This window comes from Trachypithecus francoisi, unplaced genomic scaffold (assembly GCF_009764315.1).
Source record: "Trachypithecus francoisi isolate TF-2019V2 unplaced genomic scaffold, Tfra_2.0 Lachesis_group12, whole genome shotgun sequence".
Classification (NCBI taxonomy): Eukaryota; Metazoa; Chordata; class Mammalia; order Primates; family Cercopithecidae; genus Trachypithecus; species Trachypithecus francoisi.
Genome location: NW_022681457.1, coordinates 20,302,171 through 20,446,349, shown reverse-complemented (window position 1 = coordinate 20,446,349; position 144,179 = coordinate 20,302,171). Strand labels below are relative to the sequence as shown.

General features: G+C 43.6%; 1 protein-coding gene and 1 long non-coding RNA gene across 2 annotated transcripts; one reads left to right on the top strand and one right to left on the bottom strand.

The window, feature by feature from the left end:
* Nucleotides 1-74,299: 74,299 nt before the first annotated feature.
* On the bottom strand, nt 74,300-118,241 carry LOC117091986. Its single transcript, XR_004440591.1, has 2 exons — nt 117,723-118,241; nt 74,300-74,897 (listed from the first exon to the last, which is right to left on the bottom strand). It is a non-coding gene; the product is annotated as an uncharacterized LOC117091986 (long non-coding RNA).
* A 469-nt stretch (nt 118,242-118,710) lies between these two features.
* Nucleotides 118,711-122,267, top strand: JUN (Jun proto-oncogene, AP-1 transcription factor subunit). The gene has a single exon (XM_033225060.1). It carries the CDS (start codon nt 119,969-119,971, stop codon nt 120,971-120,973), a length of 1,005 nt encoding a protein of 334 aa, XP_033080951.1. The 5' UTR covers nt 118,711-119,968; the 3' UTR covers nt 120,974-122,267.
* Nucleotides 122,268-144,179: the final 21,912 nt, after the last annotated feature.

Sequence of the window (144,179 nt, the reverse complement as noted above, 5' to 3'; positions counted from 1 at the left end):
AAACTCCCTTCTCTCTGGAGGGTTCTGTGAGACTCCACTGAGCCAGGAGATAAAGTGCTCTGTAAACTGTGACAGGTCAGACCTGGGCAAAGGATTAGGCCTGGATAAAGCCAGCAGCACACGGGGAATGCCCCAGATCTCAGGGCTAGTCAAAGACAGCCTTGTCATCCAGGGAAGCCCTGTGGACTTGAGATTCCTTGTAGAAATAGCCAATAAGGACTATGTCTGGTGGACTTTAATCCTGGCCCAGTCACCAAAATGTCAAGGTTTCTTTCCCCTTGACCCTCCCCGCTTCCTCTGTGTGGGCTGTGTTTATTTAGGAGGTCTCTCTCCCTCCAGAGAGCCACACATGACCGGAGGATTCCTCCTTTGGCCTGGAGCTGGCTGATAAGGGCAGTCCATCTGCTGGGGGCTCCCAGGACCAGCAGGAACAGGAATGAAGCCGGTGGAAGGGAGCAGGGGAGACTGCCAGGCCTGGCTGCAGCTTCCTCTGGCTAGAACTGAGGAGAAGGGGGAGAAGGAGAGAAGGAAATATTTGTCTCATATTTAAAGTCAACTTGACCTATAAAATCACACCAAAATTGGGGAGGCTGCCTATCTCTTCTGATGGACTACGTTTCTTATATGGTATTGCTTAATAAAGAGAAGTGTGGTGAACTGGAAGAGCCCAGAGATGGAGATTCAAGGCCTAGCACAGTCACTAATTTCCTGTGTGAGCTTGCCAAAGCTGCTTTCCCTCTCCAGGCTTTACTTAATTAGAACCATTAACTGAATACCTACTGTGTGTTCGACACAACACTACATTCTCCATATGCTTTTATAAATGTAACCTTCAAAGCTATCCTGAAAAGTGAATATTCTTCCACTCATTTTACAGTTGATGAAGGTGAAGTAACATGTTCAAGGTCACCTAGGAAACGGTCAAATTATGAACTTAGCGCTGTCTGGCAACAGAATCCACAATTTTTTTTTTTTAAAGAACTTAAGGACAGCAATTCTCAAGGACTTAGCTTAATAATAAATTACTTGGCTAGGGGCGGGGTGGCTCACATCTGTAATCCCAGCACTTTGGGAGGCTGAGGCGGGTAGATCAACTGAGGTCAGGAGTTTGAGACCAGCCTGGCCAACATGGTGAAACCCCATCTCTACTGAAAATACAAAACTTAGCAGGGCGTGGTGGCGCTGGCCTGTATTCCCAGCTACTTGGGAGGCTGAGACATGAGAATTGCTTGAACCTGGGAGGCGGAGGTTGCAGTGAGCTGAAATGGCACCACTGCACTCCAGCCTGCTAACAAAGCGAGACTCTATCTCAAAAAGTATATATATATAAATAAAATAATACTAATACTACTACTACTACTAATAGTAAATTATTTCTTGCTCATACTCTGTGGAAAGAAGGTTCTGTGACCAACTTCATATGGGGAATGCTGCATACAGCATATCCCTGTCATGAAGAACCACAATTTCATTTTCATGTCTTAGAAGGTTCTAAAAAACCTTGGAATAAAGGGATTTAACTCCTTCATTTAACCAAAACTTTCTCATATTAAATTTATCATCAACCTTTTTACCTCTGTAAACCTATTCATATTCCAAAGAACAGGTGCTCCTCAGAGCACTGTCTGGGAATCGTGGTTGAATCAGAGTTGGAGGGATTGCAGAGTTTATCCATCTAGCTATCAGAATTTCACTAACGATGCTTTTTTAAACACCTGCAGTGATGAAAGGCTCACTACCTAGTGAGAGAGCTTACTCCGTTGTTGCACAAATATAGCTGTTAGAATAGCACTGCCCAGGAGAAGAATACTGAAAGCCATATGTGTGATTCTAAATTTTCTAGGACCTACAGAATAAAAGAAAAAAGAAACAAAATTAATTTTAATCATGTATACTAATCAGCCCAGTAGACCTAAAATTATCATTTCAACCAGTCCTCAAAAGAATATTAATTTGATATTATACTTTCTTTTTAAATTAAGTCTCAGTGCTTAGTAGCCGCATTTGGCTAGTGTCTAGCAAAACAGGTAGTACAAGGTTAGAAGATTCTTCTTCAGGTGGTGCTAAGCTCTTCTTACCTGTGCCTCTCTTCCAAAGTCTTTGGGTTCAAGGCATGAATACATGGCCTCACATGCAGCCACCAATCCTGAGGATGAGTTCTGCTTGGCTGTGTCCTCATACATCCTCCCTCAAGAGTCCCTCATCACGGAGCTCAGCCCTCTGGCAGTGATCTGCTAAGGTCTGTCTTTCCCTGGAAAAGGGCTTTCCAAACTTTAAAGTGCTGCCTGAACAAAAGGCCTCATTCCCCTAACTCCTAGTGAAGCAGGCTTAGAGTTCCACAGGACTTTTCATGCTGTCATCACACTGTTACTTTATATTGAACCTGTAAGCAGTGGCCAACACATTGTCTAGCCCCAGCAACTCCTTTCTGCTCCGTGGGCCTCAGTGTCCCCATCTGTCAAATAACAGATTTGAGCTTTCATGATTCAGACACTTTTAGTCTTTTCTTATCCACACTTCTCTCTTTCCCTACTTACCACATTTCTTATTAAACCAAGTCTTCTGTCAGTATTCAGGAAATAGTTTTAATATACCACCATAATAAGCATTTCTTGGATGTTTGTCATGTGTCAGGCACTGTGCTAAGAGCCTTATAGATAGCATCTCATTTAAGCCTCTCCATACCCAAGTGAATTAAACACTATTAATCCCTTTCACAATTGTGGAAACTGAGGCATCAAGCAATTGAGTCATAGATCACATGCCGAATGAGGAGAACAGCTGAAAATTACAGCCCAGCATCTTCTCATGGCTCCCTGATCCTAGGCTGTGAATCAGGACCTGTCCTCGGACCTGAGCTCAACCCAGGTCTCAGATTACAGAAAAGAGAACAAGGGTCCAGGGAAGTTTTTCTTGTTATTGTTTTTTGTTGTTTTGTTTTGTGTTTTGTTTTGGTTTGGTTTTTAGCCTTTTGTTGTTGTTGCTGAAACCCATGGAGCATCCTCCTTTCTGTTTTGCAGAGGAAGGAAATACGGTTATACTTTCCTTGCTAAGGAAATCCAACCCTCCACCAGGCGGCTTTCTTCCCATCCCCTTGACCTTTTAGGAAAAAGGTGAGGCCCCTGGGAAGGCTCTGGGGGAGACCAGAGGAGCTCAGTGTGCCCTGTCTAGGGCAGGGGTATTTTTAGAGCTGGCTGCACACTGTTTACAAGGAAGTCAGTCCCTTGAGCGTGCCCTCGCCCTACAGGGAAACACTGGCCGCCAGCCCCACCCGCTGGCCCAGGCTCCTGCTGGCCCTCCCTTCCTCCCTCCCTCCCAGCTGTTCCTTTCTTATCGTCTCTATCAACACATGGGCTCTATCAGCATGTGGGTGTGCTGTCATTACCACCCTGAGAGCACAACTGAACAAAACTGTAGCCCAGGGCACTGGAAACCTCTTGGAGAAGGCCAGGTGTGACCAGGTACTGGGGAAAAAAATAAGAAGCTGCTGTCAGTTGAGAAGATGGCCCTGGCAACTGGCAATCAACTGAAAATCCTGCAAATGGGTGTTTCTCCTGTGAAGAAGCTGTGGAACCTCATTGTCCGGGACCTCCCGAAAGTGAAGCCCTGATAACTGGAGAGGGTGGCTTGGGGGAATGAAGAGGCCACAGGCCTGGGCCAGGAACTCAATTCTGCCTCCAACTCTTACCACAGGCCAGTTGCTCTCAATTGTGACAAGTCAGTTACCCTTCAGAGCCTCTCTTTCTGCTGCTGTAAACCGAGGAGGGCTTGAGTGGTGAGGGCTGTCTAATCAATGACTGAACGTCTCAGGCTCCTCAATGATGAAATGAGAGTACTTAGGCCTGCCTCATGGGGCTGGTGGTGGATCTTCAATAGGTTGGTGGTGTTAAGCCCATGGCACATGGTGGGCAGGCAATACACACGGCCATGAAGGATACTTTCCTTATCTTTAGCACTTCACAGTGTCTAGCACAAAGTAAGCACCCAGCAAAAGATGCTTTTCTTTATTCTTGTAGCTCAGAGTTCTTTCACTTCTAAGACTATACAAAAGCTCTCTCCAACTATGCACTTTTTATAATTAAGTATTTATTCCTTCTCCCCTAGCCCTGTGCCCATCCCACTGTGATTCAGGAGTCTCACAGAAGACACTGGAAAGCCTTTCTCTGAGTCACAGTCTGTATCTTCTAGAAAAGGCTGTCCATCTTCACCCCAAGCCCACTGGCTCCTGAAACACAACATCCAGACCCAGTGCAGCTGGACCTGGCCCAGGTAAGCCAGGCTTCCCAAGGTCCGACCCCAAGCTTGCAGGGTTGGGTAGGAAGCTGGACCCAGGCAGCTCCACCCTGCCCAAGCTTCCCCGGATGTGAGTATAGAGATTACAAGGCCTCCAGCCTCCTCAGAGGAAGTACCCTTCTTCCTCTGCCCTGTGGGCAGACTGGATTTCTCTAGCAGCTGCAAGATATTGCAAGATTGTTATTTGAGGTGGATAAACTCTCACCAAGTATTCTCCTCCTCACTGCCTCCTCCATCTGCCCCTCCGATTTCCCTCTTCCCTTCCCAGTCCTTTTTCCTTCCTCCTCCTTCACTCCTCCTTCTCCTCCTCTTCCTCACCCACATTTCTTTCCTCCTCTTCTTCCGTATAGCTGTGCTTTTGACCCAAGTGACAGCCTGCTTATATTCCTAAGGGGAGAGTCCCAGCCGAAGGGAGAGGGATTGGCTCCTCTCTGTGGCTTCATGCCTCTCCTCTCAGTCCTTCCACAAAGGTGTTCTGGTGGCCTCTGGTGTATGTGCCAGGCACTGGGCCAGAACCTAAAGGGCATAGCCAGGGGCTTGCATAGAGCTAGTTAGCCTGCTGGCCTGGGCCAGGCAAGCACACTTTGTTGGTTGGGTTGCATATTAAAAAAGTGTCACTTCTGGCCACCTTCTTTACTGTCTCAGGGTCTTGCATGTGCACTGTTTCTAGAATCATTTTGCTGTATCTTCAACAACTATCCTAACGACAGATTACCTTAACTTTAACTAGCAGGTGCCACTTTGGAAGAATGTTTTTTGTTTTTTGTTTTTTTTCTTTTTGAGATGAAGTTTCACTCTTGTTGCCCAGGCTGGAGTGCAGTGGCACCATCTCGGCTCACTGCAACATCCACCTCCCGGGTTCAAGCAATTCCTCTGTCTCAGCCTCCCAAGTAGCTGGAATTACAGGCACCCACCACCACGCCAGGCTAATTTTTTGTATTTTTAGTAGAGACAGGGTTTCACTATGTTGGCCAGGCTAGTCTTGAACTCCTGACCTTATGATCCGCCTGCCTAGGCCTCCCAAAGTACTGGGATTACAGTTGTGAGAGAATATGTTTTAGAAAAGAGATGCCTCCTGTTTCTCTCTATCTCCTGCCCACCAGGGCAGCACTTTTTTTTTTTTTCTTTCTTTTTTTTGTTGCTGTTGTTGTTTTTTGTTTTGTTTTTTTTTTGAGACGGAGTCTCACTTTGTCACCCAGGCTGGAGTGCAGTGGCACTATCTCGGCTCACTGTAAGTTCTGCCTCCCAGGTTCACGCCATTCTCCTGCCTCAGCCTCCCAAGTAGCTGGGACTATAGGCGCCCACCACCACGCCTGGCTAATTTTTTTTTTTGTATTTTTAGTAGAGACAGGGTTTCACTCTTTTAGCCAGGATGGTCTCGATCTCCTGACCTCGTGATCCACCTGCCTCAGCCTCCCAAAGTGCTGGGATTACGCGTGAGCCACCGCGCCCGGCCCATTGTTCTTTTTTTGAGACGGAGTTTCACTCTGTTGCCCAGGCTGGAGCACAGTGGCGTGATCTCGGCTCACTGCAACCTTTACCTCCCAGGTTCAAGTGATTCTCCTGCCTCAGCCTCCCGAAGAGCTGGGATTACAGCTGTCTGCCACCACACCCAGCTATTTTTTATATTTTTAGTAGAAACACGGTTTCACCATGTTGGCCAGATTGGTCTCAAACTCCTGACCACAGGTGATCCATCCACCTCGGCCTCCCAAAGTGCTGGGATTACAGGTGTAAGCCACTGCCCCCGGCCAGAAAGCAGCACATTTAATGGCACAAGTGGTCAAATGAGTAACAGGGCCAGCCAGCTAACATAGGTGGCTTGAGTGTGGAGTACTGGCAAGGCAGGATGTCAGGAGAGGAGGCTGGAGACCCAGCATGGGCCAAATCATGCCAGCAGCCACCACTGGAAGCCATTGCCCCTCTCATTCTGCAGCAGGAACTGCCTCTAGGAAGACATGGAGGCTGGGCTAGAGAATGGTGAGAAAAGCAGCAGGAAGACCTGGAGGAAAACAGTGACAATTCTTCTGATCCCATCGAGCCTCTTTAATTCCAAATCTTTTTCTTCTAAGCCACCGCTGACTTTACAAATCTCAAGGGTCCTAAGAGGCATGTGTTCGTTCCCAAGCCTATACTTCTATACTCACTTTCTGTGCCTTGCTGCCTGGGTGACCTTAGATAAGTCCTTTAGCCACTCTGGATATATTTTCTTTATCTGTAATCAGAAAGAAGGGGTGTGTGTGTGTATGTGTGTGTGTGTGCATGAGAACACACACAAAAACACACACACAACCACCAAAGGGTGGTTACAAAGCTTTAATAAATAAGACAATGTTACAAGGAAAGCACAAGCAGTTCTCTTTCTGCTCGCCTTCAGCTGCTATTCCCATTCTACGAGGGGAAATCCTCACCCGGAAAACCTTGTTCACACTGGCACAGGTCCCAGGGCGTGAGCCCCTGTGGAGGCTGGGTCTCTCCCTTTCCATTTCCCTTGTTGACTTCCAGCACGACTGTTGTTAGCTCGCAGATGGACAGGCAGTGCTCCATGACTTGCCGGCTGCCAGGCTGATTCCGCTTTGGTTCTCTAGGAGAACAAGCCTGATATCAAGGATGCAAAGGGGGCCAGGGCGCCTCTGCTCAAGGCGGGAATCTCGGGTGTCTACACATAGTCAGACAAGGGCTTATGTTTAGGCTGCAGCTTCGAGATAACCTGCCACCTCCAGAAAGCCTCCCAGGAAGACAGAAGTTGGTGAGGTGACCTGGGAGTTAGGAAAGAAGAAGCAACAGGGGAGGAGAGGGAATCCCAGGAAGAAAGATGGAGCTTTGCAAAGGCACAGAGGTGTGAATGAACAGGACAGGATTGCAGTTCATGGCCATTACTCGCCTGAACACAGCTTCCCTGTTAATCAGTCGCATTTTTGCTTTGATCATTTCTTCCCCACAACTGCCCCAACCCCATCAACTGCCAAGTTCCGTGCAGATTCTACCATCTTGTACATCTCTAGTATCCATTTCCTCTTCTCTACCCCGACGGCCATTGTCTGGGACACATAGCTCTTCTGGTCTAGACTAATTAGAACAGTTTTCTAACCAATCTCCTTGCCTCTAGTTTCTCCCACCTTCCAATCCATTCACCTCATGTTGCCAAAATAATCTTCTGACTGTTCCTTTTCTGCTTAAGTCCTTCAAGGACACCCCATCACCTCTGGGACCAATTCTGTAGCTTAGGACTCAGAGCCTCCATAATCTGATCCCATTGTCTTCCTTTCCTGCCTAATTTCCCAACAAAACCTACACAAACCCTGAGTTATTGCCACACTAACTATCAGTTCCCCCAAATGAGGCATACAGCTTAATGCTGTCTGTTGCTCTTCCTTTTACCTGGAATTCCCTCCACCCCTATCTTTCTGGCTAACTCCTACTCCTTCTTCAGAACCCAGCTAAGGAAGCACCTCTTCTAGAAAGGTTTTTCTGACCCCTCCTCTGTGCTCTCAGAGCCTGAGAGCACATATATCTCTAGCATCGAGGTTCTTAGGGCTAGAATTCACAAGCTTTGTGCATTTGTATGGGGGAAGAAATGTTCACTAACTTGTACCTAAAATTAATTTAACATTTCCTTCAATTACAAATGTAGGCTCAAATCACAGTGATATCAATAGTTCCTGTAATTTATTACTAATAGAAATCATAGTTATTTTCATATCACTTTACAGTTGTTACAGATTATCTAAAAATTTTATCTATGATTATCAATATTTTGAAAATAAAATAGTTACTAGATCTATGTAGATCTGGTTACTCAGTATACAAATATGAAACCACATACATTATTACCAATTAATTTTTTTCTGTATTTTGTTAACTTTTGAAAAATAATTGCTTTCTTTGCCATTGTATGTTCTTAATTTTATGCATTTTTAAATGTTATTCTGAGAAGAGGCCCAAGGGCACAACCAAACTGTCCAAGGGCTTCCCAGCATGAATGATGACACCTTCTCTGGCAGAATCCTCTTAAATCCCCACTGTAACTTTTGGTTTATCTTGTCCTCCTCTGTCAATAGAGTGTGTGCATCTTGAAAGAAGGGGGCCCTCTTTTTACATGAAAGACTTAATGCAGTGCGTGGCACCTGGCATATTCCTAGAAATATTTTTTGAAATAAATACATGCAGACAAAAAGGAAGAAAAGAAAGGGAGGAGGAAGGGAAATATAGAGAAAATTTGATCTTCAAAGGCCATGTGCTCTTCCCTCAGCCTTGGACACTCTACTCCCAGTTGTGACTAGCTGTCCTGCCTCCTCTATGCCTCCGTAACTTTACTCTACTCTGTGACTCTATTCTACTCTACTCTACTCTGTGACTAGCTATCCTGCCTCCTCTATGCCTCTGCTCTAATGTGATCTTCTCAGGGGGACCATCCATAGCACTGTATTTAAAATTACAGTTCCACTCCATGGTCATACTCTGTCCGCCTTCCCTGCTCTGTCTTCTTAACACTTAGCACCATCAGACACACCATGTATTTCTGACTTTTGACTTATTAACTCCTTGCCTCTCCTCACTAATGTAAGCTTCATGAGGCAGGGACCTTTATCACATTCATTCATGTCTGTATCCCTAGTACCTGAAATAGCACTCAACAGATAATAAGCATTAAGTAACTTGAACGAGTCAATGGAAGCCAGCAAGTGGTGAAGGCCCATCAGTTAGCATGAGCCCCATTCTGTTGGGAGAGGTTGAGGGCTGCCAGGGTCGGTGGCAGAGCCAACTGGCTATGGGTGAATGGTGGGAAGAAGTTGGGTTGTTTGGATTGGGCATGGATGGAAGGACCTGGCACCGTGGCTGGGAAGTTGGACCCTGTGGGGTGCCTGTTTTCAGTGGAGAAATGACAGAGTCCCAGGAAAGCCGATCTGACCCTGGGAGAAGTACTGGAGAGCAGTATGGAGGCTCATAGGGAAACATCGCATCTCAAGGCCATTGCTGTTGAATCAACAGCCTGGATTTGGGAAACTCCTGCCACCCTATTTTCCTCAGTTTCTGGGAAAGCCTAAACCTATTCCCTTGTGAGGCCTGACAGCTCCGAGAGCTTGGAAAGATTCAGGAACCACAATGAGTATGCCCCCGGATTCCTCCCAGCTCTGTGTGCAAACCTCTGCCACAGAACTTACTCAGTGAGGTGGTGGTGTTCCTTCCTCCACCAGGCAGCGAGCTCTCTGATGACAGCACTACCTCACAGTCTTCACTCGTTGATAGTACAAGGCCAGGCTTGACACATAATATGTTTTCAGAGACCATTTATTGATGGAAAAATTGTGATTAGAAAATCACAGATGTGGCCAGGCGTGGTGGCTTATGCCTGTAATCCCAGCACTTTGGGAGGCCAAGGGGGGCAGATCACGAGGTCAGGAGATAGAGACTATCCTGGTTAATACAGTGAAACCCTGTCCCTACTAAAAATACAAAACATTAGCCAGGCGTGGTGGCAGGTGCCTGTAGTCCCAGCTACTTGGGAGGCTGAGGCAGGAGAATGGTGTGAACCCGGGAGGTGGAGCTTGCAGTGAGCTGAGATTGTGCCACTGCACTCCAGCCTGGACAACAGAATGAGACTCCATCTCAAAAAAAAAAAAAAAAAAAAAAAAAAAAAAAAAAAGAAAAAAGAACAGAAAATCACAGATGTGATAGTGATCATTTGTTTGAATCATGGGGAGAGTAATGAACTTTGAGCTCCTACTGTAACCAGGTATTGTGCTGGCTACCTGAGCCACAGAGCTGAATCAAATGGGGCCCCTCATCTCCAGGAGGTTGTGGCAGAGGACGAGCTCAACATACAAACGTGTAATAACAACACAATGTGCCAAGGATTGAGGGACCACACTCAGGAAACCACCCCCCACCCAGTCCTCTGGTACTTACCAACTTAAGTTACATTATTATTTAATTACTTGTACTCCGTCTTCCCATAAGAATATTAGCAATGAGAAAAGCTTTGTCTTGTTCACTGCCCTCCTCCTAGCACATAGTAGATGCTCACTTAGGAAGTCTCAGCGGGGCACTCGTGTAGGTTTGATAAATATCTGTGAATACGTGCATGGCCTGAGGAAGCACAGAGAGTTGCGGGAGCCTAGCTCAGTCCAGGGATGGGAGCCACAGAAAACTTCCAGCAAGAAGAGGCCTTGGCCAGGAACACGGCGTTCCAAGACTCACACCCTTCAGCATTCCCCATTTAATGACTTCTTCAAAACTCAGTGAGGTCACACCCATTTTATGAATGAAGAAACAAATCTCAGAGACAGGAAGAAGCTTGGTGAAGGCCACTCAGCTGACAGAGCAGGGCCCACATCTCCCGCCGAAAGTCTATGCCTTCTCCTTACTGTTCTGCCTCCTGCCAACACATAACGAGGACTCCCTGTGGCAAAGGATGACTTGCTGTCCATGCAGCTTCCGAGGAGGTGAGAGACCATTCCCACGGAATGGAGGGGGCTGGGTCCAGGGACAGATCATCATCTCCAACATCAGCAGCTAAAGGGATGCACTTTCCCAGAAGCTCTACAAACAAGTTCACTCACTCTTCATAATCACCCGGTACTGGAGGTTCAATTATCGTTCCCAATTTACAAATGAGCAAACTGAGGTACTATTAGGTAACTTTCGTAGATCACACTGGTGGTAAGGAAAATGTCTGGGGTTCAAACCCACACAGTTGATCTCAGAGGCTACACTTTTAACCATTTTGTCTCCTGCCTCAATAGAACATGCCCACCTTGCCCAACTCTGGGAGGCTGCTAGAAACTTCCCAGTTAAGCACTCTTCATGTTTTAGACATGATACTGGGTACTCTGAGGAAAAGCTACAAAGAATAACTTTCTTTTTTTTTTTTTTTTTGAGGCGGAGTCTCGCTCTGTCGCCCGGACTGGAGTGCAGTGGCCAGATCTCAGCTCACTGCAAGCTCTGCCTCCTGGGTTTACGCCATTCTCCTGCCTCAGCCTCCCGAGTAGCTGGGACTACAGGCGCCAGCCACCTCGCCCGGCTAGTTTTTGTATTTTTAGTAGAGACGGGGTTTCAGCGTATTAGCCAGGATGGTCTCGATCTCCTGACCTCGTGATCCGCCCGTCTCGGCCTCCCAAAGTGCTGGGATTACAGGCTAAGAATAACTTTCTAAACTTCCAGCCTTCAAGAAGTTGCTGACTCAGAAAAGAAGACATAAGAAATCAATGAAACTAAAATGAAAGGTACAATGTAAGTACACCGGGGATAGGACATTTGAGCTGGGCCTTGTAAATTAAAGAGAGAATGATGCTCTAGGAAGAGGTCGCAGCATATACCACCTAATCCAGGCATGGCAATAGACTCCAGGTTAGGGAAACATCAAATCAATTTGTGTGTCTGAGGAACAGAGGGTATAGGGTGAAGACAGGGGCAAGTCAAAGGAGAGGTGGGCCCCAGATCCTGGAGAGTTTGAATTAATACAGTAAATACAGAATTTGCTCACTGTTTAGTCAATGCTGACCTATCAGAGGTGGGGAAAAAGAAAGTAATATAACCTGACCTGAAGTTTAGGAAGATCATGTGGTATCTGGGAAGCACTGGAGAAGGAAAAGGCTGAAGAAAGGAAGACTGGTGAGTCATTTAGCTCTTTCTGCAAAATCAGCCACCCCATAACCTAGAGGCCTAAAATAACCACTGTCTTATTATTGTCCACAAGTCTGGGAGTCAGTGGGCAGTTCTACAGTCAGCTACCTGCTCACGTGTTTGGTGGGTGCTGGACGGGGCAATGGAGATGACTGGGGCATGTATCTCTTATTACCTTGGGCTTCTTCTCATGGTAGATGGTTGCCAGGTTACCAAGAAAAGCAAGAAAGGGCAAGCCCTGTTGCACACAAGCTCTTTTCAAGCCTTGGCTTATGTCGTCTTTCTTAGTGTCTCATTGGCCAAGCACAGATTCAAAGCGTGGTGCAATAGACAGCATTTCTTGACAGCAAGAACAGCAAAGTCATATAACAAAGGGGTATGCATAGGGATGGGATGAATTTGGGGTCATTTTTGTTAGGACGCCATTTCTGTAATGGGCCAAGCAAGAATTAATAGTTGCTTAACCTAGGAGATGGCAGAAGAAACAGAGGGATGATTAGAATATATTTGAGACATATTCAGGAGATGATTATGAGCGAGAGGAAAGAATTCAGGATACCTCCTAGGTTTTTGGAGAAAGTGACTGGGCAGATGGTTCCTCATATCAATGAAGGGAACCAAAAGGAGAAGCAGGTTTAGCAGTTGTAAGCACGTTCCAGCTTATATGATTCTGCTGAGGTCCATGAATGTGCTACCTTCCTTTCTTAGGGAAATGTTCTTTTTCCAAACCTCCCTCCACTCTGACCACGTGTCCACATGGAAAGTGAGATGATTTGCATGACCCTGCCTTCCTAACAGTAGTAATTGGCCAGGTGTAGACATCTGATTCGAACTGAGAGTGCCCAGCCCCACATCCACTGCCAGCCAAGTCCGCCATGTACAGTTGTGCAGGTTATACCCAGTACAAGCTTGCCTGGCAGGGATAATAAGTGGGGACTGGAATCCAGCCTGTGCTCTGCAGCGCAAGCTTGCACCTGTGGAGTTGCAGACACTCAGAAGATAGCGCCCTCTTCTAACTCCCACAGAGGTGCTCTTTGCTGCCAGCCCCAGTGGCTAGTCCAGGGACAGGCCCACATGCCACACTAGGTAAATTGGACTCCCCTAGGAATTATGATATTGGAGCACATGAGAAAGAGGTTTTTTCTACTCTGACCCTAAAACTGTATAGATGGGAGTGTGTAGCATCCACATCTCTGTGATATTGAGGAAACTGCTGAGACAGAATGAGGCCAGTACATCAATGAAGTCAGAAAAGGGAGGTGTAAGAGAAAGAGAGCTGTCAGAATCAGAGCACCCTGTTCCAGGCAACTCTGCCTTTCCTGGGCCTTGGTAGTTTGGTTTCTCCATCAGTTCTTTGATTGTTCCTATATTCTTCTGATTTAAAATCTCCTTTTTGGCTTGTGCAAGTTCAAGTCGGGTTTTTGCTCCTTATAACCAATACAATCTTGCACAATAAAGTAAACAAGTTCATGTGTTCAGATTTGGAGACAGGTCACAGGGTGAATTGAAAGAACGTGATGACCAGTTTGATGAGAGTCACAGGAGAGAAGGGGTGTCCTGGGGAAGTCCTGGGCTTTTGGCTTGAGAGACTATAGAGAGATGAGGATCTCAGCAGAAGCAGGCAATCCAAAAAGTAAACTATGCCAGGGTGGAGGGAGGGAAAATGCACTCTTCCATTTATTCATTGAACAATTGTCCCCCAAGCCTTGTCTAGGCACTAGGTGCTCAGCAGTGGATACAGTGAACTTAGATTCAGATGGTATCTGTAGGACATCACTGGCTATTTATTCAACAGTAAGCACCCACTCTAGGCCAAGCACTGTATCTAGAACTGAGCATAAATCCAGGCAGTGATGTCCAGCAGGCAGCTGGAAAGAGGGTGGAGCTGGCATTTCTGTTGTAAGCATCATCCCCATGGGGATAATTTTGGAAGTTGTGGGAGAGAGCACTTGGAGAAGAAAAGTCTAGTTCCACAAGCCTTGTCCATCATGCCTCAGCTTCATTCGTGGGCTGGGAACATGGTGTTTCTTTGGCTTGTATGGCTGAGAGGCAGATGCAGAAAGAGTGTGAGTTGGAAGAGCCCAATCTGGGGCCAGCCTGGGGTCACACAACAGCCCTACCAGGCAACCGTGTGTATGACTGACTGAGTTGGCTAATCTCGCAGAGCCTGTTTCCTCAGTCTCAGAAGAAAAACAGGAATGCTTATTCTCATATTAAGAAAAAATGTTTGTAAAAGTGTATTCATTCAACCACAAACAGGTATTGAACACCAATATATGCCATGTTACAGGGTAAAAGCCTCAAATGGGAGTATCAGAGCCATCATCTGGGAGGGATATATGAATCTTTGTGACTGCCGTATCTGGCTTCTGCTGCACCTAAGGCTGCCAATCTCCCCCTGTCCACCACCAACCATCACCAATCTGCCCCTTCCCCAGCCCATCTGAAAGGCAATATTTTTGTGATTAGTAAAGAAAGAAAAAAAACGCATGTTGTGCTGTCCTGTGGAGAGCTGGTCTCCAGAGTGGCAGAAAAAGGGCCCACGTGAACGATGCTGTTCTTGGCAGCCACTGCACTGTTCCTCACAGCCAAAGGCTTAGAGCTTTATTTGTGGTTTGAGTTACAAGCAGGGGTGAAAACCCCAGAAAAGTGGGGGGAAGGGAGAAAACATTTTAAAAGTTGAGAAAATTGCCCTGTGTTCTCAAGTGCAGGCAATTTGTCCAAACGCCTGAGCTCTGTAGAATCCTAGTCGTCTGACTGTGGTTTTATACTCTGGGGCTCTGGGCCCAGTGTCAAGGGTGGGGGACATTTTTTCATACATTAAGAAAATCACAAAATCACTTTTTACAAGATATTAATGAATACCTTTACTGCTTCAATGGTGACATTGTGGGCAGTTTTGAAAAAAATCCAGGTGAAGGTTTGGGGGTGATTTTGTTTTGAAGGCTGCTACATAAGGTTTTTCACAGTCATTAAACAGGAGATTTGGATGTTGCCCCCAGGATCCCATGCAGAGGAGGCTAAACATTTTAGAGATAGAAGAGCCCTTTAACATCTTTAATTCCAACCCTCTCCTTACACCAATGATAAAAACAAGGCCCAGAGGAAGTAAGAAATATGTCCAAGGAAACACAGCAAGTCTGTGGTAGAAGTAAGTCCAGATTCCAGGACCCGAAGGTCTTTGCTGCAGCCTTTGTGGCAGCCTGGAGGTGACATTGGACCTCAGAAACCATGGCTGGCCTCCCCCTTATGTTGACATTTCTGCGGCAGTGCCTTTGAAAGCTGCCTTTTATGGTTCTGGCTTTAGAAGGGCAAACACTGTTATCAGTAAAACAACACAGGTGCCTTCTAGAGTTGGAGCCAGGTGGAGCCAAGCAGGAAGGGAGACCCTTTCGTAAAGGCAGACATGACCCAATCACCTGTCTGGTTCAGAAGGGTGCAAAGACCCTCCTTGGGGAGTGGAACAAGAGGCTTCTATGGTGGTGAAGGGCATGGCTTGGGGGCCAGACAGGATGGCTTCACGTCCCAGCGACACGGCTGGCTAACTGCAACCTCAACAAGCTCCCTGACCAAGCGTCAGTTTCCTCAGCTATAAAACAGGGACGCTGATGGCTCAGTCCCATGACTGAGCATATTTCAGGTGCTCAATAGCCACATGTGGCTAGTGGCTACTGTATTATACAGCACAGATACAACATTATCACAGAAAATCCTATCATGCAATGCTGGTAGGGACTCTGGGCTCTTGACATTAGTTCTGGACCTCACCCACTGCAGCTACTGAAAACAGAAGACTGGTCCAGGTGAGGTCTCCAGCTCTAAGGACTCAGATTCATGGCAGAGATCCACGGTTCCTGGCTCCTCTCTCTAGCCCTTAGTCCTCTCTATTACTGCAAAGATTTGGCTTCAAGGTTGGAGCCTGGCTGACTGCCTTTCTTATGCTTCCCTAAGCAGAACCCCAGGATGAGAGGATGTGTGGGTGAGGGGAAGAGTCTGACCAGTGCCTCCTGTAAAGGTAGGTGTCCAGAGTCCAAAAGCCTTGGGTTCAATTCCTGACTCACTCATTCGGGTGTTAATGGTTCCAGGTAAGTCACTGAACCTCTCGGAGCCTCAGTTCTCACATCTGTGCTTGCTCTGGTAAGGGGTAAAGAGGTAATGGAGGGAGAAACACATTGGAATCTGTAAAGTACACTGTTCAGAATGAGAAACTTCTACAAGTAGGAAATTGACTCTCCTTGCTCTGCCCCTTTCTTCCCTAAAAGAGTATTTAGATAGAGGCAGATAGCTGCCTTAGAATATGTGCAACAAGATGTTATATTTAGAAACATTTTCCAGACATCTGGAGATGAGAAGAAGCTGGTATCCCAGAGACACCCTGGAAGAGTCCCCTGAAAGAGAACGGGAAAAGGAAAGCATTCTCTGAACACCTATTATACTCTAGATACTGTGACAGTCCCTTCCATATATAAAGAGTGGCAATGATGATGATGCTGGCTAACAAGAAAGTTGAGTGCCCACTGTGTGACAGGTACCCTTTTGAGTGCTTTACATATATTATCCCCATTTTACAGATGAGGAAGCTGAGGCCCTGCAAAGTAAAAATAAGTTTCCAAGGTCACCCTAAGCTAGGGTTTAAATCGCAGCCGCCAGAGTCGCAGGGCCGTATGCATAGCTGTCTCTCCACACTGCGTTCATAGTCTGCACATTGTTAGAGTCTCATGTAACACCACCTGCCACTTTCAGATAAGGAACTGAGCCTCAGGAAGATGACATTACTTGCTTAGGGTCACATAGAGGGGAGAGAGGAGGTTCATTGAGTGTTTTGCTTTTTTCTTCTTACTGCAAAATATTTCCTTCTTTGGCTATCTTTTTGACAGAACAAAGGCATTGTTGATTCAGTTTGCATCTGAATCTTGCTTCCTATTATTTCCTCACTTGAGTTCTGGTTTCCCCTTAGGATCAGACAGAAGACGTCTACTGCCTTGTTCATAGGGAAATCTCTGAAATACCCAAAGCTTATCCTCCCAACACCTTTGCTTCTTTTCGTCTTCAAGAGAAGAAATACAAGTCCTTCCGCCTTGGCAAATATGATAGTACCATTCCTTTCAGTGTTCCGGTTCTGCTCTATTGAATAAGTTCCGGTTTGACTATGACTACATGAAAATGTGGAACCAGACCTTCACCCCACGTTCCAGCTCCAGCTCTACCACACAGGAAGTGCAATATCACCTTAGTTATTCAACACATTATGCTCCTCGTGATACAACCAGAGTTCACATCAGCAATCTTGGCAGCTCTCACCACACTGCTGACTCACGACTCTCTCATGTCCCAATTTCCTGTCCATTGTTCTTTCCTCTACTTGGCCTGATTTCTAAAGGCCTCTCTTGGTTGCATTAAGCGGGATTCCTGAGGGATTCCCTTGGCAGTTAACTTGGGGGAGCCCTCAGGTTTGGGGCTGATCCATGTCCTCTAAATGTAGGACTTCAAAGCTCCCAAAGATAGGCAGACCCAGTGGGAAGCTGGGAAATGCTTTCTGACCCCTCTGGGAGAGCTGGCAGTCAGAAGGCTTTTCGGAAAGAGTCAGACCTGATCCATAAGTCCCTGGAAAACACCCTGCCCAGGGAGTAAGTGCCACTGTGGTCTTGACTGAGGCTTCCGAAGAGTTTGGGAGCTGCAATTCATCCACACGCGCATTCATTTTCAAGTAGTGGTTTGCAGTTCAGGCTTTGGAGCTATATAAGCCTGGCTTCAAAGCCACTTTCCAGCTTTGGGACTTCAGGAAGTCTCCAAATTTTTAAACCTCCAATTTTTTTTCCTGTAAAACTGGGGTCTTCATGGTACTTACTTCATTGTAATGTTGAGAGAATGAAAAGAGAAAGCATAAATAAACGGCTTAGCCTCGTGCCTTGGCACATAGAAAGTACTCAGCATTTGTGATTATTTCTTCATGTCTTTGTTCTCCTGGTGAAGTATTTATTCAGCAAGTGTTCACCAAGAGGCTGCCCGGGCAGCTGGGTGCTGCGGCGGAAAGAACACAGATGCTAATAAAAGCCTGAGCACAGGATCAGGCTCTGTGGGTAAAGATGCTCCAGGGGACCAGCTGAACACTTTACAGGAACCTCGTTCTGGCTCTGCATTTGGACGGCTGAACTCCCACCCACTTCATCCCCCACCCTCAGCACACACACCAGCTCCTGGGCCATTTCTGAGTTTGGAGCTTCTCAGATTTCGCTCAATGTGACCTTGGGCAAATCCCATCACTCATCTCAGCCTCTGGCATACTTCCTATAAAACAGAGATAATAATACCCACCAAGCCAAGTTTTTGTAGTAGATTAACCAACAGCAAATGTGAAGTGCCCAGCCAAGCCCAGCATGTGGCTGATGCTCCACAGCTTCTAGCTCCATTCCCCCCACAACACCTTCCATAACCGTGTGCCAAGCTTGGGCTAGATGCTGGTGATCAAAAATTAAAAGAAGCTAGACCTGCCTGCAGGGAATTTAAACTTTAATGGGGGAAATAAACATTTGAACCTCTACCCCAGAGAATGAGTGCTAAGGGCTGTGATGAAACTATGTCTGAAGGGTTATGGAACACCAGGAAGGGCAAATCGCTTTGTCAGTTTGGCCCTCAGTTTCCTTGTGTGTCAAATTATTGAAATTGGTTACTGCTCCATGTGAGATGACTTAAGTGAGTTAGGGAGTGTGCAACTACATGTTGGAAAGTTTAGCTCTGTGCTAGTGCTTCTATTTACTTATCTGTTTCCCCATTAGAACTTCATCCCCTAGAAGGGGATGTCTTCTAAGCCTATGTCTTATTCATTCCTCTGTCCCCAGCACACTGGCATAGAACCGGTGCCCAGTCAACATCTGTTGAGTAAACAGATACAAGGATTTATTATCTAATTTTATCCTCCCAGACCCCAGAGAGGTACAACATCCTATAGATGGAGGGAAAACTGAATACAGAGTTCAGTGAGTGGCCTGGCAATCAGTGGCCAAGCCAGGCATCTTGGAACCTGTGGTGATGACCTTTCTGCTAGATTTCACAACACAGGCCACTCTGGCTCAGGTGGAGTGACACTGCTTTTCTGGATGTGACTCAGCTTTCCCTGGGGGTCACTGAACCCATCCATCAGCCTTCACACTGAGTCATGGGCTGAGGTGAACTTCAGACCTAAGGAGGGAGCAGGGCTGCCCTGCCAGGTGGGTGTGCCCAGGGATCCCTCAGTCCAGCTGAGCACACCACCTGGGAAATCCTTCATGGGATGAAGATGGGGTGGGGACAAGGACGTCACACCAGATCCACACCCGTCTCCCACAAGAGTGTCTAAAGAGCAACACCCCCGTCACTGTGACTGGCGGGCTCTGACTCAGAGGCACCCCTTCTCCATCCCCAGTGTCACATCCTCAGCATTGACCCCAATCATCTTTTGTTCTGCCTGGACTCCCAGCCTCCACTCTATCAACCTTCCTTTCAAAGAAGTTAAGTGATTTGCCATAACTACACACTGTGAATATCATGTGCTTATGTTCAGAAATTCTTGACTGGCTCCCTAGTACCTAGAAAATAAAATCTAAACCTCTAGCTCAGCACTCAAGGTCCTCTTGCTGAAGCTTCAGCCTGCTTTTCCTGTTTTTTTTCCTCTGTATACCCTTGAATCCTTCACTTTAGATCAGTCTGTGTGTTGCCATTCTATAGAGTTGCCCTTTACTTTGCCTTCTCCTTGTCCTTGCTAATATACTAACTCACTTTCATCTGGAATGCGCTTCCCATGTCTTATCCATTCTTCAGATCTGAGCTTAAAAGCCACCTTTTTCATGAAGCTCTCCCAGATCTCCTCAGCCCAAACACTGGGATATTGCCAGTTATGTTTATTGATAATTTCTGTTGTGCAAATGTTATGATCAGTACTTTATATGCTTCATTTTAGTTGATATTTCCAACAGTCTTACAGGTAAATGAATATTTATTACCCCCATTTTATAGATGTGGAAACTGAGACTCAGAGAGGAGAGCTAACTTGTCCACACTTACATACCTGTTGAGATTCAGATACCAGTGTGCCTGACTCCAAGTTGTTCCATGACTTTGATTCATACTTCCTATGTTCTTTGCACCTCTTTGGGGTACTCATGTTGTTGGGTGTTGTATTTTCCTAGGGGACTCATCCACTCACTTCTACTGTGATTTTCCTGAAGACAAGTGACCAGCTCTGTATGTAGTGTCTGACATAGACTGGGCTGTGAGGCAGAAAGCAAATGCGAGAGAGCGAGAGTTATGGAGCACCGCCGTGTGCTAGTCCATGCTAGTTACCATAAACATGCATACATAGCATTTAAGTGTTGTTAGTCTCATTTTACAGAAGAAGAAACAGAGGCACTGAGAGGCTAAATAACTTGACAAAATCTATGACAAAAAAAAAAAAATGGGATAGACCTACATGGAATCATCTCAAAAATACACCATTAAGTGAAAAAAACAAAAAATGGAGTGCCTGTTTTCATTATGTGCTCTCATTAGAGAAAATAGAAACATATTAAAACATACATACGCTTTATGCTGAGACTGCTTTAGGGACACACAAGAAACTGCTTTGGGGAGGTGACAAAGGAGGGCCTTAGAGGAATAGAGACTGGAGAGTTGAGGTAGACTTACTTTTTAAATCATCTAACAGTTTGAGTTTAAATAGGTATTTTTAGTTATTTGCACGTATTTCTCAAAAATAAAATTTGCCTATTTAAAATATGGATCCATGAAAATTTCTGAAGATCAAACATTCCAAAACAGAATTTGGACTTGGGCTTTTTTGACTCCAGGAATCTTTCTATTATAACCATCTGATTTCTGACATACAAGCATACCTCGAACATATCGTGGGTTCGGTTGCAGACCACAGCATAAAGCGAATATCACAATAAAGTAAGTCACATAAATTTTTTAGCTTCTCAGTGCATATAAACGTTATGTTTATACTATACTATAGTTTCTTAAGTGTGCAATAGCATTATGTCTTTAAAAACACTGTATATACCTTAATTAAAAACTACTTTATTGCTTAAAAAAAATGGTAACCATCATCTGAGCCTTCAGTGTGTTGTAATCTTGCTGGTGGAGAATCTTGCCTTGATGTTGATGGCTACTGATTAATCATAGTGGTGGTGGTTGAAGATTGAGGTGGCTGTAGCAATTTCTTAAAATAAGGCAACAGTAAAGTTTACTGCATCGACTGGTGTTTCTTTTCATTCCCATCTTTGATGACAGATTTCTCTGTAGCATGCGATGCTATTTGATAGCATTTTACCCACAATAGAACTCTTTTCAAAATTGGAGCTAATCCTCTCAGGTTCCTTCCACTGCTTTATCAGCTAAGTTTAGGTAATATTCTAAATCCTTTGTTGTCATTTCAACAATGGTAACAGCATCTTTACCAGGAGTAGTTTCCTTCTCAAGAAACTATTCTTTGCTCATCCATAAAAAGCAACTCCTCATTCATTCAAGTTTCATTATGAGATTGCAGCAATTCAGTCCCATCTTCAGGCAGCACTTCTAATTCTAGTTCTCTTGCTATTTTTGCCACATTGCAGTGATTTCCTCCACTGAAGTCTTGAACCTCTCAAAGTCATCCATCAGGGTTAGATTCTACTTCTGCCAAACTCATATTAATGCTGATATTTTGACCTCCCATGAATCACAAGTGTTCTTAATGGCACCAAGAATGGTGAATTCTTTCCAGAGTGTTTTAAATGTACTTTGCCCAGATCCATCAGAGGAATCACTATCTATGACAGCTTTAGCGTTATGAAATGTATTTCTTAAATAATAAGACTTGAAAGTTGAAATTACTTCTGGATCCATGGCCTACAGAATGGATGTTGTGGTAACAGGTATGAAAACATTTATCTTCTTGTACATCTCCATTAGAGATCTTGGGTGACCAGGCTCATTGCCAATGAGCAGTAACATCTTGAAAGGAATCTTTTCCTGAGCAGTAGGTCTCAACGGTGGGTTTAAAATATTTAGTAAACCATGCTGTAAACAAATGCGCCGTCATCCAGCTTTGATGTTTCATTTGTAGAGCACAGGCAGAGTATATTTAGCCTAATTCTTAAGGGCCCTAGGGTTTTGGGATTGGTAAAAGAGCACTGGCTTCAACTTAAAGTCACTAGCTGCATTAGCCCTTAACAAAAGCCAATCTGTCCTTTGATGTTTTGAAGCCAGGCATTGACTTCTCCTCTTTTGCCATGAAAGTCCTAGATGGCATCTTCTTTCAATAGAAGGCTGTTTCATTTACACTGAAAAATCTGTTGTTTAGTGTAGCCACCTTCATCAATGATCTTAGCTAGATATTCTGGATAAGCTGCTGCAGCTTCTACATCAGTACTTGCTACTTCATCTTCCACTTTTATGAGACTGAGACTTCTTTCCTTAAACCTCATGAACCAACGTCTGCTAGCTTCAAACTTTTACTCTGCAGCTTCCTAACTCTCAGCCTCCATAGAATGAGAGAGAGTTAGGGCCTTGCTCTGGATGAGGCTTTAACTTAAGTGAATCTTGTGGCTGGTTTGATCTTCTATCTAGACCACTAAAACTTTCTCCATCTCAGAAATAAGGCTGTTTAACTTTCTTATGATTTGTGTGTTGACCGGAATAGTGCTTTTAATTTTCCTCAGGAACTTTTCTTTCACATTCACAACTTGGCAAACTGTTTGGTGCAAGAGACCTAGATTTCAGCCTATCTCAGCTTTCAAGATGCCTTCCTCGTTAAGCTTTATTATTTCTAGCTTTTGATGTAAAATGAGAGCTGTGACTCTTCCTTTCACTTGAACATTTAGAGGCCATTGTAGGGTTATTAACTGACTCAATTTCAACACTGTTGTGTCTTAGGCAATAGAGAGACATGAGGAGAGGGAGAAAGATGGGGAATAGCCAGTTGGTGAATTATGTTGATCATCTTATATGGGAGCAGCTTGCAACATCTTAAAACAATGACAATAGTGACATCAAAGATCACTAATAGCAGATCACCAAAACAGATATAATAATAATGAAAACATTTGAAATATTGAGAAAATTACCAAAATGTGACACAGAGGCGTGCCTGAAGTGAGCATATGCTATTGGACAAATGGCACTGATAGATTGCTCTGTGCAGGGTTGACACAAACCTTCAATTTGTTTAAAAAAATCTAAGCACAATAAAATGAAGCTCAATAAAACTAGGCATGCCTGTAGTTGGAGAAAATTTTCATACATGGTATTATGAGAATTATGATCAGCTGTATATGACAGAAAACTCACAATCACTTAAATGTCAATAAGAATAACATCACTTAAATGTCAATAAGAATAATATCAACCTCACAGCATTGCTGGGTGGCTTACATGGCATCATGAGACATTTGAAAAATTAATTTTGATAATATATGTAATATATAACCATGATGTTTAATTCTCTCACGTAATAACAGAAGTCAAGACAGAAATAATCGTGGACTGAAATCCCAGATTCCTTCTAACTTGTTGTTGTGCCATCCTCAACATATAGCTCTGCCATCCTCAACATTCTAACTGGTCCAAGATGGCTGCTCCATTAAGCAAGAAGGATGAAGATCAGGACAAAGGGTGTGGCCTTTGCATTTAAGAACACTTCTAAGAAGTTGCAAACCCTACTTCTGCTTACATCTCATGAACCAGCACTTAGTAACCTGGCAATACCTGGTTGTAATGGAGCCTCGACATTGCAAGATTTCATTTTCAGCATTCACATGCCCAGCTAAAAATCAAGCGTTCTGGATGGGTACAGTGACTCATGCCTGTAATCATAACACTTTGGAAGGCCAAGGCAGGAGGATTGCTTGAGGCCAGGAGTTTGAGGCTGCAGTGAGCCATGATCATGCCACTGCAATCCAGCCTAGGCAACAGAGTGACACCCTATCTCTAAAACAAATTTTTTTAAAAAATTAAAAAATAAATCAAGAGTTGTATTGTTAAGGAGGAAGGGGAAAGTAGTTATTTGGGAACAACCAGCCTGTCTCTACCACAGACATGAATGCTTTGCTTTCAGAATTTATCTGCCCTGCTCTCTAAAACTGATGTATTACTGGATATGTTTCATGTTCCTGACATACTCCTGGGCACTCTATAGAGAATATTAAAACACCTTGAGAGAAAACAAGTAACTTCCCATTAAAGGCCCACTTTCTAAACCAAATCATCAATGGGCTTTCTCTGAAGGAAGGTCCAATTATATGATTCTGGGCAAATGAATTACCCTTCCTAAGTCATATGACCTTGGACAAGTCATTTATCACTCTAAGCCCATTGTGTATCACTTAAATGGCAATAAGAACAATATCTATCCCCACAGAGTTGCTGAGTGGCTTTACACAGCATCCTGAGACACATGAAAAAATAATTTTGATAATATATGTTATTTAACCCAAAATATTCTAAATCTTATCATTTCAACATATAATCAATTTAGATTACCAATGAGATAAATACATTCTATTTTTCACACTAAGACTTTGAAATTTAGTGTATGTTTTATCCTGATAAAACAGACCAGTTACATTTCATGTGTTCTGTAGCCACGAGTGGCTGCCAAGTTGGACCAGGCAGGCTGAGACTAATTTAAGTGTCCTTGCTGGGTGCTCCCTTAGCACCCTATACTTACAAGTAAAGAAGTCATCCTTTCTGTGGCAAGTGTCCATGTACTTGGTTTATCTACAAGCAATTCCCTTGAGGAGATGGAATAAGAGGTACCCCCAGGACCTACATAGTACTTAGCACAGAGCAGACACTCAATAAATACTTGTTAAACAAATATTATTCCTTTCTCTATCCCCAGTGCTCAGCCGAGTGCTTGACCCTCAGTAGGCATTTAATAAAGACTTACTAAATTAATGAAGCCATGACCCAACATTTTAATGGTAAGTGAATTTGCAATTTGACAGCAGGTGAAAACCTGGCAGTTTATTGCAGAGGAGACAATGGTACCTTTCTAACCCTCAAAGTAACACCTGCCATTAAGTCAAATTTCCTTCACTGCCTCCTTTCTCCCAAACGGAACTGGAGCCAGATGGGAAGCCATGGGCCTTTCCATTCCGGTAAAATCACACAATGCCTGGTCTGCAATGATAAGCAAGCATATCAAGTTCCCATGAACAAATAAAATTAACTTTCAGAGAGGGCCAAGTTTCTCCATTTCACTGTATCTCTTTTTCTTGTCAGAGTGTGCAAGGTGAGGGGCTCTGAAAGGTTGCCCATCACTGTCTGATTGAAATCTGGGGAGCTTTACAATAAGGCTGACAGTAATTAAAATGATCAGACATTTCAACCCTGACAGCACTGCACCACCACTTACTAAATGAACTGAAGCAACTTATGTGTCTTCCAGAAACATTCATTTTCTCATCTGTAAGATGGCCAGACTTATCTGGCCATGCTGCTGTGAGGACCCTATAAGAACAGAGCTCCCCACACATGCTGGTGCTCAGTGACTGGCAACTTGCATCATTCCTGCAGCAACCTGGCACGGCTCTCTGAATGATATTTGCAAAGTGAGAGACTTAGCATTATTTTTGTCTTGACAATCAGCCATAGGCCAGATGATTTTCTTAAAGTTGTGTTGAGCTGCCCCCGCCCCCTTTGTGGACAACTAAAACACAAACACTATTTAGAAAGATCTGGGCCGAGTCATTTCTTTGGAGCCTGGTGGCAGGCCAGGAGGCTGATCACAAAGGCAGCATTCAGCTGCAACAACAGCAGCCTGGTGGGCAAGGGCCTTGTCCCAAACATTCTTGACTAGGCTTCTTGGGGGAAGGTGTTACCGGCCTGCAAATATTTGTTGCTCTATTTCCATAGCAACCACAGTGGCCATAGTGAAACCCTGAAACTGCACATCGAAACTTGGGAGGTGCTGCAAAGTCAAGCCTGTTCGGGAGGAAGCTTTCTCCTGGACCCTTCCCTCCCCTAAAACTGAAGACTTTTCCAGGATTCTTTCAAAGGGCGTTAAAGAGAAGCTATTGTGCCAGCTGCACACAGCCTACTGCCTGCTCTGAGGAAGACGTATGGGCAAAGACTGTTGCCAATTGCCCATGATAGGCTTTAAGAGACTTTAAGCCAAAATGAGTTCCTGCCTGTTTTCTGCAGAGCTTTTGCAGCACGGTGTGCTGAGTCTGGCTCTGGCACAGAACAGTAACACCACCTGTGCAACCTCAGGGAAGTTGCTCACTGTCCCTGAGTCTTTTCCTCAGCAAAAAATGCAATTAAGCCCAACGTAGTAAATTCATATTGACATCTACTCTGAGCTAGATGCTGAGATTACAAAGCTGAAAACACCAGGCTACTCCCCTCAGGGAACTCAGATAGACTATCAGGCAGAACTGTATTAAATATTAAGTTTGATTGGGCTGGGCACAGTGGCTCACACCTGTAATTCCAGCATTTTGGGAGGCCGAGGCGGGCGGATCATGAGGTTAGGAGATCGAGACCATCCTGGCTAACACGGTGAAACCCCATCTCTACTAAAAGTGGAAAAAATTAGCCAGGGAAGTGGCAGGCACCTGTAGTCCCTGCTACTCAGGAGGCTGAGGCAGAAGAATGGTGTGAACCCGCGAGGCGGCGCTTGCAGTAAGCCAAGATCACACCACTGCACTCCAGCCTGGGCGACAGAGCGAGACTCTGTCTCAAAAAAACAACAACAAAGAAATTATACATATAGATATATAAAGTTGGATCATGCCAGACACCCACTGCCTGGCACCCAGTGGGACCTGTTGTACTATAAAAGTTTATTTCCCTTCTTCAAACCAGGTTACTCTAAAGAAAGCCCTGAAAGATGATCAAGGGCCCATGTATTTTTAGAACATTCTTCTTGTACCCAAGATAAATTTATCAGTTTTGGACATGATCTTTTACTGATGGTATACCTTATATATTCATTATAACATGCTTTCATGATCCATACCTCATTGGACTTTCTTAACCATCTGCTGAATTTGGAAGGACAAGAATGGTTGTTTTCACTTGAGACTGAAGACACTGAGGCACAAAGGTGAAGTGATTTGTCCAGGTCGCAGTGGGAATTAGAGGCACAGCTGGAATTCAAACACACATTTTCCAACTCATTCTTTCAGTAAATATTTCTTGAGTAGCTGCTACGTGCCAGCATTGTTCTAGACACTGGGGTCAAAGGTAGTGAATAAAACAAATTTGCATTAAAGAGCTCAAGTTCTAGGGGAAGGAAGCAGACTGCTAACAAACACATAAATACAGACTACATTAAGAAGTGATAGGCACAGTGGAGAAAAAGTCAGTAGAGTAGAGATGATAGCATTGCCGGATACTATTAATAGTTTATATAGACTGCCTGGGAAGTACTTTCTGAGGAAGCTGGGGAGAAGTGAGGAGCTGGCCCTGTGGATGTCATGGTTGAAAAGTGTCCAGGTAGGAGGAAGAGCAAGGCGTGAGGCCCTGAGGTGGGCACATGTTAGCACATTGTAGAGCAGCCAGAAGGCAGGCATGGCTGTAGCAGCAGAGGGATAGGGAGGTTGGCAGGAGAGGAAGCCAAGGAGGAGTGAGAGGTCCAGTTCATGGGGAAATTGTAAGGTGTGGAATTAATGTTGGGTTTTATCCCCGGTGAGATGGGAGCCTTTGGAGGGCTTTGGGCAAAGCAGTGGCCACAATGTGATTCAGCAAGTTAAAAAAGATCCCTCCGACTCCCACATGAACTACAGTCTGAAGGTCAGCAAGGATGGAAACAGGGAGACCGATTGTTAAGAGGCTACTGCAACCGTTGAGGCAAGAAAGGAGCATGGCTGCCTGAGGTGATGAGAAGTGTCAGATTCTGGATCTATTCCTCAGGAAAAGGCTTCAGGATCTGCTGATGGTTTGAAGGTGGGGTGTGAGCAGGAAGAGCCCCTTATGACTTCAGGGCTAAGTAACTGGAAGAATGACGTTGCTATGTCCAGAGATGAAAAAAATCTGAGAGAGGAGCAGGTTAATGATAATTAAGATCTTTCTTTCTTTTTTCTTTCTTTCTTTCTTTCTTTCTTTCTTTCTTTCTTCTTTCTTTCTTTCTCTCTCTCTCTCTCTCTCTCTCTCTCTCTCTCTCCTCTCTCTCTCTCTCTCTCTCTCTCTCTCTCCTCTCTTTCTCTTTCTCTCTTTCTATATAGAGACAGAGTCTCGCTCTGTCGCCCAGGCTGGAGAGCAGTGGTGCGATCCTGGCTCATTGCCAGCCTCCGCCTCCCGGGTTCAAGCGAGTCTCTTGCCTCAGCCTCCTGAGTAGCTGGGACTACAGGCGCGTCACCATGTCTGGCTAATTTGTTTTTTTTTTTTTTAAATTTTTAGTAGAGATGGGGTTTTGCCATGTTAGACAGGCTGTTCTCAAACTCGTGACCTCAGGTGATCTATCCGCCTTGGCCTCCCAAAGGGCTGGGTTACAGGATGTTTCTCTTAAATATGTTACATTTGAGGTGCATATTGGAGATCCCATGGAGAGGGTAGGGAAGGTGGAAAGAGGCAAACTGAAGAGATTCTTTTGCCATTCTTCAGAATACATGTTATTTAAAGCCATAGGCTTCAGTCTAAATCCCCAAGGGATTAAATGGAGGTAGAGAAGAGGACCAGTCCTTGGAGCACTTCAGTGCATGGAGTTAGTAAGAGGAAGAGTACCCAGCAGGAAAGCTATGAAGGAGGGGCTTGTTAAGGTAGGAAGAAAACCCAGAGACTCCCGTCCTGGAAGCCAGATGAAGTATTTTAAGAAAAGAGTGACCCAAAGGGTCAAATCAGTCATTGGTTAGAGTGACAAGTGAGAATTGACTTCCGGATTTGGCACAGAATGATCCTTAGTGATCTTGACAATATCTGTTTGGGTGAAGTGAAGGTAAAAGCCTGATCGAGAAAGTTCAAGAGAATACGAGGAGAAAAAGCAGAGAGTGCAAGCAGGTGCAACTCTTTGGGGAGTTTATCTGGAAAGAGGAACAGAGAAACAAGGAGGGAATGGGGATCAACGTAGAATTTCATTTTAAAACACGGTTGGCTTCATAGCATGTTTGTGCATTGATGGGAATGGTCTACCAGAGAAGTAGAAGTTAGTGAGGCAGAGGAGCCCTGGTATAGGGTCAATGCTCAGGAGTAGATAAGAGGAATGGGATCAATTTCAATCCCTAGAATGTCTTCTGCTAAAATGACATGGCCTTTTATTCATAAAAGCATACATCTGGGGATAATTTTAAACTGCTTTCAAATGCAAACATTTCTTTTAATTACATAGCATAAGTTTACCAGGAGATGCCAAAATATTGCCTAATGAATCATGGAGAAACTACCTTAGCGGACACAATGAGTTAGCCACTCTTCCTACTGGGTTCCCTCGGCATTGTTACACACCTAATTGCAAGTTATTTATGTGGCAAGGCTTCCCTGGTAGATATGAACTCTCCACAGGGAGGGACTGTGTTCTGTTCTTGTCTGCAGCCCCATGCCTAACAAATGCATCTTCACAAACCACTGGGGAAAGGAAGGAGAAGAAGGAATAAAAAGAAAGAAAGTGAGAATTGGATCATACTGCCCTATTGAACCACTCTCCCTTCAAATGAGGCATGAGCCTGATATTATTTTGGAAACATGTTTTCCCAATAGTGGAGTGAGGAAACCATTTATTTTCTTTTTAATTTGTGAAACACAAAGGAAGAGAAGGAAAGGAATGAACATTTATTGAGTGCCCGCAATGTACTAGGTACTCTGCTAGCCAGTCACTTGAGTCATCTCTTTTACAGATAGCCAACACAATTAGGAAAAAACTCCATTTTGCACACTAAGTCACCAGCACTACCCTTAAGGCTAAATTGTCATGTGATGAAATGGGATGCCCCATAGAGCAGTGAGCTTCCCATCAATGGAGTTACATAAGCAAAAGCTGGATAATGTCTGTGGGGAATCCTAGCGTGTAATGGTCACTGGGCTTTATTAACTCATGGACCAATCCAATCCTGGGATTCAATGAGTCCAAATTATATAATTCTATAGGTGTATAATTGATACTTCAGGGTTTCTCATCATCTAAATATGAACACATACAAGTGTTATGTCAAGAGGCAATGCTGGCATAGTACTTCAACATGTCGATGCTGAGGTCAGACTGCTGGAGACAGTATCTGGCTCTGCTGCTTATGAACAAGACTATGTGCCTCAGTTCCCTCATCTGTAAAATAAGAATAATAATAGGATAGACCACAATCTAAAATTCATTTAAAGTGCTTAGAACAGCATCTGGCATATAGTAAGTGCTCAGTAAATGGTAGCTATTATTTATTCAGTTCAACCAACTCATAGACTGCACCACCCTGGGACCCATGGGTATCTGTTTTGGCCTACTCTTACATATTAAACCAAAGCCAACCCCACCTAGAAAGGTTGGGCTCAGCAGACAGAAGCCCTTGGGAACTGAGTTAATTTGATGGGGGTACCAGCAGCCCCAGACAAATGGCCCCCTTCCTGCTCCACAGTCATACCCATCTGCCCTGGCTGGGCAATGTGCAGAAATGTTTATGGCGACCTCATTTGTTTTCCTTTCTGTGACTGCTGCCTTCCAAAGGCCAGGAACTGCTGAAATTAAACCAAGGCAGGGGCCAGGGGAGCAGACAGGGCCTGGGCCAGGGCCAGGAGTAATGAAGTGGAAAATGTTCACACCACAGGCAGCATTACAATGCACCTGTACAAATAGAATGAGACCGGCCCACCCCCTTCCTCCCAGGGGCCCAACTGCCTTGCTGACTTCTCTTTATGGCTTCACTCTCTGCCTTGCCCGGTCAGTGTTTAGGCCTACAATGAAGATAAGAATCAAAGACACCTAGAGTGGAGAAGGGACAAAATCAGAAGCAAGTGAAAACAGAGATACCCTTAGCTCACACATTTCCTGAAAATTGTAGCAAGTTTTCTGAAGGCCCAGTTACCTAAAACATGGGAGAAATACAGCACAGTTAATAAGTGCCAACTATGCACCAGGATTTTAGCAGAGCACTTTCATATACCTTTACTCATTCCATTCATCCAGTACAGTGTAGCTCCATGTCTCAGACAAGGAAACTGAAGCCTAAGAAGACAAAGCTGACAGGTGACCAAACCAAGATTTGAACCCAGGTTATTGTCATTCCTCTTTTATAATGAAGTCACTCAGAACCAGGGTGGTAAGTGACTTTCTCAAAGCCATGCAGCTGTAGTGAAAACCCAGAGGTCCTGGGCTTTTGGGATGGTGGTCACCATGGCACTAGCCAACAGGAAGGAGGCTTAAGAGAGATATGTAGGCCAGTCTATCCTTGAACGGTTGGGGCAGTGAAGATGAGGGGCTTGGCTTCCCCAAGAAAGAGAGGCATGAGGGCCATACTGCTACCATGATGGAAGACAGAGAGAGGACAAAGGCTAACCTTTGACCCATGTTTTATAGTTTTTGAAGTAGTATGACTCTTGGTGAGTCTCTCATTCCCACCATGGCTCAGTTTCTCCATCTCTGAAATGGGAATTCTGTGAGCCTTAAGTGACATGGTATATCTTAAGTGACATGGTATATCTAAGACCCAAAGATCTGTTGTTTTTCACCTGTCCCAGACTCAGTCACTTCACTCCCAACTCCAACTGTAGGTAAGCACAATGTCTGATCCAGAATCCATGCCTCCTAAGTGTTTGTTGTATAAAAACAATGACTGAAAGATGAATAATGTCATCTTTCCATGACGTTTATCAGAACTATTATAACCCAGTTGCTCCTAAGGCAAATTTTCACAATCATATTTTGTGAAATGCTAGCAATCTTTAAGGTAGGCTTTGTCCTGAATAATTAAAAATAAAGAGTAAAAAATAATTTTGAGATACTTAGCTAAAATATAATTTAACACACATACAGTTAACCCTTGAACAACATGGATCTGAACTGCATGAGTCCACTTATAGGCTGATTTTTCTGCCTCTGCCACTCCTGAGACAGCAAGACCAAGACCAACCCTTCTTCTTCCTCCTCCTCCTCAGCCTGATCAATGAAAAGATGACAAGGATGAGGTTCTTTATGATGATTTACTTCCACTTAATAGTAAATATATTTTCCTTATAATTTTCTTAAGGAAATTCTTTTATTTTACTTTATTATATGAATATGGTATATAATACATATAACCTAAAAATATGTGTTGACTCTTTGTGTTATCAGTAAGGCTTCTGGTCACTAGTAGGCTATCAGCAGTTACGTTTTTGGGGAGTTATACATGGATGTTCAACTGTGCAGGGCAGTCAGTGTTCCTCACCTCCATGTGATTCAAGGGTCAACTTTACATAAGAAGTATGTGCATGTGTATATTCCTTTTTATTACAGCATAGGATGCATAATGTTGTAGTTTAAAAAAAAAAGATGAGAAATGGCACATCTTAAATTAGAATGCCTGGTGGTCTTATGAGAGATTCCTGATTTACAAAACCTGGAACATTCTACTATAAAATGATACATAGGTGGCTCTAAACAACTCATTTATATTGCCTTTTGGATGATTGTTAGTCTATGTTATATATATATATATTTCTTATAAGAGCACCATGTATTTCTGATATTAATCAGTGTTTGTTGTACATTAAACATATGAATCAATGTGATCATTTCTTGCAACAATTAAATCAGACAAACTTTTCATTCGTCTTTTAATCCAAATGTACATTATATTTGTAGGTTCCTTTTGGTATTTCATCAATATTTTAATACTATTTTTCCTAGGTTTCCTACATAAATAAGTTTGAAAAGTACTATCCTTATGGAGGCATATCATTGAATTGCTCCTGCTTCAACTTGCTGGTTTCCTTGGGGAAAGAGATTTAGAAATGGAGGGAAAAGTGTATAGCGGGGTATAGGTAATAAAATGAGGTTCCACAAAAGTTAAAACTTTTAAAGAAATGAACCTCTTATAAATCCACTATTAACCAGGATGGCAAGGGAACTGTAAAACATAGATAGATAAACAGAAATGAGCTTGTAAAGGATAGAAAGTCCTGGGCTAGGTTTTAAAACAGAACCAGTGGTTTGTCTGTATAAAAGACAGGCACATGAAATGTCACAGAAAGCTTAAAATAATGAGGATGCAACCTTATTAGTTAGATAATTTTAAAGAGAAAGCAAGATTAGTTAAATATTAGACAAAGCAGATTTCAAAAGGAAAAAGATAACAATAATCACTTTATAGTAATAAAAGTTATGATCCCAAGTGAGGACATGTCAGTAATGAACTCATTAAAATTAAAACACTGCAAACGATTTTGAAATATGGAAAAAAATGAAGATTTCAAATTTTATTTATGCTTTACTTAATTTATTCATTTTAAATAAGAAAATTGAATTAATAATATTTTAACTAAAAAGCATTTTTAAATAAACCATTCACACCAAAGAAAGAGTGATGTGAAGTAGAAAAGAAACTATAAAGACCAAAATTAATTATTTTGAAAGCAGGAATAGAATATATAGTGACTTCACAGATATTAATAAATCTAAAGACTGTTTCTCTGGGGGTAAAAATAAATATCCTTATAAACCTGTGACAAATCTATTCAAGAAAAGGAAAACAAATTAAAAATGCAGGAGGAATATAATATATATAGAAAAAATAAATGTCCAAAGAATGTTATACATAGCTATGTGCTTATGCTTCCAAAATTTTTTTATTAATTTGGATAATTTCTGGAAAAAAATTAATTAATTGGTTCAACAAGAAATACACACACACACACACACACACACACACACACATCAATAACCACAGCGCAATTTAAGAAAATTATCTTCAGGATTACCCTCTCCTTCAGCCTCACAACCTCCCGGCCTTATATGGTGAATTCTCTAATACTTTAAGGGAAAAGATTACTCTGCTGCCTAAAGTGTTCAACAACATAGAGAAATATGAAAAGTTATCTCATTTTTTATAAAGTTATCACAAATCCTCATAGTAAAATCTGACAGATAATACCACAAAAGTATTTATAGTTTGGCTTCACATATTAATACCTTAGTGAAAATGCTAAATAAAATGATAGTGATTTGAATTCCATAGTATATTAAAAAGAATAATCCACCATGACTAAGTAGGGTTTATCCCAATAATCTAGTCATTCTTAATATCATCTCGATGACTACAGACAGGAGAAATACAAACTCGAACAAATAATCATAAAGAACTACTGTTGACAAATTTTGGACATATCAAAAGACTACAATTATTAAAATAGCATGATGCCAAACACAAGAAAACACAGGCAGATGAATGGAATACAGTACATCCCCAAAACTGGCCCCATTTTACTTTTAAATGTAATAACATACAATATATATAATTATATATATAATACTATATAATAATGATGACATCACAAATTAATAGAGAAAAGAGAAGAGAGGAGATATGGGTGGGGAAGGGAGGAGAAAACAGCTGCATTTAAATATCTTAGGCTCATTGGCAGAAAGAGGGATCCTTCTCTCAGTTGAGACCTCAAAAGCAGCATACTTCGGAATGGCCAACAGGGAGGGAGATGTTTGCTCAATGAATAGAAAAGCAGAGCAGTCTCCAGAGGATGCAAGCAGGGCCCGGTATAAAATTTGCGGGAACCAGTGCAAAATTTAACTGTGGGACTCCTGGTTTAAATGCTGAAGCATTCAAGACGGTGGCAGCAGGGCATTATACCAAATGTGGGTGTGTGCCTGCACGATGGCCCTGGCCTGGGCATGAGTTTCCCATCACAGGAGACAGGAACTGGACACACTGCTGTGGACGTTGTCAAGTGGCGTCAAGCATGAGACAGACAAACAGACTAAATATTTTATTCTAAGATAATCAGTGATGACCATTCCCCTTGCTCTCACATTTTCATCAAAATCAAGAAGCAGGACATGGACACACCCTGGGATGCCATTTTGATACTTGCCTCCTTCTCCATTGAATCACCTAGAACTGTGCCAGTTACTAATATATAGCGCTTGCTCATATATGTCCTGGAAATTTAAAACTGTGGTTTGTGTTATGTAACTTTACTGTTTCACAGCATTTCCACACATATTACCACATTTGACCATGATAGAAAAGCATTATTTTCTTCATTTTACCTGAAAGGGAAGTTTGACCCAGGTAAGTTCTGATGTGACTGAGTCACACAGCTGGTGCATTGGCCAGGTGGGGCTCAAACCCAAGTCCTCCGACCCTAAATCGTTCCATTATTTATCTATCCTTCCATCCATCTTAACTCCTACTCTACAGCCTCCTTGGTAGGCCCTGGGGACTCCATAGCTCTTGGCCTTAGGAGCTCATAATTTAGTAGGAAAGATTGACACATACCCAAGTTCCACCATGCCATGAGATGAGTAAAACAATGAAGGTGAATACACAGAACAGTAGTTGAGCAGAATGCTGAACTCTATCTAAAGGGGCTAACAGAGGTTTCACAAAGAAAGCAGCCACTTAGTGGGCTTTGAAGAGTGAAATTGAGTGCTTCCCATTACATGGCTAAATTGAACCGTCACAAAAAAAGACATAAGCTCCTCTGGGTTCTCAAGGGAATTTTGCTGACAAAACAGGTCCACACCCAGTTAATGTAGTCCCCCTAATGGGAACTTTGTGCCATAGGGACCCATTTGTAGAGAACAATTTCCCTAGCAAGTGATAAAGACCTGGGAACCCAGATTAGGAAGTAATCAGGAGCTGAGAATAGCCAGGAACCCAGAGATAGTCCACACCCCAAAAGTATGTTCTATGTGTTGGACAAATGTAACACATCTCATTTGGGCTCATGGTTAGCACCAAGGTCAGTGACCAGGATCCTATACATGGTTCAAAGATAGTATTCACATGGAGCATGTTCAGGGTCTGTGCTGGATTGTACCTTTAGCAGGTACTAAGACCAGGATCAGAACATACTGACTTACCTCCTATCCAAGCCTACATTCACTTGCTCCATGAGGAAATAAGATGTCTGCCTAACAGTCAAAGAAATAGGCCTCATCATTCTTGGGTAATTCCCTTCATCTTTGTGGTTCAGTTTACCTCCAGGGCAAACATGACTGATAGTGTCTGCTGCCTGCCTATTAATCCTAATAACCCACCTGATATGTCAGCTGGAAAGCTCTAGTTCCACAACAGATTTTATCAAATACTTGGCCACCAAAGAGTTCATTGCTATAATGAGTTTACATCAGATAGAACAGTGTTAGGAAAACAACAAAAGTGGTCATGATAACATTGTATTGTTAAAGGCAGCATCGATATGAAGATGGATGATGCATGCTAGTTTTGGCTCTGCCACTTTCTGGCCATAAGTGGGAGCCACGGGTGACTCAGTCTCAGTGTCCTTTTATAGCAAATGAGCATGAGGTTACCTACCTTATAGAGTTGTTATGAGAATGAAACAACATAATAGACAAGAAAATATTTTTATGTTATACAATGCTATAGAAATGTTGGCTTTTATTACTGCCAGCAATAATATTCCATTGTACTCAGAGGAAATTTGTATCCCATTATAATTACAACCCCAAATCCTCATTACCTGTGTGAGGTCCACATTACTTCTTTACATAGGAAACAATCACATTAAGGTAGGGTGAATTTTAAAGTAAATTGCTCCAGAACATATAAGTTGATAGGACCTTAGCTGGGACCAGAACCACCCCCTTACCATCACAAATGAACCACATATACATATACTCAAAGCTTAAATTAGGTTTCACAAGGGAAATATCTTAAGATCTGGGGCAAGTTGTCAACATCTCCTTGTAACGGTTGGTTCCTTAGTTGCCTCCCAAGGAACTGGCATCTAATGGCGGGAACCAAGACATGCCTAAAGTACCATAATTTAAGGCATAAAGTATTAAGGCCATCAGCTTGACACAGATAGAGTGTGAGGGAGGCATAAAAAAGACAAAGATCACCATTATCTGGATAGAAGAATCAAAGAAGCCTTCCTATAAGAATAACTTTTAAACTGGGCTTTGCAATGAACACAGATTACTGGTTTGCTATAGTAGAAAGAGCACGGACTCTCGGTTCACCAACTAACCAGTTGTTGACCCTGGTCAAACAACAGCCTCTACCTCTGAGCCTAAGTTTTCTCATCTGTGAGGTAGGATAAAGCTACCAACTGTTGGGGATAAATTAGTAAGCAAACATTCGTTTAAATTGCAGACAAAAGGCTTTCATTTCCACTTAATACTTCTGCCCTTCAGTGAGTTCAACTTATGTTTCTAAAAACTAAAGGTGAGAGATCGAGACCATCCTGGCTAACATGGTGAAACCCCATCTCTACTAAAAACAAATACAAAAAATTAGCCAGACATAGTGGCGGGTGCCTGTAGTCCCAGCTACTCGGGAGGCTGAGGCAGGAGAATGGCCTGAACCCGGGAGGCGGAGCTTGCAGTGAGCCCAGATTGCACCACTGCACTCCAGCCTGGGCGACAGAGTGAGACTCCATCTCAAAAACAAACAAACAAACAAACAAAAAACTGAAGGTGATAATTCAACCAGGGGGTGTTTATGGAACATGCTATATGAGCCCAATAAAATGCTGAAAGCAATTTGAGTATCATGGACTTGCAGTGTTTGTTAAATTCTAAGATGCCTTCAAATGTAAAAAGCACCACTGATTTGATCACTTTTAGGCTTGGGGGAGGTAACATCATATGAGCATATCACTTATAAGATCATTACTGATTTCAGAAAAATTTTGAAAAAGTATGTTTCTGAATGTGAAGACATGTGGTCTATCATATAGTCTTTCCTCAAAAAGTAAGCAGTCTAGTTGGCAAAATAAGACCACATGGATGAAAAAGAAAAAAAAAAAAAAAGCCAAGTAAATAGATAGCTAAATAATGCAAACAAATTACCAAGATCTCAGTCCATCTTCCCCCCCCCTCTTTTTTTTTAAGAGCACTTGGAGATGTGCACAGGGTCTTACTCTTATATTGCTTATAACCCATAACTATAGGCCATGTGTTCAGACATTCTTGACCAGGCCTAAAGATTCCTGTAGACATCTACCATTAGGTAGCCTTCAGAATTGCAAGTGCACGTTCAAGTCAAACCAATTCAATTTTAACATTTCCTAAGCATCTACTCTGGGCACACTGTTGTGATGAGTGCCGTGGGAAGATCCAATGCCTTGCTTATCCCCACGGTCCCCTCACAGCCCCTAGTAGAGCACACAGCACACAGTCAATGTGACTATTGCTTTCCAAACCTAGCTGAACGGATCCTATTCTCCAAGTGAAGTCCAAATTCTTATGCAAATGAAACAGAACCAGTCAATCATTAGAGAATGGCCTGCATCAGTGCTTCTCAAAATGCCTACAGTAAAGGACCAGGTTTTTATTTTCAATCTGTGGCCAACTGATGCTTTTTGTAAAATACAAAATTACATGCTTGGATGCCATGGTGATGTCAAATTGCTATTAAATGTCTCAACATTCATTCTCAACTTCTGTACTTATCTCAGCAAGGACCCATGATGGTTTGCAAACTGACACCGGTATGCAGACCTCACTGGGAGGAACACCAGTCTATATGATTCCCAGAACCTCATTATCTGAAAATCTCAGAATGACTGGGAAAAGCAATTCACAAGGTTCATGAAGCACTAAATAATCGTGATGCTAAGAATATTTATTGTTTTTCAAGTGCTTCTTATGTGAAAGGCACCATCAATGATGAGAAACTTGTCTAATCCTATATTTTCATTGAGGAGACTGCTTTGAATTGAGGAAAGCAATCAGTGCACCCTTCAGTTCTCTTTGTCCATGGCTTAAATGGAGCAAGCACAGGTATCACTGGCAGTAGAAAACACAGGGGCTCTAGAAGTCAGGCAGCTGTGGGTTAGTCCCTGTGCTTCTATTTACCATAGATATGAATTAGGGCAAGCAACCCCCATTTCACAGAGCCTTGATTTTCTTATCTGGACATATGGACCTCGGTTACCTGTGATTATTGTTTGAGATGTATGATGGATTCCTATGGTGTCAATGTTGTCAGGAGGCAGTCGAATGGCTTCTCACAGACTCCAATGAGAAATAGCAGCAGAGAGAAAAATTCTGATGAGGCTCTCAGAGTAGTAAAATTCCTCAAAGTCTCTCTAATAAAGAACAGCTGAGTGACAAGAGAAGCGTGGCCTGGAAGAGTAGCAATTCAGGACAAAAGAGACGCCTTCATTTTAAAAGAGTTGTTACGTGGGAAGGAACATGGCCTTTTCTGGTCCCAAAGCCAAGGAAACAAAGCCAATATGAAAAAGTTATAGAGAGAAAGATTTCTGCTCAAAGGAAGAAGTTTCTGGCATCCAGAGTGTTCCAAAGATGGAAAGGGCTAGCTGGATTGGAGTGAGCTGCTGCTGGTGTGTGAAGCCTGTGTCCTCTTGTCAGGGAAGCCTGTAGTGGGTGACAGTAGCAGGAGATCAAAGATTGGACTAGGTTGTCTCCAGGTATTTTCTGGACCTACCTTGACAACTCTAAAAATCCAAGAAGCAACTTTCCCACTGTGGGAAGAGCCTACTCAGCCTTTTGTTGACTTGGGTATATAAGGTAGTAGAGTTAGGCAGATGTCAATAATTTAACCAAGACTATTAAAAATGACAGAGTCAGTGCTGAAAAGTGGCCCTATGTCCCTTTTATTTGTCTAGCCTTGTATGGTATGTGAACCATCTTCACACATTACCTCAACCACAACTCTGGGAGGTTTTACAGAAATGAAGCAAAGGCTCAGAGAGTTTCTAGTTCAGCAAAGAATTCATACCCAGAAAATTAGAGACCCAGCGCTCAAACCAAATAGTCTGATTCTCAATCCCAAGCTCTTCCCACCGCCTCTGACCCAGCTTCCATCCATCCCTTTCTGAGACTCAGTGTTCTTATCCTAGGTAATCATACCCACCACAACACTTAGGCTGCTTGTGAAGGTCAGAGGTGGAAAGATATTTGAAAATGCTTTGAACAATTAGAATAATTTCCTTCCTTCCTTCCCTGCCTCCCTTTTTCTTCCTTCCTCCCTTCCTTCCATCTTCTTTCTTTCCTTCCTTCCCTCCTTCCCTTCCTCCTCACCCTTCCCTCCTTCCTTCCTCCCTCGCTTCCTCCCTCCTTTCCTCCCTTCTCCCTTCCCTCCTTCATCATCTCCTTTCCTTACTTCTTCCTTCCTTTATCCTTCCCTCCCTTCTTCTCTGTCTCCCTCCCTCTCTTTTTTCCTTTATTCCTTAAATGTTTACTGGACAGATTTAATGTTCCAGGAACTATGACAATTATCTAGTATGCCAAGATGAATATATAGTCTTTACCTTCAGGGACCTACCAGTGTAGCTGGGGGATACAGACATGATCAAGAGAAAGTCATAAAGTTTGTCAATAGTGAAAATATAAATGTGTATAATGAAGATCATTCAGAGGTAGAGGTGACTAATTCAGGTCGAGGAGTGGAATGGTTAGAGGAGGCTTCCCAGAGAAGGTGACATCTGAACTAGGCTTGAAAAGAAGACTTGCAGCTCACCAGCCAGGTGGTATTGGAAAGGTTTGGGTGGGGAGGGAGAGGCTATTTCAGAAAAAGAAAGGAACGTTCACTAAGCCATGAAGATTTAGAACATCATGGTATATTCAGGGGCCTGGAAGTAGAATGGGGGGGTCAGGTAAGCACCAGGAGTGGTGAGAGGCGGGACTAGAGAGGTCACTGGCAGTGGGGAGATTCAATGCCAGCTTAAGGAGCTGTGATTTTTAATCTTGAGTGAAATGAGTTTCTAAAGTGATTCAGTCAGAGAAGAGACATAGTCAGGGTTATAGAAGTAGTATTCGGGTATCAGAGTGTAGAATGGATAAGAGGGGAGAGGCTTGTGATTCTCTTTCCTATGCCCCAGATGCATTCGCAGCAGTTTTCTGCCCTGCTCTGTGTCCAGGAGGCTGACTCTTGCAGACTGTTTCTTCTGGGCTCCCTAGAACTAGGATCTGGGTCCAAACAATGGGAAGTACCAACAGAGGGAAGGTGGGTAAAGAGTGCATTGTGTGATTTCTCTCCTGCTCTCTCCATTTCCACATGGCCTCTCGTGCTATGCCCCACTGGACAGCCCTTCCTCTACAGTTCCAGTTCTCACTGGGCTTCAATCTATTTCTCTCCCTTGTCCCTTTGGTTGTAGAGATGATAACAGCTTCCAACTGTTGCTAGTCTCTAGGCGACTCAACATCCCTTGTTTATTCCATTAACACTGCTCCACCCCTCTAAGCAGTTCCTTCATTAATGTTTCTTCACTTGAATCATATGAGGTGAATTCTGCTTCCTGCCATTTCCCTGTAGGTCACCGTCAAGGTTGGATAAAGGCCTAGAGAGAGGTAGAATCATTGCAGTAACTAGAGAGTGGGACACAGAGGTAGTTGAGGGTGAAGAAGAGGCAGCAGAGTGCAGAATATTTCCAACAGAGAGATGACAGATCTTGATTTCAGCTTCTGCAAGATTTGCAAGAAAGAGAAGGTCCTGAGAGATTTCCAATTTGGCGGGACATTCCCCAAAATGGAGAATTCAGGAAAAGAAGCAGGTTCCAGTAGACTGATGAGATTAATTTTGAGCAGCTGAGTTTGAGGCACCTTTGGGCCATCATGAGAAGATGTCCAGGAGGCAGATGGATTAAAGGGATCTGGTATAAAAATTTAGCCAAACCACCAGCATACAGAGCTAATAGTTAAGGTCCATGGACAACAGAGAAGTGCACTAAACTTGCCATAAGCTCATCTCATTGGCTCTGTATTAATAATTATTGATATGAAAATAAGTAGAGTTATAATGACCCAAGATTTCACAGAAGACTCTATTCAGAAGTGCCTGTTTTGTGCCATGATTAGTTGCCCCCCTCTTAAAGATGTAGGGGTTTGTTTTTCAAATCCATGATTTTCCCTGGTGTTCCATTTAGTCATTCCTATTTTTCATCACCAGACTGTTTGCTGGGGAAAAGAACAAAAACAGCAACAGATGTCTTTGTTTTGGGGTTTTGCAAAACTCCCTGGTTAAGATAACACTTTCAATTAAAGAAATTATATCATCCAAATACCATATGCCTCTAAGCCTGCAATTGCAAAAATCACCTGCTTTCTGAAATTATTTGAAGAGTCCCTGTAACCACCACTCAGTAACTCAGTTGGACATCCAAATAGGTCCCTCTCTTCTTTCCTGTGGATTCGGAAAACTTCAGTTCAGAAAGCTAGTCAAGAGGTGCATCCTCTGATTTGTTCTCAGAGCTTCGTAGACACTCACCACTAAGTTCTGAGTGTTCATGTGTGCTGGCTCCTGCCCCCCACACATACACACACCTGTATGTGTGTAGCCTTTGTACTATTCTTTGTTCATTAGGACCTGGCATATTTTAGGCACTTAGCAAACAACTGTGGAATAAATTAACTAACTTCTTCTATCCTTTCTTCCTCTTTCTCTCTTTTTTCTTCTATAACTTCACATTTCCTGAAAGACTTCTGTGCCACATGGTTGCTAAGCACTGAGAGCACAAAGATAATTAAGCCAATTCCCTGTCCTCAGCACACCCATAGTCTAGTGGAGAGATGGTTAAGTAGAAGGAGAATGCTAATTCCAGGAAGAATAAGAGCTGCTTAAGAGAAAGAACCAGTCTTCATTCGCTTTTAGTCTCTTTTTGCACAGTGCCAGAAACACTATAGACATTCAGTAAATGTTTGCTGAATGAAATGTTTGTTGAATGAAGTATGCCTTACCCAGATAAGCAAGCCCTATGCTGCAGAAGCACAGGAAAATCATGCTAAAAATCTGAGTGGGAGTGAGCAGAGGAGGATTCATTGAGCAGGTGGTATGTGCCCTGAGAGCTGAAAAGGGCTAGGGGAAGGCAGAGAGCAGGGCCTGCTGTGCTGGAGAAAGCACTTCCATCAAAGCACTGAGGTGTGACTGTGCTTAGGAAAACACCATGAACCGTCAGCAATCCAATTTGGCCGCTACATCAGGTGAGAGGAGGACATGTGAGCTGAGCCCCAGTGTAGAGGGTCTTCAAGGCCTGCTTTGAAGAGTCTGGGCTTTGTGAGACATTGAGGAAACATTGCAGGCTGTGACAAACATGAGGTGGCATCTAGTCCAACTCAAGCCTGCTGTGATAGACTCACCCACCCTGTCCTGTATTATGAATGTTAGGTAAGTCTGATCTTTCTTATTTGACTACAAGCAATTTCAGAGTGGGGATTTGAATTCAATATTTATGGAATAAGCAGCTGGATATTTTTTCTGCCCATCTAGATCCACTCTCTGCACTCCCCTATCCAGCTCTGTGCCCCTGGAGGCTGACCATGTAGAGGACATCAAGGGGCTCCCTTGTCCCCAGTCTCCAGTTGGTTTTGGCCAATGGGTGCCACCAGCAGGAGATCAGAACTGAAAGGAGAGTGAGGTTACAGTATTTCCTCTCCTGGCTCCTTTTCTGTCAGGTTGCTGTGGGTTAGCTGCATTTCTCTACCAAAGACCACAGCTTTTAAAAGACTACAGCCCTATCTGTGACCACCTCCTCCTGGTTCCATGACCATGCCTTCCCCTCACCCTTTCAGGCCCGGGGAAGATAACTGTGCTCTTCTGTTGCTAGCCTTCAGATCTAGCATGATCCTTCATTGCTTTCTCTATGCCTGTAACTCTTTCAATAACTCTTCACCTGCAACTACCTGGTTGGAGTGTTCTAAGACTTATACTTACACCTTGCATATACCAAGTACACTCTAAAGTACTTTTCATACATTTATTAATGTAATCCTCTCAAAGTATCAGGTAAATATCAATGTTTCCACTTACAGATTTAAAAAATACCTGAAGTTCAAAATTTTTAGATAATTGGTAAAGATCATCTTCTAAGTTGGAATCCCCCCATTTTAGAGTAGTTCCTAGCTCCTTGACTGAATGCATGAATGAACACAAGGTTGTGCATACTAAATACTGATATGAGTGTTAGAGATCACAAGAGCTTTTGAAATTCAGTGGTAGTAGGAGTAGCTTTGGAGTCAGAAAAAGCCTAATTAAAATCCTAACTCCACTACTGACCACTTCTCTGAGCCTTAATTCCTTATGTGGAAATTTGCATGACAGTTCCTACTACATAAGGTGGTTGTAAGGTTTAAACAAGATAATATTCCAACAATACCCAGGACAGAACAGGTGCTTTATAAATGGTAGGCTTAATTATACATACTCTAATTAATAGTCACAGCAGTGTTGAAAACCCACGTGGACAGATAACCTCAATGAAATATTCTTTTCTTCTCTGCTCTGAGTTATTGCTCCAAAACACAAATACATACAAACATACATACAATTCCTCATTAGAGAAATTAAGTTGCCAGTGCTTGAGGTTTCTTGTTCATACTGTTCCTGTTTCTTTCACTTGGCCATCTCAAAAGCTTCATGTTGGGTCAGGCACAGTGGATCATGCTTGTAATCCAGCACTTTGGGAGGCCAAAGTAGATGGATTACTTGAGGTCAGGAGTTTGAGACCATCCTGGTCAACATGGTGAAACCTGGCCTCTACTAAAAATACAAAAATTAGCTGGGTGTGGTGGCAGTCATTTGTAATCCCAGCTACTCGGGAAGCTGAGGCAGAAGAATCACTTGAACCTGGGAGATAGAGTGTATTAGTCTGGTTCACGCTGCTAATAAAGACATACCCAAGACTGGGAAGAAAAAGAGGTTTAATTGGACTTACAGTTCCACATGGCTGGGGAGGCCTCAGAATCATGGTGGGAGGTAAAAGGCACTTCTTACATGGTGGCAGTAAGAGAAAATGAGAAGGATGCAAAAGTGGAAACCCCTGATAAACCCATCAGATCCATGAGACTTATTCACTATCATGAGAATAGCATGGGAAAGACCGGCTCTCATGATTCAGTTACCTCCCACTGGGTCCCTCCCACAACACATGGGAATTTTGGGAGATACAATTCAAGTTAAGATTCGAATGGGGGCACAGCCAGACTATATCATGGAGGTTGCAGTAAGCCAAGATCATACCACTGCACTCCAGCCTAGGCCACAGAGCAAGACTCTACCTCAAAAAAAAAAAAGAAAGAAAGAAAGAAAGAAAGAAAGAAAGCTTCATGTTGGAGGTTGTGCAGGTAGAACGGATGTTAACAGGAGAAAGAAAGAAGGAAAGAGACATATTTGAAAGCTACCATGTACCGGGCACTTTCATATTCTCTCATGTTTCATTTTCACAAGAACACACAACACATAGACAGAATTCCTGTCTATGTGATGAACTTGGTGAAGTTCAGAGATGGTAAGTAGCTTGCTCAAGGTCATACAGCTTGTAAAGAGTGCAGTCAGGATTTGAGCTCAGGTGTTCCAGTTCCCGAGTCATATTCAGCCCTCCCTGTGCCTTGCTGTGGGCTCTAAGCCACCTCCCCCAGCCAGGTGGATTCCCCCATCTTTCACTTCACTGGATGCTTATGTGTCTTCCTTTTTAAGCTCAAACATCTTCAACTGGAAGCAGCCAACCATTCCAAGACACATGATAATTACTCACTTAGGAGTGAGCCACAGGTCTTTCCTGCTTTGCTTTGACAGCTCTTCTCTTTTGTTTCCAGGGCAGAAACGGCACATTAACAAAATTCCAATAATGAATATCATGGTGACAAAGCAGAGAGAAAGCACAAACAATAGAAGGAAATGTTGAACGATTCCCTTTCATCTCCTAACGGCAGTGTGAGGCTGGACACGTCTACTCCTGGGAATAGAATCCAAGGGCAAAAGTCCCTCGCAATGAGGAGCCCACATTCTGTAAGTGCATGGTTACTCTTCCTTCCATTTTTTAAAAATATTTTTCTAACCAGGTCTCCGGAATTGAATATAAACACTGCCAGTGTTGTTTCATCCTTTCCAAACAGCATTCCACTCCCCAGCCGCTAACGCCCCTGTTGAGAACTTGAGTGTCTAGATAAATGGGCCCATGCCTTTGAAATCTTGGGAAAAAGAGGTGAGACATAACAAAACATACAAGCTCTGTTCTGATTCTGCTTCCATCTTCAGAGTGACTCTGTGAGAGCAAGCCGGAGGGGAAAATAGGACAGAAACTCGGATTTGATCTTCACTCACCCGGGAGCCTCAGCTGTGCTCAGAAAATGAGGCAATGAGAAGACAGTGGAATTGAACAGAAAGCCTTGCTTATGAATCCTGATTCTTGCATGTATTAGCAAATGACTCAACACATCTGAGCCTCAGTTTCTTCAGCAATGCAGTGGGGACAATAACATCTACCCCTCAGAGTTGTTATGAGGACTCAAAAGATACTCTGTCCCTTGCTATGGCACCCAAGCTAGTCTCTTTGGGGCTCAGGCTGGTGCTGGTTGATGGGTGTGGCCACCCCATCCCTACCCCTGCAGCCTTTTCTAAGAGGAGGAGGAAGCTTCAGTGTGAGCACTTTGAAGCACCTGCTTACTGATGAGAAGCCTCCTCAAGTGGAGCCCTTGGGCACAGCTGCACTCAGAGACTGAGGTTTCACAGCTCAGACTACAAAAGCTTCAATAAGTCAGTGTGTTCACCACTCTCTTTTTCATTTTTATTTATTGTTTTTAAAAGGGAATTACCACATAGAAGGCAGGGACAGAGAGGAATGGGGAAGTGAGGAGCCAGTGTGAAGACAAGATCTGGGAAGAACAGTCTGGCTCACAAGGTTGGTTGGGCCTATCTTATTGGAAGATCCTTGTAGAAGGATTGTGGAACAACATAAGGATCAGACAAATAGCAGTATAGCAGCCAGGCAGACAGAGAGGAGCCAGAGCCCCACATACCCTAAAAAAGAGCAAAAAGCAGTTTATTTATTTATGCAACAAATTTTTTTTTCAGTACCAACTGCATGCCAGATGCCAAGCTAGATAGAGGTGGTGTATATATCTCTGAGTGAGACTATAACGACCCCAGTTTTCCTAGAGCTTATATTTTGTTGGTCTGGAATCAAATACTTAATAGTTGTGTACCCTCAAGCATGTCATTCTACCTCATGGAACCTCAGTTTTCTCACCTATAAAATGAGAATACCCACCACCAGGGCTGACACCATAGGTCTTCCTGAAGGGCTTACAAGTCTTACAAGTCTCTGAATATTTGTTTAACATTCATTTAGAAGAGAATGTATTGGATGAGGGAAGATCTGAGAGGGCACGCACGGCAGGTCCAGGAGTTATGCAGGGCACAATCTCACAAGCACGCCTGGTGCCCCAGGATGGCAGCATCCCACTAAGCACTCCATTCAGCTCAGCAAAAACAAGTCCTGTGATCATCTCAATCCGCCCTCCATGGAAGACAGTTTGGGCAGTTTATCTAACTTTCTTCCAGCCACATACATTGCTCTGTCTCAGAGCTCTTAAAATGTGTCTCTTATTTCCAGTGATACTTAATCCCATTTGAACCTTGGTGGACTTTGTTCCTGTTCAACTGGCCAAACTATACCATAACGCAGCTTGGTTTACTTCCAGGATTTGAAGGGTTAAATGAAAAAGAATACGTAAATCAGGACCTGGCAGGCAGGACCCACTCAACAGGACATAGCCCTCATAATCTCAATCACCCTCAGCACAAAGCTGTTGGAGAAGTAAATGAGGTGATACAGAGGGGGTGGTATCCAGACAATGCTCTATAGATCCCAGTGAGTATTATTATTGTCCATTTTCTCAGTGGTAGGAGCAACAAAGTCCCAAACAATCAGCAAACTAGATAGCGAAGGGTCTTAAAACTCAGAACAAACTAAGGAAAACAGAGTAAAAGATGACCAGAAATACCTCATAGTTTGCAACCCCCTGGACAAAGACATGCCTGCCCCTCTGCTCCTGCACAGATTCAGAAGGAAACCTCTCCCCCTACCCCATTCTCTCCTACCTCCCCAGTTCCCACCCCAGCTTCCACCACGCAGTCTACATTATTTTCTGGGCCCCTTTAATTTGGAGGCTTTTAGGGCCATATCCTGCCATCAATTTGGGGGCTGACTTCAATGAATGCTCTGTGCAGGGCGGGAGAGGGGCAGGATACAGCTTTCTCCTGGCGGGCCCTGATACAATAGGGTTTTCTACTGAGATCAATGGATTAATTGCAAACGCTCCATTTGGGGCCATAAGGAGGTGCATTGTTTTCCCACAGTCGGCTGGCTGTCAGGGCTAGGCTTGCCAAACTTCATTTTTGAAAAGTCAGGGAAAACAATTTTATGAAAAAGGGGTAGGGGTGGAGGGGTACAGCACAGTAATTTTGATCATCTCACTAAAGGTCAATAACAATGATAGAGAAAATTCAGAAGGCACACTTGTTCTCTGACTGAGGCCCTGTCTGGAAAATTCCATCCCGAAACAATTTGCTGTCTCTCTTCCAGCCCTCCCCTCCTCCACAAGGCTCTCTCTTCACCAGTGCCCCAGCCCATTTCTAACTACCGCATCCTCTGGCTCCTCCTACCACATCAGAAACTCTCTCCCCTGGAAACAGCCTTCTAGGTTGAGAAGCAGAAGCGACCAGGGAATTATCTTCCTTTCCCTTGGGAAGTTGAGATGGGTACAGTGGCATCATTCCTTTCTCCCTGGGGTGTGGAAGTGTTTACCTGGTGGTGGAAATGGCACGGGCATAGGGGAATTAAAGTCCTACTTCTAACAGTTAATAGCTGATACTTGGGAAAATTCAATTCTGTGAACATCCACAGTGTCGTCTGAAAAATGGGAATAGTAATCTGGACCTTGTGGGATTACAGTGAAGATGAAATGAAAAGACTGAGACACCATCTGAACTACAGTAGATGCAGCATAAATGCAGGGCTGAAAACCACCTGAAGCAAGAGGTTCTGATCATGGCATTTCCCTGTGTGGAAACCCTTCATAGCACATTACTTGCACACCATCAAGGCCACATCTGTTGGCCTGACATTCAAAGTCCTCCACTTCTGCCCTCCTCCTCCCTTTCCAGCCTTATTTCCCACTCCTTCCTTCCTCCCTCCCTCCCTTTTCTGTGCATAACCTGTCCTTTCGCTATCCTAGCCACTGTTCTCTGAATTCCAAAATGCACATGTTGACATCCTACCCATCCTAAAACTAAATCCTAAAACTAATTCAACTTCTCCAAAAAGTTGAATTCTTTCAGCTACGATGAATTCTCTCCTCTGCACTTAGCACCTTGCTTCTTCCATGCCTTCAGAACTCCATATTCCACTTAGCTGTAGTTCTCTCAATCCCTCACTGATTCATCGAACACTAAGAATTGCAATTCAGAGCCCAGCCCTGGGGTCATGAGTGTCTGAATTTGAAACTCAGCTCTACTTCTTGCTTGCTGTAGGATTTTGCCCTTTCTGTACCTCAGTTTCCTCATTTGTAAAATGGGAATAATAATTGTAACTACCTCAGAGGTGGTTAATATGGGATAATATATGTAAAATCCTTCAAAAAATGCTTGGTACATGGTAAGTGCTCAGTAAATATTGGAAAATATTATTATTAAATACCTAGTCTGTTTCAGAGTCTAAGAGTACAGTGATGGATAAGACAGGCTTTTCTTCAACAAATATTTCTTAAGTGGCTTCTATATGCCAGGGATTTCTACTACTTCTAGGGGGAAGAAGAAAGGAGTGGAGATAGATAATAAACAGAAAAAAAATAGATCAACAAGAAAAATATCATCTTGTGAAAAAAGCTACATTGCCAATTACAGTACATTTAAGTGATGGAGTATACGTGAAGGGCTTTTTTAGACAGAAGGCTGAGAAAGCATCTTCGAGGAGGTGGCATTTAAGCTGCATGGACTAACCCTTAGCTCCCACTTCCCCACTTCCTGTAAAGGTGAGCAGGAGCTCCTACAAGGGAATGGCATAGGTGCTGACTAGGGATGTAAGGGTTGTGATGTGAATAGAATCAGGTAATGTCTTCACTGGATGGCAAACATCTTTGTATTCTCTTGAAGGAGCTGAAATGTATGAACACCACAGCTTCAGGGCCAGGCAAAGTTGGGTTTGTGTCCCAGCAGTGCAACTCTCGGGCCTTTGAGCCTCGCTCTCCTCTTCTATACAATGGAGCCACTGACACCTCTTTCCTGTGTGTTAGAAGCACCACCTAAGAAGATGTACATAAAGTGACTTTTTGACTCCCCTCCCCACCACATCAAAGAGCCCTGAAGCTGAGAACTGCATTTTTGTACTCATTACTATAGTAAAAATCTAAAGGGGGAAAGAATGGAATATTCTAGTGACTACTTGTTCATCTCCCACTCAAATGCCATAAAATGTTTTTTCAAGGGAAACAAAATAGTAGGAAAAAGAAGGATGCTTTTTAAAAAAAAAAATTCTCTCTTCTCCCTTGCCCTAAAAAAAAAAAAGTTTCTAGAACATCAAAAGCTCCTCAAGAAATCAACAATATTTTTTGATGATGGAAGTATGAATAATCAAACATATGGATTGCATTTCTTTAAATTATGCAGTACCTAAAAACCAGGAGGGAAAAGAGGGTGCTGGTAAAAATGTTTTTCACATTTTATTAAAACCTCAAGTTCTGAGAAATACTTTTATGACTATTACACACACACACACACACATTTTTCTCTATCCAACTTTCAAGAAAAAAAAAATTTTATCACAATGAGCACTTTCTTCCTGCTCAAAGTGTTGTCCTGGCCAGTTCTAATTCTTCAGCACCAGCTTCATTCATAGAAATTAGGGGACCATAAAATGGTTCGGCTCTCAAGCTCTGCTAACATACCACTTGTGTGACCTTATACAAGTCACTTAAATTCTCCAAACTTGGGCTTTCTCTATTGTAAATAAGAAGAAAAGTCCAGACTTCGCAAATGGTGGTGACAATCAAATAGAACGAAACCCTCTTTGAACAAACCTTGTAAACTGCAATGTCAAGTTCATGTGAGAGATGGAAATGGCCCCAGGAAGCTATCCATGCCTGGACAGGGAGACCAGCAATGGCTAAAGATGCCAACTGCCCACCTTCAAACTCCTGCTCTGCCTATTATAAGTTGTGTGTTTCCGGGCAGATAACTAAGCCACTCTATGCCCATTTACTTATTTCCAAAATGGGATATTGCTAACAATAATGGTACCTACATCACACAGTGGTGATGAGGATTAAATAAGTAAATATTTATAAAGTAGTTAGGATAGTGCCAGTGTTTGTTCTGAAGGAGAGAACACGAGAAGAAGGGAGGAAGGAAGAAAGGAAGAAAAGAAGGAAGGAAGGAAGGAAGGAAGGAAGGAAGGAAGGGAGGGAAGGAGGAAATAAACATCCCACTAGAGATCTCCTGTGCTGGAAATTCACCATTTAGTCCTTGGTATTATACTATTTTTTTCTTAGAGTCCTTTTTGAAAATGCAAATGCTCATAAAAGGCATGGCATAGCAATTCAAATTTAATGTGCATTTACTGAGCAAGTGCTATATGGAAGGCAGTGTGTTGTGTCATTTAATCCTCTGACCGCTTCGAGAGTGGGAGTGGGGAAGGTGACGCATGGAACCAAGAGGAAAAGGGGAGACAGAGGGCGAGAAAGAGACAGAAGGGCCATTTCCCCTACAGTGGCTTTGGCATTGAAAGGACTTGGGTCCATATGTCGGCTCTGCCAGTTACCAACTCCACGACCTTGGACAGGCATTCATCACCTCAAGTTTTATCTTTTACAAAATCAGGATAATGACAATTAGGTTGTTGTGGGGATAAAATGAGACAACGTGTGTACACATCTAATTTTTCTCCTCCCTACTACTCCACATTTTTGTGACATGCCTCCCGTGACTTCTATGTACTGGATGGAAAGGAATTGCTAACGGCAGCAGATAGAGGATTAAAGTCAGAACTCTCTGAAGAGGAAATCAGTTTGCCACTTTCTCTGTTCAGTAAAAAGGCAATTTTTGTGGAGACCATGCTCCACTAACTCATAGGAAAGCATTTCCTCCCTGTGACATCTCCAATCGATTTCAGCCGGCAGTAACTAAGTGACTAACTCTTCCTCCAGGGGCAAAGAGCCAGACCTGGTGTTCGACTTCTCCCTAACCTCCCAAGTGCAGAGATGATTCCCGCTGGATACTGGTCCTTGGAGGAAATGGGAGAGAAATTCAGCTTTGGATTTAGCAATTCAACTGATAAACGAGGCAGGGAAAAAGCTAAGTGAGACGGAGAGACTACAAAGCCCTCTTCCTGGATTCTGGCAGATGCCAAAGGAAGAATCCGTGAGTGAGTAATTCTGCAGCCTGAAGCCCAAAGGCTGCAGCCAGAGGCCTGTGCCAAGAAGGCAGCGGGTGCAGGAGAGGTGGGCGGCTCCCGGGCCGGCCTTAACCGGATGGGGGACAGCTCAGTGTGAGTCAGAGGCTGTGCCTCTCCTCCAAGGGCCTCCCACAGGCCACATCCATTCAGAGGGGCCTCCCACGAAGGAAGCTTTCCCCTGCAGAGACTCAGGTGGCCTTTATTGTGATAGTGTGTCATCAGTAGGCATTACATGCAGATGATAGCAAATTCCTGTGGTCCAAGCACAAGTCTGCACAAAAACAGAACAGATAGTCAAGGACGCAGGTATCAGGTCTGTGCCCAGACTGTGGGCTGCCTAACTCCCATGCTGAAAATGACAACAGCTATCATTTATTGAGAGCTCACCTGGTCCCATCACTGAGCAAAGTGTAAGCCAGCTCCAAGGCCCTTATGTGCAACTACTAAACATTTTGGTCTCCAGAGTGTACAGCAGAGCTAGGGTAATATTAGGTAAACCAGTTCTCTCACTACCTCAGTTTCCTCACTGCAAAATGGGGATGATATTTGCCTACATTATGGGTAATTTTTAGAACTGGAGCACAGTGATTCAAACCCCAGACTTTTGAGTCAAAAAGATCTGGGTTCGAGTCCTGGCTCTGCCTCTGATTTGCTGTGTGAGTTTGAGCAAATGTCTTACTCTCTGTGAGCTTCAATGTCCTCATGTTTTGTGGATCGTAAGAGAATCGACCTCAAAGGGTTATGACAAAGATTAAATGAGATAGCATGTGAACCTGCTGCCTCATCTGTAAACCAGAGAAAATAATACGCATTTTTCTCATTGTTGTGAAGAGTAAATAACATTTTAAGATGGCTTATTAATATATTTCATATTCAGTAGGTTCATGGTTATTATTATTACCATTTCCATCAAATAAGCCCTTATATGAAAAGTTATAGGTAAATTTTAAAAGGCTGTTTTTGATTAAAAAAATATATTATTTACTATATTTAAACAAGGCTCTAAATGTGGTAATTAGTATTTTGATTGTAACTGCCATTTTCCTCATATACTAGAATCTCAGTATGGGGCAAGGGAGCAAAAAACTCACTTGATCTCTCTGAGTTCCTTTCCAGGAGAAGTTTAGGTTACATTAGGATTTTCAACCTCAGACCTGTGGACTCAAAAGGGTCTGGGAATGTAATAAAGGCAGTGAGAGAAGGGTACCTAGAGGTACCTCTGAAGGACCTCTGAAGCCAGAGTCCCTGGCTCCCCACTTATCAGCTGTATAAACTTAGGCAGGATTTATAACCTCTCTGTGCCTCGGTCTCTTCATGTGACAATACTGGATAACAATATTGCTTCCCATGGAGCTATCATAAAGAACCATATATGTAAAGGAGTTAGGATAGTACCCAGTCCACAGTAATCACGCCATGTGATGAACTCAGTTGTCATTGTCATTGCTATCAGATTTCAAGAAACACCTTCCCAGACTCAAACATGAATCATCAATGGTAACAATTGGAAACATGTTCAGAATGAGTTTCTGTGATGGGAAGAAAGCGAGCCCACACTTATTGGATGTGTATGAAGCGCTGGGCTACATGGTACAGATGTCATCCTATTGGATTTGGCTCACCATGATGTAAGATGAGTGTCTTACAAAGGAGGAACCAAGGCTCAGAGGGGTCCCAAAGTCACAAAACTAGCAAGTAGAAGAACCAAGATTCCAATACAGCCCTTCTGGGCCCCACAACAAAATTTCTATGAATTATACCATGGGGATGCCAGGAGAAAATTAAATTACAGAGGGTCATTTTTGTTTGTTTGTTTGTTTGTTTGTTTTCTGAGATAGAGTTTCACTCCTGTTGCCCAGGCTAGAGTGCAATAGTGTGTTCTCAGCTCACCGCAACCTCCACCTCCCAGGTTCAAGCGATTCTCCTGCCTCAGCCTCCTGAGTAGCTGGGATTACAGGCATGCACCATCATGCTCAGCTAATTTTGTTGTTTTAGCAGAAATGGGGTTTCTCCATATTGGTCAGGCTGGTCTCGAACTCCTAATCTCAGGTGATCCGCCCACCTCAGCCTCCCACAGTGCTGGGATTACAGGCGTGAGCCACCACGCCTGGCCCGGAGGGTAATTTTTAAACAACAGCGTGAAAGTCCTTAGTCTAGGGTTGCAGATGCTTGGTGAAATGGGGCATTCTTCTCCTCTTCTGATATTGGCAACACTGAGAAAAACTTCCGAGCCCTCTTTGAGTCATAGAGTTCTCTCTCTCCTGGTGGACTTCAGCTTCTCTTATTATCCTTGGAATCCATACCCATATTTATGATAGCCACAGATTTAAACAGTTCTGAGGAGCCTTGGTTGAAAATCACATTTCTCATCTTAGCAGTGGCAAAGAAGTGATTTTTGCTTCCCAATTCACTTTAATTGGTCTTTTAACTAATGTATTCAACCCAAGACTTGAGAAGGTAGCAAAGAATGACTGACACTCCTTCACATGCGTGCTCATTCACTCCACAAACACACACCGAACCTTCTGTGTCCCAGGTTCCGTATTGGGTGTTAGGGACACAAGGTTGCCGGCATAAAGAAACTCTCCATCTATCAGGGGGTGCAGACAAATATATAAAAGGTGGCAGTTGCCACTTCAATGGAGGCAGTCACAGGTCTCTGAGCTCACAGGTGTCTGATCTTCCCTAGAGGAGTAGTGAGAGGGACCTGGGAGGAGATGGTGTCTTACAAGACCACCAGGGTTTCCTGAGCAGAGAAGAAAAGGAGGAACTGCATCCTCAATAGAGAAACAGCATAGGGAAGGGCCTGATGGCATGAGGAGGCAGCAGTCAGATGAAGAAGGACCTCGAAAATGCCTGTTCAGAAGCTGGGATTTTATCCTTGGAGCTATTGACAAACCTTAAGCAGGGGAATGGCATGATCATATTCTGCAAGTTTCACTTGTGTCATTTCCTGGTTTGACCCCTTGACCTGTTTTATCAGTAATATTCATGAAGGCATCTGCCATCCAAGAGCTTTCATCTATACCAAGAAATTAGATGACAATAATTATTAAAATAATACAAAACTCATATTAGAGTTATATTGAAATTTCTTTCTTGCTTAACAATGAAGTTCTAGAAGACAGACAAGATTTTGTTTACTAATGTTTTCCCAGCGTCAACCACACACAATGCCAATATACAGCAGCTTTTCCTCAATAAACATGTAGTGAGTGAATGAATGAATGAACAAATGAAAGTTTGTTTCCACTGCTCAGTTTGCCAAGCACTTTCATACTCATTTAAATCTCTCAAAACTTCTGTGAGGTAGATAATTCCCCTCCTTGCCCTGCCCCATTTTGCACATAGAAAAACTTGGGTCAGAGAAGAAAGACATCTTATAGTGATGCAGGGACAATATAAGACAACATGTATGGCAGGCGCCATGAGAAAACACTCACTGCTAACTGGAGTGGCCAGGGAAGGCAGCCTTGAACCTAGCCTTGAAGACCTACTGTGTGCTCTTGGCCTCCCGTCCCCACTCAACATCCCTCAATGCTGGAATTTTACCTTATTAATAGTCAGACCTCCATATCTATGGGTTCCACATCCTCAGATGTCACCAATCACAGATCAAAAATATTTAAAACAATAATATAAATGAATAACAAACAACAATAAAAATAATATTTCTTTTTAAAATGCAGTATAACAACTATTTACATAACATTTACATTGTATTAGGTATTATAGGTAGTCTAGAGATGCTTTAAAGTATACGGGAAGTATACTTTAAAGTATGCTTACTTTGTTAAGCATACTTTAAAGTATACAAGAAGCATATGTGTGTAGGTTATATGCAAATACTACACCATTTTATATTAGATTAATATCAGGGGCTTGACCATCTTCAGATTTTGGTATCTGCGGGGATCTTGGAACCAATCCCCCATGGATACCGACAGACAAGTGTAATTGGTATTGTTTATCGAGTATTTACTATGTCAGGCATTATGCTGACAGGTTCACATGCATTATCTCATAGTTTCACATGAAAATTAGAGTAGTAAATACAGTCACCAGGTCTATTTAATGAATAAGGAAACTGAGATTTGAGATATTACATAATTTGACCATTCTTCCGCAATAAGCAAGCAAGGAGCTGGATTGAAACTCACGTCTGTTTGACTCCAAAATATTTTTTCTCACAAATGCAGGGCCAAGAGTCATCACCTGCATTTCAAAGTATCATCTACGGGCACAGAAATACGGAAAAATGATTATAAACACCTTTTCTGCCACCATTCCATTCCCACTCCACAGGGTTGACATAAAATACCCCAGGAGCTGGGAGAAGGAAGGACAGTCTGCATTCACCACACAAGCTTTAAATAATGAATAGGGCAATGGATTAGAAGTCGAGGTATCTTTGAAATAATGTCAATGTATTACTTTTAAGGTGTGGACCTTGGTAAGCCAATTAACTCCTCTGCTATATAAGAAAGGGACCAGAATTGACACATTCTAAAATCATTTTAAACCTGAGTCTCCACGACTCATCTAGACTTTTGTTTTCAATTTAGTTGAAGCATTTCTAGAATATCTTGCTTACATATTATGTCACAAGACTTGCCTAGCCCGCATCTTAGCAGTCTCATATTCCCTTCCCAGGAAATCTTAAGAGGTTTCTAATTGATGATCAATGCTATATTGAAAATCAAAGAGAAGAATAATTGTTTTTCCACCCGGCCATAAGAAAAAAATGATAATAATAATCAAAATACTGCTCTTTTGTTAAAAAGGGTTAAAAATCTGACTTAAGGCTGGGCGCAGTGGCTCGTGCCTGTAATCTCAGCACTTTGGGAGGCTGAGGCAGGGGGATCATCTGAGGTCAGGAGTTTGAGACCAGCCTGGCCAACATGGTGAAACTAAAACAAAACAAAACAAAACAACACATTAAACAAACAATCAAAAATCTAAAAAAAACAAAAAAATACAACATGGTGAAACTAAAAAAATTTTACAAAAATTAGCCAGGTGTGGTGGTGTGCACCTGTAATCCCAGCTACTCTGGAGACTGAGGCAGGAGAATTGCTTGAACCTGGGAGGTGGAGGTTGCAGTGAGCCAAGATCGCACCACTGCACTCCAGTCTGGGTGACAGAATGAGAGTCCAACTAAAAAAAAAAAGAAAAAGAAAAAGAAACCTGACTTGAGCATGACCTTTTTGTCCAGCTACCTATGTGCCCTCTGGCCACAGGGTCATTATATTTCTCCCATGGGGGAATCAGCACCATGGCACAGCAGTTAAAGGGAACCCTCTCTAGGACTCAATTTCCCTCTGTAAAATGGGCTTTTTCAAAATGTTTTGTTCTGCCTACTTCACAACGCTGTTTTGTGGATAAAAAGAGATAATGGATGAAGAAGGCACTGGACAAATACAAAGGGGATGAAGATGATTAAGATGATTGTATATGTTAGGGTTCTTGAAACAGAACCAATAGAATGTGTATACATGTACAGAGCGAGACAGAGATTTATCATAAGGAATTGGCTCACACAATTATGGAGGCAAGCTAGTCTCAAGATAAGCAAGATGAGTCCACAAGCTGAAGACCCAAAAGAGTCATGGTTTAGTTCCAGTTTAAGCCCAAAGGCCTGAAAACCAGGAGAGCTGATAGTTAACTTCAGAGCAACGGCCTTCAGGCTTGAGACCCAGAAAGAGCCATTCTTCCTATTTGAATCCAAAAGCAAGGAAAAGCCAGTGTCCCAGTTCAAAGACCATTAAGCAAGAAGAATTCTGTTATGCAGGAGAGGGTCAGGGTTTTTGTTCTACTCAGGCCTTCAACTGATTGGATGAGGCTCACCCACATTTGGGAGGACAATCTTTTACTCAGTCTGCCAATTTAATTTCATCCAAAAACCTCTCACAGAAACACTCAGAATGTTTGATCAAATACTTAGGTACCCCACAGCTCAGTCAAGTCGACACATAAAATTAACCATCACAATGATGAAAATGTAAGCTCAGTGAGAAACCAAAATTTATCTATTTTGTTCCCTACAGCATCCTCAATGCCTAAGAAAAAATCTAGTACTGAGAAAGAGCTCAAAACATATTGAATAAATGAATGAATGAATGAATTAAAATGAATGAATGAAGGAAGGAAGAGGAGGAAATTTGGAAGCCAGTGCAGAAAAAAAATCCTAATAAACAACTATTTGCTAGTGACATTTTCATGTATTTAATCAACAGTTTAACTCCTAAGTAACTGAATCCTTCCATCCTTACTTCTTTATGAGTTCAGCATTATTATTTTCATTTTTCCAGGTAAAGAATCTGAGGTTCAGAGAAATTAAGTATTCAACAGCAATGTTATCTTTATTCTGCAGCTTTGTGGGTTTACTCTCCTATCTCGCTGCTCACCACAATGTGCAATCATATAACTGTTTGTTTATCTAACTTTATTATAGCCTCCTGCTGTGGGTTGAATGGGGTGCCCTGAAAAATAATGTCCCCCCGGAACCAGTGGATATAATCCTATTTGGAAAAGGGTCTTTGCAGTCATAGTTAACAATTTCAAAGTGAGATCATCCTGGATCAGGGTAGGCCCTAACTCTAATGACAAATGTCCTTATAAAAATAGAGAAGGGGAGAGATCCACAGAGAAGGTGGTATGAAGACAGAGATAGACATTGGAGGGATATATCTACAAGTCAAGGAATGCCACCAGGAGCTGGGAGAAAAGCATGGAACAGATCCTCCCTCAGAGCCTTCACAAGGAACCAACCCTGCCAATACCTTCATCTTGGACTCTGGCCTCCAGAACTGTGAGACAATATATTTCTGTCCCTTTTAAGCCACCCAGTTTTTGGCAGTCTGTTATGGCAGTCACAGGAAACTGATATGCAGCCCTCTATCCCATCCCTCAATTAGATTGTAAGTGCCACAAGGGCAGTCATAAATTCTATTATGTTCACTGTTTTACACCTAGTGTCTAGAAGTGCCAGGATCAAAGCAGAGCTTGACAAATATTTGTTGAATAAATGAAAGCATGACTAACCAGATTGCAGATGTTTGCAGCCAGAAAAAGGCTGTTGAGCAAGGACTCCTGGGTTCTCTGTTCCCTTACTCCCACCAGGACACACTCCCTGAGACTAGCATCACAACTTTTATAAAGTTCCTTGTGTTTCTGGAGGCTTTCTCCAGTAGCAAGAAAAGGCTGAGGGAGCGAATGTGTGTGGGCGTCCATCTCCCCGTTTATGAAATGGGCATGGAGCCTTCTCCTCAGGAACCTTTGGAGGCTGGCACCATCTTTACTCACCAGCAGGGGTCAGTGATATGTGAAACAGGAGTTGATGGGGTTCCCTGGCCTGCAATGGGGGAAATGGCTCTTCCCAGCCGTGAGGCTCCATTCTGGCTGGGCCCTTGGCCAGGTTTCTGCACCCTGTTCCTCCTCCTCTTCTCCCTTTCTGCCACCTTCCTTCCACTTGTCCCTGTTTCTCCAGAAGTTATACCAAGGCCCATTTTGCTGTCCTGCTCACTGGATCCCTCTGCTGAAGAAAAAGGGGTCAAGGATAACCCAGACACATTCATGGGGTGGGGTGCTAGAGGTGTCAGGTAGATGTAGCTGCCCCAAGGTCGGGGACTCAGGAACTTGGGCTCTACTGCATCCCACCCCTTCCTCACATCTAGTGTGCCGTGGCAGAGTCTTGGCTCTCTCCAAGCTGGTTCCCAAGACTTTCCTCATACATTTAACCAATCCTTACTCAGGACCTCCGCTGACCTGAGCACTTCCTACATGGAACGGGCTCAATACCAAGGAAGAAAACAGATACATGTACCCTTTCTAAGTAGCAAAACTGGGTTCAAATCCTCAGCTACACCACTTATGTGGTGAGTTACTTACCCCATTAAGCATCAGTTTCCTCCGCTACAAATTGTGGTAATAAGACTTTCTCAGTTTGAAAAGAGGACAAAACAAGATGATGTGTATTAAGGCATTGAGGAGAGTGTCAAATACGTAACAAGTGCTCCACTCATCACTTTACCTCCCTTTTTACTCTCTTTTCCAAAAGAGATAATGGATGTTTGCAGTCATTCATTCAGTTCATTAAATTATCTATTAAAATGCCTAACAGTCCTTGGACCTGTAAGTGCTTAATTAATGGCATTTGGTGATCACTTGTGATCAGAAAATCAAAGATCTAAAAGGGAGCTTCAAGAACATATAGCCCATCGCCATCATTCTTCAGGTGAGGAAACTGAAGTTCAGAGAAGGCAAGGAATTTGCCTGAGGCCATACAGCAAGTAAGCCCAGAATTAGGAAATAGTCTGCTCTTTCACCTGTTGACTCAAACTTCAGCTAGTGCTGATAACAGCCATTCAACCAGTATCTTCTGGTACTTACAGCACCCGGGGCAGCACTGGCTACTCTGGGGGCCCTAGAGACTCTCAAAGGCCCACCAGAAATATGGGCAGATGGAAGAAATTATAAGGCAGGCATTTAGGAAACACTTCCTTTCCAAACCAAACGCATTCTTGCTGCTGCACTATAACATTCATATCCTAAAAATTGTTATTTAACATGCTTTCCACATCCGAATGTGACTCACTCTTTGAAATGAAAATCTGGGCGTTTGGGGTGGCATTTCCCAGTGGCCAGTGGCAGGATAGTGCTTGTGGGCAGTGCCACAGGCAGCCTTGACTTAAGGCTGAAGGTTCAGCCTCCAAGGCCACCCAGCAGGCTGCAGCTCGGCCTTGGGAGCGTTGACCTTGTTGGCAAATGGATCTGTTTCTGATATGGTGTGGCAAATTTCTAAATCTTAGCTGTGGGATGGCATTTGCGTCTTGTGGAATAAGAGCAAGGAGCCCAGGAGGTTCCAATTGATTCAAAAGTAGAACCAGCTGTTGGAATCCTGCAGTGCTGATTAGGGAAGTTCACTTCCAGGTTGCGGTTTCCAGTTGACAGAGCCCTCTCTTGCCCCTCACCCCAACTCAGTGCTCTCAGAGAAACCCCTGAAAATTGAAATTGCCACATCCATTCATCTGGACCTGGAAGCCAGGCAAAGGCAGGAGGAGGGAGGGTCTAGAAACAATAGCTTCCATCTCTTGAGTACCTACTTACTATGTGTCTAACTTTACACTTGATACTTTATTATTTCCAATCCTTACAATCATATAGCAACACTGGCATTTCCAGATTTACAAATAAGGAAAAAAGAGATGCAGAGAATAGTAATTCTTATTACCTTTATTTTTCTACACAAGTTACTGAGGGCTTACCATGTGCTATGCATTCCTGAAGAGCACTGCACATCATCTTCCAATTTTATTATGACATCAACCCTATGATCCAGTGTCCCCATTTTATACGTGAGGAAACTAAAGCTTAAAGAAATTAAGAAACTTCTTAATGTCTCTCAGCTTGAGAGGCCCAGCAAACAGCTATCAGCGCCTGAGCTAGGATACAAATCCAAGTCTTCCTGACTACAAATTAGTAATAATAATAATAACGGCTAGCATTTGTTGAGCGCTTACTATGTGTCACATACTGTGCTAGGCTTTTTTAAAAAACATATGTTACCTTATTGAATCCTCGTGTCAATCCTATGCTGTGTGTCACATTTTCCCACTTTTATAAATGAAGAAACTTAGATTCAGTAATTAAGAGAAGCAGAATTCAAATGCAGGTTCATCTGATCCTGAAAGGCTAGTTGTTAACCTCCCCAAGTGTCATGAGGGCTCCTATTACTTGGTTTGAGTTTCCAAAATTTTCCATTCTTTGGTATAATTGTATTCTATTATGGAAAACTGGGAGCTAGCCTCAAACTCGGCTCCAGGTTTCAGGGTGACTCTTCTGTCATTCTTTCCAATATCAACCTTCAAATGCCAGTGTAAAAATGTATTTGCAATTTGAAACTTGCCATGTAAGCTATAAACAGACCATTAGTTGAAACTGGTGTTGATTTTGTAGACTATTAAGGATGAAATGGGTTTGATATTTACTAAGTTAAGGGAACATGAAATTTATGGTTTTTAATTGCTTTGAGAAGGCTTACTAGAATTTCCCCTTATATAAAACCATAATGAATGGTACCTTTGACAATGTATACATTCTTAAATAGAGGTCTACTTGGCCTCACAGATATCCTTTAAATCGAGGTGAAGTTGATGCATCTAAAAGGGAACGTACTGACTAATTGCATTTATTTTATTTTATTACTTTTAGAGATAAGTCCCACTATGTTGTCAAGGCTGGACTTGAATTCCTAAGCTCAAGTGATGCTCCCACCTCACCCTCCCAAGTAACTGAGACTACAGGTGCACACCACTGTACCAGCATAATTGCATATCTTCTCAATCAATCCACAGATACTAAATACCTACTGAGGTATCTGTGTCCCCTGGGCATTTTCCAGGAGCTTTCAATATAATTAGATTTGTTTATTAAATTTGCATAAATATGTGATACAAGTAGTTACATATTCATGTGATCATTTGTTCATTTGTAAATATTAATTAAATGCCTTTATGTGCCAGGCACTATGGTAGATACTGGACATACAAGGATCCTCCAGAACCTCCAAGTCTAGAGGGGAAGCCAGGCAAGTAATGCCACATAGAGGTCACCACTGATGCCACAGGAGAAAATGGAGGCCTCTAATCCAGGCTGGGTACAGGAAAGATCAGGAAAGCATTCTGGGAGAAGTGTCACCTAAACTGATGAACTAAGGATGAGGTGGAGTTAATCTGAAGAGAGACAGGCAGAAGTTCCAGGCAGAGGGAAGAGCTTGGCAAAAGACTTGAGGGGAGGGAAACAGTATTTGCTAAGTGCTGAGAGAATGGAACAGATTGCACTGTCAGAATTTAGAGAGGGGAGGTCCATTTAAATTGGAATGGTCAGGAGAGATTTTTTGGAGAACTAAAGCTAGAATGCAGAGATTTTAGGCAGAGGTGAAGGATGGGGAGGTCTGAGGGAACTACGTAAGTAAAGGTACAAAAAGCAGAACTCACAGTCAAGGATGATACTGAAGAGAAGACCCACCATACTGAAAGAAGCAAAGCACACACAACACCACCACCACCCTCACCCTCATCATGGCTAATATGCACAAAGCACTCACAATGCACCTGGCCCTCATTGATAGATAATTCTCCAAGATGTCTCAAATTTCTGCATGTCTTGTGATTAAAGGACTGACTGCCTTTGTTCTAGACATTCTTTTCAAGGATGTTTTTACAGGGACAAAAAGAGATAGCGTCTCCCTCTAGAGCAGAGGGTAGGCTTGCTTAAAACAAATTCGAGTTCCTTAAACTTCGGATTTCTCTCCTAATGCAACTCTCAAATGCAGGTGTCATCTGGTCCTCTTCACATTGCTCCATGGGAATTGGAGCTCAGGGGAACAGCATAAGGAAACATTGGTACTGCTGCACATGGTGGCACATGCCAGTAATCCCAGTGACTGAGGAGACCAAGGCTGGAGGATCACTTGAGGCCAGGAGTCTGAGATCAGCCTGGGCAACATAGCAAGGTCCTATCTCTTTAAACACACACACACACACACACACACACACACACCCCTAGCCAGGTGTAATGACACACTCCTGTAATCCTAGCAACTTGGGAAGCTGAAGTTGGAGGACTGCTTGAGCCCAGAAGCTCAAGGCTGCAGCGAGCTATGATAGCGCCACTGTACTCCAACCTAGGGAACAGAGTAAGACACCATCCATAAAATAAATAAGTAAATAAACAAAACACTAATACTCTGGCTACTGCTAGCACTATGAGTGATAAAATCCTTTGTCTCCCACCTAGCAGTCATGAAATGGTACCAGGCTAACCTATTAGTTTGCAAGTAGTGGAAGATTTCAGACCCCTCACAGCTCTTAAAAGTCATGTTCTAAGTACTTTTCCAGCATGAACGCATTTGATCCTCTCAAAAATCCTTGAATATAGAAATGATTACACCCCTATTTGGACAGGAAAGAATAAAACAGTCCAAAGAGAAGGTTGGTGTTGGATCATAAAGCATCTCATGTGCCAGGCTAAAGAGTGTAAACTTTATCCATTCAACAGCCATGGAAGGATTTTGAGCAGGAGAGGAATATGAGGAAAATAACATTTTTGAAAAGCTTCTCTGGCCAGGGCCTGTTAGATGGATTGGGCTGGGAGGAAATCCTGTTAGGAAACAGGCTAGCAAATACTAGGAGGCAGAACCAAGATTCAAGACAGGCTTGAAGGATGGGCTAAATGTACCCATAGTGGAATTTCACAAGCTGAAATGTCAGGCACTGGACAAGGCTCCACCACACCAAGGGCTCCAGGAAATGGCTGGGGAGACGTGACTTAGCAGTGCAGCCCTTGAGAAGGAAGCCAAAGGGACCAAGCAACCTGGAGTGAGTCATCAGAGGGTGAGTCTGCCAAAAGGGCCACCGTGATCCTTGAATGCATAAGAAGGCCAGTGTCAGGGCCATGAGGCAACAGTCCAGCTCTGGCCAGCCTCCCCCAAGTTGACTTGTACTCAGTTCTGGTCCCACACTTTGAATATGGCCTCCGAAGATGTTTACTGACCACTTGCTGTGTGCCAGGATGTGTGTCAATCTTTCACATTTATGATCTGATTTCAACCCCCCAAAGGCCAGTGGGGCATTATGGCCTTTCCATTTTACACATAAAGAAATTGAGGCTCAGAGAAACTTGTCTAACCTCCTAGCTAATAAGTGGCAAAGCCAGGATTCAAACTGAGATCTAATGTAGGCCTGAAGACCACTCTCTTAAGCACCACGTTAACTCCTACTTTCTGAAAGATGCTGACAATATGGTACAGGTTCAGGAAAAGTGCTCAAAAATAAGAAGGTAGCTAAGAACCATGACATGTCCAGAGGACAGAGATGATCATGAATGAGGAACCAAGCCACACAAACAGCATGTGAGCTCTTCCCACATCTAGAGGCTGTCCTGTAGAATCCATGCACACACTTGTGTGGTCCCTCAGAGTCACAAGTACTGATGAGGGATATAAATCCCTCCAGGTGGAATTTCCACCATCAATCTCTTTGCCTGTAAAATCTCGGTGCATCCTTTAAAACCAAACCCATGCACTACACCCTCTGAAGTCTTTCCTAACTGCCTGCGTACTCCTTCTCCGTGCTTCCTCAAGCCTCTGGACTTCCTTCCATCTACCCTTTCTACCCTGGTTCAATGCCCCCAACCTGGGAATACCTCAGGGAAGAGGCTGTGTTCAACTCTACACCCCAGAGATCCACAGGTGCCTGGCCCAGGAGATGGGTGTTGAATGAAGACAACCAGAGGATCCACTGGTAAATAAGAAAGCAAACTATGACCTCTGAGAGACACAGAGGTCATGAAATAGATCCAAGAACTCTGATGTGCAAGGAGGCAGGTGAGACAGCTCTGAGGTGCAAGGAGGCAGGCCCAAGAGAAAGGCCTGGACAGCACGTCCCTAGTCCTGTCCAAGAGGGAGGATATTCCGGAGGGCAGTGCTATTCCAGGTTTTTTGGGCAGCTGCCTCCAATGACATTCAGGCCTTTACAGGCTGGGGACAGGAAGGAACTATCCATCTTATACAGTCAGTGTTTCAACATCTTAACATCCTGCTTCTTACCGGAGACATTCCAGGTGGCAAGAAAGAATAGGTGCCCAGTCACAGACCAGTGTTTCTTTAGGGCCTATGGGGCCAGTATGCCAGGGACAAAGCTCCCCTTCCTCACTTCTGCATGCCGACCTCAAGAACAAAAAGGCAGGCAGGAATATAAGAAGACAAAAAAATAAGTCAGACCTTCACAACTCTACTAAGCTCTACTATATACCTGGCACTGAGAGATAAATACCAAGTAGCATTGTGTAGCCAAGAGTGAACAGGCTGGGAGTTAAGCCCATTTTAGGAGAAATCCCAGGTGCATCCCCTATGAACTGCGGGACACTGAACAAATAACTTGACCTCTTGGAGCTTCAGTTTCCTGTCTATAAGAGGGGGATCGTATGATGCAACAGGATTGGTGGATTGGTGTGAAGGTTAAATGAGATGATCCACGTGAAGCGTTTAGTAGGTAAACAGCAGGCATGCCCTACATGTTCTTTCTTTTCCCCCTTGCCTGCCTGCAGCAGGCATATGAGAGAAAGCACAGGACTGATAGGCAGACAGGTGGGTGCAGCAGGCTTACCTGATTGATCCCTTAAACTCTCTGAGCTCTCTGAGGTGATGGATGTGAATATACTTTGTAAACTGCAAAGCACTATACAAATGTAAAGGATTGTTGTGACTGATATTAATTCTGTCATTCAGAATATTAAACTTCATGCCTAAAGAGATTTCTGAAAACACAAGCATTGGTTGGAAGTGCCATTGGATTGGTGCAGGAATGTAGGATTCAACGAGAAGAGGCCATGGTGCACAGTGGCTGGAGGGTAGGCATGTGTAGGAAAAAGCTTCTTTCCTGGAGGATAATTGCGCTTAAAGGGAAGAGCTTGGATAGGCTGACTCAGCCCTCTAGGAGATATTCCCTGTCTCCCCCAACCTGCATAAATGTCGTTCCTCTGGGTTCCCGCAATCCCTGTGCTTCCCTCTTTCAAAGCATACCACCCTGAACTGTAATTGTCAATTTATGTTTTCACTTCCCCACAAACCACGAGGTTGGGGACCACCTTTCTCCATCCTTGTATCCCCAGTGGCTGGCACAGGGCCCATCACACAGTGAATGCAGAATAGATGCATTTGAGGAAGGAGCAGAGAGTGAGAGCATAAAACCAAACCAGAAGTCCTGTTTGAACTAAAGCAAAACCCTGGGAAGGTTTTCTGAGCCACCAAAGACCTAAGAGCTCCTGGTCCCATAAAGCATTTCCTCACATGAGGAGATAAGACCTGAACGGCATTAGGGTTTGGTCCTCCATGTCTCAGCAGCATCACGCCCAAGAGATCCAGGCAGTTTGGCCTGGCTCAGCCTTCTGTAAGCCAGACAAGTGCCATCTCATGGGAAGAGTTTGTGGTCCCCATCCCCTCCTTCCTCTCAGCACTGGCTGCCTTGCCCCTGATGCTGTCTGCCAAAAGGGGCATTTGAAGTCTGGAGAATAGGCACTCAGCAGCCCTTTTCCTCATGAAAGTGCACCTTGAACCTTCTAATTAGGCTTCTCAGCACACCTGTGAGGCCACAATTCCCTCCCTGCCTGCTCCTACTTTTACGATCAGGAGCCAGGGGGGGCTTTGCAGTGTGCCTTTCTTTTTCTGCTCCACAAAGAGAAAAAGTCTAATTTCGAAGACTTTGTGGCTCCTCGTCCTGTACTCAGACCCCTACTTACCTGTTTCACAGGGGATTAGGGAGAGGTAATTATTGCTCCTGGGAGCTTTGAAGGTTGACATGCTCTGTGGCAAGAGAGGTATCAAATGTGATGATTAGCATTAATAATAATAATTATTAGCAACAGGGCTTAGCTCTTTCGAAAGGGGGAAATATTCTTGCAACTATTTCCCAACGGCTGAAGCTCCTTCCATTGCTAAGTTTTGCTGTTAAAGAGGATGACAACATCATGACAGGATATGGTGGGGTCAGGAGCTGGGCCACAGAACTGTAATGGTCACAGGCCCATTCTGGCCAAAGATGGGGAGAGAGCACTGGTAAGCATTCATTGTGGGTCTGGCATTTGACTATTCCTCGAGATGCCTAATCTGGACCCTGCCTCCTTCTCCCCCTAGTTCTCTATATGAGGACGCACTGGCCCTCTTTTACTTCCCCCAGCATGCTCTTTCCAACCCCAGACTGTTACACATGCTAATCCCTCTACCTAAAAGGCCTTCCCCCAACCATACATAACACTTCACTGAGATGATATCAGTGCATTCTTGGGCCTCTGTTATGTGCTGCTGGGTGTTCATTCTTCTCTTTTGTAGCACAGATGTTTAGTCAGTTTCTGCCTCCCCTGCTGCAGTAAGAAGTATCGGGCCTGGATCAGAGATCCTCCATGAGTCAGTTCATTTTACTGCATTCTCTGTACTAAGTCTGAATGTAAGTAGGTGCTTATTCTAGATATTACGCCTAGCCAAACTTCAACTGAGCAAAACCTGGCAAGATTTCCCAAGTGTAAGCGGTGCAAAGGTCCCCCATTACACACCCAGGCAGGCCTGCATCTCCAGAGCTGGAGCATCCTTGAAGAAACAGAAGCCTACAGAAGCGTCCCCATCACATGTATTTTATTGTTTAAATTCCATTGTTGGTTGTGAATACAAATGGGCATGGCCTTGTCTGTGCTTTCTCCACCCCTTGGCCACAGTAGATGGACCTGAGACCCAAGGTGGGTCAGTGGTAATACCCACTCTTAGCCAGGGAGATCTGTTTAAGGCATAAACATGTCCCAAGCCAGGTCAATCAAAGGATTTCCATGGGACTTTTCTACCCCACACTGTACGAAGAAAGTTTCTTCTCTCTCTGATTGCAAGCTGTAAAAATGGAAGCCTAAACTTTACATATATTATTATATACTATTCTATGTAGTTCACACATAAGTTATATTTTACAAATTAAAAAAGACTCTACAAAAGCTGTAGAGAGTACAGCTGTAGAGCTGTAGAGAGTCAGCAAGAAACACCCATGTGCCCCAGGGGAGGCTGGTACACAGTGCATTTGGAATTTGGCAACTGGACCCTTCACCATGCAGGCCCAAGTGCCTTCCCCAGCCTTAACACCCTTTCTCTTATTCCTTCTCCCATGCTGTTTTATACATTCCAGACTACTTGTCCTTCTTTGGCCAAATCTTTCTCTCCCAACTCCTGTCTCCTATTTCAAAGTAGAATGTTTTCCTGGACAGTTTATTTGCTACTTAGGCTTGTCGTGAAAGAGATTCTACTGGCATCCTTTCTACAAAAAGTAAAATATCTTCCAACAGAGAAAAGAGAGGGAAGCAAAACGGGGAGTGGAGGAAATTTTCCAAGACAGAAAGAAGAATGGGGGAAATAGAATAGACTCACTGTTTCAAGGACTTTTCCCAAGAAAAATATTTAAAGACATAGGAAAACACTAGATCCCATTAAACATCATATTTATCAATGACTATACCCAAGTTCTCTGTTTTTGCAGTCTTTCACCACATACTCCTTTCTCCTGGGTCAAAATGCTACATAGCCGTCAAGGCCCAGCTCAGTGCTTTTTGGCTTATGTAGTTCATTTAGAGTTATGCATCACTTAACAATGGGGATAAGTTCTAAGAAATGCATTCTTAGGCAGTTTCACTGTGCGATCATAGAGTGTTCTTAACATAAACTTAGACAGTATAGCCCACTACACATGTAGGCTATATGGTATAGCCTATTGCTCCTAGGTTACAAACCTGTAAAGCTTGTTACTATACTGACTGTTGTAGGCAACTGTGACACAATGGTATTTGTGTATTTGAACATATCTAAACATACAAAAGGAACAGTGGAAATACAGTATTATAATCTTATGGGACCAGCGTCATATATATATGGTTAGCAGTTGACCAAAACATCATTATGCAGCCCGTGACTGTATTTGACTAATTTAGATTGAATTCCAACTATGTGCCGAACACTGTGCAGGGTACTGGGGATATAGTGGTGAACATGACTGATGTCATCCCTTCGCTAATGAAATTTAGACGCTTGCCCTTGTTCCCCTTTAAAAACAATACTCTTGTCTCCTGTGTCTGCTCCCATAACTACTGTTGCTGCTGTTACAATAATTGCTATTACATCTTCCTTCCTTCTTTAAAAGCCTGTAAACCAGCATGATGAACTCATTTCAGTTTGCTTGGGAAGTACCATATCCCGAGAAACCCCTCAGTCCCAGGCCAGTTGGGACAGTTGCTCACCCTACTAAGTCAATGTTTAAAAACAACAAAAATATTCTTTGAAGAAAGTCACTCAATCATTCTTTCTTCAAATATTTATTGCATGCCTAATTCCTATATTGTTATAGCTGGTTGCCTGTATTTTATGTTATATCTCTTTTACTCTACTGTGAGCCCCTTGGTTTGAAGCCCATGTATTTTTCAATCTTGCATTATTAGACCCCAGCACAGTATCTGTTCATAAAAGTCACTTAATTTTACGCAAACCACTGTGTTTTTTATTGATAAGCATTGCAAGTTTGTGCAAAACAATTTTATAATATGTGTTCCTATAATTTTTAAGCAGCAATTTCTGTCTAGTGACTAGTTTGGAGTGTTCGGCAAGTAATAAAATCCATTAACAATCCCCCTTCTCTTCTAGGCTCCCTCTAGCCCTTCCAGCATATAAGGCATCTCTTAGCAGCTGTGGCAGCTTAAAGGCTGAAAATTGCACACATACACATACCAGGGTCATCCAACCCTAGTTAGGTCTTTAGAAAATTCTAGTTTTTAAAATTCTTCTATTAACAGAGTTAAAATATAAATCTCTGTAGCTTCTACCCACTGGGTTGTGATTCTTGTAAGTGGAGACACAAAAAAACCAAACCCAGACTCCTATGGCTGGAAGCCTTCAAGTATTAGAAGAGTATTCTCATGCTCTTATCTCTCACCCACTCCATGACCCATATGCACACCTGAGATTTTCTTAGTCATCCTAACAGTTCCCTCAACTGTGGCCAGAGTGATACAATTTTACAATCCTGGTTTCTTTCCTCTGTATTTGTCCCACTTCACCTCCCTCTTACAGTGCCTGAATCCGAATGGTTCGCTAGATTGTTCTGACAAGTAGATTAGGACTATCACTTTCACCCTGTACCTATTTTAAGAACTAGGTTAAATGATTGCTGACTGGCTGGATGGATGCATGTACAAATTCACTATGTGGGTGAAGCAAGATAAAGATAGTTAAAACCACAATCATAAGAACATTGTATTGGGTGAATAGTGTCCCCCCAAAATTTATGTCCACCTGGAACATCAGATATGACCTTATTTGAAAACAGAATCATTGCAGATATAATTAAATGAGTTAAGATGAGGTCCTACTGGATTAGAGTGGGCCCTCATCCCATGACTGATGTCCTTATAAGTGGAGAAATGGAGAAGACATATGTGTGCAGAGGGAAGACAATGTGAAGACACACAGGGAGAACACCATGTGATGATGTAAAAGACATTGGAGTGCTGCAGCTACAGCCAAGGGATGCTAAGAAGTGCCAGCAACCACTGGAAGCTAGGAAGGGGCAAGGAAGGATTCTCCCTTAGAGCCTTCAGAGAGAGTACAAGTCTGCCGGTTCCTTGATTTCAAACTTCTAGCCTCCAGAAATGTGAGAGAATAAATTACTGTTGTTTGTCATGGCAGCCCCAGGAAAACAGTGGTCTCCAACCTTTTTGGCACCAGGGACCAGTTTTGTTGGAGACAATTTTTCCATGGCCGGGCAGGGGGTGGAAGGTGGTTTCAGGATGTAACTGTTCCACATCAGATCTTCAGGCATTCGATTCTCATAAGGAGTGCACAATCTAGATCCCTGGCATGCATAGTTCACAACAGGGTTTGTGCTCCTGTGAGAATCTAATGTGGCCACTAATCTGACAGGAGGTGGAGTCCAGATGGTAATGCTTGCCCGCTACTCGCCTCCTGGTGTGCAGCCCAGTTCCTAACAGGCCACAGATGGGTACTGGTCTGCATCCTGTGGGTTGAGAATCCTTGTATTAAATGTTTAACTCTTCCTTTTTGTACTTATCCTGAAAGGACGTCTTGAGATTATTGGAAGAATATTCAACAAAGTTAGAAGACCTAGGTTCAAATCATGATTTTACTACTCACCAGTTGTGTGACTCTAAAAAGTTACCTATTTCTTTGATCCCCAGTCTGATAGAGATATAAACATATAACACAGAGGATTAATTTAGGGACCAAGAGTGATAAGAAATGAGATAGCGTTTTACAAACTATGCAAGCTTTTCAGATGTTTATTATTTGATTTTTTTTTCCTCTCTTTTCTTCTTCAGTTGGCTTTCTGGAGGTTTGTTTGTTTTTCTTTTTTCTTCCCCCCCCCCTCAAAGAACCAGCTCATGATTTATGAATTCTACTTCTCTAATTTTATTGATTTTCTAATTACTTATTATCCTTGCTTTTTTTTAATTGCTCTGCTTTCCTTGGTTTTGTTTTGCTGCTCATTTTCTAAATTCTTAGGTTACACATAGAGTTGCTTTCTTTTTACTTAATTCTTATTTTTAAGTGCAAATATAAAAGCTATGAATTTACCTCTAACTATGACTTTGGCTGCATTATATACATTTTCATATCTTGTGTTCTCATTTTATTCTTTTCTAAATAGTTCACAATTAGGTATTTTTAAAAACTTCTTATCTGAGTTATTATTAGCATCATTCTCTACCCTAAGAACTATGAATTAGCCTTACTGATCCAGGAGCTTTCACTATTGTTATTATTATGTGGAAGCTTGAATCACAATTTCCTTTGAACAAATTTCTCTCTGACATTTTTTAAAACAAATACATCATGGCTGAAAAGAAAAGTAGAGATTTTTATTTTCTCATCATAAAAGTATCAGCCATAGAATATTAGCAGCTTTCTGGATTCAGACATTTTTCAATGGATAAATTACTAGAATCTTCTTATATCTTCCTCCTATTCCACAAAGAACTAAAGAAATCAACAATCTTGCTGAAAAGGGAAATGTTACCAGCACTACTCAATGGCCCTGACTTATGAATTAAGTTCCCAGCATTATAGTCTAAACATCAGTCATTCTTTAAGGCTTAAAACAAGACCCAATTTTTCTCCGAGACCTTCACAAACCACCTCAACACAGAGGAGTCTTTCCTTTCCCAAATCATATATTTTGCCCACAAGTCTAAGGCTTAGCCCTGACTCCCATAATAGACAGTAAGTTTCTTGAGTAAGATTATGTCTTATACTTCTTTTCATCCCTTCTTATAACCTCTAGCATCTCACTTCTTGAATTACATAATATCAAACAGTAAATGCTACGATTAGTTACAATTCTTACAGGACCTCTCCTGGGAGAAAGTATAACTTTGAAATTTTGGGCCAGAGATTTTTAAAACAGGCAAGTGATAAAATCAAGAGCCATTTAAAACCCTTGAAAATGCTTGAGGCAAATACCTTGGATGCCTGCTTTGAGGAGGAAGAACATCCCAAACATTAAGAAGCAACAGTTTTGAACACTGTGAAGAAGCAAAAATGACATATTGATAGTTATACAAGAGCTACATGTGAGCTCATGTTCCATCAAGTATGGTGGTGATGGCGATATAATACAAACAATAATGTTGCACATGTGTAAAATACTTTACAATTCACAAAACTCTCCCCTGTGTGAGGTCATCTGATGCTCAAAGCAAACCTGAAAGGAAAGCAAGTTAGGGACAATTATTCTCATTTTGGAAAACAGTTATTTGGGATTCAGAAAAGATTGGCTAATCTGCCCAAGGTCACAAAGCTAGTAGTTAGTTGAAATAGAACTAAGCCCAGATCTTCTGATTCTCAGTCCTACATTCTTTGGGCTACCTCAACTCCAAATTGACTTGGGAACTCTTGAGATAAACATCAGTCACCAACTTCAACACCTAGATATTTCCTCATGAAATACCCTTGGGATAGTCACGTGCTCCGAGATACCAGAGGTAAAAGACATAGTCCCTGCCCTCAAGAAGCTCACAGACATGTAACCTGATCATTATAATGCACAGAAGAAAGCATAATTTCTGCAAATGCTGTGAAAGAATTAAAATAACTAAGAAGACTAGTAAATAAGTAACACTTACCGAGCACTTACCATTGCCTGTTTCTGTCCTAAACACTTTGCATATGGAGTGGGTAACCTTATGTACCACACTGCCTGGCTCATAACAAGAGCATAAGAGCTTAAGAATTGCCAAGTGGCTGGGCACGTTGGCTCACGCCTGTAATCCCAGCACTTTGGGAGGCCAAGGTGGGTGGATCACAAGGTCAGGAGTTCAAGACCAGCCTGGCCAACAGGGTGAAACCCCATCTCTACTAAAAAAATACAAAAATTAGCTGGGCATGGTGGCATGTGCCTGTAATCCCAGCTACTCAGGATGCTGGGGTGGGAGAATTGCTTGAACCTGGGAGGTGGAGATTTCAATGAGCTGAGCCACTACACTCCAGCCTGGGTGACAAAGCAAGACTCTGTCTCAAAAAAATAAAAGAAAAAAATGGCAACCAACCATTTTTATTATTATATTTTTAAATATAAAATCAAGGGTTATTATCTTTTTTAAAAAGAATATTTAAAATTGAAATTATCCAGGGCAACATAGTAGGGGAGCAAATAATCAACCAGCAGGGAGAAGTTGGAGCTGGGTCCTAAAGAATAATACAGGGCTCACAGACAAGGAGGGAAGAACAGTCCAGGTAGAGCAAGCACACTTGCAAAGACTTGGGGCCTGAACAAGTCTAGGGAAGGGTGAGGCAGGGAGGGGAGGCATTGCTCTTTGGGCAGCCAGGACAACATACAGAAGAGGAAAAGAAGGTGGCCTCCAGCTAGAAAACAGCGGGTGGGGCGGGCTGGGGGCACTCCCTGTGCCTGACCCAGGCACCAAGGGTGAGGCACTGATTTTCCAAGGCTATTTGTTTGCAGGTTACATTTTTCCTGAAATAATCCAAATGCTTTTGTTTTCACAGACAATTCTAGACTTCTTGGTCCAAGGGCTTTCCCAGAGAAATATCCTGATGGCTGTGGGCCAAGACAGGGTTCCACTAAGTACTGGACTCACAGCACAACAGTGTGGCAGGCTGGAATCTTCTTCAGAACCTGTAAGGAAGTGGAAATTCAGTCCCTCCCTGGGAGATTTGTAAATATAAGTAATATGCCCTGTTGGTTCTGCCCCAACAAAACCCTCCTACTTGAGGTCCTCTGAATATGGCTTGCAGTGTGGAACCTCTGTGCCTAATAGGTCCCTTCCTCCTCTTTCCTGTTTGGCATGGTCCTGAACTTCCTGCAAGACCAGCCTCAATATTCTTCCTTTTGAGCCTTTCCTGGCAGCGGTGGCCCCAACACCAGAGTGGATGGGTAGCTTTGACTTCAGTGCTCCTAACAGAGCCATGGATGCACCTCTACTTACAGTCATCTCACTGTCTTGGAATTAAGTACCCCATCTCCCCTACGCTACCACCCCCTGGCCTCCACCTGTAAGCCAGTGTCAACCAAGGATGGGGAGGTAGTGAGCAGTCCACCTGGTTACAGGTTATATATAAGGGGATGCATTATCTGTAGTAAACTTTTAAAAAAGAAGAAATTTAACAAAAGTCAGTCTTTTTGTTCCTTGTCAAATGGGCAGGTAATTCTGAATAATGTCAGGGATAAAATATTCTCCCTCGCAAGGGCAAATGTCTCTTTCTCACACCACTTGGTATTTCACTCCTGTGGATACTTTCCAGTTTCGTCTGTTCAGGAAAAGACTATGCTATTAGCAATAGAATGGAACACAGGGCGGAGCCTTTAGTCAGTCAACAGTTGCTCACTAAGACCTAGTATGCGTCAGGTACCATGCTAGCCATTTTACAAGCACTATCTCCGCTCTTCCCAACAATCCCTAAATATATGCATCTATGCATGCATCTCTATTGGGTTATTTGTCAGATGAAGAAACTGAGTCTCAATATTATTAGATGATTTGCCTAGGGTCCTACCATAAGGAAATTCAAACTCAGATCTGGGTAGCCCAGAGTTTGTGTTCATTCTCCTGTGGTTCACTGCCTCCCGGCTGTGAGCCCCTAGCCCTGTGCCTAGAACAGCATATCTACTCAGTACCAGGGGTTAGAACTGCAAGCCACACATCCTTTTCTTAAGGAGTCCACAGCTTAATGCAGAAAGGAACTCATGCAACTCAGCATGATTCAGTTTAGCATGTGACAAGTGGTTTTAGGAAAAAAACAGACCAACCCCCAACGACTGCAGCCTTAAAGATACAAATGGAGAGGAGAGTTGTCAAGAGAAGTAATTAGTACTGATTGAACTCATAGTAGATGCTGTTTTGGATACCACACACATGCTCTCCTTCTTGAGTCTTACTACAAACACCTCTGAGGTGGATCTTATTGTTCTGAGTGCTCAGATAGTGCTCAAACAGTTTAAGTGACTCAGCCGGGGTCACACAGTAACTAGTAGCTGGTAGAGCAGGGATTTGAGCAGAGGCCTCTCTGACTCAGAAGCCCATGCTCTGGCCACAGCAGCCCCCTAATGAGAAGGGAGTGAATATGCCCACCCATGAGTTCTGCTCAGGGACTAGGGAATATACTAGTGACCAATAGGATAAGGATGATTAAAAAGTAATAACATAAAAAATAATAATTTTTTGGTGCTTTACAATTTACAAGATTCTTTCTTATCCATTATCTTATTGCATCCATATGAATTTGGCAAGGCGGGGGCTATCTCCATCTACAGATTAAAAAACAGAGGCTTTAGCAAAATCATATAATTTTTCTGAGATCCTATGAATTAGATGCAGAGTCTGGAATGACTTTACCAGATTTACCCCATGAATTACCACATGTAATATACAGGTACATTTGATTAGTATCTGAGTCTTAAGATAATCTAAAGAAGTAGGCTCAACAAGTCTAACCCTACCCACCTTAGAGACAAAGAAATGGAATTTGGAGATGGTACTGAACATTCCCAAGTGGTAGAACTGGAACTAGAACTCATGCCCTAAGATGAGCACAAACTTTTCCTCTTTATCATATCATGTGCAAAAAAATTATTCGCTTATTTGTTCAGAACCAAACTTGGGCAGGGTTGCCAACCACCTGAGAGTGGGCTTGTCCCTAAGAGCCCTTCCTTCCTCTAATAACTCTCAGATCCACCACTAATGCCACCATCAAATTTTGATATGAAAACACAACTAACTCTCTTAGACACTCTACTCTGTTTCACCAATAAAAGGCAAAGTCAACTCCACCCCCAACATAACTGCATCTTAAATAAACCTGGGCTTATTCTCCCTTCCCCTACCCTTTTATAAAGTTCCCCTCCAGTTCTACAGAAAAGTGTAAAATTGCTCCTCTGCAAATGAATTTCAAGTTTCCACATCAAAACCCTATCATTATAAGAAATAAAACAGCAAAGTAAAGGCTCGAATGATTACAAAGCAAGAATATCAATTATGCACTGTCCCACCAAATTGGTTCCTGAAAAACAGAAGCTCTCATTTCTGCTGTTTCAGAAACACTGTAGAAAGACAAGGCAGTATGATGGGAAAAGTCTGGGCCTGGGAACTATGGAGTGTTCCAGGAGACCTGAGGCCCAGAGAGGTTAAGTAACATGCTGAAGGTCACACAGCTTCCCAAAAGAGCTGAAAATGAAGACAGAATCTCAATTCAGGTCATTCTGCCTTCATGTTGCTTCCCTGCCCTTTTGGAGTAAGCTGCATGGTAATCTACCCTCAAAGCTGAGTAAGAGCAAAGCCAAGAGGTGGCAATGATGTGTCTACCGGCCTAGAGCTCCTGGCTAGCCCTACACCTGTCCTGGGTCCTGTAATCATTATGGCATAATGAATAAGAAAATCGTGAGGCAAAAGAACTTTGAGATCATCCTCTTTTATTCTGCTTTATTCTACTAGAATCAGACAATGTCACTGCTCCACTCAGATTTCAGTGGGATTCCTTTTAATTGTTTAGGGGGTAGGGGGCTCCAATGTGCCTTCGGTAGCCAGTGCCAGCAGCTCTTCTGGGGTGGACTGTTAGGTGCTGTGGCTCTCCAGCCTTGGGCAGGGACAATTCTGAGGTTTAACCCACACTTCAGGGTCCTCAGGCAGGATCAAGCTGAAGCTACCCTCTGCAAGTGGCATCTTAATGCCATTCCCCAAATTAGAGTGAAAGTAACTTTTACATTTCAGTGAAAACAACCTTGGGATGGATGTGACAGATTCCTTTTTAAGGAATAAACACCAACATACCACCTGTTTTACACTCAACAGATCACTCTTCGTTCTGTTTTGATTATTTAAATTCATTTAAAAGGTCACATTGTTACATTTTGTTCCATAAGCCTTCATTTTGTTGCTAAGAGCAATAAAAATCTGATCAAGGTACTCAGCCTAATTTTCTGGCTGATAGTCCATGATCCATTCATTCATTCACAGCTGGGTCAAGCTTCAAACCAGCTGCATTGGCTCATCTGGTCACATCTACCTAATTACAGTCTGACCTTAACAACCACCCTGGGAAACAACCTAGGGCCTACCTCAGCCACTGTCTATGCTGTCACTCCAGTCATCTTGCAGTTCCTCTAACATGCCCAGCTTGTTCCCACCTCAGGGAGTTTGTACTTGCTGTTTCACCTGCTTGGAATACACTTGCTTCAGACCCTCTCCTGGCTCCCCTCCTCACTGCATCAGGGCTCTGCCAAATGCCACTTCCTCAAAGATCCTTTCTTGACTTTGCATGTAAAATGATCTGCCCATACTCTACTCTGTCTTTTTATATCTTTCTTCATAATATTTATTACTATCTGAACTGATATAGTTATGATTTACTTATTTATTATCTTTCTCCACCAGGAGAATGCAAACACCATGAGAGGAGATATTTTGTCTGCCCAGTTCACTCTTATCTAAATGGTGCCCAAAATAGCACCTGGGAGATGGCAGGCACTTGATATATTTTTTGAATTAACAAAAAATGAAAGAATAACACTTCTCTTCTTCAGCCTTTTATTTGTGAAATAAAACTTTTCCAGAGGAAGATTGCAAAGGCTTGGAAACTAGTAGATCTTCAGCTTTAATCCCATGGGTAAGTCTCTTATGTTACCTACGGATCAAGAAACTCTCTACCTCAAAAACCTGCAGTGGCTCCCTGTTGCTCCAACAGAGGACAGTTGTCTATAAGAGTCTCCAGCCTGAGTAAAAACTCAAGGCCACTATAATAAAATAATCTGACAATGACATTGTGTGTATGTGTGTTTCATAAACATTTAGAATGCTTGCTAAATGCCAGGCACTCTTGAAAGAATACAAAGATGGGGATCCACCTCAACCACCATCATTTTGGTAGTAGTAGAGTGAGATATCGAAGGAGGTCATAGATCATTAAGAAAAAGAGACTTAGGTCAGGCGCAGTGGCTCATACCTGTAATCCCAGCATTTTGGGAGGCCAAGGCAGGTGGATCATCTGGGGTCAGGAGTTCAAGACCAGCCCGGCCAACATGGTGAAACCCCTTCTGTACAAAAAACACAAAATTAGCCGGGAATGGTGGTGCATGCCTGTAATCCCAGCTACTTGGGAGGGTGAGGCAGGAGAATTGCTAGAACCCAGGAGGCAGAGGTTGCAGTAAGCCAAGATCGTGCCACTGCACTCCAACCTGGGTGACAAGAGAGAAAGTCTGTCTCAAATTTAAAAAAAACAAAAAAAAAAAAAAAAAAGGAGAGACTTGTAAACAACATTAAAGTGTTATTAAATGCCAAAAGATAATTCTACATGGGTACATGGGCATGTGTGCAAAAGGAATCAGTCCCCTTCACTTGGATATAGGCAGGAGTCCAGAAAAGCTCCTAAGGGAAGCTGCATTTCAGCTGAAGCTTCGTGAACAGGGGCTCCCCAGACAAGCAGGGAGGAGTGGTAGTGAGGGTGTTCCATGCACAGGAACAGCCTGAGCAAAGGCCAGGAAGGAGGAGGACACATTCTGGAAACTGGAGGTGATAAAGTCAGTCCAAAGTATGGACTGTGAGCTAGGGTTCAGTAAGAGACAAGGCTGAGAAGTAAGCAGGGTGTTTACGAAAAGATATCACACTGGAGTCAGGCTGACCTGAGTTCAAGAGCTGACTGTGTCACAAGCTAACCAGTCAGTCCCCTCTGGGTTCAACTTCCTCGGAAGTCAATGACTAGGAGGATAGGGGCAAAGGATCACCAGCTCTCCAGTGAGGTTGGCGGAGGCATGGAGCAGGAAACAAAAGCACTGGAAAGATTTGTTTTGTTTCAAAACAAAATACTGAAAACATCCCCTTGCTTTGATTGGTTTTGAATCATGATATTTTGCTTATTTTGAATTTGAAACTCATTAAAAGAGGATGTAAGGTTTTTGTGTTTATCTAGGGTGACTTAGATTATAAAAGAGGCAGAGAAACTCCGGGTGAGGTGATCTTAAAGTCCCCTCTGATCCTCACCTCCAGCTCTAAAATAACTGACATCTGGGCATATGGGGGAAAAAGCAGAGAGGTGCAGTGAATCAGATACTGAACTTGAAGTCAGACCCAACTTCTTCTAACTCAAACTTTGCCACTCACTTTCTGGGCAAGTTAACAAGCATCTTGGAGTATCAGCTTCCTCTTCTATAATACGATCTTTTCCTCATAGGCTTATTGTGAGGTTTATTTGAAATAATGGATTTGCTAGCAACTGCCACATAGTAGGTGCTCAATAAATGTCAGCTGAGTATACCGTCTTTGACTGTTCTCTCCATATCCCTGTCTCTAATCATAATAGTTTCCTTGTGAATACCTACCATCTGCTGAGTGTTGTCCACAGGCTATCTCTTTTACAAGGAGAAATTAACCATTTAATTCTTTGTTGTCAGTTGAGTTCACTGAATTGCCTCAAGGCGGTTCTGACCCTCAGAATAGAGACACAATGTTTGGTGCGAATTTAGGGTGTGCTGTCTGGAACCACACAGATTTAAAATCTTTTAAAATTTAAAGTGGCTTTTTATTACTTTGGAAACCTATCCACTGCACGTTTTTATTTCTAAACATTATACATTTCCCCCCCTACTTTCCACATTTAACTCAAGGCTTCAAATACAAAAGCCAAGTTTGAAATAATCATAACATTTAAGCAATGAATGTAATGACAGCTTACATTTACATGGCAGGAAGATGTACACTCTATATATAATAGCTTTAGCCATTTACAGCAAAAATTATCACAGGGACTCCAAAGAGAGAGGGTAGGAGGAGAATTCTGGGCCTTTGACTAAAGATGCCATAGTTATAAGCTGTTTGGGAAATGATTAAGTGATAAGTACAGTAAATTTACCCTCAGTTCTGGGAACCCCACAGTGCAGACAGTAATTCTGCAGAAGCAGAATTACTCTGCAAAGGCAGAAGTTATTATTATTATTGTTAAAAGGTCTAAACCTTAAGCCTGTACCATTTTATTCTATTTAGCTGGAAGATCACTAAGTACATAGAGGAGAGAACTCAGGCATGTGAAGCATCTATTAGACACCAACTGCTCTATCACTTAAAACCTAACCTCCCTCCACATAACATGTAAGCACTTGTAACTGGACCCCAAAAAAATATAGTGAGGGAAACTAACAATCTTGAATATCTACGGTGTGCAAGCCACCTTATTATATAAAATATAGCATATGCATGCAATGCTTAATCATATATAAGGAATGCCAATAAGCTCAGAAAGGAACCCCTCGCCTTTGTTGAGGAGGCAGCTGTGTGTAGTATCTTTCCTGGCTGCATTCCCATTTCCTAGCGTTTTGTCTGATACATCCTGCAGGAATTAAGAACATGGAATAAGGAACTAAATTTTGTATATTCAAGTCCTACTTAGTAACTGTGTGACCTTAGGTAAGTCACTTAACTTCTTTGTTCCTCAATTTGCTACTTGTGAAATGGGATGCTCTTAATACCTCTCTCATACTGTAACTGTAGAACTAAATGAGTTAATAAGTGTCAATGCTTAAGACAGTGCTGGCCAATAGTGTAAGAGTTGCAAACATCATCACTTGTGGACTTGCTGGATAATGGGGACCTCACCATCACCCTGTGATGTAAAGTGTAATAAACTCCTTTCTCCAGGTGGGGAAACTGAAGAAAGTACACCTGCCTGGTCATCCAGTTCTTAATTGGCCTAAATAGGATTCCTACCTAGGCCTAAATAACACTAATAACAAAACATAGCATTTAATTAGTTTTTTCTTAATGTCCTAGGCCTTTACAGATAGGCACACATTTACTTCTCACAACAATTATATGAGGTAAGTGTCAGTAATTCACATTTTACAGATGCAGAAACTGAGACTGAGGTTAAGTAATTTTCCAAGGCCATATAGTCAGCAAATGTCAAGTGTGCATTGTTTTGTTTGTTTTATATATTTTTTTCAACTTTTATTTTACTTTATTTTGAAACAGTGTCTCCCTCTGTTGCCTAGGCTGGAGTTCAGTAGCAGGAACATGGCTCACTGCAGCCTGGACTTCCTAGGCTCCAGCAATCCTTCTGTCTTAGCCTCCAATATAGCTGGGACCACAGGTGCACGCCACCATGCCTAGCTAATTTTTAAATTTTTGTAGAGATGAGGTCTCACTTTGTTGCCCAGATGCGTCTCAAACTCCTGGCCTCAAGCGATCCTCCCCCTTCTGCCTCCCAAAGTGCTGGGATTATAAGAGTGAGCCACTGCACCCGTCCCAACTTTCATTTCATAATTGGGGGTACATGTGCAGGTTTGTTACAAAGGTATATTGCCTAATGCTAAGGTTTTGAGTATAATTAAGCTTGTCACTCAGATAGTGAGCATAGCACCCAAGAGGTAATTTTCCAGCCCTTGCTCTGCTCTCTCTCCCACTAACTCTAGCTGTCCTTAGTGTCTGTCATGTCCACCTTCATGTCTATGTGTACTCATTGTTTAGCTTCCTCTTATAAGTGAGGATATGTGGTATTTGATTTTCTTTTCCTGATTAGTTCACTTAGGATAATGGCCTCCAGCTGTATCCATGTTGCTGCAAAGGACATGATTTCATTCTTTTTATGGCTGCATAGTACTCCATGGTGGATATGTGCCATATTTTCTTTTTCCCATCCGCCACTGACAAGCACCTGGGTTGATTCCAAGTTTTTGCTATTGTGAATAGCGCTTTGATGAACATAGGGATTCATGTGTCTTTCTGGAAGAACCATTTATTTTCCTTTGGGTATAGACCCAGTAATGGGATTGCTGAGTGGAAAGGTAGTTCAACTCTGGATTCTTTGAGAAAACCCAGGCCAGAGAACCTGACTGTCCCCTACATGGAAGAAGGAGGCGAGGTCTCTGGAACCTGAAATTTAACGAGTTGAGCTGCAGATCTGGCTGGCGTTCCTACGGTCGGACTAGGAATTGAGGACTGTTCGAGGACTGGGGATTGAGGCTGGGGCTCTGGGGCCGCGGGTGGGTTAGCGGGCCTGGCACAGGGGTGTGGCCCGCAGCGCCAGTTTACAACGGCCGGCAGGACCGCGGGGAGGAACAAGAGCAGGAAGTGCCGCGCGCGCTCGCACCGAGGGAACCCCGGCGGCGCCCCGCCTTTGCCGGCGTCTGGGCTCCGTGCCCGCCGTCCTCCCCAGCCGCTCCCTCGCGAGTCCCTTTCGCTTTTAACCCCAACCGCGCTGATTGCCTGCGATTACTCAGAATCGCCCCCACTTGGCTGGCTGAGCGACAAAAATCAGCAGTAGCTGTCCGAGGAAACCTATTCGCAAACAGGCGCCCCCACCCAGCGGAAACACCCCAAGCCGGAGCCCAGAAATCTCAGTTTTCTCCCATCCCCCGCTCTGCCTCTAGCTTTCAATGGGACTCGTCCGGGTCTCAGTTTGCCCATCTGTGCACACGGTGTGAAGAATTTCTGCACAATCGAGAAAAAAAGATGTGGAAACAGCCCAAAATAATTTTGATCCGAAATAACTTTGAGAATTTTATAGTCTAATCAATTATTGTTTTAATAAGGATCTGTACTTTTTCATGCAAAAAGGAGTAAAACTGTCACCCAGGAAAATTCGCCTGTGGTTGGAGTTGCCCTGTGTGACACGTCCAAGGAAGCGCTGCAATGTCCCTTTCCGCTCCCATCTGTCTGTTAACCTGTAACTCGTTGTACATGTATTTGATTCTTCCCCGTTAGGAGTTTTACAATCTCGGTGACGATAGGTGGGATGGGGAAAGACTGGGTTTTGCAGCCAGGCATTGGGTTACAATATCTTGCTGTACCTTTTTTTTTTTTTTGCCTGTGGGACCTTGGTCAAGCCGTTTAAACGTGCCGAGTCTCAGCCTCCCTTCTATAAAATAGGAAGAAGGAATCTCCTTGCAGGGTTTCTGGGAAGATTCGGGCTGCTGTCTGTCTAGGGCCTACCACGTGTTGAGTAATCAGAGGAGAAGGGTGCTCATGGATGGGCACTCAGACTGTCTGAGCCTTGGTTTCTCCCTCCTGGTCCTCCTTTTGGCCCAGGGGCTCCCAGGCCCCGCGCGAGGGCTGGGGCGTGGCCGGTTCCGAGCCTCCCAAGGCCTGCGCAGCGGCGGTAGCCCCAGTTCCCGCCTCCCCCGCGGCGACCTGTAGGCGGAAGTCTGTGGCTTTATTTACACAGAGGGCAGCCCGTGGAGGCTAGCCTTGTAAGGACGGATCGCTGGCGGGGCTGTGGGGGAGGCCAGGAAAGGCGGCCTTCGCCTGATAGGAATCTGTGAATAAATAAATATGTGAATGGAAGAATGCATTGAAATTCCCTCCTAGGATCACAGAAACGCTTGCAAAGGCAGCCTTCAGAATCCACCCACTCGCCCCCATCCCATTTGAGGATCAAATTATTCAAATGAGTTATTGCCAAGCCAGGCCTCCTGCCTCCCAGACACCGCCGTCCTGGGGCTGCCTTTGGGGCGCGACTTCAGGGCTAGGAGTGAGATCTGGGGGCTAAACAAAGGGAAAGGGAACTCCGCTTTGCTGAACACCTGCTACATCTTTCCTATGTCACTTCATTGACTTTCATTCCCACGACGCTTTGGGGTAGGCACTGTCTTCCCACTTTCGTCTGGGAAAACTCTGGGTCAGATAGAAGTCACTAGCCCAAGAACAAAAGCGTGTGGGTGGAACAGCTTGGATTCAAACACAAGTCTGTCCTGAGCGCCTTTCACGCCACCGCGGGGCCCGGAGGAGGCGCAGGGACCAGGAAGAGAAAGCGCGCTGGCGAGGGCAGGGGAGCGGTGCGACTGCCCAGCTGCGTTTCCGGGTACCACCCCTTCCCGCGGTGTCCTTCGCTTGCCCGCTGGATCGCCAAAGCCTCTTCCAGTTCCACCCGTCAACTCATTCGCCGCCGCCCGGCCAGCTCACTCTCCTGATTTAGCGGCCAGAAGCCCCACGTTCGGTGACCACCGACCCAGAGCCCCTGGTCATGGCATAGCCAAAACCAATGTAGTCCTGGAGGACTTATAGGTGCACCCAGGGTGCGTATTTCTCCTGCCTCCACCTGAGTCCCGGCTCTGCATCCGGTTCGGTAGCAAAGGAAACTGGTCCAGGTGCCTCTTTTCCCGGCAGGGCCCCACCCACGCCCACCCTCCTGAAGCCCCAAACAGGTTTCTTCACTTTCCCTGGCCCAGCTCCTGACCGGGGGCGAGGAAGGAAGCCGGTTGCTCAATGTGCTGGAGGCTAGTTCTCATTCTTAGGCCACCTATTGACCAGCCAATCAGTCAGGTGGGCCGAGCTCAAGCCACCCTGCAGGTACAGTGGCTTGAGCACCTAGGACCACTCAGCAAATCCTTAGGGATCCTCATGCAACACAACACATGGACCCTGTGTGTAGCCCGTGAGCACCGGGTCCCCTGGGGAAAATGAGGTGGATGAAGCCAGCCACCCCAGCCCTCTGGGTCCATCCTGCAGGCTTGCCCCAGGGTGACATACTGACTTCTTGCTGGGCCTCCTTCACACATGCACCCACTGACCTTGGAAGACTTTCCAGAAGCCCCAGCTCCTTTGCTTTTAGACCTCTTGGCCAAGAGGACAGCATGGGCAGAAAATTCAGACAGTGACAGGAGGAATTTATTCATAAATATTTGAGTGCCAGCCATTGTACTAGACCCTGGGGATACCAACGCAAACCAGACACAGTCCCTGACCCCAGGTGTTCCCATCTGGTGAGGAGTCAGACAGGTAACAGGTCATTTTAAGGTGCCATGAGCCATTTCCTAGAGTGCATCTGGGAGAAGACCCTAAGTTGCTGGGGTGAGGAGTAGGGAGGCATCTGGAAAGACCTTCTCAGACTTCAAACACTGCCCCTTTCCTTCCTTCTTCCATCTTTCTACACTAATTTCTGGAGTACCTTCATCATGCTAAGAGCTCAGGGAGCAGGAGGTGGTTTTCAAGGGAGAACAAGTCACAGTGTTGTGGTTAAAATGCCAGCGCTTCGGCTACAGCCACTTATTCTGTGCCTGTGGGTGATTCACATAATCTCTCTGATCCTTGGTTTTGCTATCTGTAAAATAGGGATAATTGATAATATCTACTTCACAGAACAAGGCCCGGCCCAGGGTAGCCATTAATGAATGTAATCATACTATTTTGTGGTGGTTCACACTTTTCTGTTTCTTACAACAACCCCATGTGGCTGACAATACAGGTAACCTTATACCCATTTTACAGATGAGGAAGCTGACCCAGTAATTAACTGGGCCCATTAACTCAATGGCCCATGTCTGGTACATTTTCAAGATCAGGATCCTGGGGAAGGGTGGCCTCCTGAAATGGGGGGATATTAGGACCTTCACCTGCCCTCTCTGAAACCCCAGATGACTGGTTGAGGCTGAACTGTCTGGGGAACTTCCTCTGACCTAAATCCTGTCGGCTATACCCAAACACCAGCCAGAAGATACATACACACCCTCACTGTTTTTGCCCCAACTTGTGCTTCATGCCAGGGGATTTCTCTTTCAGGAATTACATTTAAAAAGGGGGGAATTATACGATAATTGGACACCTACTATGTGGCAGACATTACACAAGGCATGCTTGTGTGGGTTATTTTATCTTATGTGAGCCATTTTATGTGGACAGGGAAAAGAGGAGGATGATGGAGGAGGAAAGAATCGACTTGTTCCAACTGCTCTCCATAATAAAACTTCACTCAAGTGCATATAACCCTGAGTGTTCTTTCTAAAATGCAAATGTGATCATACTTCAACTCCCTTGCTTAAAGTCTCCCAGTAGCCTCCCCCTGTGTTCACAACAAAGTTGACACTGCACAGACATGCTCAGCTAGCCACATCGTCAGGTCCACTGTGCCCTCTGACCTCCTGGCCTTTGCACATGCAGTTTCTTCTTCCTGGAATGCCCTTTCCAGCTCCCCACTTCCTTTCTTACTTTTACTTGGTTAAATCCTATTCATCTTTCTGCCCTCAGTTTTAAATGTTACTTCCTCTAGGAAGCCTCCTTGTCCACTCAGACAGGAATAGGCCCCTGCTACATACCATGCTCTATACATACTATTCTCTGTTCTAAGTATCTGTTTAATACTGTCCCACTAAGTAATGAGCTCCTTAGGGTCAGGAATTATGTCCTATTCCTGTGTCCTCAGCACTAAGCATATTATGACTCCTAATAGGCATCCAATGTATGTTTAATAGATGGATGAGAAGAGGTTAAGAATAAAAATTATCCCCATTTAACAGAAGAGAAAACCAATGCCAAAGAAGGGGAAAAATGCCTATCTAAGCTGGTTAATGAATGAGTTAAGCCTCTCTAAACAACCCAGCATTGTTTCGCTATTTCATGTATAGTGAAGATTATACAAACTTGTAAGTTCTGTTCGAAATTGTTCTTATCGCTATCTTTCAATACTGCACAGAAATAGGACCTGGGTCCTAATAATGTAACAATTATAAATACCAACTATCATGTCTATAGTTAGTCCTGGGTTCTGATTTTAGGTACCCAAGGCACATTATACCTCATGACATCTTCCAGATGCCACTCTCTCTTCAACAGATGAGAAAGCTGATTCAGAGAGATTAAGTGACTTATCCAAGGATGCACAGCCTTCAAACCCAAGTACTCTCCAACTCCTAAGCCCAGGTTCTTTTCACCTCCCCATCCAGCCTCCTGACATGGCTTGGAGCCGACTCTTTTGTGGCCTCACATCGCATCTGGGCCTCAGTTACCCCTCTGACAGGATACAGATGAGACCCCACAATCTCTAAGGGTCCTCTGGGCTTGGCCCAAATGTCATACCAACACTGACATTTTTCCCTGGCCACTTTTCCCTTCCCCCCTTGGGTTCCAGCATCTGCATAGGCTCCACCTCTGGGGAAAAGACCTGGCAAGTGAAGCCATTGTTGTTCCCATTAAGTGGCCACCTTGAGAACCAGGCAGGTAGGGGCAGATCCTCCCATCCACAGGTGTCTCAACAAACAAACTATTTAGCAATTACATACACCCTTTGCCAGAGCTCCCACAGTCTTTCTGGACTCCAAAGAACTGCTCCCAACTCTAGGGTCACTGCAAGAGCTTCCTTCAGGTACTTGTATTGATTTATCCATTTAACAAATATTTGAGCACCTATTACATGCCTGACATTGTTCTTTTAACTAGCGACATTCTCCTTGGAGCCCTGAAACTTCTTCAACCATCTGAGATGAGGAAGTTCTTCCAAACAGTCTTATTTATACTAGACTAAAAGTTCCATGAGGACAGGGGCTATGTCTGTTTTGTTTGTTATTCTATCCATTACCTAGCACTGTGGCTGACATGTAGTAGGCCCTCCTTAAATATTTGTTGAATGACTGAACAGGTAACTATTAAATGGTCCATCTATCTCCTAAAAGTTGCATCTAATCCTTACTGAGAAAACAGTCATGGCATCATGGCATTTAGAATCAGAAGTGATCATTGAGAGAGAGAAAAAAAAGTTACCCTAATTCCCCCATTTTATAGAAAGGGAGCCCCGGAAAGAAGAGATACAGAGTTCAGGACAGAGTCTGGAGTATACCCCAGGCCTCTTAACTTTGGCCTAAGCATCTTCTCTGAGTTCGGACCCCACTCCAAAACCCTAAACATATTCTCGTCTCATTCTCACAGCAGCCGTCTGGGGCAGGGGAAGGGGAAGGGAAGCACTCCCTTTGCCAAATGGCAGAAGAGAAAATTGAGACTCAGAGATGTGAAGTGGAGTGGCTTCCCAACCCCAGGTCACACAACCAAGCATCTCAGGATTTCTCCTCCTTAACAAATGTCCATTCCACCCATCTCCCTCCCTACTGCTCGATGCTTTCACACGCCTTAAAAGAGATGTGAAAGCACAAGCCCTAGACTTGCAAAGACCTTCTTCTTTGTTATTCATTCTGCTTCTGGAAGGTTTGGTTAATCCATCTGCCCAGTGCAAAAAATGAAGTCCATCCAGACACTCATAATTGCTATCTATTCTTAAAGGGGGCTGGTGGCCCAAACACTTATCTCCGAGGCCAAATGTTCTCCAGTGACACTGAGGACATCTTTTCCCTTCTATGATGGCACTAAGTGAGCAGGGACCAGGGGTCTTTGGGAGACTATTAGGTCTATCTCAAACCTCAGAGGGCCCTCTAGACTCCATACACACCAGGTCTATCTGACTACAGGCTCATCCAGGCCACAGGTCCCTGCCTTCCTTATCGTGGCTGGTGCCACCTCAGCAGCCTCATACTATAGTGATGGGTATGGGGGAGTGAAAGATGTCTTGAAAGAGGCCAGGTACCTTAGGAAAAGAAGAAGAAAAAGGGCCAAATGAGAGCAAGAGTAGCAACTGTACCCTCCAGACAATGACACACGAGTGACCTGGAATGGAGATTTTTACCTCTGGGGCAAAGAATCTTAGTTACTCAGGAATGAAAAGATAATGCCTCTCTTTTTCTAAAAGAGGAGAGGCAGGATCAGTATGCTGTCATCCTATTTCATGAATTAGAGATAATTTACAACTATATTAAAAGACAGAATGTCCCACCAATAACTTTAAAATGCCAGTGTGGCCTGCTGTTGGACAGCACAGGGCAGGAACCCCAGCACTGCTCCACACCAGCTGAATGATCTGGAGCAAATTGCCTGACCTTCCTGAATCTGTCTCCTGGGCTGAACAGTGGCACTAATGGGCAAGGGTTTGTGAGAATTAAATGATGTCACATATTGTAAAGCACCAAGCACCATGCCTGGCACACAGGGGGTGCTAAACAAATATTGCTTTTTTTTTTTTTTTTTAATAATGGGGAATGAATTATACTTTGGAAATCAAATAGTCATGGAAAAACCTAGGGGTCCCCCAGCGAAATAAAGTTTCACCAGGGCTTAATAGACCGATTTCCCAATAGTTTGTTCAAGGACCAGCCCTCACACCGTGTGACTAGCTTCCCACACAGTGGGTTTGTATGCTTCCTTTCGTGCTCTCCTTGAGCCAGGACTCACCAGCAAAAATGCATCTAGCCACTCAAAACGCCCTCATTACAACTCACCCAGCAGGATTCCCACATGCCTCTTGGCATGTGCACACATATACTAAAAATGCATGCAATGTGATGCAGCCCGATAAAGCGCGTGGCTCTCTTCCACATACGTTCAACGAACGGTATAGCAGAGTGGAAAGAGCAGGAGTTGTGGGACTGGATGGGTGTGGGTTCAAAGCTATTTCCTTCTTTTAACAGTGGTGTGATCTTGTACAAGTCTGTAAATCTTGGTCCCCTTCCTCCAAAAGATGGTAATTATAATACTTAGCTTTTGGTGTTATTCTAAAGATCAAATAAAACAATGTGTATAAAATAATGGTCTGATATGCTATAGGTGCTTAAAGATATTGATTGCATAAAAGGCCAAGAATTAAAAATGAGAGGAGAGAAGGGACAACCTAGCACTGAGCTCACCTTCTATAGGTGTTTTACCCAGTGAAGTGGTCTCTTCCGTTTCCAGCCTCCTTTGGGGCTATTTGCCTCTGACACTAAGACTTTGACCTTAGCTGGCCTTGCTCTGTTATTAGGCTGTTTTCATTCTGCCTCAACAGACTTGACATCTCACTGAAAGTGAATGCCATGTTTCCCATCTACACCCCCCCATCTCCAACCCAAATGCCCAGTGCACAGCTGGGGAGAGCAGGGACCCTCAAGGAAGACAAGGGGACTTCTCTTCACCTCAAAGCTCTTTTCATGCCCTCATTCCTGCCCTCCTTCCCCTGCCTCTTTGGGCCTGGTTGGGTGAGACGGCCAGCAATGAGCAGGAAGAGTAGGGACAGAGAAGGGTATAGGAGAGCCACTCCAGATGTGGCTAGCATTTTGAAATGGAAAATAAAAGCAAAAAAAAAGCATTAGAAAAAGAGAAACTCCCTCCCCTCCTTCCCTCCTCATTCATCTGTCTAAATGTCACATAAAGAAGGAAGAAGATAAAGTGAAGCAGTTCATATCTGAGACAGATTGGAATTTAAGAATTATATGGGCAACTATTTTGCATAATGCAGGGAGCTTTTTACCAACTTTGTCCTATTTTACCTGCACACCATCTTAGTGAAGAAGACACAGCTAGTCCACTCTCAATAGTGAAACTGAGGATAAGGAAAGTATAGCAATTTGCCTGAGATCACACAAAAAGGAAATACCAGATACAGAGCTCAAAACTCAGCCTTTCTACCCTAGATCCCAGATTCTTTCTGTTATGAAAGCCATTTCTCCACAGGACGAAGAAGAGAAATTTCAAATGATTAGGCCATCTCTCCTCTGCTTCTACTCTGACAACCTATACATCTGGAAAACCTAAGCAGTATATACACAGGGCTATTCACTTTGTAATCATTCATCAAAATGCACTCTTATAACTTGTATGTATATCTATATATATGTTATGCTTCTTTTTTAAAAAAAAAAAAGCATAAAATAAAATTCTACTAGAAAATAACTTTTCTCAAAAGACCTTCTCCAATCTTTATTTTTAACATACAGATCTAGTCATGTCACTCCCCTTCCTAGAGTCTTTCTGTGGCTCTCCATAGCTTTCTGTGGTTTTCAGCATCCCATTCAATCTGATCCCTTGTGCGCCTCTCCAGCCCCCTATGTAGTGCAGAACCTATAGAGGCCAGCCTGTCTTTCCTCCATTCTTTCTTCCTAGAACCATTCCCACTTTGGCCTCCTACTCCCTCAACCTTTAGGACTTGGAAGGGACAACACTTCCTGCAGAAAGCCCTCTCTGAACACCAGCCCTGAGGATTGTAACTCAGACCTGCTAATGCCCATAGCATCAGGGGTCTACTTCTACCACAGCCCTTACCACGCTCAACTATAAATGCCCATTTCTCTATTGAAGCAGTCTGTGAACTCCTTGAAGGCAGAGATTGTCCTTCCTCATTTCTCTCTCCAGCACCCAGCATAGCAGGGGCTCAGTGAACGTTTCTAGATCAAAAAATTAATGGATCAGCCCCCCACTAACCACCTTCAAATAAGATTTGTCTTACAGGCCAGGTGCGGTGGCTCAAGCCTGTAATCCCAGCACTTTGGGAGGCCAAGATGGGTGGATCACAAGGTCAGGAGATCGAGACCATCCTGGCTAACTCGGTAAAACCCCGTCTCTACTAAAAAATACAAAAAACTAGCCAGGCGAGGTGGCGGGCGCCTATAGTCCCAGCTACTTGGGATGCTGAGGCAGGAGAATGGCATGAACCCGAAAGGCGGAGCTTGCAGTGAGCTGAGATCTGGCCACTGCACTCCAGTTTGGGCAACTGAGCGAGACTCCATCTCAAAAAAAAAAAAAAAAAAGATTTGTCTTACAAACTCTACTTGAAACTCTGGTTGTTCATCTGTGTGTGCTCTTCCTTTCCCTAATCTGAAATTCCTGGAGGCCACTGTAGGTAGGTTAAATTGTGCCCCCAACAAAAGATGTCTAAACCCTAAGCCCCAATACTTATGAATGTGAACTTATTCAGAAATAGAGTCCTTGCAGATGTAATTAAGTTAAGGATCTCAAGATGAAAACATTTTGAATTTAGGGTAGACCCTAAATCCAATGATTGGTTTCCTTATTAGAGAAAGGAGAGGGAGATTTGAGACACAGAGACACACAAGAAGGAAGACCATGTGAAGACAGAGGCACGGAAGGGAGCTGTGCTTCCACAAGCCAAAAAACAGCAGGAGTCACCAGAAGCTGCAAAAGGCAGAGAGTGGATTCTTCCTTAGGACCCTCGGAGGGAGCGTGGCCCTGCCAACACTTTGATTTCAAATGCTTTGCCCTCTAGAACTGTGAAAGAATACATTTCGGTTGCTTTAAGCTACAAAGCTTGTGGTCATTTGTTACAGCAGCCACAGGACACCAATAGCAGCAGAAACTATGCCTCTCACAGGCTTGATGCCCCACCCGCCCCTGAATCTTCCACCTTGCTGTGGGCATAGTAGGGCCTCCGTAAAAGCCCTTGTGAGGCACTGATTATGAAAGGCCTTGTCATGAGCCATCCTCTGTTTTCAGCTGGGTTGCCTATCCTAATGGTTGACCAAAGCCAAAGAAAGTTCATGAAGACAGCACAGTCAGATGCATCAGTTAGCACGGCAGGTGACTAGCATCTATTGAGTGCTCACCCTGGGCTAGACATTCTACCCATGCTGTCTTGCTTAGGCATCTTTCATTCAACACATGTTATTGAGCACCTGTTTTCAAGTAGGTCTATTTTACAAAAGAGGAAACAAGCTCAGGGAGGTGGGGTAACATGCTTGAGTTGAACAAGTGATGGTGTCAGGACTGGAACTGTTGACTCTGGATGTTATTTTTCACGTTTCTAAGCTACCACGGTTTATGATGTGAACAAAATTAAGACAGAGAGCATGAAGAGAAGGGAGAAAAAGGGTGGAGAAGAGTGATTCAGTGCTGGCAGACATTGTGCTTTTGTTTTCATAGTCTGGGAGCAATTAGGTAGCACACCTCTGACTTTCAATTTGTTGTGGTGGGGCTAAATTTAAACCTTGAGTCATCTTTATCTGTAATCAATATCTATCTATATGAGCAAAAGTAATCATATTGTAAAGCTGCCATGGGAATTCTAGACAACATCACAACTATGGTACAAAGCACAAGCACAAAAGCCAGGCACACCGTCACGCAGACGAGACAGCATTGGACCCAAAGGTACGTGTGTGAAGGGCACCTGAGCAGCCACCTAATTCTCCTCATCGCCCTGGTTTGGTTAAGATGCAAGTTGATCAGTGACCCATTCAGGCCCCAAATCACCTGGAGGGTCAGTGCAGGTTCTTCCTTGCCATTTCATAAAGGGGACGCACACATTCATAAAATCCAGCAAATATTTATTGAGCACTTACTGTGCTCCAGGTGCTGGGGACACAGCAGAAAACAAAACCAAGTCTGCTCTTGCAGAGGTCACATGCTACTCAGGGGAGAGAGAAAACAGATAAGTAAATGAATAAGTGTCTAATATGTCATTGATAAGTGAAAAGAGGAAAACTAAAATGGAGGACTGGGAGTGCTTGGGTTTTCTTTTAAATATTAAGTCATCAGGGAAGGCCTTTCTGATATGGTGCCATGTGGGTGGAGGCCTAAGGAAGTGAGAGGATGAAGCCTACAGATATCTGGAGGAAGAGAGAACTATATGTGTGTGTGTGTATACATATATGTGTGTGTGTATATATATGTGTGTGTGTATATATGTGTGTGTGTGTATATATACACATATGTATATATTTATAAAAGACCCAAAGCAAGAATGTGTTTGGAAAGTTCCAGTAACAGCCAGAAGGCCTTTGAGGCTGGAGCAAACTGAGCTAAGAGGGAGGTCAGAGAGTGCCAGAAGACAGGTCAGACAGTGTCTTGCAGGCCATGGTGATGAGAAGCCACCGGAGGGAGTGGCCCAGAGGAGCAGCAAGGTCTGGTTCTGGTTACAGGAGGACTGCCCTGCATGGAGAATGAAACAACAGGGACAGATGGAGGCAAGGAGACAAGTTTGAAAGCTGCTGCCACAATCCAGGAGACAATGGATGGTGACCTGGACAGAGGACCTCAATCGCAGCAGATAGAAACTGACCAAAAAGGGAAAAGAAAGGGAAGTGTCATGAAAAGGGAGAAGGAAAAAGAGTGGAAAGGAGAAAAAAATAGAGTATGAGAGAAAAGAATGTATTTTACATATTAAACAAGAACTCAGTCACCAATTATTAAATGTAAGACCCTAGGATGGGAATAAGGGGAAAAAGAACCAACCTTCGCTGGATCCCTCCTGTGTGTTACTGCTGCACCAGATCTCATGTGTCTCACCTCATGGTATTGCAATCATTTTAGGTAGAAATCAGGAGCCTTGATTGTGTAAATGAGGAATCTGAGGTCCAGAAAAGATATATAGTTTCTGTAAGGTCAGACAGCCAATATGGGAGTGCTGGAATCAGAATTGAGGCATTATCTAAGTCCAAAGCCTGTTTTTTCCAAACTTCATTCTGGCTGAGTGCAGAGAAGTGTATAGACATAGTTCCTGTCTCAAAAGCCTCCCTGGCATAGAAGAACCTTATGAGATGAGAACCGTTATCATCCCTACTTCTAGAAATGAAAAAACTGATGCCCAGAGATGTTAAGTGACCTGTCCAAGTCATAGCCGCTGGTAAGTGACAGAGCCAAGATTCAAACAAACAAACAAAAAAAAAAAGATTAAAACCCTGGCCTAGCTTCAGCTTCATATATCTTAACTACTACCCTGTATCATCATATGATGTAGTTGTTCTGAGTTTTAGTATATAAACTAAATTTTATTTAAACTTCATTTATAGACAAATAGCAAGTATAAAAGGAACAAAGTCATCTAAGTCCACTACTACTCTAAGTCTTCCTGAAGAATACACACACACACATGCACCACACATTTATTGACATATATAACTACGCATATAGATATGGGCACACCCATAAAGTACAAGAATACACAACATTCCAAAGTCAATTACTTCCTAAATTATCTTCTGTTATCTGAGTCTCTGAAAATTAAGTCATTTACCCAATTATGATGAATTGCCAAAACCATCTTGTCCATTCCCAACAAGTAGACAGAGGTAGTCTTGAAATTGCTTATTTAAAAATCAACTGGAAAACTCTGTTAATTTCCTTCAGAAACTAAGGGAAGGAGTGGAGGTTGGAAGGCTGACATCTCATATACTCATCCTTTACCAATAGATAACTCCACAAAACACCAGCTCCTAATGCCTTGCTTGTTATCTGGAAATAGACTCAGTCTTCCTATAATTCAGTTCTAAACATCAGACAGACACTGTCTCCTGTTACGAGATGCTGTGGTGTAGATAAATTTGTGGAGACTAAATTTGTCCACTGATAGTCCTGAGTTCTAAGCCTGTTCCCACCTCCTCCTAGCTAGCTATGTGACCCCAACGTGGAGACTGGGTTCTCTCATAAACAAAATAAGAATAATATAATTCCTATTTCTTGAGCAATCATGAGGATTATAAAAGATCCCTTAAATAAAGTGTCAAGCACAGGGCTGATGTTTAAGAAATCTTCGGCTTCCCTTCTGATTCCAGTAAAGAGGCTGATGGAGGGCAAAGTTCATAGTCTTGACCTTTTCCCTACAGGCTAGAGAATCACTAACATCCAACCAATAGAACTTGTAATTACTATCCTTGGACACCACAGGAAGTTTAAAAAAAAAAAAAAAAAGTCAGATGTTTTCATGCCTAAAGACAGGCCCAGGCATCGTTACCATGTGCTAGGTGTTGTTAAGCCACCCACCTAGCCACAGAGTGGGCAGCAATTAATGTAATTAGCGCAGTGATGAGTGTCCTCCACAACGATAAACAGCTCAGCCCTGCAGAACTTGACAGACCTGCTGCTCCCCAGGCTCCTGACCCTGAACTTCCATGTGGGGAGTGATATAGTGTAGTTTAGTGGAAAGAGGCCATGTTCTGAGTCTGATGGAACCAGATGTAAATCCTGTCTTTGCTAATATCTAGCTGTGTGACTGAGGGCAAATCACTTCACCTCTCTAAGCCCTAGTTTCCTCATCTGTCAATGGGGTTATTAATATTCTCATGGGGTTGTTATAGTTATCTTCATCATCATCATCATCATCATCATCACAGAAATTGCAAAGGGTGGAGAGCAGGAGCAGCCCATTTCTTTTTCTCTGGTTAAACTCAGAGGACAAACCTCTTATTTGATGGCTTTAGGGAAACAACTAGAGTTTGGGATAGAAAGAATATTGACACCCTGAAAAAAGAGACAGAAAATACTCCTTGATTTGATTATTCAAGATAATGTTATAAATAACACAAGTGTTATCAGAAAAACTACTGCTTACATAAAACAGATGCAACACAATAATCTGGTAGTTAGTAATATAAGCATTGGCTGGGCACGGTGGCTCAAGCCTGTAATCCCAGCACTTTGGGAGGCCGAGACGGGCGGATCACGAGGTCAGGAGATCGAGACCATCCTGGCTAACACGGTTAAACCCCGTCTCTACTAAAAAATAAAAAAAAAATTAGCCGGGCGAGGTGGCGGGCACCTGTAGTCCCAGCTACTCGGGAGGCTGAGGCAGGAGAATGGCGTGAACCCGGGAGGCGGAGCTTGCAGTGAGCTGAGATCCGGCCACTGCACTCCAGCCTGGACGACAGAGCGAGACTCCGTCTCAAAAAAAAAAAAAAAAAAAAAAAGTAATATAAGCATGAAACTTGCTCCTAAACTTTGGATCTTGCGATTCCGTTTTGAATATTAATACCCTCAAAAAAGAAGTAAAATAAGCCAAAGGTTATGATTTCTCTCTCTCTCTCTCTGTGTGTGTGTGTGTGTGTGTGTGTGTGTGTGTGCGTGTGAAACGAAGTTATTGATAATCATTAAGAATTCACTAATTCATTCAATTGGTAGTTGCTGAGTGGCTGTAGGTACCAGATAAAGACCTTGAGTGTGGACAAATACACACACACACACACACACACACCATTAGGATTCACTGAAATAAAGGCTCTGAAAAAAGTCCGTAAAAGTAGAGGGAATCAAGGGAAGAGAGGAACCAATAGGACTACTGCTAAGCAAAACTGAAGCACCATTTCTGAGACTGACAAGGAAATCAGCCATATGGAGTCTTAGAAATGCGCATATGAAACAGTGTTAAATGAAAACAAAGAAAAAAGAAAAACTGTCTCAGCACGCTTAGAATGTCAGAGCTAGAAAGAATCTCAGAGAACATTCAGTTCGGCAGTTCTCAATCCTTTCCCATGAAGACCTTGTGGCAAGTGAGGCTCACACAGCGTAACAATTCAGGCAGAGATCAATTAAGTTCTGGGTAATAATAACAAAAATTCCAAGTCTACAGCTGTCACTCCACCATTTTCTAGTTCACCTGAGAGAGCTTCAGTATACCAGGAAGTGAAGCTATTAGAGGAATAACCTTGAATCCACTCTAATTTGTTTAATAAAATAGGGCTTAGGAGTTCACACTGCATTGAAAGCCAGTGATCTGGCACAAGTCTTCATCAGTGGAGAAGCTGAGGCCCCAGGTGACCTATCTATCTGTCATACGAGCACATACATCTTGCTCAATCGGTATTTGTTGAATAAGTATCTGTGAATGAGCAGGCAAATGAGATGACATGACCAAGGTTACCCAAATTGCATGTAACTGGTACCATATACTGATTAAAACTTAGGGATTGAAAACCAAATGCCCATCAATGATAAACTGCATAAAGAAAATGTGGCACATATACACCATGGAATACTATGCAGCCATAAAAAAGAATGAGGTCATGTCCTTTGCAGGGACATGGATGAAGCTGGAAGCCATCATTTTCAGCAAACTAACACAGGAACAGAAAATCAAACACCATATGTTCTCACTCATAAATGGGAGTTCAACAGTGAGAACACATGGACACAGGGAGGGGAACATCACACACCAGGCCCTGTTGGGGGGTGGGGAGTTAGGGGAGGGATAGCATTAGGAGAAATACCTAATGCATGCAGGACTTAAAACCCAGATGACGGGTTGATAGGTGCAGCAAACCACCATGGCACAGGTATAGCAATGTAACAAACCTGCACGTTCTGCACATGTATCCCAGAACTCACAGTCAAACAAACAAACAAACAAAAAAGTCACCCTTAGAGATTGGGAGTTAATTTAGACCAAAGTACCTAGAAATGCCTGTTCTTATATTTCCTTTCTGAAATTTTCTCAAGCCTAACATAAGAAATGAAACAATGGCCTAGCCAACATAGTGATGTAGAGTTCAGCAGGCAGGACAGAGGGGCTCATGGTAATAACCTGACATGAGTGCTAGAATTGTCAAGATATGGGAGATAACTGCCTGGTCTCCAGTATGCGAAAGCCCCAGGGGAAGACTGCACATAGAGTGACACTTTAACTGGCAGTCAAGGAACAAAGATTCTTTTAATAAAACCGGCCAAGTGAATACCCCACAGGGCAAAGTCCTCAACACCAGATCATTGTTGGTGGCTCTTTCCTGCCTGTGACCATTCCCATCTCTCCTCCAACTGTAATGCCTCTCTCACACTACCCTCTTTCTGCCAGTTTCAGTGTTTATGCCATTTATCTACATCCCTTCCTCAGAGAGGCCCTATCTGATCATTCTCTTTAAAAAGATTCCCACTGTTGGGAGGCCGAGACGGGCGGATCACGAGGTCAGGAGATCGAGACCATCCTGGCTAACATGGTGAAACCCCGTCTCTACTAAAAAAAAATACAAAAAACTAGCCGGGCGAGGTGGCGGGCGCCTGTAGTCCCAGCTACTCGGGAGGCTGAGGCAGGAGAATGGCGTAAACCCGGGAGGCGGAGCTTGCAGTGAGCTGAGATCCGGCCACTGCACTCCAGCCTGGGCAACAGAGCGAGACTCCGTCTCAAAAAAAAAAAAAAAAAAAAAAAGATTCCCACTGTTATTCTTCAAAACCAGAAGATATTTAGAGATCTTCATGATCCATAGGCACAACTGTTTGCCAACTCTTTGGCCAAATAATGTTTAAATGTTCAACTAGTTCCAGAGCTACACCCCAGGGAAAGCATAGTTCTAAGTTATAGGCAATTCCCATCCAGTTCTTTTCACTCATAACACATACTGCTTCTTGTGATTTTATATTGATTTGTTGACTTATTGTCTCTATATAGCAGTTATCATACTAGCAATTCCTGTTAATATTTATTGGGCATTTACTGTGTCAGGTACTAATCTAAGTACTTCACATATCAATTCATTTAACATTCACAATCACTCTCTGAAGTAGGTTGATATGAGCCTCATGTGACAGCAGAGAAAACTGATATCCAGAAAGGAATTTCACCAAGTCCATATGGTGAGTAAAGGAAAGAGCCAAGTATCAGACTGAGGAGATCTGGCTTCAGAGGTTAAGCTCTTAAACTACAGGCAGTCTGGAAGCACTGTGAAGGCAGATTTCATGCCTTTTTGCTCACCACTTTATCCCTAGGACCTGGTCTAGTGCCTGGCATGGAATAGGGGCTCAACAAATTGGGAGGGGAAGGGGAGGGGAGGAGAGAAGGGAGGGGAGGGGAAGAGGAGGAGAGAAAGGAGGGGAGGGGAAGGGGAGGGGGAGGAGGGGAGGGGGGAGGGGGGAGGGAGGGGGAAGGAACGGGAGAAGAGAGGGAGGGAAGGAAGGATGGAAGGAGGAGTAAGGGAGGGAAGACAGGAAAGAAGGAAGGAAGAGAGGAAGAAGGGAGAGAGAGGAAAGAAAAAGGGAAGGAAGGAACAAAGAAAGAGAAGATGGGAGGGAGGAAGGAAGAAAGGATGGAAGGAAGGGATGGAGGACAGGAAGGAAGGACAGGAGGAAGGAAGGAAAAGAGTTTGGGAGAGAGGAAGGAGGAAAGGATAAGAGGAATGAAGAAAGACAGAAAGGACAGGAATGAAGGAAGGGAGGGAGGACAGGAATGAAGGAAGACAAGGAAGGGAAATGAAGGAGGGCTGAAAAGGAGGATTTTCTGCAAGCCCCATCATGTCCCTCTCTTGGATAAAGTAGGGCTGGGACCCACTGAGCAGTTCCCGTGGACCAAGAGAGATGCAGGAGATGGTACTGAATGAAACACTGTCCCTGTCTCAGGAGTGTCTTCATCCTGGCCCTCATGGTAGTCCAGTGGATCTGATGCGCTCAATGAGGTCTGGAACCTCTTCAGTGGGTCCTGGATTTTTCTTGACTTAAAAAGGAAGTTCAACTGTAATGCAAACATTCTGCTCTGGGGCCTCTGTGCTGGGCCCTCAGAGCACATAGAGGAATATAACAGAGCCCTCTCTCAAGGAGCTCACAAGCTAGTGAAGAAAAGGAAACCTGAAACCAGGGAGGGGAGTGGATAGTAGCCTGGTCAGGCTGGAAAGGGAGGGAGGGACAGAGGGAGAGACTCATGTCTCTCACCGTTTAATTATATCTCTGAGAGTCATTGCTTATTCTGCTCATGAAGCCTGGGATTTGTTGAGAGCTGCAACCCTTCATCTGCATCTGTGGACTGTTCTGCTATATACGTGACCCTGTAACACACGTTACTGTAAAACTAGGCAAGACTGATAACTAGAGGAATGATAGCACAATAACATGCAAGCTGCTAGATTTTTCCCAGGATGTCAAAGATTCGTTGCACCAAGGAGCAGCAGCTGAGAAGAAGCTACACTAGCATGGTTGAATACATTTGTCACAGAGAGGTGGATAGTGGGAATACTGGACATGATGCCTTTACCCACCCCAGCCCCATCATGCTGGGCTGTTTGTTCACATGCTCCTTCTTGGAAGAGCTTTTGGCATGGTGCTTTCCTATCTTTGAACATTTGCCCTTGCCTACACAACTAAGCAGCCTCATCCCTTCCTTAAGCCTTCCATCAAGCAACCTTCACTAGTTTTAAAGTACAGTCCTAAATTTGCTATAGCATATAGGCATTTGTGTATCCATTTAGTTATTCAAAGTTTAACAAGTCTTCTTAGCTCAATTATTTTTATTAGGATAAATATCCTAATCTTACTATTGTGGTCATAATATTGTACAGGTTTTTGTGGTCTACCCAACCCTATTTTTGCAAAAGTGCTGTTATTTTTAATGTACAATTCTGTAGAACACAAACTATTTCAGGATCCTGTATATAATGTTACAACAGAAATGCCTCTATCAGTTCACCAAAGGCTCTCCCATAAGCTATCATGGCATTCCTTACATAAGTTCTTTGAAGTAAATGTCAATCACCACATTCACTTTTCAAATGAGAAAACTGAGGCTCTGAGATATTAAATGACTTATTCAGTGGAGATGAATTAGGACTTGAACCCAAGTCTTCAACTCCAAGTCCATTTATTCAGTCTTCATTTTACCCATGGCACTTAGCACAGTTCCCAGCACATGGTAGGCAATCAAACAGTAAGTAATTCTGGGAAAAATTAATACTGTCCCGATAGCATTTCTCTATCTAATAATATCATTCATGAATGTCATTTTGAAAACTAAAGAAAGAAATACTGAGGAAAGGAAAAAGATAACTAAATTTTTTTGAGCTCCTACTATGAGCCAGGAATAACACTGGATGTTTTGTAAACACACACACACACACACACACCACACACACGCACACACAATGAGATAGCTTTTGTTATTCCATTTTACAGATGAGAAACTGGTGGTCACACCATTTAAGGAAATTACCAAAGATTACAATACTGGCAAGGAAATGAGTTCAGATTCAAATCTAAGTCTTCCTGATTCCAAAGCCCATCCATACTTTTCACTATATCAGTGAAAAAGGCCTGTTACTTGTAGAATAAGAGATGACTTTCAGTGGTAGATGTTTTGACGAACGGAGGCAAGATGGTGCATTTCCGGGTTTTTCATCACCTTTTCCCGTGTGCGCAAGGATGCAGCTGGCGCCCGGGAAGGTGCAGACCAACTAGGCATGCGCCAGGTGATGTCAATCCGAAGAGATCAAGATTTTCCCGGTGGCACCTGCGGCGCCTTCCCCCCCCCCCCAACGCGTCCGTGCCCCGCCTATTGCCCTTCCACTCCTAGAAAAGCCACTCCCGGCAGATGCAAGGGGCGGGCTTCCTCAGCCCCTACCTTTGTCGGGACTGCATTAGGAACTCTGCCCGAGAGCTCTACTGGGTGACTCTCTCGGCCTCCTTTGCCGGAGGCCAACAGACTTCACCCCCATACCTTTTTCTCTGGAGCTAGATGACCAAAGAATAAATTTGCAGTTTTGCTTTTAGCCTTGCCTACTTGCTGGTTCTTTTGTGCTCGCTCTGGTGGTCTTAGAAAAACAAATCAGTTGGTGCCGAAACCCGGGAGGAGACCCCTCCTCAGGCCTCTAAGGGTTGAGGAACCTCCTCCTGCTCCCACGCGGCAGACGGACCAGGACCTGAGACCCGCTTCCCTCACTCTCACGGCCTTTCTGGGGTAAGTGCCCTTGTCTCCTCTTTACCTCCCTCGGCCAGAAATCCTGCGCAGGTCCGAGGTCCATTTGGAGCCACCAAGTGGCTCGGGAGACCCGTTCAGGACGGAGACGTCCGCCTGAAGGTAATCTCCATTTTGGCTTCAAGAGCCTCCAGTTTGTCTCTGCTGGTTCCAAAGGACGCTTTGAAGCCAGGCAGGGATCCATTTCCATTTCCATTGTGTCCATTGTGTAAGTAAAGAGGAAACAAACGGGAAACCCCCAGTCCAAATTTCCAAAGAGGACCCCCTTAGGGTGCCTCCTAGCCAATTTAAAAAACCTTACAGCTTGAACAAGACCTTAGGAGGAAGAGGTTAATTTTCCTTTCCACTGTGGCGTGATCAACCTCAGCAATTTCTGCCAGCGGCTAGGCAAGTGGTCCGAAATTAATTACGTACAAGGCTTTGGGCCTTATGCTCTCGTCCCGACCTGCCCTATATTCCTCCTTCTCTCCCCTCTCTCTCCAACCCCTCCCTTCCTGCCCAGACTCCTCCTTCCTCCTCCTTATCTACTAGTAATCCACTCGGTCCCGTGCCTCCTTTGGGGCCCCCAACTGGCTGTCTTGAGTCCCCTATCTCTGCCCACACCCTCCTACAGTGTTAGCACCTTTGTGAGAGGTGGCTGGGGCAGAGGGGGTAGTCAGAGTACATGTCCCTTTTTCATTGGCCGATCTTTCCAAAATTGAGAAGTGTTTAGGCGATTTCTCAGCTAATCCCACCATATACATAAAGGAATTTAGATACCTTTGTCAGGCCTATGACTTAACTTGGCATGACCTCCAGGTTATCCTAACCTCTACCCTAAACTGACTGAGGTTCTAACCCAGTATACCCGGTTAGATCCGGCCTCCCCCACAGGGGCCACCATTTTGGCGTCTTATTTCATTTCTCAATCAGCTCCTGACATTCGTAAAAAACTTCAAAAGGTAGAGGATGGTCCTCAGGCACCAATACAAGACCTGGTTAAATTAGCCTTTAAGGTCTATAACTCCAGAGAGGAGACGGCAAGCTCGCCTCAACAGAAGGCCCAGCTCCTAGCAGCGGCTTTACAGCCTAGTCATAACCCCAGGCCAGAGAGCACACACCCCACAGACTCCAAGGCCACGAAAGGAGCCTGCTATAAGTGCGGCAAGGCAGGACACTATGCCAACAGGTGTCCGCAAGGTCCCCGAGCCCCAACGCAGCCTTGCTATAAGTGCAAGGCGTCAGGACATTGGGCCAGTGAATGTCCTAACCCTCGTCCACCAGCAACCCCCTGCCCTGCTTGCCAGCAGGGAGGACACTGGAAGTCTGATTGCCCCACCCTGAGAACAGGTGCTGCGTCTCCACGTGACCCCCTTTCCCAGGATCCTGGGAGCTCCTTCCAGCTCCTACATCTAGACGACGACAACTGAAGGTGCCGAGACTCGGGGACCCCCATCACCCTCACCGAGCCGCGGGTAACTCTCCTGGTAGCGGGTAAGACAATCAATTTTTTAATCAACAGCGAGGCTACCTATTCTGTTTTGCCGTCCTTCTCTGGACCTAGCCTTCCATCCAATATCTCTGTAGTAGGAGTAAGCGGAAAGCCATCCACTCCACAAAAAAACTCCACTCCTTAATTGCTGCCTGGCCAACAACTACTCTGCGCACTCGTTCCTCATTCCCAGCTAAAAAGGGCCCCTACCGAAAGCAATCAGTGGAAATCAGTTTGGCTTTCCCCCCTCGCCTCAAACTTACTAAATTTTCTTAACTATCTCATACTCCTCAACCTTGCTGGGACCTTCCTTCTGGGTTTTGCCCCTATTCCAACAAATGCTTCCATTCCTCATTCCTATACTAATACTGTGCCTTATTTTATTCTTCGTCCGTACGTCCAAATGCCAACCATGGGCCCCGACCTTGACGACGCCCCTTAACAGCAGGAAGTAGCCAGACAGACCACGGTGCCCCTTATCACTATTACCAATAAAAGGTTGGAATGTTTTGACGAACGGAGGCAAGATGGTGCATTTCCGGGTTTTTCATCACCTTTTCCCGTGTGCGCAAGGATGCAGCTGGCGCCCGGGAAGGTGCAGACCAACTAGGCATGCGCCAGGTGATGTCAATCCGAAGAGATCAAGATTTTCCCGGTGGCACCTGCGGCGCCTTCCCCCCCCCCCCAACGTGTCCGTGCCCCGCCTATTGCCCTTCCACTCCTAGAAAAGCCACTCCCGGCAGATGCAAGGGGCGGGCTTCCTCAGCCCCTACCTTTGTCGGGACTGCATTAGGAACTCTGCCCGAGAGCTCTACTGGGTGACTCTCTCGGCCTCCTTTGCCGGAGGCCAACAGACTTCACCCCCATACCTTTTTCTCTGGAGCTAGATGACCAAAGAATAAATTTGCAGTTTTGCTTTTAGCCTTGCCTACTTGCTGGTTCTTTTGTGCTCGCTCTGGTGGTCTTAGAAAAACAAATCAGTAGATACATACATTTATTTTATAGTTTTGTAGTTATATTTATAGTTGTCTAAATGTTTATGACAATTGACGCTTGTTATCCATTTACAACAGTACTCATCATCTCCTATAAAATTTGTCTTTGAGTTTTAAAAAAGTGAGTCCATTTAAAGAAAAGTGTCAAATAAATTGATTTTAGACATGTAAGTGAATATAGCAAAATGGAAACAATGATTTTTAGTAAGTGACTGAAACTTGGGAAACACAAATCTTAATCCTAACAAATTCCTTAATAAAACATTTTTTGTGTATGTGATTGGTTCCCATAACGTGTATTGGCAGATATTTTCTAAATTATTTAGAGGAAAAAGGAAATGAAAACAAGCCCGATTCCATGGGCAGTATTTTGAGAAATTTAACATGCTACCCTTTATTTCAATGTTCTGTGTCATTTGGTGTTTCTGTGGTAGTTGCTGTAAGAAGCGCTTGGGTTCTCTTAGAATAAAGGAAGCAGTAGAAGAATTCACACATTTTTTCAAGAGAGTAGTGGAAGTTTTCAGAGCCTAGTGAATATTCCCAAATGATCCACATGCTTGATGTTTGTGCTGTTCAGAGAAACAAAGTAAAAGACCCTGGGACTACTCAAGATACCCGGGTTTCCATCTCATCTCTGGATGTTAACTTACTACATCACTCAAGTAAGTTAATGGATGGTGTGCTCAGTGTCTCCATTATTTAAATGACAGAGTTTTGATTTCCATAACCATTTTTCAGCAGTGTGAGACACACCCAATAGAGAGAATAACTATAACTGGCAAAAGCAGTTATTCCTATAACTTAGGAGGCACATGCCTACAGTGGGCACTAGAGCCCTTCCAGGTCTGAAAGTCTTATTTCATGATTTCAGTTCCTTGGATTGCAGATGGCCATACAAATAGCAGTAACGTATACACATTGCCATTAAACAGTCTCTGGATTATGCTTAGAATGTCACGCCACAGACAGCATAAGTAAATTCGTACCTGTCCTACTAGATAGTGGGTATTCTGGTTAATTAAATGCTCATGTTAATATCACTGTGCTCATTATAAATGTAGATAAGGATTTTGTATTTTTAAGAAATGCATTATGTAACTGCAATATATCAAACACAATTTAAACTATCACTAGTAAGTGTTCTCTTTTCTTCACTTTATTAGTTTTTTCTTTGTTTTGTTTTTGTTTCTGTTTCTTAAGAAATTAATTTATGCTTATTGTGATAGATTATAATATTCACTCCCTCCTTCTGCAACATCCATGACTTCCCAGCTCTGATACTGAACTTAGCCATGAGACGTGCTTCAGTCAATAGAATGTGGACAGAAATGATAACAGTTCCAAACCTGGCCTTAAAAAGTTTCACATCCTTCCATCTACCCCAGTGTCTCCCCTGAGAAGAATATGCCCCTGGTAGATTCGACCTCTCTAGGATGAGTTCTAGAATGAGACACATGGAGCGCATTTGAATTTGACCTTCAGCCCCATTCCTCCAGGTTGTTACCTACACACACATGCAACACTGCACTAAAGTTAGCAGTTGCAGGAAAAGCCATCATCACTACTTAGAAAACTGTAAGGGTGGCAGCTGTAATGGGGAGGAGAGAAGACCAAATTAGGTCTTAGGAAGGTGAAGCCACCTCAACTGACCTGCAGACCAAAGAGCAGAAAATAAACTGATTAACATCGTATAGCTCTCAGATTCTGTGATGGTTTGTTTCATAAGAAGAGCTAACTAACCTACCTATTGTGACAAGTAAAAATTTACAAAAATCTAATTTTTAAAGCGAATAAAATCTTCTCTCTAATCGCACCCCTGACTAAGGTTACTAATGATAACCATTTGGTATATAACTTTCTGCTGTTTTTTTTCCCAAGGATTAAAGGAGCAAATGCATGTTAAAAAAAAAAAAAACACATACACACAACATAGTGCTCAGCATATGAAGAAAGCACTCATTAAACATCAGCTATTTTTATTAGTATTCTCACATAAACAGATATACTCAGATATAGGTGTTTCAATTCATGCAGAAATGAGATCATGCTATGCACATTACTCTGAAACTTGCCTTTCTTCACTTAATACTACATCATGGGCATTCCTCTAGGTCAACTCATCTTTATAAGGATAAATAGCTCCTCTTTAAAACGGCTACAGGATATTCCATGGTTTGACTATTCCATAATTGTCTTATTTCCACTTTACAGATAAAGAAACTGAGACTCAGAGAACTGAAAGTGTTGGCAAAATACTTGCTACCCCTCCCTATCAGGCCGTCTCTTTTTCCCGTCTCAGTCTTGGTTTTGTGGCACTGTGACACAACTTGGCCAATGAAACGTAAGTGGAAGTGCCCATAGATAAAGCCTTAAGAGCCACCCCATGGTGACAGCTCTCACTCTCGTCTGTGACACACACCAGCAATATCTCAGACAGAGGCTGCTCCTTCAGCCTCGTCTCAAGTAAAGAGCTAAGGTGTAAATCAGGAAGGAAATGTAACATGCATATGAAATAAACTCATGTTGTCTTAAGCCTTTGAGATGCTGTGGTTGTTTGTTGCTACAACGTGATTTAGAGAATGCTAACAGAATGTTTCCAGACTTTCAAGTATTTTGTCATTCATTACAAATATTCATCATCACTGGTTTGGTCAAGCACCAACATGCTAGTCAAGAAAGATGAGGGTTGATAAAATAATCAGGAACAATCACCTCCCTAACTGCATTTTAAAAAACTATCAATAGCCTCCTCCTCAAGTTCCAAATAACTGGCGAAGGATATGATAATATCACAGAAAAGATAAGTCTACCTAGCCCAGTAGGTTGAGGACTATCCTTTGTGTGTGGAAAGCCTCCTAGGTAGGTCAGTATTATAAGAACTTTGACCCAGTTTCTCCATGCTGCAAACTACATACACACAAATAGGCAACACTGTGTTAAAAGGCAGTAGTTCCAAGAAAAGCCATCACTGCTACTTAGAAAACTGCAGGGAAGGCAGGCGAAATGGAGAGGAAAGTAGAATAAATGGGACCTTAGGAAGTCTAATTCCAGCTTCACCACGTATCAGCTCTGAACCTCAGTCTTCTCAGAAGACTGCTAGGAGGATCCAATGAGGGACAGCAGGTGCAGTCACGACTAGTAAGAAAAAGAAACATGTATTCTGATTTTTTCAAATTACAAGTGGAATACATGTTCATTGTAGATAATTTTAAAACAAACAGGGAAGCATAAGAAAGTGGAAATTACCCAAAAATCACAACCACTGACATCCTGATGGTTAATTAGCCATATTTCCTTCTAGGTAAATGCATACCCATATTACATATTATACTTGTACATCACACAAAGCCTTCTGAATGCATTTATTAAGTATATGCATACATATATTACCAGACCCTCCTCTCAGGCTCATTCTCTCCATTCTTCCTTTCCAGTTTACCTTTTTGTCCCCCCAAACATGCCCCATATTCAATAATATCCAGGCCCTTGTACATGCACTCCCTCTTCCCAGAATAGTCTTTCCCTCTCCACTGTCTCCTCTTTTCCTGGTTACTCCTACTCATCTTGGAGGACTCAGTTCCTAGAGGACAATTCTCTGACCCTGACACTTGTCAGACTTCCCTGGAACACCTAGAGCATCCTGTTCCTTGTTTTTCATAGCATTGCCATACTGGACTAGTCTTGCCTCTTTATTCTATTTTCCTTGCTAGACCCCAACTTGTGGGCAGGTACTACAGCTTTTGTTCACCAGTGATTACCAATGGCTGTCCCATAGTAATTGTTCAAAATTTTTTGAATAAATGAGTAAAATACTTAACAATATGTGCTATCTGTATTTTTTCTGAAATCCCCAAAGCACCTTACAATTCTCAATAAATACCCACTGAAAGATTAAATATGGAAGAGTATGTAAGACATGGCAACATGCCTCATGAAGTTTATAAATTAGATGGGAAGAAAGCATTGTAAAAGGAACCTCAGCACAATTAAATGCTATATTCTTTTCTTCTGCCTCTTCCACTACTTTTCTTCAAACTAGAAAGAGCAGAACAAAATCCCTAAGTTCAGTTCCACATTCGTTTCTTCACTGAGGGTATCCTGCAGCACTAACTGAAATAAAACAGCAGCAGCTTTAACACGTATGCTCCAACATCTCAGTGGCTCAACACAATAAAGTTGATTCTTCATTCCATCAAAATCCTATTGAGAATATTTCTGGTCGATAAGTAACCTTTCACAGGGTTATTCAGAGATCTAGACTCCCATCTGTGGCCCTGCCCTTCTCTATGACCTTGGAGTCACAGAGACCAGGAGATGCATAGTTTTGTGAGCCAAGCCTGTAAGTGACACACAGCACATCCACTACATTGACTAAAACTCAGCCCCAGGTATTTAGAAAGGAGGCCAGGAAATGTAGTCTATCTGTATATACAAGAGGAAAAGAAAAGAGGTTTAGTGAAAACTTTGTAGTTCTTCTGCCACAGTTGGTAAGGGAGTACCTAATCTTCTCAAGTGATCCCAAGACCAGGTAATTTTGATTTACGGATACTGAAAACACTCATTATTTTGACAGAAAAATATCCATCTAATAGTGGACATGAGAATGTATCATTCCAGGTTTATGAATTTTGAAAGTAAAAAAAGATTAATTCCAGAAATGAGAAACAGTGATGTTAATACCACTCCTGAATTCCAAATGAGATTCTTTAAGATGGCGTTTATGAACATTGAAAATAAAAATGATGATTACTATAAGTACAATGGGTTCACAAGGAATTATCATAAATGAACCTAGCATCATTTCTGGCACATAGTAGATAATAAATACATGTTGAGCAGGGGAACTACAATTCTACTTTTAAGGCAACTATCCTATTGATAAATAATTTTAACTTCAGACAGTTCTTTCTTATATATAGGAAAGTTTTCTTCTCTAACTTCTAACCATTAGCCTAGCTCTGACCTCAAAACCTACAGAGACTCATATGGGTGCTCTCTTGGTCTTCCCCCTGCCTTCTCCAACCCACACTTCTCCCCAGGCAAATAATCCCATTTTATTCAATTCTTCTCCACAAGACAAGGTTTCAGGCCTCTCACCATTTGGCTGTCCTTCCCACAGATATCTGTGGTTGGCCAAGTTGCTTTCCAAATTTCATGCCCACAATATTCCCAATGATGGGACCCAATGGTGTCCAACCAGTAGCATTTAGTAGAATTACTACTCTTGGCTTTGGGCATCGTGTCCTTACTTTGTGACTAGAAGTATTTAAGTAGTGAAGTATTTAAGTTAGCAAAGGAATTTCTGCATTGGAAGCAAGGCAGGACTTACAAGGTGACCACTAAGGACTCTTGCCACTTTATGATCCTATAGGTTTTGTAGAAGTTCTGAGTAGAGAAAAGGCATCACCACAAATGTGATAATATATACAACAGTTATACATTCCTCCTTGACAAAAACCTTGAAGAAAATCCAAGAGGACTTCCACAAGGGGTCTGATGTATAAAAAAGATTTATGAGGTATCTTCCCTGTGCTAAGCATGCTAGATGCTATGGATACAGTGGAGACCAAGAGATATGGTTTTTCTGTATTTTTGACACTTGGCATCTAGTGTGTGAAATGGACTTTAATAAGATAGTTTTTTAAAAAACAAAAAATACATAATTACATAAATAAATATAGAATAATACTTTTTTAAACATTCTATTGTTAAGAGAAAATCACCATTTCCCTGGCCTCAGTTTTCCATGATGGGACATCTGCTAAAATAACCTTCTTATCCTTTCTTTCCATCCTTTACATATACTCCCCATGGGAAGAAAAGTAATTTGAGTTACCTGATTGCTGAGTTCACAAGAAAGACCCATGCATGCCCCCCTCAGAAACTGGCTCTCTCTTTTCAGAGTCAATTCGTCCAAAGGATGAATACTCTCACTGTACCTCTGGAGAAGGCCTGCAACTGTCCATCATTGCCAGGAACCAGCAGGTAAGTTTAATGCATGGGTGAAACATCGGTGCTATGGGTTGAATGTTTGTCTCCTCCAAACCTCATGTTGAAATTTGATCCCACCTGTTGGAGGTGGGGCCAAATGGGAGGTGTTTGGGCCATGGGAGCAGATCCTTCATGAATAGATTAATGCCCTCCCTGGGGGTGAGGCAGGGAGTGAGTTCTAACTACTCTCAGGAGAGCTGGATGTTAAAAAGAGCCTTGCACCTCCCCCTTTTCTCTCTTGCTTCCCTTTTGCCCATGTGATCTCTACACACCCAGAACCCCTTCAGACCTTCTTGCATGAGTAGAAACAGCATGAGGCCCTTACCAGATGCAGATGCCCAATCATGAACTTTCAAGCAGCAGAATTATGAGCCAAATACACCTTATTTTCACTTTATAAATTAGCAGCCTCAAGAATTCCTTCACAGCAACACAAAAGAGACTAAGACAACCAGGAAATAAACTGTGGCCTCCTGTTTGCCATACCCTCCAAACCAGTCTGTATTAACTTTCACATTGATATTTTGATCCCCACTCATCTGATTCCTGTGTCTAACTCTCAGCTGGTTCTTAACTCCTGAAGGTAAGAAAGGGGTGTTCATAATCCTTCTCAAAGAAAAGTTATAGGGACTTATGAGAGTATAAGGAGAAATCGAATTTACATGCAGAGAGGGCACATTAGGAAAAATCACAGAGAGCCTCTTTGTCATTTAAGCTAACGTTCAAAGAAAGATAGAAATTGGCCAAAAACAAGGAAGGGTTAAGAGGGCTCTTATAAAGGTTCGTAGACAACAAGCAGTTTGTCTTATTTGAGGAATAAATGAAGGCTAGTGTGGGAGTCATCAGGACTGGTCACCATAGGATTGTGCTTCCTGGTCCCCTTGTGGCTTGGCTGGGCTGGGCCATGAGACTGGTTTTAGTCAATAAATGTGTGAGAGGTGACATGTGACATTTTTAGGAAAAGACACTTAATTGCTGAGATGAGACTCTTCAAAGTTGCCTTTCCTTCTACCATGAGATCTGAAATGTTCCTGAAGGTGGGTGTTCCATCAGCCTGGGTCCTAGAGGAAGGTGATGTGATCAGAGGGCTTGCCAACCCTTGATGAACATATAGAAGGAGCAAGGAAAAAAAAAAAACTTATTTCTTAAGTCACTGAGGTTTGGGAAAAAAAGATTTAATTATAGCATATGAGCATGTAGGAACAAGAAAAACCTTTATTTCTTAAGTCACTGAGGTTTGGAAATATTTTTAATCATAGCATAACTTAGGCTATCCTGATTGATTCAGCCATAGGCAGTGTGGCTGGAGAAAAGTGGGATGAGAAGTCCTAGCTCTTTTAAGCTAATAGGATGCCTTTAAGGAGGCTTCAGCAGGGGAATTTGACATTTTCCAAATATTATATATTAAAACAAGATACTATTGCTACTCAATCATTAAAAAAAAACCCTTCATTCCACTATGGAAAAGGCTATTTTAAAAAATCCATCAGCAAGCATTTACTGAGCACCTTCTATACTTCCAAATACCACGCTCTGTATTAAGCATTGGAGATACAAAATAAGAATAAGACACAGTTGCTGGATTTAGAGTCAGGGATTTAAGAAGACATTTACAAGATCATGTGAAAAACTTTCTCTACTTCAGGTATGTACCCAGTATGGTGACAGCCAAACAGGATAATAACTATTCAAGCTGAAGCACGAGATGGGGTGAGGGAAAGCTTCAGAGGTAGTGATTATTTGAGCTGGCTCCTGAAGGGTGAATAGGAGTTTGCCAGGTAGCCTTTTGATTAGGGATAAAAGTACATGCAAAGACAGGAAACTGTCAGAGGGATGGAAAATGTTTGGGGTGGCAGCGACTCAGAGGAATGGAGGGAATGTGGAGTGGAGGGTGTGGTAGGCTGCAATAGTATTCAAAAATACTTGCTGCCCCTCCTCACTGACATCAGGCTCGGTCATGTAAATTGCTCTCAGCATAAGCTTTAAGAGTCATGCTCTTTTCTCTCTGCCATGACAGTAATGTTTTGGACAGAGGGTGCTTCATTAACCAAGGTCTTTGAGCAAAGATAATGTGTGTAAATCAGAGTCACAGCCAACTTATGGTAGATGTATTAGTCTGTTCTCACACCACTAATAAAGACATACATGAGATTGGGAAATTTATAAAGGAAAGAGGTTTAATGGACTCACAGTTTTACATGGCTGGGGAGGCCTCACAATCATGGCAGAAGGCAAAGGAGAAGCAAAGGCACATCTTACATGGTGGCAAGCAAGAGAGCTTGTGCAGGCGAACTCCCATTTATAAAACCATGAGCTCTTATGAGACTAATTCACTACCATGAGAACAGTATGGGGGAAACTGCCCCCATGATTCAATCTGACCCCATCCTTGACATGTGGGGATTATTACAATTCAAGGTGAGATATGAGTGGGGACACAACCAAACCATATGAGTGGACATGCAATATGAGTGAGAAACAATTCTGTGGTTGTAACCCAGTAAGACTTTTGGATGGCTAACACAGCATAACCTAGAGTATACAGAAGTGTGCATTTCCAGCTCTTTGACTTCCAGGTACCTAGTAGGATTGCACTTTCCTGCACCCCTTAAGTAAGGCATGGTCATGTGACTAATTTTAGCCAATAACATGTAAATACAATAAAAAAGTGTCATTCCTAGGAGGGAGCTTTTAAAGCCAATATGAGTTCACCAAAGTGATGGAATAATTGTTGAAGCATGTGTCAAGATGAAACCTTCTTCAGACTAGGTTTCTATATGAGCATATTAAGCAGAGCCCCATGAACTTGAACATGTAGTATGAGCAAAATATAAAATTTACTGTTAAGCCACTGAGATTTTAGGATTGTTTGTTATGGCGTAACCTAAACCATCCTGACTGATATAAAAATTGGCTCCTAGATATGGGTTACTATAGTAACAACAATAAGCATAACAACAATAAAACTAAACAATCATTTAGAGGGAGATAACTAAGAACACTGCTATCAGAAGCTGAAGGGATGGTGATCTGTTTGGTAAACAGATCACCTGTGATAATGCAGAAGGCAGATCATGAACCTGATGAACTAAAGCAAAGGATTGTAAAACAGAAAGTGAGTAGTGTGTGTTGGTGGCTGTTGGATGCATTCTGAAAGTTACCACAAGCTATTCAAAGATAAACTCAGAAAAATTTGGCCTGTTTGCAATTAGGAATGAAATGGAATAGAGAAAATCTATAAATCCAGGGATTTACATCATTAAAAGAGGCAATTGTTTCCCAGTCCCAACTAGTAAAATATAAAATCAAGAAATACTTCTAGCAAGAAAGGACCTGGAAGAAACTCAGCTTTGAAGTAAGGATCAAGTCACAAAGTATGAACCTACTATTAAAACCTCAGGATAGGAGGCCGAGGAAGGTGGATCACCTGAGGTCGGGAGTTCGAGACAAGTCTGACCAACATGGAAAAATCCCATCTCTACTAAAAATACAAAATTAGCCAGGCGTGGTGGTGCATGCCTGTAATTCCAGCTACTCAGGAGGCTGAGGCAGGAGAATCGCTTGAACCTGGGAGGTAGAGGTTGCAGTGACCCGAGATCGTACCATAGCACTCCAGCCAGACCAACAAGAGCAAAATTCCATCTCAGAAAAAAAAAAAAAAAAAAAAACAGGATCAATTAAGATCTTACCCAGCATCTGCTTTCAACTGGACAAAATGGCTCTGGGAAAAGGAAGAAAGGTATAACTCTCCCACCAAAACCCAATAAGCCCAAAGTGCTCAAAATCAAGTGAAGAGCAAGAGAGTAAGACAGCAAAAGAGAGACAGAAGAGTCAACAGGCAGGATAGCAGGAAAGCAAAGAGATATGGCAAACCAAAGAAGTATGTCTGGAAAAGAACTTTGTGGCTATTGGCACACGGAACACCTTACATCAGATAGATAAGAAGCCTACCTACACATATTCAATACTTAATGTCACTCTCCCCAACTTTTAAAAGCTTATTTAAAAGTATATTTTCCAATGCCTGCTTTAGCTGTGGAAAAGCAAGACTCTCCGAAGGCAAACTCAGGAATCATGGAAAACAATGGACAGGGCAGCTTGGTGCTGTGACCACATGGGTCTTTAAGGTTGTCTCCCTTGAAAAAAGAACGAGGGGAAGGAGATAAGACCGAACATTTGGTGAACAGAAAGGGAGACAGAGTCTTTAGTGTTATTCCCCAAATATTCCTGGAGATCCTTTTGAGACACCTGGTAGGATTATAGTGATCTAAAGTTAGGCATGGCCATGTAACTGCTTTGGCCAATGATGTATGAGCAGAAGTGATGTCTGCCATTTCCAGGTGGATGCTCTGACAGCCATGATGTTCTCCGAGTTCCTTCCCCATAGTCAGGATAGCCTTGAAAATGGGTATCAAGACAAGGCCTCCTTGAGCCTGAGCCCTTGAGTGGCTACAATGAGCAGAGCTACCCTGCCAACCTACAATGGTCATATAGCGGAAATGACAAACTTTCACTGGAATAAACCACTGATATGTTAGGGTTGTTTGTTAGGGGAGTACAACACTGCCTTTCCTGACAGAACTGGGAGTGACAGATAAGGCTGGAGAGAGAAGTTATATTGCGAAAAGCCCCTTCTCCCAGGCATAGGAATCGGAACACTCCCGGTTGTAAGGAAAAGCCAATGAAGGCTTCCAAGCAGGGGCGTTAACATGAACAGATTTGTTATTTTTTTTGGATGAAATATGCTATTTCTCAACATAAGGAGAAGATCAGCCTACTAAACCACATGAGGCACAGAGGAACACACAGAACGCTTAGGTAAAAGATATATATTTATACAAAGTCCTAAGTCTTGAAATTTCTAAATACAGGAGCTCTGAACGGAGTTATAGTCAGAGGATCAGGCAAGAAAATTTCTTTTATGCCACAAACGCTATTTCCTCTGCAGATAACTAATACTCCACAAGAAAGTTTGCCAAAGTAGAGAAAATACAAAGGAATGTAACACAGACCTGAGGTCAACTTCCAGGTGCCTGTGTGACCCGAACAAAGATACTTAACCTCTCTGGGCCTATTTCCTCACATGTTAAATCTGGTAATAATATATGTCTCTCAAGATGGTTGTGAGGAGAAAATAGCATATTTAAATTACTTAGGATAATGCCTGGCAGATAAGTGTTTAATACATGAAACTTATTTTTATTATTGTTATAAAAAATATTTAGAACACCAGCTCCCTGATTACAACAGAAAATTATTCAGGGCAACAGACAGAGGAGAATGTTCTCTCCTTGAGGAAGTAACTGGATCTTGTCACTACTGTAAACCTACCCCTCCTCCTCCCCAGCTCAGCGCCTGGCTCACAGTAGGCTTTCAGTTACCCTCTGCAGATCGGTGAAAGCTAGGTGAGTGCCCGGAGTGAAGAAAAGTTGGCAGGTTTCCCACTGATACCAGCTGCTGTTGGTTTCTGAACACTCAAAGCCGCAAATACCTTACGGCTGGGGGCAATGAACCCTAGGCTGAATTCCAAGTTCAGAAACAGTGAAGTCTGAATTTAGAACCTAGGAACTTAAACTGCTGCAGGTCCAACTTCAAACCCCAGTTCTAGACAGAGGCTTGGGAAAGAGCTGACTTCTAACCCTGTTCCCCCTCTCCTCCTCCCCTCGATGCTTCTCACAGGAAAGTACACCTGGTCCTGCCAAATCGCACTCTTATATCCTGGCATCCTATCCAGGCTCTGCGAGGATGGAAACCGCGAGGCAGGGGAGGGAAGCGGGCTGTTTGCCCACCACCTCCCTAGTGCTGCAGCAGACCCTGTCACACTAACTCCCGGCAGCCCGGTGATGTGGACGGCACCGGCCCCACCTGCAGATGAGGGAAATGAAGCTCAGAGGAGTTCTGTGATTTGCTCGCTTCACACTGTTGCAGCCTGGCCACGAAAGAACCAGGATTCCCGACTTCGGGATTCTTTCCACCACACACTTTCGTCCCTAACGGGTGGGGGGCGGGGGGAGGATAAAATAACAACCGCGGAAAAGGAACCACTTACATGTGTCTAGCGCTTCCTAGAGGCTACTCAGGATATGTGCCCACTACCCGGCCGGGAAGGCAGAGATTTGAAGTCCGGGTTCTACCCTGGGCTCCTGAGTTCTACTGCGTTACTTTATGCGAGTGTCCGCCGCCTTCTGAGCTTGTTTTCCCGGAAGCAACTCGGCGCGGATGGAGAGAGTGTGTGTGCGTGTGTGTGTGCGCGCGGGCGCGCGAGTATGTTGTGCGTGTTGTGTTAAGCGTGCGTGTTGTCCGGGGGCGGGGAGTAGACTAACACCGGGGTTCCCCGAGTTTCGGATCGCCTACACGCTTGTTCCCATCTGGACCCTGTTACCCACTAATTGCACCCACAATAAAAACTGCCCCTCGGAGGCAAAGCTGTGATCCCCCGCGCCCTTTCCCCTACGGTCCCGGAGGATGAAGTGCGGTGCAACGGAGACTCAGTTGAGCGTCCAGTTTCGGGCAATACAAATCTCTCAGCTTCTAGGAGCAGCCAGACAACCCTGCGGACCATCGCTCCTGAACTTGACCGAGAGGCAAACTTCGGAGCGTTCCTCAACGTGGGGGGCCAACTCTCGGGAGACCGCCCCCAAACTTAAGCCCCCTGAGGCTCGCCCCCAACTGGGACTTCACCGAGCCACCTTAAGGGCGGTGCTCCCGCCCCCCGGAAGTGCGGGGGGGCGGCGGACCTGGACTCTCAGCCTCCCGCCCCGCGCGGTGGCGGACGCCGGTGGAGGACTTCGAGCCCCACAAGTGGGAAAACACCACCACCTCTCACCCGCACCCTTGACCCAAAACAACTGGCCGGGTTCCCTGGCCTCCCGGGTCCCCGCATTCCCTGCATCCCAGTCCGCAGCCGTGAACTTGAGCCCCCTCCGTCAGAGGTTGCAAGCGTCCGCCCGCTCGCAGCAGCCACCGTCACTAGACAGTCAAACCCCAAGACGTCAGCCCACAATGCACCGGGCGGGCCGGGAAAAACGGCCCGGGGAGGGGACCGGGGAAGAGAGGGCCGAGAGGCGTGCGGCAGGGGGGAGGGTAGGAGAAAGAAGGGCCCGACTGTAGGAGGGCAGCGGAGCATTACCTCATCCCGTGAGCCTCCGCGGGTCCAGAGAAGAATCTTCTAGGGTGGAGTCTCCATGGTGACGGGCGGGCCCGCCCCCCTGAGAGCGACGGGAGCCAATGGGAAGGCCTTGGGGTGACATCATGGGCTATTTTTAGGGGTTGACTGGTAGCAGATAAGTGTTGAGCTCGGGCTGGATAAGGGCTCAGAGTAGCACTGAGTGTGGCTGAAGCAGCGAGGCGGGAGTGGAGGTGCGCGGACTCAGGCAGGCAGACAGACACAGCCAGCCAGCCAGGACGGCAGTATAGTCCGAACTGCAAATCTTATTTTCTTTTCCACCTTCTCTCCAACTGCCCAGAGCTAGCGCCTGTGGCTCCCGGGCTGGTGTTACGAGGAGTGCCCAGAGAGCCTGGTCTCCAGCCGCCCCCGGGAGGAGAGCCCTGCTGCCCAGGCGCTGTTGACAGCGGCGGAGATCAGCGGTACCCACGCGCCAGCCGGGGGAAGTCGGCGAGCGGCTGCAGCAGCAAAGAACTTTCTCGGCCGGGAGGACCGGAGACAACTGGCCCAGAGTCCCGGAGCGAACTTTTGCAAGCCTATCCTGCGTCTTAGGCTACTTGGCGGCGGTAAAGACCAGGAGGCGGCGGACAGCCACGCGAAAGAAGAAGGACGTGCGCTCAGCTTCGCTCGCACCGGTTGCTGAACTTGGGCGAGCGCGAGCCGCGGCTGCCGGGCGCCCCCTCCCCCTCGCAGCGGAGGAGGGGACAAGTCGTCCGAGTCTGGGCGGCCGAGACCTGCAGCTGGTCGGTCTCTGCGGGGTCGGCACTGATCCGCGCCGCCGGGAGAGCCGCTGCTCTAGGAAGCGAGTTCGCCCGCGGACTCCAAGGAACCGCGGCGCCCGAAGAGCGCTCAGTGAGTGACCGCGACTTTTCAAAGCCGGGTAGCGCGCGCGCGAGTCGACAAGTAAAGAGTGCGGGAGGCATCTTAATTAACCCTGCGCTCCCTGGAGCGAGCTGGTGAGGAGGGCGCAGCGGGGACGACAACCAGAGGGTGCGCGCGCTCTTAGAGAAACTTTCCCTGCCAAAGGCCCCGGGGGGCACGGGTGTCCCCCGCTTGCCAGAGCGCTGTTGCGGCCCCGAAACTTGTGCACGCAGCCCGAACTAACCTCAGGTGAAGTGACGGACTGTTCTATGACTGCAAAGATGGAAACGACCTTCTATGACGATGCCCTCAACGCCTCGTTCCTCCCGTCCGAGAGCGGAGCTTATGGCTACAGTAACCCCAAGATCCTGAAACAGAGCATGACCCTGAACCTGGCCGACCCAGTGGGGAGCCTGAAGCCGCACCTCCGCGCCAAGAACTCGGACCTCCTCACCTCGCCCGACGTGGGGCTGCTCAAGCTGGCGTCGCCCGAGCTGGAGCGCCTGATAATCCAGTCCAGCAACGGGCACATCACCACCACGCCGACCCCCACCCAGTTCCTGTGCCCCAAGAACGTGACAGACGAACAGGAGGGCTTCGCCGAGGGCTTCGTGCGCGCCCTGGCCGAACTGCACAGCCAGAACACGCTGCCCAGCGTCACGTCAGCGGCGCAGCCGGTCAGCGGGGCGGGCATGGTGGCTCCAGCGGTAGCCTCGGTGGCAGGGGGCAGCGGCAGCGGAGGCTTCAGCGCCAGCATGCACAGCGAGCCGCCCGTCTACGCCAACCTCAGCAACTTCAACCCAGGCGCTCTGAGCAGTGGCGGCGGGGCGCCCTCCTACGGCGCGGCCGGCCTGGCCTTTCCCGCGCAACCCCAGCAGCAGCAGCAGCCGCCGCAGCCGCCGCACCACCTGCCCCAGCAGATGCCCGTGCAGCACCCGCGGCTGCAAGCCCTGAAGGAGGAGCCTCAGACAGTGCCCGAGATGCCTGGCGAGACGCCGCCCCTGTCCCCCATTGACATGGAGTCCCAGGAGCGGATCAAGGCGGAGAGGAAGCGCATGAGGAACCGCATTGCTGCCTCCAAGTGCCGAAAAAGGAAGCTGGAGAGAATCGCCCGGCTGGAGGAAAAAGTGAAAACCTTGAAAGCTCAGAACTCGGAGCTGGCGTCCACGGCCAACATGCTCAGGGAACAGGTGGCACAGCTTAAACAGAAAGTCATGAACCACGTTAACAGTGGGTGCCAACTCATGCTAACGCAGCAGTTGCAAACATTTTGAAGAGAGACTGTTGGGGGCTGAGGGGCAACGAAGAAAAAAAATAACGCAGAGAGACAGACTTGAGAACTTGACAAGTTGCGACGGAGAGAAAAGAGAAGTGTCCGAGAACTAAAGCCAAGGGTATCCAAGTTGGACTGGGTTGCGTCCTGACGGCGCCCCCAGTGTGCACGAGTGGGAAGGACTTGGCGCGCCCTCCCTTGGCGTGGAGCCAGGGAGCGGCCGCCGGCGGGCTGCCCCGCTTTGCGGACGGGCTGTCCCCGCGCGAACGGAACGTTGGACTTTTCGTTAACATTGACCAAGAACTGCATGGACCTAACATTCGATCTCATTCAGTATTAAAGGGGGGAGGGGGAGGGGGTTACAAACTGCAATAGAGACTGTAGATTGCTTCTGTAGTACTCATTAAGAACACAAAGCGGGGGGGGAGGGCTGGGGAGGGGTGGCAGGAGGGAGGTTTGTGAGAGCGAGGCTGAGCCTACAGATGAACTCTTTCTGGCCTGCCTTCGTTAACTGTGTATGTACATATATATATTTTTTAATTTGATGAAAGCTGATTACTGTCAATAAACAGCTTCATGCCTTTGTAAGTTATTTCTTGTTTGTTTGTTTGGGTGTCCTGCCCAGTGTTGTTTGTAAATAAGAGATTTGGAGCACTCTGAGTTTACCATTTGTAATAAAGTATATAATTTTTTTATGTTTTGTTTCTGAAAATTCCAGAAAGGATATTTAAGAAAATACAATAAACTATTGAAAAGTACTCCCCTAACCTCTTTTCTGCATCATCTATAGATACTAGCTATCTAGGTGGAGTTGAAAGAGTTAAGAATGTCAATTAAAATCACTCTCAGTGCTTCTTACTATCAAGCAGTAAAAACTGTTCTCTATTAGACTTTAGAAATAAATGTTCCTGATGTACCTGCTTCTATGGTCAGGTTATACTCTTCTTCCCCCAGCTATCTATATGGAATTGCTTACCAAAGGATACTGTGATGTTTCAGGAGGCTGGAGGAAGGAGGGGGTGTTGCAGTGGAGAGGGACAGCCCACTGGGAAGTCAAACATTTCAAAGTTTGGGATTGTATCAAGTGGCATGTGCTGTGACCATTTATAATGTTAGTAGAAATTTAACAATAGATGCTTATTCTCAAAGCAGGAATTGGTGGCAGATTTTACAAAAGATGTATCCTTCCAATTTGGAATCTTCTCTTTGACAATTCCTAGATTAAAAGATGGCCTTTGCTTATGAATATTTATAACAGCATTTTTGTCACAATAAATGTATTCAAATACCAATAACAGATCTTGAATTGCTTCCCTTTACTACTTTTTTCTTCCCAATATACTGAAGCTTTCATTTTTAGTTGCTGAGGTTAACATTGCTGCAATCTGAAGTGACTTGAAAATTAAGAAGCAAAGAATTTAGGAAGAGTCAAACTGGAAGTTGTGATCTGAATGAAACAGTCGCCCAATTTCATTAATTCCCTCCTCTCTACTACCACCCCTTACCCCCAAATAAATACCTGTGCCTAAGGAAAGTAGCAGTTTAGCATTTTGGATCTGTCTATAGTTTATTTCTTAATTTGTTTCTCAAATAACCTTGTTTAAATATAGAATCAGTCTCAAAAGATAGTAATCTAATACTATGGAAAAGATTCACAAGAGAACATGAACACCAACTCAGTGATTACATGCATAAATCAAACCTCAGCTCTGGGGAAATGGGAAACTTAAATTCTGACTACAGATATAACTTAGGAGATCAACAAGGCAGTGCTCAACAAGGGAACAATTTTTTGCTTGGTTGCTTTTCATCCCAAGAGCCAGTGTGATTATCAGGCAGCAAAAGCAATTTGATATCCAGGAATATTTCACAAACCACTAATTGAGGCAGGGCTGTTTGCTCATTAGCAGTGTTCTAGTACCCAATAGGTCTGGGAGTGCTAATATCCTGCCTGTGGCTGTAAATCCAAATACACAAAGAGTTTCTCCTTAGGAGTATCTCTAGGAGTGGAAGAGATTGGACAGGCTTGTTAGCTTCGGGTATACTCTCCCTTGTAATAACACTTCTTGAACAAAGGGTTACTGGGAGCAGAGCCCGGTTTGCCAAACTGAATTTGCCGATGTCAGCAACCCGGAAGGTGAGATGATTTTGACCATATGTAGAAATAGCAGAGGGACAATAAAGCACTTTGGGGTGGGGCTCTGTGGAAGCTAAACAAGAGCCAACTAGAAAAAATAAGCAGGCTGGGGAATTAATTACCTGCAAAGGTAGACTAAGCCCAGACAACAGTACAGCACAGAAAAGCCACACCACTCCCCAGTTTGCTTTAGATTTCAGTGTTTAAAAAAAAAAAAAAAAAAAAGTCTGAAACTCAGGCCTATCCCCATGCTTGATTGTTTCTATTAACATTCTAAATGTATATTCTTGAAATTCTAACCATTCTAACCAAAAGGGGTGAAAATAAATAATTGTGGTAGAGGAAATTAACCATGATCTCTGGTCAATTTTGGAGACAAAAGATTAACTGCTTATAAACACTTAATGGTTAACTTCATTATGGACCTTCAATGAGTTAATTTTTAGGTAACACTAATAGTTGGAGCAGATGAAGCTAGTGACACATAGTCATTAATCCTCTTAATTTTTTACATCTATATATGTTACATATATAAAATAATTCAATCAGGGACATAATCCTCTGTATCTATCAAGACAGAAGGTTCATGAACTCAATGAAAATGCCCAGAAAGTTGGGTGTGTGTGTCTGTACACACTCTTCTGAGGAGAGAGATTATTGCTTTTATTTGACCTTCCCAGAGTTCCATGACTCAATAAAAAAAAAAAAAGAATTGATAAACCATGAACTGACCAGCTTACATGCACACTATCAGAAACATATCTTTGTATGAATCTAAATCCTATGCTCTTTCACCCCTTCATGTTTCTGCTTGCATCTATTTGCCTGGAATACCTTTCCTTCTAGTTCAACTGATAAATCCTACCCATTCTTCAAGTCTTGGTATAAATGACACCTTCTCTGTAAAGCTTCTGTTGGTAACTCCATCTTCAAAGGGAATTAATAATTCCCTAGTAAGCATGATAACATTTCATGAAAAATCCTATGATAGCACTTACCAAAATGTGTTATGAACCTCTGTGTCTCCCGGTCAGAACCCTATCCTCTTCATCAATGGACTCCCAAACTTTTAATGCGGCGCCTGGCATATAGTAGATGTTCATGAAATAAACATTTGATGACTGAAAGAACAAGTGAGCTCAAATCCTCCTCCAACACAATTCCAAGTCTCAGTTTCTTCTAGTAAATATACTTCATTTCCAGGTGCACAACTCGCGATGGATCAACCCTTGCCTCCTCAAAGTCAAACCTGGCCAACCCTCAAGTTCTAAAGCCTAGTTCTTAGTGAGTGTTCTTAAAAGAATTAAGCTGTTAACACATTCATACATCCAGCCACACACAATGTCCCTTCCTGCCTCCACTAATACAAGTGGGCATCTGCTTACATTAAATGGGTCTGCCTGAAACATTAGTTTTAAAGGTAGAAATGAAGGAGGATAGTAATTGTGTCCTTGGGCAGGCACAAAAACAGTTCCAGATGTGTCTTCATTAAAAACAAACAGCTTTATTGGTAATGACAGAGAGGACTTTCTGTTAGTAAAGTTAGACATATTTCAGGGGTCCAGAAATTAGTACCCAATGTTTGCTTGCTGAGACAGGAATCATGCTAATCCATCTATTCTTCCGTGTCATTTCATTACTAGAGAAGTGCATTGGTTGAACCAAGGAAAGAGACCATGACTTCTAGTTTGATTGCCCCTTGCCTCCTCCACCTACCTCTATGGTGGTCAAGTAGGATCTCATAGAAGAGAGGAAGGTTAGAAGCTGGGATGGCCCCAGAATGTAAAACTATTATTTCCGAACTCTAGAATCTAACTTGAGTTCTTTGGTTTTGGACTTTTGGACATCATAAAGCAGGGCATTCCTCTGGTCCTGGGCCTCTTTGGGACCCTGTGCTTGGCTGTGGGGATTCAATGATGAGCAAAATATAATCCCTTCTCAGGGAACTCACGTTCTGGTAGAGTGGAATGTGGAGATTAAATAGAAACTATTCTAATTGCACAAGATATATGCTATAAGAAAAAGGTGCCAGATGGGAGCAGAAGGAGGCATTATTAGAAAATGCTTTATGGGAGAGGTGACATTTGAGCGGATCCAGTGGGCCTTACCAGGCAGAAAAGATTGAGAAGAAACTTGCGTGCAAAGGCAGAGAAGTATGAGAAAACATCTTGTGTTTAGGGACCTGAAACCTGCTTAGAGAAGCTTGGAACAAAGGTGCGAGAAGAAAACTGAAGGGAGAAGAGGCAGGGAAGTTGAAGGCTTGGGTTGAGAATTAATATCCTTTCCATGTTATCCTATAAGTGATGGAGAAAGTAGGTGAATTTGAAACAGAGTGGGGACATAACACCCTCAAGTTGAGGAAAGTTCATGCTGGCAACACTTTGGAGGATGAAGAAGAGGCTAGGTAAGGGATGAAATGCCAAAGATAGGTTTTTACTTTTATTTAGAATGCCCATGGTATTTAAAGTAGTCTTAGAGCTGGGGAAGAAATGGGAAGAAGATGGTTTGGTCCAGGCTACATCATGCCACCTTTCTTCTTATGCAACTTTCTGACGAGTTAGGCCTAAAGCGGGATACCAGGAGATTTACTTTCCTCTTATGCTACTTGTTCCATGCTTACGTTTTCCTCTCCATTGGGTTCATTTGATACCTGAAAGAAAATCATCTTACAAAATGGTCTAGAGCCCACCTGTTCAGAGTCAGGAAGCTCAAATAAACAGATGTGAATGAAACAGACCTGCAACTGTGTAGGCCAGGCCTTCCAGGGTTACGGGACAGAGTTGGTCCTCACTGCTGCAAAACCAAACTTGACTTCATCTGGTCACCTAGAATTGATTTAAGCTCAATGAGGCTAGTTGACCCAAACTTAAACTCTTTGATATATAAACAAATTCTGTTGGGGAACTGATAATAACATTTTACATTCCCATAGCACTCATTTTCTACTACAAGTAATATTGAAATCCTATTTTGTGCCAGAAACCAGGAACACAGAAGAATGAAAGCAACAGGATGCCTTCCCTCACGGAGTTTCTCATCTAGCTAAGAGAAACAGTAAATAAACACACAACACCAGGCATGGTGGCTCACATCTGTAATCCCAGCATTTTGGGAGGCTGAGGCGGGCGTATTACTTGAGGTCAGTGGTTCGAGACCAGCCTGGCCAATGTGGTGAAACCCTGTCTGTCTACTGAAAATACAAAAATTAGCTGGGCATGGTGGTGGGTGCCTGTAATCCCAGCTACTCAAGAGGCTGAGGCAGGAGAATTGCTTGAACCCAGGAGGCGGAAGCTACAGTGAGCTGAGATGGCGCCACTACGTTCCAGCCTGGGCAACAGAGGCTAGATTCTGTCAAGAAGGAAGCAAGGAAGGAAGGAAGGCAAGAAGGGAGAGAGGGATGGAGGGAGGGAAACACACAAATAAATATATGATTAAAGTGTAATGAAGAAAAAGAACTGGGCAGTAATAAAGATAAGATCTAAATTGGGTTGGCAACAAAGTATTTCTGGAGAACTACTTGAGCTGAGAATTCTTAGACTAAGAGTTCCCCAGGTAAAGAGCAGGTGAATAGGAGTGGGACATCCCAGGTGGAGAATCAGCATCAGGGAGAGCCTGGGAAAGACTCTGGTGCACCCTAGTAGTTATAAGAAGGCCTGAATCCCTGGAGTATACTGAGCAAAAGAAACAGTGTTGAGCAATGACATTTTGTACTCACCCGTCCATACTCTTGTAGTTTCCAAAGCTCTTTTGCCTCTTCTATCTCGTGCTATTTTCACCACTGTTCTGGGGATGCCCATTGATAGTAGTCATGTTTAAAGGGAGCAGAAGCTGAGGCTCCCAGTGAGTTTTAAGTGCTTTTGTTGAGGCCATGGCTCCAGTAACTGGTGGGGAATAATTTGGTCCCTAGGCATCAAGAACCATATTTTTCTCCTATATTGTTCCAGGAAACAGAAATCCTGGTGACCTTGGGTCTCTTACTCAGTGCACACCCCTACGTCTACATCAAGGACCCTGAGGACTGAATTAGTCGTCAGAACGTTCTTTGATGTGCACAGCATCTGAGCAAAGGTAATCAGATAGTCTCCTGGGATATTTCGTCCATGCCGCAGCAATGTCTAATGAACCCTCCTTGCCCTTCTGCAAACTCCCCCTCTCTGGAGAGAACAGAACACTTCTGCGCTGAGAAACCCTGACAGTTTCTTGCTACACAAACTTCCTTCATGTACATCTAATAGAAAACATTGCTTGACGATTGCTTCATTATTGCTTCAAACAATTGTGTTACCAGATCACCAATACATTTATTGCTTTCTTAGGTTGTAGGTACTCACTGGTCCCCTGGACAGAATTTGAGTATTTCCCAAATATCCTGAGGATTGTACATTCATCACCTTGGGCTGATGACTAATCTCTTCCAGGGTGTATTGATTGATCTTAGGTTCATGCTTGAAGGGGGAACTTTTCCTAATATTATGTTATCCTGGAGAAAGATGATCAGGCACCTGAGTTGTTCAATTATTGACCATTCTACCAGTTAAGATGTTTGCAGGGGCCAGCAACAGAACATGCAATGTAAACCAGAAGTCCAGATGTGAAACAGGTCCACAAGTGGCTAATGTAGTGGTTTAATGACATAATCATGGGTTCAGGTGCCTCCTGTCTTTTCATTTGACCATTCTCAGTGTATCAAGGAAGTTTCTTGTGGGCACTCAAGATACCTGCAGCAGTTCCGGCATCATAAGTCAACACAATAGTCACAAACAATGCAGGAATGTTTACTACCATCTTTCTGTTTTTATTAACAAGAGAAACTTTCCTAGCAGCTCCCCACCTCCACCCCAGTAGATTTGCCTCTTGTCCCATTGGACAGGAGCAGGTCATATTCCTAGACTCAAAATCATTCATGACTAGGAAATGAGCCCACCATGATTGCTTGCACTTTGCCATCTCCTACCTCCTTGAACTTAAGTGAAAGGGCTTCTGACTTGCATCAGCCAATGAAATGCAAGCAATGGTGACATATAACATCCAGATAGATGCCTAGAGAGCAATACAAGATTCAACATCTTCCCTTTTCTTTGCGTTGGCAACTGTGGACACACAGGAATGCAATGCCCATCAGCCTGTGTCCCTAAATGATAGTGATGTAGACAGAGTTCATTCTCCTCTCCCACAACTCCCAACCACCAGCATACCTACAGTGACCATTTAGTATGAGCAAAATCCTCCAAGAATTTGTTGCTTTAAGGCACTGAATTTGAGAGTTGCTTGTTCTCATAGCATTACCTAGTATATTCTAACTCTAGTAGGAACCAACAGTAGGAACAGTATCCTCTAGTAGGAACCAATAAAGCCTGCCATAAGCATAATAAAAACCGACACGTATATACTATTTATAATAGATACCATTTGCTAAATTTCTCCTATGTAGCAGACATTGTGCTAGGACTTCCAGGGTAGGTGTTAAGGGGAAATGGAGCATCAGATCTTGTCCAACTTTATGAAATAAGTGACTGGTGGAAGCTCAAGCTGAATCCAACTCTTCCTGACTCCAAATAACTTGCTTTGTCCACATAGGACCTTGCTCCTGAATGATACTGCCACGTAAATTTCTATCTCATTGAACTCTACAACTTCTCTGCCACACAGGCACTGTTATTTCATTTTGTATATGAGGAACTGAGATTTAGAGAAAAAAGCTATCTTGCCAAACTTCAGAGCTAGAAAGACACCAGAGCCTCTGCCCTTCCCACTGTTCCTCACTACATTTCTGAACAAAAACATCAGGAATTGAGATATTATGAGTTAGGTGAGAGAACTGAGGTATTATGACTTAGAGGCATGCAGATTTTGGAGTAAAGTGCCCCTGCATTAAATCTAGCTTCTGCCACTTGTAGCTGGGGAGCCTGGAGCCAGTCCCTTACTATCGATGCTAATCCTCAATTTCTTTCTTTGCAAAAATGAGCCAATCATTGCTGCCACAGAAGGTTGTTGGGAGGAGCATATATGTAAAGCACTTATATACAGCAGGCACAGAATAATTAGCTAGTTTTTACTGTCAACTTGTTAATTTAAGAAAAAAATCAAGAATACAATCAGGAATACACACACACACACACACACACACACAGCCCTAGCTGAAATAAAAACGTTTCCCATTAAGATTCAACGAGGTCTCACAGGGCCTACTTCTTGGTCATATAAGGGCTGGCAGGTCCTCTCTGTGGGCTGGAGAAAAGTTTTGTTTCCCCAGCTGCACTCGCAGGGGAATACTCTGCAGGCACTGCATTGTGAACCTGTTTGGCTTGGCTCAGAGGCCTGTCAGCACATTCAGGAAGTGAAGTCAGAAAGAGGCAGGATTTCAAACAGGGCCAGCTGCACACAAATGCCCAGGCAGTGAAATGCCTTATTCGAGCAGGGTGCCTATCACCCTGGGTTGCCCTGGGTGCTGTCAAAGAAGCCTCTGAGAGTGGCTCTGTGCCAGAAAAGGAAGAAGCAATCACCAGCACCCAGGCTAAGGCCACAGCTTCCACAACAGGGCAGCCTGGGGGCTGTGCAGGGGTCATCTCAGCCAGTCTCCTGCCTTAGGCTCTCTGAGCTTGCTCTAAACCTGAGCTCTCTGAACTTGCTAGGTGGAGGGGCTAATGTTTATCTCCTGGGAGTCTTGAAGTCAAGGTGTGAGGTTGAGAGGAGAGATGAGGGGAAGGACAGAAAAATGAAAGAATGGGTTACCAATGTTGGGGAGGGGGGAGAGAACAGGATGAAGTGCCTAAGAGGATACAGAATCCTGAGAAAGAACCATGCTGCCACTCGCCAGCCATATTTGCATGCGGAGGAAACATCAGTGGCTAAAACCTGAATTCTAATATCAACCTCAAGCTGTCAGTGGGAAAATATTTCACTTGTCTAAGCCTCAGTTTCATTCACTGTGAAATGGAGATAATATAACATCTACTCCCATTGTGTTGTTGTAAGGATTAAATAGGTCAATATATGTAAAACAGCTTAACCTAGTGCCAGCAAATCATAAATGTATCAGTTAGAATTCCATGGTTGCAAGAGGCAGGAAACTTAGTTTAAATGTAAAGGATTTTTGTTGAAACACATCAGTGAAAAGCCATCATAGAGGTAGCTCCAGACATGGCTATATACAGGGCTCAAACGCTATCATCAGGCTTTGATTTCTCTCTATCACTCATCTTGCTATGGGAAGTGTTAGCTTCATCTTCAGTCTCTATGTGGTAGTGTTCAGAAACTCCCAACTCTCCATCCATAGGAGTCAGAGGGCTATAGCAATTTCTCACAGCCTCCCAGAATTATGCTTCATTGATCTAATTGGGTCTTATATCCATCCAATCACTATGGCGAAGGGGTAAAGTGGGATATATTGATCAGCTTAAGTGTAGGTCAAGTGCCCACCTCCGAAACCAAGGTTGTAGAGTTATTCAAAGCACATGGCCAGACAGGGAGGAAAGAGGGTATCTTCAAAGGAAAATCAGGATCTAGGAGGGAGTAGATACTGGGGAGATCAGAAGAAAATGTCAACTACCAGAGCTCATCCATTTAGTGATTATTGTTGCTGTTATTATTATCAAACCTTGCAGACCAGGCTAGAGGTATCTACTGCCTTTCTAAAACTGGGTCACAATGCATAACTCATTATTGACTTTTTGGTCTCTTAATGGGCAATTCTGATCAATGTCTTCTTAGTCTTATCTTAAGAAAGTGAATATCGGGCCGGGCGCAGTGGCTCACGCCTATAATCTCAGCACTTTGGGAGGCCGAGGCGGGTGGATCACAAGATCAAGAGAGTGAGACCAGCCTGGCCAACATGGTGAAACCCCGTCTCTGCTAAAAATACAAAAATTAGCTGGGCATGGTGGTGCGCACCTGTAATCCCAGCTACTTGGGAGGCTGAGGCAGGAGAATAACTTGAACCAGGGAGTCAGAGGTTGCAGTGAGCTGAGATCATGCCACTGCACTCCAGCCTGGCAACAGAGCAAGATTCTGTCAAAAAAAAAAAAAGAAGAAGAAGAAGAAGAAGAGGAAGAAAAAAGAAAAGAAAAGAAAAGAAAACATGGTTCCTTCAGAGGGAGGGGACAAGGTAGGAGGGGAGGCCATAGGGGCAGGTGGTTCCAGATGGTATGTGGTTTAACTTGCCATGTCTGAATATAGTACCCTCAAGTCATCAACAATCTGAGTGGCCAGATGATGGTGAGCAAAGAAAACCCAGGTTTTTTCTGAAAATCACACTGCTTCATTCTTAAAGCAGAACCATTCCTGTGGTAGTTGCCTCCACACTACCTTGTTTAAAACTGACCATAGGCCGGGCGCGGTGGCTCACGCCTGTAATCCCAGCACTTTGGGAGGCCGAGGCGGGCAGATCACGAGGTCAGGAGATCAACACCATCCTGGGTAACATGGTGAAACCTCGTCTCTACTAAAAATAAAAAAAATTAGCCAGGCATGGTGGTGGGTGCCTATAGTCCCAGCTACTTGGGAGGCTGAGGCAGGAGAATGGCATGAACCCGGGAGGCGGAGCTCACAGTGAGCCGAGATCGCGCCACTGCACTCCAGCCTGGGCGACTGAGACTCTGCCTCAAAAAGAAAAAAAAAAGAAAAACTGACAATAGCCCCTCAAAGTAATTATCACAGGCCTGTTCTCAGGCAGGGAAACTGAGATCCAGAGTCATTATAGAAAATAGCTAAGGCCCCATGACTGCAGGAGGCAGGAGCAGGATTTGATTTTAAGTTCAAGCTCTTGATCGTGAAATCAAACCACCTCTGAAGAAGAAAACGAAAAACATTTAAAATTTTATAAAATACCAATGACTCAGCAACATCACACTCCCTAGTGATACCTTGACACATAGTAGGTTTGCAACAAATGCCGATATTTTTTCCTTAATGTAGAAGGCGAGTGGGGAATTCCAGCGGCCTTTTTATTTTCTCCCTCATCCGTATCTGGGCTTTCTGCCCCTGCTGTTTTAAATTCCATTTGAAATGAAAAAAAATACATAACTAAAAACCATCCTCTGCCAAGCCATTTGGATTTAAAACAGATGGGCAGAAACCTGGAAGGAGTCAGGATTCTCCCTAATCTATCAAATATTGCAGCCAGCGCCCATCTGAGAGGCTTTGCTGCATTTTATAAAGAAAACAGGCCATATTTTGAAAATGGATGAGTAAGTTTCACTGTTTTGACTTGTTTCAAGGTCTGGAGGCCAGGCCTGGTTTTGATCTGACAGGTCTGAGTCTCCAACCGTAGGTTATTTCTGTGCAAAGATTCGAAGAGGCAGCACGCTCACCAGGCACAGACCTGAAACGGTGTCCCTTTGAAGACTTCTTGGGTGGGTCTTAAGTGGGATTTGGTGCCCGTTGTGGAATCACAGTAATGAACCCAAAACTAATGTTTTTCATTACACCAGAAAATCAGTCAGCCCCTCTGTTTGCTCAGGTGTGCAGCTGTGTGCCCCATGCCCTGATCTCTATACAATAACAAAATTAATATTTTTCGAAGGAAGAAATTAAAGATGAAGGAATGCCACAACTGATGGGGTGGGGGAAGCGAGAGATAGGAGACTCTGGTCTCTTTAAAGTAGGATAATATATTTGCTATATAATCTCTTTACTAATTGGCCAACCTCTAGTTTGTGAAGAAGAAAAGAATCTACTAACGAAGTGGCAGGATTCATCCAATTAATTACTAAACACATCACAACTCCGCAGGGGGCTTCTTAGACTCGAAAAACAGTACCGGTAGGTGGCGCCAGAGGGCAGGTTCCCTGCTTCTCCAGGTTTAAAGGATGAGAAAAAGCCCAGTCAACAATTGGGCTGGGACAAAAGTATGGGCGTCGTCCGCCTTCAGAGAGGACCAAGTATAAATACATTTTTTTTTTTAACAGAGTGGGGAATTACATGTGCTGGAAACGTCCTTGCTCCACCAGCCGGACGCCAGGAAGCGAGCGCCAAACACTGTTTACAGGACAGCTCTTATTTCAGGAATGAAGACTAAGGCTCAGCAGGTAGGAGGCCTTGAGAACTAGCACGGAATTTCCAAGAGGCCCACGCTGCGATGGAGCTGCGGAGTGCTTGGCTCAGGGAACTCACTGGATAATGAGACAAGAGACACTTGCGATATTGGAATAAATACATCCAAACTCATCTACATTAACAGGGGCACCAGCTTACTATGCTGGGGAATATTTGAAGATCAAGAGTTAGACAGAACTGAGTTGAAATCTTAGATACATGACTTTGGGTAAGTCTCTTTCCTTCACTGGGCAACAGTTTACTTACGCATGGAATAGGTGTCATTGTTGTAAAGGAGGGAAGTGATGACTTTTGGAAAACGCTTAGCACAACACTCAACTCTTCCAATCATATCACTAAACATATTAAACATATCAAACAACTCTTCCAATCATATCACTAAAACCCATTCAGGTGGGAATCAGGATTATGCTGGGTGGGAAAAATAACCTTCTTATTTGTGTCATCCCTGTGCCTATATGTGCTGACTCTCCATGGGCTTATCACAGTATTTTGCGTTTTTAAACTTCATGCAGGCCATCAGGTTGGCTACTTCTTTAATATGAGCGCACTTTGCAAAGTCCACTTTGCATCCCCAGCATCTATCACAGTCCCTGGAATGTGATAACATCTGTTAAATACACAAGTTTTTCTTAGGAACAAGTTGTTCCAACCCACCAAGCTGAGTGATTCAGATACAGTATTATGGCCACATCTTTTCCTTCACTGTGCTCAGCAAAGAAAGAAAATACTACAAACCCAGTGATGAAAATGAATTTTGAATTTTTAGCCAAAGACCAAATAGGAGCCAGATGCTGAGCAGCCATCTTCGGGAAGGGCCAACTCAACCAGCCAAGGCTCAAAATAAATTCCAAGGCAAAATTACAACATTCGAAGCAATTCTATGATTTTGGTGTCATAGCTGAAGACGTGGACATATGGCATTCTCGTCTATGCATGCCAAAGAGAGCGATGGAGAGGGAAAGGAGGGAAGGACCTGGACAGAAACAAATGTTGGGAAGCCAACAAGATCAGGGATGCCAAGCTGGGACCAATACATAGGAAAAGGTTGAGGTCATGGGCTGGCTATCATGAGTCATATAGACTTGGTCACTTAGTAGCCCTTTGATTGGGTAAAGTTACTTGATTGCTGGGAGGCTTAATCTCTTCATCTATAAAATGGGGTGTATTAGTCAGGATAGGTTAATCTGTGCTGTGGTAACAAACTGAAATCTCAGTGACTTCACAGAACAAAAATTAATTTTTACCCGCCCAAAGTTAAGTCAGTGGGAATCCTCCTACATCCAGTGACTTAGGGATCCCATTTTCTTCTATCTTATGATGCTACTATCTCATCATATGGCTTCCAATGTTACTGTGTCAAGAAAGAGAGAACTTGAGAAGTTATACTGGCTCTTAGGTGCCTCAGCACACAAGCAATGTATGTAATTTCTGCTTGGAGCTCATTGGTCAGAATAAGACACATGGCCCAAGTCAACTGCAAGGAAGACTGGGAAATGTGGAAGAGTGTTGGTATTTGGGGAACACTAAATATGCCTGCCCCACAGGGTAATAATTAACTCAATCAGAACTGGATTTCATTGCGTAAAACAGAGCGGCTAAATAACTCTTTTAATGGCTTTAAGGAGTTAGAGATTCATTTTGCCTATTATAAAAAGTTCAGAGGAAGGCACTGCAGCAGCTCCACAGCCATCAGGGTCATAGGCTCCTTCTCTGTTTCTGTTCCACCATTCTTCACATATGGCTTCCATCCTAAAGTCACTTCATGGTTACAAGGTGCCCTCCAGCTATCATGTCCACATTGACACTAATATTTCACAGCAATACAAGGCACACTATCAGCATTAAAGAGCTTTCTCTGAAGCTTACCCAGCAACTTCTATTTATATTCTTTGGCTACTCCTAGTTGCAAGGAAAGCTGGGAAATGTAGTCTTTAACATCTGTGAATGGGAGAGTGAATACTGGGTAGGTAACTAGCAGTTCATACCAAAATAATATTTAATTCATGGGCTTGTGATGAGTACTGTACAAAAGTTAAAAGCACTGCTCAGGACCTGATCTTTGTAAGTGCCCAATATATGTTAGTTGTGGGGGTCTTTTGTCATTCTTGTTTTTATTAACCAGGTCATCATTTAGGAAGCCAGACTTTGGTGGCAGCATCTCAGGGACCTGTCAAGGAAATTGATGAGTCTCTCGTCTTAGTAGGGAGAACATGGAAGAGCACAGCAGGGTATAAGAGCACCAGGCCTTGGGTTAGGGATTAGGACAGGGAAATGGTCAGCACTCAAGAGGAAGGACCAACGCAGAATGTCATTCTGCTGGGCTGGGCCAAGCCAGCAGGGAGAAGGAAGGAGGGCAGGCCAAGAGGCAGAATATGGCAGCTATAGGTTTTCCTGAGGTTAACTTTGTTTGAGAGATGTCATTGGCAGAGAAGAGAATTCAAGAAAATATTGTGAAAGACCAGAAATTACCCCAGCGACTGCCTCAGTTGGCACCTTTAAGAAGTTAGCATCTCTCGCACTCTTAACTTTGCACCCTCCCCCTTTCTACTCACTGACCTCACTCCATCTCTGCAATGTCACCTCACCTCTTCACTTGATTTCTATCCCCACAAATCTCAGCCCTTCTTGCTGCCACTGCTTTTTCCCTCTTTTATTCAGGCTGAGTACTTACTTCCTGAGTACTTACCATGAGCCAGACATAATTTTTTGTACTAGGGATACAGTGGGGAATAAGATAGGCAAGTTCCCTTATCTTATGAAGTCTACGTGATGCTTTGGCCTCTTTCCTCCTTGGAATGGTGCCTTCTAAGTAATTCCTCTGGAACTTCTGGAAGCCCCTGAGACTTCTCCTTTGGTATCCTGCATGCAACTCACCCACCACCTCTTTAGTCCTATTCCTGAGGATGAAATCAAAACTCATAGTCACTACAACCCAGATATTAGAGAGATGACTTAATTCTAGGTCCTACCCAGTAAAAAATTGAGACTCTTCATACCTCACTTTAGAGTTGGCTCAGAAACAGGGCAGGGTTAAGCCTATGGGTGGAAGCATTAATGACCTCACCTGGGAAAAGCTGGAGAAGAAAACAGGTAAAATTAACAAAGTAGGAGAGACCAACCTGTATAATTTCAAATATTTGGGTAGAAAACTGAATAACTTCTTTTGTCAGTTAGCGTCCTTGATTGCAAGCAACATAAATGGACTCTAGGTAACTTAAATAGAAGAGGTATACTGGAAGGATATGGGGCATCAACATCGCAAATAAGATTTGAAGGAGAAACTGAAGGGTCAGGCCTCAGAAAGAACAGGATCCAGAGCAGCTCAGGGAATTTGTTTGAGTTCCATGTCTCTGTTAGAGAAAATGGTCCCCAGTCATATGTCTATGCTTTTTATCCATACCCAAGAGACAAATTCTTCGAGGAGAGAGGGATATTATGGTCCTAGTTTGAGTTACATTTCTACTTCCTCCCATCTGTAGCCCAAATGACAATTTCTATCAAGTCTGTAAGCCAAGGAACCTGGTAGTTTGTTCCCTGAACCAAAATTGAAGTATGCCTACCAGAATGGGAAGGGAGTGCTGGGCAAGCAGATAACTCAGCTGTCTACCACTCCACTCTAGATAATTTTCTTATTTTCAAACCTATGGCTTTAAGAACATTTCATGAGCATCCATAAGAATAATTCCTTCTGAAAACATTTTCAGTTGTGGGAATCAAGACTGGTTCAATCCTTAATGGTTGCAATAAACTAGATGCTTAAGATGGGAATTTGGAGTGGGGCTGATAGAAATAACAATTATAGGTGATTTAACAATCCAAAAATATATTTTATTATTGTGTTGTTTGGGCTTTTACAATCTGTTCTGTGTGTTTATAATTATGATTTTGCTATATTTTAAAAATCAGTAATATTTCCACATGGTTTAGTCACCTTCCTCCATCCTGCTGCCTAGAACGTAGATGTGTCATTTTGAATTATGAAGGCAAAACCCTAGGAATGGCAGAAAAGTGCACTGGAAGGAACTAGGATCTGATGACTTTATGCAACAGGGACATTATGCCAGCCCTGTCCTGTATTGCTCTAGATTTTTATGTAATAGAGAAATAAACCACTCTTCCTTGGGTTTTTTTCTGTTATAGCCAAGCCTAATCCTAACTGATTCCCTAAAGTTGCACCACCAATAAGTGATGGAGCCTTGATTCTAATTCAGTTCCAGGGCCCGGATTTGGGTGAGGAAAGAGAGTGACCCAGAGGGCAACATTTAAAGAGGCACTCACTTTCAGGATTGTACAAGTGCTGACTCTGTCCCTGTATGACCCTGAGAGTAGATGCCTCCTGAAATTTTGCCCCTTAGGCACCTAGCTTACCCCAGAGGCTCAGCTTCCAGAGCCCGGGCTCTTTCAGCCTCAACACACTGACAGGACAAGACCTAAGGTTGAATCAACCTATTGCTGCATCATCACCGTGAAAAATTAACTGGACTTCGTCAGAAATTTAAAATACAATAATTTTTTGACTTTGACTGTGAAATGTAAGAGTCAAAAAGTTTCTGAAGCCTCCATTCCATAGCACCCCTGCCATTCTGAGAGCTAGCTTTTATCATTCGCTGGCATGAGAGTGAAGAGCCCTTCTGAAATAACTCGCCCTCTCATCCACTCTCCAAGCAGGCAATCTTGTTTATATATCATTTCTCCCACATGAATCATTTGTAGCAAGAGTACAGCTTCCACTTGTCCATGAAAAACGTTCAAAACAATCTTTTCTACTCTACATAAAACCTCAGGAGTAACAATAGGCATTCAGAATGAGGCTGCTATTTGTCAGCCTCTCAAAGTCAGGGAACAAATGAAAGTAACTATGAGCCATCAAAAATCATGTTGAGAGAAAAAAAAAATTCCTTCTGGTGATCGCTCATTTTTCTGAGCCCCCACCGCCCCCCCGCCTTCTTCAAAACTGATTTATATTATGCTTCCAGCAGAAAACTCCCTAGTTCCTTCTGCTTCTAGTTCCAAGGTGTTATTTTCACATAAAGCTTCCTGAGATCTGTGCAGAGTCATCATAGGGAGAGGTAGAGGGTTAGTGTGGGGTGCAAGGTTAATTGCCATTTGCATCTCAGGGATCAGAACCCTAAGTGAAAGGTTAGGGGAAAAGGTAGAGTCATTTCTTAATATTTTGTTTATTTGATATGCTGAATTTGTGTTGAGTTCCACAAAGAATTTCCAAAAAATAAATTTTCTGCAGAACCCCTGCAAATCCCTCAAGAATAGAGAAAGGGTAGGGGAGAGACAGGGGCTGGAGAAGGCAACATAAGTAGAGAATGTGGTCTAGATGGTGGCTCGTGAATATCAGACCCTATCCCAAAGGCTTTACGTTAATCCTCACAGCCCACCTTCAAGGTGTTTTTATCTTCATTTTACAGGTGGGGAAAGTGAAGCTTGGAGAGATTAAGTAACTTGTCAAAAATCACACAACAAAGGGCAAGCAGAGATCCAAACTCAGATGAATCTGACTCGGTGTCTTTGCTCTTTCAGGTGTTGCCTCGTTGTCTGTGAAAGCGAGTCAATTTCTTGTTAGAGGAAAGATCAGCGTGATGTGAGGAATAAGGCAATTAAGATCTTGTCCCAGCAGGGAGACAGAGCAAAGCTTTCCATTTCCCTGGACCTCAGTGTTCTCATCTATTTAATGAAAGAGCAGGGCTAGATGATTCTTCAAGTACTTCTGTTCTGTAATGTATGAGTGTCCATGTCTACATTCATTAAAGGCATCCAACAAAAGAATTAAAATAACAGGAAGGGTGAGCCACAGGCAGGATCCCTCCCTGTGGGTCAGGAGTCCAGGAAAGGCCAGAGATAGCCACTGCAGGATAAATACACTGAGCTTGGTATTTTTTGCACCCTTTCATTTTTCTCATCACCTTCTTCAGCCCTTGTCTGACCATCCAGGTATCCCGACCCTGGCTTTGCCACCTCTAGTGCTCCCTCCCACCTGTAGCACCCTATTCTGGGCCTTCTTGGATGCCTGCAATGCTGGTTAAAAGGTGTAACTTTTTATCTAGCCAAATGGATAGCTATTTTTTGCAAATTATAAGAAGCTGCCCTCCCTACCTCGGTAGACATGACCCTACCCAGGGGGATGTGTGTCTTGGTAAGCAGAGAATGGGCTGCCTTTTAGCTTCTGCTTTTGTTAATTAGCCAGATGCCTTGGTATAGTGCACAACTCACACAACTCTACATGGCAGTCTTAGAACAAAGCCAAGTGGTGATTCATTTCAGTGAATGGTATTCCATCCATCCAATTATGCATGGCAGAGAGGAACCTAGAAGATATGTTAGACTCTTTTCTTTTTTTCTCTCCCATGTTCAGCCCATTATATTGTTGATTGAGCTCCTATTTATCTCTCAGATTTTTTCATTGCCCTCCATCACCAGCACCCTAGTCAAAAGAACATCATCTTCCTTTGGAACTCAACACCAGCTTCCTAACCGACCTCCCCCCATGTATTCTGTCCCGCCTCTTGTGTTCATTCCCATCACTGCAGCCAGAAGATATATGAACTCAACTGTTTTAACACTGAGAGCAGGATGGAGGATCTTTCCAAAATGTAGGTATGATCATCACCCTTTCCTGCTTAAAAATTCTCAGCAACTTCTCTTGATTATTAAGATAAAGACAAGATTATTTGACTGGGCCTGCTATATCATCAGACCCCTTCTTACTCCTCCAGCTTCATCCTGCATCACCTTCCTTTCATCTCTCTTCTCTCCAGCTCTTCTGGAAAGGAGCACATGCACATGCTATTTCCTCCACCTAGAACCTGGTCTCCCTCTTCACCTGTTAACTGCTATTCACACCGGGAAGCCTTATGCCTCAGTAAGGCCGTCCCTAATCCTTCTGACACAGCCAACTCCTCTTATAAGTCCTTTAGCAACAAGGCCCACTTCCCTTTGCAGCACTCATCAGAGTTATATTTGTTGAACTGATAGATAAAATGTAATCATTCAAGTCCCAGATTCAGTGCTACATCTGCTAGGAAGCCATTTCTGATATGTACCAGTCTCCAGAAACAATTTCCCTGTCCCCTAAATGTTCAAAGCATTTCATCCTTTCCTTTCTGATGATACCTTTTATCTTGCAATAGAGTTATTTAGGTATTTGTCTCTCTCTTAGAAATTTAGCACTGGTTCTACTGCGGGCTCTCAGCAAAGGGCATCCGATGGATATCTCATTGGAAAGGTTCTCACAATGAGAATTCGTGAGCTCACATTCATGAATTCTGACGTCCATAGGTAATGACAGGTAGGTAACATGAAGGAATGCTATAATGATGTAGCTTTGGGGATAGGAGCTATAGGCATTCAGGGATTCCTGCTTCACCTAGTAGGTCCCCAGTGACTCAGCACCAGCCATCATCACTGTGTGAGAATGTGAGTCCAGCCTTGTGAGATTTTCTGATTGTTTTTGAAAGAAATCTGGATTTTATTACCTAATTTATCTTTATCCCTACTCAGACCCTCCACCCCCCAACACCTGGCAAGTGTCTATTTTATAGTAGGTGCTCAGTTAGGATTTGGGGAATGAGTGAATGAATGTGAAGACACGAATGGATGATAAGTGGTACTTGAATGAGCCACTGTCTCTCAGAGGTACACACTGTAAGTTTGAATGTATTTCTGACTTTTCTGAGTCTACATTCCATTCAAAAAAGATTAGTTAGGACACTTTTAAACCAATTATCGATCACTAATTAAGACTCCACTGTGAGAAGTTGTGTTTTTGTTTCCCATCCCCCTATCAGGTATTTTCAGGTCTGGATGGTCTTGACAGCTTTCTAATCCAATTCAGAGAACTTCCAATACCAGATATGTGCCCCAAATTCTCCAAATACTCAAAACACAGCTCTCAGGACTGTTTTTTGTCACCTATTATATGACCTTATTGTATGGAAACTCAATTTAATAACTGTCAACACTTTCCTTGAGTCACTTGTTTCTACCAAATTGAAAACATTCGTAGAAAATCCATCCTTCTTTTCACATCTCCCGACTGACAAGCAGTTTAGGTAATTTGACAGGTGAATGAGAGACTCAGCTCTTTTGTAATCGTGAGTTACCATTAGGATTTGGTTATTTGTACTAAAATTTGCCATTGTAATATCAAGTTTTAAAGGAGGGAGAGACTTCAGAAGTTATTTGGTCTAGACCCCAATTTTACAGATGATGAAACTTGAGTCCAGGGAAGGAAAGCAATCAGCCAAGTGAGTTGTGGTGCTGAGATCCAAACGCAGGTCTTTGGAGTCAAACCACTTACTCATTGTATCCCTAGGATATGCCAGATTTCCTAAACACTTTATCACTGGTTATCTCTAATAACACCTCAAGAAAGGTGTATCATCCACATTTTACAGGGAAGGAAACTGCGCTCAGAAAGTTGGCATGATTTGTCCCAAGTCCTCCCAGCTAATAATAAGTCCTCCAGTTAATAAAGCTGGAATTGAAGCCCAGACTTGGAAGATAGAGCTTCTCTTACCACACTATGGTGGTAAAAGTCAAGGCCGCTTTGTGAAGATCGCATTGCTACTGAGTGACGGATGTGAGATTAAAAAAAAAATGCAAATGCTATCGAGAATTCCAAACTAGAGATTTCATTGGTTCCTGGGCCCCCATACTCCACACACAACCAGCATCACTTCCTGAATACCTAGACTAAAACCTTCTCAAACTTTGCTATGCATACAAATCATCTAGGGGACTTCTGAAAATGTAGTTTCTGATTGAATAGTTTTTGGGTGGGGCCTGAGATTCTGCAGATTTGGAGATTCTTACCTAAGGCAAATGCCCCTAGTCCTGGGACAACATGGCTTCCTAAACTGGGATTCAGTTTTCAGCAGCCCTATCCCGAGATTATCAAGCAGCAAAGTCTGTAAAGTGAGGGAGGGCAGCGTGGTTGTAGTAGGAGAGAACACAATGTTTGTTTAGTTATCATTTATCGAACATCTTCACTATGTGCTGGGCATAATGCTAAGGACTTCACAGGTGTAACCACATTTAATCCCCACCAGAACCTTATGAATAACTATTTGTGTCTACATTTTACAGATGTCAAAGCAGACTCGGAGTTTAGGTCAAATTCACACAGCTCTATCCAATTCCAAAGTTCATATTCTTAACCACAATGACAACTTTCTCCTCAATGAGATTGTTCCCCTTATGCCCACAGCAAGTCTGAATAGCACTTTTGAGGGGGAAGGAGTCTTTGAGCAGACACTGCTAAGCTGATGTGGACAGCACAAACCCAATACCATGGTGCCGAAGAATATCTCAGACCAGATGTTGATCAGCTTGCTAGAGGAACATGTAAAAGATTCATTCACACTCAGACAGAAATAAGCATAAACAACTTGAATGAAAACTTAGAAATAACTTGCATACTCAACAATTAAATAATGATTAAATAAAACATAGTATATTAAGCAATGGGCATAATAAATAGGCAGTGGATATACAGATTTCAGGTAGAGTGTTTGCTAATATAGTATGATCTGATTTTTGTTAGAGAAAAGTTGTGTGCGTTTGCAGATAGGAAAAAGATTGAAATTAAGTACTCCAAAAATGCATCAGTAATATTTGGATAAGATTATTACTGTTCATGTTTTTCTTTTATTTTCTTTGTATACTTATCTGTTATTTCTCTTTTTTCCACAGCAGGGTGTCCACCTTAGTTGATAGTGTTTTTGTGTAATTATCAAGGTAGAAATTCAAACCACAGTAGAACAGGAACAATCCCATTAGTCACATCTAACCACGAAGGGATTCATCAGTTGCTTAGTGGGAAAAGATTAGGAAATTCATACTAGAATCCTATTTCACCATTTATATTGGTTATATATAATTAGACCCAAGCTAACTGTGTTACAAAACATACCAGGAGGGGAAATGAAATGGCATCAAGAATGAAAAGGGTGCTGACAAAGGGACTTCAATTCCATCTCGTCCTCTAGCTGTGTATCCTTGAATGGCCTTGCTTCTTCATCTATAAAATGGACATCAGAAATCCTATTTATGGTGTTTCACAGTGAAAAAAAAATAAGATGGCATATGTTAAGCAGTTAGCACTCAACAAATAGTAACTATATTACATCCCCAGAATTATTATTATTATATAACCCATATGTATATACTGCAGGAACAGGGCCGACACTATGAGCCTCCTCCACAGGACTGAGCAGAGAGCAGATCCTCACTGACTGCTGGGTTGGGACAGGCACCACAGCCTTGCTGCGACATGGGTGGACCATGGCTTTGCAGTCTTGCCAGGTTCAGGACTCTGCACCAGCACTGACTCCCGCTTAGGGAACCTCTCAGGATCTTTGTTTCTTCATTTGGGGACAATTTTGGTGATGTAAGCTTTAAGGATTAAATTAAATTAAATCATATTTGGGAAAACACTCTTTGAACTGTAAAGCTGTCAGCTTCAGCCCTGCCTTCCCCAGTTTGCAGAAACCCATTTCTTGAGGCATAGTTCACATCAAAGTTACCTCTTGCATCACCTCAGGCCACCCATCTAAGGGCTTCAAACATGTTCTCAGACCTGGAATCTTAACGGGGGCCAAACAGTACACAGCCTAGTGCATAATACCAAGATCAAACTGAGTGGGACAACTATGGGAAACTCTAGGACATCCCCTAAACTACCAGCATATCCCACATACGTATTTTCTTTGCCTTCACTGCCAACCAGACCAGGACCCAACATCCCAGGACCAATCAACAGCACCATTTATGGAGTGTGTTCTGTGTTCTGAGCCTTATGCTGACTATTGTACCTGCATTGTTTCAATTAATTCTCACACTAGATCTAAGACAAGTAATCTTACCTCCTTTTTAGAGATGGGAAAACAGAGGCTTAAGGAAGGTTAGGACAAAAGTTAAGGAACTAACAGTTCGTAAATGATGGGCCAGGTTTTCTATTCCAAGTTTATCTGACTGTGATCTTGGGTACTATGATGCCTCTGTA

What these genes read in the sequence shown, in the direction of transcription:
- JUN (XM_033225060.1), top strand. Translation starts at nt 119,969, where the DNA reads ATGACTGCAAAGATGGAAACGACCTTCTATGACGATGCCCTCAACGCC.